Source organism: Oryza glaberrima, chromosome 12, assembly GCF_000147395.1.
Source record: "Oryza glaberrima chromosome 12, OglaRS2, whole genome shotgun sequence".
Classification (NCBI taxonomy): domain Eukaryota; kingdom Viridiplantae; phylum Streptophyta; class Magnoliopsida; order Poales; family Poaceae; genus Oryza; species Oryza glaberrima.
The window spans coordinates 20,288,972-20,397,234 of NC_068337.1; the positions used below are offsets into that span (position 1 = coordinate 20,288,972).

The 108,263-nt window shown below is 40.0% G+C and overlaps 11 protein-coding genes and 3 non-coding genes across 23 annotated transcripts; 10 read left to right on the top strand and 4 right to left on the bottom strand.

The window, feature by feature from the left end:
* The first annotated feature begins 4,588 nt into the window (after positions 1–4,588).
* On the top strand, positions 4,589–6,400 carry LOC127758007 (protein DETOXIFICATION 55-like). The gene is made up of 2 exons (XM_052283605.1): positions 4,589–4,695; positions 4,838–6,400. The coding sequence occupies exons 1-2, from the start codon at positions 4,645–4,647 to the stop codon at positions 6,257–6,259; spliced, it is 1,473 nt and encodes a 490-aa protein (XP_052139565.1). The 5' UTR covers positions 4,589–4,644; the 3' UTR covers positions 6,260–6,400.
* A 10,040-nt stretch (positions 6,401–16,440) lies between these two features.
* On the top strand, positions 16,441–17,586 carry LOC127756383 (uncharacterized). The gene is made up of 2 exons (XM_052281728.1): positions 16,441–16,784; positions 17,482–17,586. The coding sequence occupies exons 1-2, from the start codon at positions 16,584–16,586 to the stop codon at positions 17,584–17,586; spliced, it is 306 nt and encodes a 101-aa protein (XP_052137688.1). The 5' UTR covers positions 16,441–16,583.
* A 2,180-nt stretch (positions 17,587–19,766) lies between these two features.
* On the top strand, positions 19,767–24,405 carry LOC127757566 (F-box/LRR-repeat protein 3). Its single transcript, XM_052283105.1, has 7 exons — positions 19,767–20,707; positions 21,816–21,941; positions 22,188–22,292; positions 22,452–22,848; positions 22,946–23,075; positions 23,160–23,454; positions 23,537–24,405. The coding sequence occupies exons 1-7, from the start codon at positions 20,054–20,056 to the stop codon at positions 23,804–23,806; spliced, it is 1,977 nt and encodes a 658-aa protein (XP_052139065.1). The 5' UTR covers positions 19,767–20,053; the 3' UTR covers positions 23,807–24,405.
* Positions 24,406–29,949: 5,544 nt separating this feature from the next.
* Positions 29,950–32,948, top strand: LOC127757214 (uncharacterized). The gene is made up of 8 exons (XM_052282683.1): positions 29,950–30,347; positions 30,467–30,512; positions 30,634–30,708; positions 30,813–30,899; positions 31,042–31,113; positions 31,231–31,302; positions 31,514–31,579; positions 31,710–32,948. Exons 1-8 carry the CDS (start codon positions 30,103–30,105, stop codon positions 32,562–32,564), a joined length of 1,518 nt encoding a protein of 505 aa, XP_052138643.1. The 5' UTR covers positions 29,950–30,102; the 3' UTR covers positions 32,565–32,948.
* A 184-nt stretch (positions 32,949–33,132) lies between these two features.
* LOC127757213 (disease resistance protein RGA5-like) lies at positions 33,133–39,691 on the bottom strand. The gene is made up of 4 exons (XM_052282682.1): positions 39,473–39,691; positions 37,959–38,811; positions 35,504–37,448; positions 33,133–34,774 (listed from the first exon to the last, which is right to left on the bottom strand). Exons 2-3 carry the CDS (start codon positions 38,759–38,761, stop codon positions 35,522–35,524), a joined length of 2,730 nt encoding a protein of 909 aa, XP_052138642.1. The 5' UTR covers positions 38,762–38,811; positions 39,473–39,691; the 3' UTR covers positions 33,133–34,774; positions 35,504–35,521.
* A 7,552-nt stretch (positions 39,692–47,243) lies between these two features.
* LOC127756561 (uncharacterized) lies at positions 47,244–49,966 on the top strand. Its single transcript, XM_052281916.1, has 6 exons — positions 47,244–47,568; positions 48,588–48,660; positions 48,760–48,822; positions 49,199–49,243; positions 49,326–49,382; positions 49,639–49,966. The coding sequence occupies exons 1-6, from the start codon at positions 47,315–47,317 to the stop codon at positions 49,729–49,731; spliced, it is 585 nt and encodes a 194-aa protein (XP_052137876.1). The 5' UTR covers positions 47,244–47,314; the 3' UTR covers positions 49,732–49,966.
* Positions 49,967–51,078: 1,112 nt separating this feature from the next.
* On the bottom strand, positions 51,079–54,511 carry LOC127756544 (protein trichome birefringence-like 14). Of its 6 annotated transcripts, none has more exons than XM_052281892.1 (6): positions 54,244–54,511; positions 53,964–54,076; positions 52,937–53,213; positions 52,652–52,834; positions 52,214–52,409; positions 51,079–52,113 (listed from the first exon to the last, which is right to left on the bottom strand). In XM_052281892.1, exons 3-6 carry the CDS (start codon positions 53,091–53,093, stop codon positions 51,285–51,287), a joined length of 1,365 nt encoding a protein of 454 aa, XP_052137852.1. In that variant the 5' UTR covers positions 53,094–53,213; positions 53,964–54,076; positions 54,244–54,511; the 3' UTR covers positions 51,079–51,284. The 6 variants fall into 6 exon arrangements, with proteins under 6 accessions (XP_052137852.1, XP_052137851.1, XP_052137855.1 ...); XM_052281891.1 differs by having other exon boundaries at positions 53,964–54,123; XM_052281895.1 differs by lacking the exon at positions 53,964–54,076 and having other exon boundaries at positions 54,249–54,511.
* A 2,787-nt stretch (positions 54,512–57,298) lies between these two features.
* Positions 57,299–57,384, top strand: LOC127758272 (small nucleolar RNA Z159/U59). The gene has a single exon (XR_008013695.1). It is a non-coding gene; the product is annotated as a small nucleolar RNA Z159/U59 (small nucleolar RNA).
* A 425-nt stretch (positions 57,385–57,809) lies between these two features.
* On the top strand, positions 57,810–57,908 carry LOC127758273 (small nucleolar RNA Z159/U59). The gene has a single exon (XR_008013696.1). It is a non-coding gene; the product is annotated as a small nucleolar RNA Z159/U59 (small nucleolar RNA).
* Positions 57,909–57,970: 62 nt separating this feature from the next.
* LOC127758292 (small nucleolar RNA snoR137) lies at positions 57,971–58,110 on the top strand. Its single transcript, XR_008013714.1, has one exon. It is a non-coding gene; the product is annotated as a small nucleolar RNA snoR137 (small nucleolar RNA).
* Positions 58,111–58,496: 386 nt separating this feature from the next.
* LOC127757050 (trafficking protein particle complex II-specific subunit 130 homolog) lies at positions 58,497–68,496 on the bottom strand. 3 transcript variants are annotated; one of them, XM_052282471.1, is made up of 21 exons: positions 68,268–68,496; positions 67,465–67,694; positions 67,164–67,345; positions 66,737–66,920; positions 66,519–66,609; positions 65,670–65,830; positions 64,968–65,057; positions 64,705–64,866; positions 63,650–63,711; positions 63,377–63,467; positions 62,692–62,836; positions 62,352–62,563; positions 61,653–62,198; positions 61,237–61,449; positions 60,701–61,085; positions 60,484–60,574; positions 60,315–60,399; positions 60,028–60,211; positions 59,294–59,574; positions 59,063–59,153; positions 58,497–58,935 (listed from the first exon to the last, which is right to left on the bottom strand). In XM_052282471.1, exons 1-21 carry the CDS (start codon positions 68,329–68,331, stop codon positions 58,760–58,762), a joined length of 3,726 nt encoding a protein of 1,241 aa, XP_052138431.1. In that variant the 5' UTR covers positions 68,332–68,496; the 3' UTR covers positions 58,497–58,759. The 3 variants fall into 3 exon arrangements, with proteins under 3 accessions (XP_052138431.1, XP_052138430.1, XP_052138432.1); XM_052282470.1 differs by having other exon boundaries at positions 62,352–62,568; positions 62,685–62,836; XM_052282472.1 differs by lacking the exons at positions 67,164–67,345; positions 67,465–67,694; positions 68,268–68,496 and having other exon boundaries at positions 62,352–62,568; positions 62,685–62,836; positions 66,519–66,604; positions 66,737–66,856.
* A 1,168-nt stretch (positions 68,497–69,664) lies between these two features.
* LOC127757747 (uncharacterized) lies at positions 69,665–74,592 on the bottom strand. The gene is made up of 7 exons (XM_052283314.1): positions 74,120–74,592; positions 72,916–73,107; positions 72,530–72,802; positions 71,624–71,726; positions 71,070–71,188; positions 70,711–70,878; positions 69,665–70,620 (listed from the first exon to the last, which is right to left on the bottom strand). The coding sequence occupies exons 1-7, from the start codon at positions 74,462–74,464 to the stop codon at positions 69,985–69,987; spliced, it is 1,836 nt and encodes a 611-aa protein (XP_052139274.1). The 5' UTR covers positions 74,465–74,592; the 3' UTR covers positions 69,665–69,984.
* A 23,937-nt stretch (positions 74,593–98,529) lies between these two features.
* Positions 98,530–103,281, top strand: LOC127756209 (probable polygalacturonase). Of its 3 annotated transcripts, XR_008013204.1 has the most exons (7): positions 98,530–98,759; positions 98,949–99,269; positions 100,119–100,239; positions 100,339–100,513; positions 100,600–100,670; positions 101,098–102,455; positions 102,627–103,279. XR_008013204.1 is itself a non-coding variant. In XM_052281604.1 (6 exons), exons 1-6 carry the CDS (start codon positions 98,745–98,747, stop codon positions 101,766–101,768), a joined length of 1,374 nt encoding a protein of 457 aa, XP_052137564.1. In that variant the 5' UTR covers positions 98,530–98,744; the 3' UTR covers positions 101,769–103,281. The 3 variants fall into 3 exon arrangements, 2 of the variants coding, with proteins under 2 accessions (XP_052137564.1, XP_052137565.1); XM_052281604.1 differs by having other exon boundaries at positions 101,098–103,281; XM_052281605.1 differs by having other exon boundaries at positions 98,530–98,763; positions 101,098–103,280.
* A 3,566-nt stretch (positions 103,282–106,847) lies between these two features.
* On the top strand, positions 106,848–107,917 carry LOC127756899 (major allergen Dau c 1-like). Its single transcript, XM_052282284.1, has 2 exons — positions 106,848–107,119; positions 107,443–107,917. Exons 1-2 carry the CDS (start codon positions 106,945–106,947, stop codon positions 107,748–107,750), a joined length of 483 nt encoding a protein of 160 aa, XP_052138244.1. The 5' UTR covers positions 106,848–106,944; the 3' UTR covers positions 107,751–107,917.
* Positions 107,918–108,263: the final 346 nt, after the last annotated feature.

Sequence of the window (108,263 nt, forward strand, 5' to 3'; positions counted from 1 at the left end):
ATACTATGAATCTAGATAGACAACTATCACCAGATAGGATATTTCCTAGTACTACAAATCTAGACATGACGCCTGTCCAGATTTGTAGTACTAGAAAATGTTCTATCCGGTCCTAGGTTCTTATATATTGGGACGGAGGGAGTAGCTAGCATTGCCTGCAATCCTGCATACAGTATCAAGTGTTGTTATTTCATGCATGTTAATGTAGGAGTAAATTCCATGAGTACTCCCTCCCTCCCATAATAAGTCACATCCCGTACTAGGAGTAATTTTTAATGTAAGCGCCTATTTAAATCCATGGTACTAGGATATGTCACACATCACGTACTATAGACTACTACCTCCGTCCCAAAATATTGCTATTTCTAGCACAGTACTTTGTCCCAAAATGAAGCTATTTTTCTACCTACCTTCTCCTCTCAACCAATCACAACCATTTTTTTCACCTACTTTCTCTTTTCAACCAATCACACACCTTCTTCAATCATTCTCACATACTTTCTTAATACCCGTGCCAACCTAAAATATGATTACATTTTGGGACGGAGGAAGTAACTTATTCTGGAACGGATGTAGTATTATATAGGCTACAACTAGATGAAACCGGCCCTCGCGTTGTTGCGGGAGTTTACTATGATAACAGTAGAAATAGCGTGTAATATAGCTAGACAACGTAACCTTATAGAATTTGTATTTTTGATTGATCATTGGAAAATGCTATAAACCACTTAAGTTGATGTGATTTATCATAATTTAAATAGTATTTAGATTGATAATCCAAAAGTAAAAGTAAGGTGATGTGGCTTCATGAGAGAAGAAAATGGGGGAAATAATTTGGACTGTAAATTAATCATCTAAAGGTCAGAAACAATTAAAGTGACATGGTTTAATGAGAGAGAAGATAGAAAACACTAAGTGGGGGCGAAGTATATAGGATATTGCAGAAAATGATGGAGAGATATATGTTGAAATATTATGTAAATTGTGTGGAATGATGATCTAACATACTTATATTTTATAGCTTTAAAATATAATAAAATATAAATTATATAGCACCTTTGCATGAGGATTAATTAAGTTGTAATAATTACTAATGGATGATTATGTGACATCTTTACATGTTGAGCTCTAGGATATAGTGTTGTAACTTTGTAGGGAGTATAGACACATTCACATACATGAGGAAGAGAATCACCACAAAGAGCAAAGATAACTACATGAATAATTAATTACTCCCTATGTCCCAAACTGTAAATGCGTATATTTTTTTACACGATCTCGAACATTATACATTGAATACTAATTTCTTTGACAATAATATAAAATTAATATTATAGTAGAATATTTTTAAGTATGGATAAAATGTATAATGTATAATGTATTATAGGAAAATATTTTTAAGTACAAATATATTTTAAATTTAGTTATAAGTCAAAGATTGTAGTTATTTTTTTAAAAAAATTATGAATGCCTTACAATTTGGGACGGATGGAGTATTTTGTTTATGAGTTCAAAGTATAATTGTGATGACTTCATCCTTAAATATGATATTCTTTATTTTCTCATTTTTATAAATATGTAGGTGGTACAATGTTTGGGCTACACTATATGCTCCTTTGCTTTATAACACTATCATTATCCATTTTTCTTTTTAGACTAGAGGAATAGAAAAGCAACAATGAATGGGATGTAGTGAAAAGTGAAAACCTAGCTTAGGTAAGGATGGCAAACCATGCACATATATTAATTGGTGATCAATTGATCGTTGCATAAATGGATGCACCGATCAAATCATCACAATTCCTAGGAATTGCATAGATAAGGAGGTGTAAAAATAGTGCACAAGAGAAAATTAACCCCTAATTAGTTCGAACATGAAACGATATAGCTAGCTTATTTTGTGGATCTATTGAAGTAGTGTTCGTAGCGGAGATCGACGTATGCATCCAGCAAAGCTCCCTCTCGCTTCAAATGGTTCTTTTTATCAAATTTATCAGCTCAAACACTAGCGAATGGCATTGCACGCATGCAAGGTCTAGTACTCTGAATAAAACCAACATGGTTGATACTATGATGATCACCAATAATTAATGTCACTTGAAGTTAGATTTGCAATCCTTTGGCTAGGAAGTTGATTAATTTAGAGGCGAGATTAATTAATTAGCCACACATGGTTGGGAGTTGTAAGTAGTGACATCTTTATTGGGAGAAGGATCTAGCTCCATTTTGAGGGGACAAAGGCAGTGGAATATATTGTGACTAGTTTGTGTGTCATATCGAGTGCCCCAGCCCTAAAACTTGGTGGGTCTAGAGCTACTCCTTGGGCACGTGGCCTGGATCAAATAATGTGAATCCTGATCATATCAGCAACGAGTAAATAAATTATGCTCTTTGAGACAGAGGTACAACTTTGATCACCAATTTATTATAAAATATATTTACATACCTTAATGAATATTATAAAAGTATTTTTTTAGAAGAATCTACTTACAATTATGTTTTTTCATGTATACATTCTAAAAATTTCAAGATTTTAATGTTTGAAGGTTTTAGAGTTTGATTTGAAAGAAGTACAGACTATACTCCCCCGTCCCATGAAAAACGAATCTAGGACCGTATGTGACATATTCTAGTACTGTGAATCTGAACATATGTATGTCCAGATTCGTAGTATTAAAATGTGTCACATCCGGTATTAGATTATTTTTTTATGGGACGGAGGGAGTATATGTTTCCGTGACGAGCTGAGTGAGCTGTAGCAGGATGCACTACTGCTCAAGATCGATATGGATGAAAATTTCAGTAAGATAAGTTGGTCCTCCAAGAAAAAAATAGAGTTGGTCCACCACACATGCATCTTAGATGTACCCTAGCTAGCTCTACATTTTGGACATGCTGCACCATATGCATGCCAACTCATGGAGTCGTGGTGGATCTTGTTATATATACTATTAATTATCATCAATTGATGATATGATAAGATAATCTTATGATATATATGCAAATTAAAGAGGAGCTTCTATGAATGGTCATTGAGAGGATACAGATCATTGAAAAGCTCTCAAATTCTTGTTTAAAACACGACATTCCGATAATTTTCTGCAGGGGGCTTTGCCTTGTTTGTTAGACAATCAAATTTACAGCCAGTGGATTTGTAGATTTTGTAGAATCTGAAGAGTGACTGTGAGAAGGTTGAGACTTGAAAGGCATTAATTAATTAATTAGCTGTATGACCAGGTGGAATAAAAAACACACTAATAATCCAACTTCACTTGAGCATTTGCAAAATATATACAACATTAACCTCTTGTATCTGCAACTGCAATAACTTTCATTCCACTTGCAAGCATGAATGCGTTCATGCATGCATATACTCCCTCCGTTTTTTAATAGATGACGCCGTTGACTCTTTCTCACATGTTTGACCATTCGTCTTATTTAAAAATTTTATGCAAATGTATAAGATATAAATCACACTTAATGTACTATGAGTGATAAAACAACTCATAACAAAATAAATTATAATTACATAAACTTTTTGAATAAGACGAATGGTCAAACATGTAAGAAAAAGTCAACGGTGTCATCTATTAAAAAAAGGAGGTAGTATATTGATCTGCAAATTAGTTGAGTATGAACTACTATATAGGTGGAAATCAGGCGAAAATGGAGGAGTTTTAAATATACCCCCCAAGCAAAATTTCAAAAATTTATCACGTTTACCCGATTAGAAGTGTAATATATAAGATATATGAAACAGCAATCCTTCATGATTATAGTGTTTGGAAGTTCTAAATAGGTATACAAATATGCATGCCACACATTCATGCACGTGTGACTTTTTTGGTTTTTCACCAAACACATTGTGGTTATATAATAAGACACATTTTACTATATTTTGAACTTTTCTCCCTATAGTATTTACCTGATCACATTTCCCCCAAATGATTCACGATTTCAAATGTTACAAGATTGGGCAGACGCATTATCCCGGTGTTCAATCTCTCTCGTACACCACCAATCAAGTCCACTCATTACCCCATAAATGGTTAACACTACCGGTTTGGTGTTAACTGGTAGTGATAGATAGACTCCAAACCGGAGAGAATGGAGTATCACTGCCAGTTCCAGAACCAAAACCAACAGTGTTGCTCCCAAACAACACTGTCCCCAGCCGATTGCCGGGTGGATAACCGATAGTGATATCGGTTTTGAACCAGCAATGCTAGGTGGCTCTATGGTAGTGACTCAAAGCTTAAAATTATGAGAAAACACCAACCTTTAATATTTAACATGGGCCTAGGCATGAGATATTACAAATTATCACAGCAAATCTATGAAATTCAAATTAGTTTCACACCGATTTGAATGGCTTTCACCTTTGATCGATCCTTGGAAATATTGTGAAAAATACAACCTTTCCTAATTTACAGGACCACCAAACAAAATGAAAACAAACATGTACATATACATTCTGCGTGCAAATGTACATATACGCAGATAATCACAACGTCTACATATAAGCTGCAAGACTGCATAATCGGCTATATATAGTCCATGCCAATCTCAACCATTCTCACACTCTCTAGTCTCACCCATTGAACATCTCTTCAATTCAGTCTCCAACTCCACTGCAAGCAGCAAATGGTGGAAGCACTCCACGAACACGCTCCAAATCACACCTCCATGTCCGAGGTACAAACAAATTAACACTCACAAATCTTGAAATCAATAACCTTATTTTGAAGTTTAAACATCACCAATGATGGAATAAAGTGTTATCTATTTGATTTGTGTCCATGGCTTTTAATTTGATTGATTCTTGGTGGTGGTGCAGGTGATGGAGGAGCTGAAGCTGATGCGGCGCCTGTGCCTGCCAATCTCGGCGCTCAACCTGCTCCACTACGTCAAGAGCATGGTCACCGTGCTCTGCTTGGGCCGCCTCGGCCGCGCCGAGCTCGCCGGCGGCGCGCTCGCCGTCGGCCTCACCAACGTCACCGGCTACTCGGTGCTCTCCGGCCTCGCGCTCGGGCTGGAGCCCCTCGCCGGCCAGGCGTTCGGCTCCGGGACCGGGAGGACGAGGAGCCGGCCGCGGCGCGCGCTGCGCCGAGCCGTGCTGCTCCTCCTCGCCGCGTCGCTCCCCGTCGCCGCGCTCTGGGCGTGCGCGGGCCCCGCCGCGCGCGCCGCGCGCCAGGACGCCGCCGTGGCGCGCGCCGCGGGGAGCTACTGCCGCTACGCCATCCCGGACCTCGCCGCCGCCAGCGTCCTCCTCCCCGCGCGCGTCTACCTCCGCAGCAAGGGCGAGACGTGGAGGCTCGCGTCGTGCGCGGCGCTCGCCGTGGCGCTCGTCCACGCGCCGGCCACCGCGTACCTCGGTGCGCGGCTGCGCGTGCCCGGCGTCGCCATGGCCGCGTGCATGACCAGCTTCGCCACGCTGGCGTTCCTGTGGATCTCGCTGACGTGGGCCCCGGCCCAGAACGAGCCAGATGAGCCTGCCGATTTGGAGGAGTGGGCCGGAGTGGGGCAATGGGCTGAATGGGCCGACCTGCTCCGGTTGTCACTTCCGAGCTGCTTGAGCGTGTGCTTGGAGTGGTGGTGGTATGAGCTCATGACGATCGCCGCCGGCTATCTCCGGGACCCGCACACCGCATTGGCGACGGCGGCCATCGTCATCCAGACCACGTCGTTGTTATACACAATTCCGGTCACCCTAAGTTCAGCCGTTTCAACCCGAGTCGCGAATGAGCTAGGGGCGGGCCGACCGAGATCGGCCCAAGTCTCATTCGTAGTAGCAATGGGAATTGCGATGATGGGCTCGTGCGTAGGGCTGACATGGACTACATTTGGGCGAGGACTATGGGTCCAAGTGTTCACCACTGACCCCACAATACAGTCACTCACAACAAGCGTGCTACCGGTTATCGGATTATGTGAGCTTGCCAATTGTCCGCAGACAACCGGTTGTGGAGTGCTACGTGGCAGCGCGAGGCCGGCTGTCGGGGCGGCCATCAACCTATACTCCTTCTACCTCGTCGGAGCACCTGTAGCCCTAGTGCTTGCTTTTGGGCTTGATATGGGCTTTCTGGGCCTTTGTCTTGGGCTTCTCTCGGCCCAGGTAGTTTGCCTTATATCTGTGGGCTTTGCTACATTTCAAACCGATTGGGAGGCAGAGGCTTTGAAGGCCTTTCATTTGGTTGGGGGTGGAGATGAGAAATGTGGTGATGACCTGCCATGTTTGGCCCATAAGGAAAATGTATAGATTGTAAAAAGTTGCATGGTTTGGTACTCTTTTTTTTTGTATAGATTGTAAAAAGTTGCATGGTTTGGTACTTTAATTTTAAATCTCTTTGCAGTGTTGCAGGTAAAATTTGTAAATTTATGATCCCAGAAAGAGGACTTCGTGAAGTAGGTATGGATACACAAATTATGTCTAAAAATATACTCCCTCCGTCCCACAATATAAGGGATTTTGAGTTTTTGCTTGCAATGTTTGACCACTTGTCTTATTCAAATTTTTTTTGCAAATATAAAAAATGAAAAGTTATGCTTAAAGTATTATAGATAATAAAGTAAGTCACAAATAAAATAAACAATAATTTTAAAAAAATTTGAATAAGACAAGTGGTCAAACGTTACAAGCAAAAAACTCAAAATCCTTTATATTGTGGGACGGAGGGAGTAGTAAAGCATAATTTAATACTCCCTCCATCTACTTTTGATAGTCATATTTCATCTTGACACACAGACCAAGGATAAGTAATTCTACTTATCATCCATTTAAACATGCTACTAGTTATTCCTCGTAAACAAGCGATTCATTAATATTTACATTTCTCGATGCCCATGTAACCAATCTTGTGTGGAAGAATGGAGAGTCATGCATTAAATCCGAGAAAGTCATTAAGATGATATGTTGTTGGATTGAAATATGCCTATCAAAAATAGATTTTTCAGATTTGGAAATATGACTATCAAAAATAGATAGAGGGAGTACGAAATTTATATATCTACTCTCTCTATCCTAAAATATAACAACTCACGCTAAATTGCTATATTTTAGGATGGAAAGAGTATAACCTCCGAAAATAACTTAATGCATAAAAATAGCAACATTAATATCTAATTTTGTTTATTGATTTTTAAAGAATTATTATTGCTAGCGAACATACAAAAAATTTTAAAACCCGGTGCAGCTTCTTTTAAATTCTTTTTTGCCGGGCAAACATGGCTGCAAGCACCGGCCGGCTTCTTGCTGCTGATCGACAGCCTCCTTCTTCTTCTTCTTCATCGCCGGCGATGTCTCCGGCCGGCCATCGCCGGAGCTAGCTAGGTTCGCCGTGCTTGATGTCGATCTGAACTGCTAGCTAGCTAGCATGCTGATCCGCTAGCTATTCATCGTATCGACGGCGACGCAGCTTGCATCGGCTCCAATTCTTGGGCCCTATCTCTGTTATTGATCGATGCCGGGCTTCAATCCAATGTGAGATTGACGATGATGTTTTCGGAGAATATGCGGTCTTGGTTTTTACTCACCTAACAGTCATTTGTTTGACTGACCAGTAGCAGAAGTTAATTTGTTTTTTGGATAAGTTCAAGTTTGGTTTCCCACCATGCAATTTTTTTACTGTTTTTCATGGTAGTTAATTAACCGTTGTGCATTCTATGAATCTTACTGGCCATAATTTGTACCCAAGTTCTTTTACCTGACGGTTGATCGACCATCAAGAAAAATCTACACCCTTACAATGGCTACTCCGTCCGTTTCATATTATCTTAAGTCAAAACTCTTCAAGTTATGGTATGAAAATACAACTATAACACTAATTATTTTCATTATAAATTCACCACTAAATATATTTTTATAGTATATTTATTTTTATGGAAAATATTGTTGTGTGTAACTTAATCAAACTTAAAGAAATTTAACTTAGGCTGAATTCTAAACAGCAATTCGAAACGACTATTTCCTCATTATCTGTGGACACGCTTCCTAAACTACTATATAAATGATGTATCATACCAGAGTTTTCTACATTTAAGTTTTTTAAAAAATCAAATAAATTGGTTTTTCAAGTTTGTAATAATTAATACTTGATTAACAGTTATGATTGTGTCGTTTTATGTGTCACCAGCAATTTTGGCCAAACAACCATTCCGAACTTAGCCTTAGCACTAACCCAAAATGATTATAACATGAAACGGAGGGACCAGTTCAGTACGAGTCAATCATTGATGAGATTGATTGTCTTTGGCTTCAGTCTTTACTTTGATCGTGTTACAAGTAGAATTAATTGGATTGAATTAGTAGCATTATTTTGACTGTTTTAAGTAACTGATAAATTTAATTGAAATAGAAGATAGGGAGAGGATCACCACAACGTTGTCTGTCATAGTCTCAGTCACAATCTCCTGCTACTGCGGGACGATGTTGATTTGTATATTGAATTTGAACATAACCTATGTCCAGATTCATCGTTCTGAATTAAATAATAATACTGTACTAATTAATTCTATATTAGTTCAATACATTGTATTTAATAACTTAAGAAAATAACTCAAGTCATACAAAAATTAGCACAGTAAAATTGTAAAAACCCGCTGAGCAAACTTGGCCTGCACCGGCTTCTTGTCTGTTTGATTAAGGACTAATATTGTCACACATTTTTAACTAAGGTAGCTAAGTTTAGACCCTGTTTAGATGGGACTAAAACTTTTAAGTCCCTATCAATCGGATGTTTGAACACTAATTATAAATATTAAACGTAGACTATTAATAAAACCCATCCATAATTTTGGACTAATTCGCGAGACGAATCTATTGAACCTAATTAATCCATGATTAGCCTATGTGATGCTACAGTAAACATTCTCTAATTATGGATTAATTAGACTTAAAAAATTTGTCTCGCGAATTAGCTTTCATTTATATAATTAGTTTTGTAAATAGTCTATATTTAATACTCTAAATTAGTGTCTAAATACATAGACTAAAGTTAAGTCCCTGGATCCAAACACCACCTTAGTCTTGCCACACTTTTGTGGTAAACAAAATGACAAACTAAGCTTAGATAATGTTTGGCAAAAAATAAAGTGTATGACATGTGGGCCAGGTGTCCAGGTGGTTAAGAGTTAGACAAAAAAAGACCTGTGGTAAGAACCAAACGCTATCTATTAAAACTGTGGCTTGCCTAAGGTTAGATATGGTAAATTTAGGGCATGTTTGGTTTGAGGCCTAAATTAGGCTTACCAATATTTGGCAATTTTAATAGTGTTCAGTGTCTATTTGGTTTGAAGCCAAATTTTGGCATGTCTAAGAAAATAGGTCATTTCAATAGTGAATTTAGGCTATTTTGACTTTAATCCAAACACAACTTTACCTTATCAAAATTAGTCATGTCAAAACTTGCCAAAATTTAATAATGACAAAATTTAATAAGGCCTATTTAGATCACAAAACGAACCAACCCTTAGTTACCAACCAGACAGGTACTGACCGGCCATCGCTGGAGCTAGGTACACCATGCTGATCCGCTAGTGGCATATGCAATCATATTGACGGCGACGCGGCTTGCATGCGAATTCCGGGGTTTAATTCAACAGGAGCTTGATTTTTGGAAGAATGATTGTTTGGTTTCTCAGCATATAATTTTTTACTGTTTCCTTGGCAGAATGGCAGGAAGCGTTGTGCAAACCTCTGAATTTTCCTAGCCATAATTGGTGAGCAATTTTACAGTCCTTGAGGAGGTACCATAAAATACTATTTTTTCTATTATAAATTTGATACCTCATAATACCTAGGTACTATGAGGTACCATGAGGTACCAAAATTTACACTAAAATTTTGGTACCTCATGGTACCTCCTCAAGAACCGTAGAATTGCTTGGTACTAGTAGTTTGGTACTACGAAGTATTACTACCCTAGTGCTTTTATCTGACGGTTGATGGACCATCAAGAAAGATCTCCATCCTGACAGTGACTTGTTCCGTAAGTGTCAGTCATTCAGGCGATTGATGTATTGTGTTTGGCTCTCAGTCTTTGCTCTGATCGCGTTACAGATAAAATTGGATTGAATTATCAGGATCATTTTGATTGTTTCAAGTAACTGACAAAATCTATCTATTATATACTAAAAGTCTATTAAACTTCCTACAAACGCTCTCAAGCCGTCACGTGGGACTCTTAAAAACGCTCATATGCCGCCACGTGGCATTCTAATATTTTAGAAACATCCTAGCCCTCGATTTTCACTTAAACCAGTGGGTCCACTATTTTACACCATTAGATTTGATTAGATTAGAAAAAGTTAGTTTCTCCGTTTATGTACGCCTCCCTCATCCCGTCGTACGCAGGTAATTGTACGTACCCATCTTTTTTTTACTTCCCATTTAATCCATTTAATTTTTTATATTTATTTTTTATTTGTAATACGCTACAGTATACTTATATATCACATCCGTTCATGGCATTTGAGTATATATATTTGATCATTTGTCTTAGTATAAAAATTATGTAATTATAATAGGGAATACTAAAAATTCCAAAAAAAAAATCCAACCCTCAATTTTCACTTATTATTTTGTATCATTAGATCAGATCTATTAAAAATAATGCCTCCTGAACTTAAAAAAAATTATCCCGTATACGTATAAATACATAGTAGTATTGTTGATCACCAGTGAAAAATCCAAAAAATATATCCTGTGTATATACGTACTCCTACTATTCACTAAATAAAAACATTAATTTCTTTCATGTGAGTTGTGCTTGATAACCTCCTAAGAAAAAAAATGCATATATTTTAAAAGATGAATGTCCTAACATCCTAAACGCTATTTAAAAAGGGTAATTTCATCCTTAGTGAGTTAATCACGTTTAATCGTATTAGTTCAGAGCTCATATAGCGCTCTTCCAGTTCGTTGCTGCCACAAACAGAAAACACCTGTTGTATAGTACTTTAATCTCACAAAGAAAAAAAGTAAGAAGATCTAAATTATATCTATTACACAAGAGAAAAAAATATGAGTACATCTCACATTAACTATATTTTAATGAAAAAAATATCACATGCATGGAAACATATTAGTCCTTCACGTCTTGCTCATCTAAATATTATTACTAATTTTTTTTTGTTTTTAAGTAATTTGTAACGGGCACTATATTCATTGTGAACCTTGACCACTCATCTTTTCAGTAGAAATTTTACAGATATATTAACTACATTTTGATTTAAAAATATCAAATATAACCAAACTATATCTCTTTTCATATTATTATCATCCAAAGTCTTGCAGTTAGTAAAATGAAACTTACAACATAAATTATTCCATTATATATTACCCCAAGAACATTCATAAATAAATTTAGATCTATAATAGAAGAGAAAAATATCAAAACCCATATTAACTCACATATTTTCGATATCAACCCTACAGACATGCCTAGCGATATTATATATATATTACAGGGATGAAATATCAAAACACAAATTGACTCATTTGTTGGTGAGGGATTGCTGCTCAAGCAAATATTTTTTCATATGATTCTGACCACCAAGATATTTTAAGACAAATTGTTGGACAATGGAATTGAATAAACTAATAGCTTTCTCAAAAAACCCATATTAGTGCTATGTTTTTATTGGGACGATAATTCTGGAAAGAGAGATTTTCTATCTTTTCTTTCAACTTAGGAGAAATACAATTGGGTTTAGCTTCTTTTTAGTTTAGTTAAGCCATTTAATTATGCGAAGTTGAACAAACGTACCTAGGCTATCAGGTGGCACTCGTACGAATGCTCCAAAACTGCCACATGGTGGAAATGATTTTGTTATTGTATTAATGATATATTATGCTTATTTTTATCAGATGTAGTTTCATATGTAAAAAGGGACTCAACTTACAGCACAAACATAATAAATAGCCGTGATTGGGACAGACTGATTTTTTTTTTCTAATACAAGGGACATTCAGTATATAAAGTCTATAATATATTTCACAATATATATATATATATTTATTTTCAGTGTTTTCTGATTATAACGTAGTTTAGTGTAATAATAATGAATACGATGAGGTAGCCTTTCTTTTAGCATTCTTTCTATGATTAATACTCCCTCCGCTCCATAATATAAGGCACAACGACTCTTAACACATAGACCAATAAATAGTTATTATCATCTTATAGTTTGAATCAACTTAATAAATATAATACATGCATCCAATAAAATTAGAGAATGTGATAGTGAAGGATTTAAAAAAATAATAATTTAATAAAGAAGATGTCATAGTTAATTGCATGTATGCTTTATATCATGGAACATCTAAAAAAAATGGATGTGCCTTATATTACGGAATGGAGGGAGTAAATAGCATGCCCGTGCATCTGCGCGGGCTTTCTTCCTAGTTATATACTAAAAGTCCATTAAACTTCCTACAAACGATCCTAAGCCGCCAAGTGGCGCTCTAATAAATTAGAGAATTCCTAGAAATTATAAGAAAAAGAAAAACATCTAACCCTTAATTTTCACTTAATATGGTGGACCCATAATTTTACACCATTAGATCCATCCACAACTATCTTTTTTTAACCCCCCCCCCCCTCCCCCTAAAGCCAATATTTCGCCCGTACAATTCTCGGACACTATCCGTTCTGTTGCCGTGTTGCGTACACGCGAATAAATTGTGTGGATCACATGAGTGAAGCGAATCGTTGCTCTTGGGAGAGACGTTTATACAGGATGCAAATCGAACAACATATTTTGTGCGACTGTGCTCTTCCCAACAAAAATAGACTGTATCTGTTATCCTGGCTTGGGTACGTGTATTGTGCAGTCATTTTTTTTTTTTGGAATTTAGATGTTGAAAATCTTACAAATGGGTTTTTTTTTACTTACAAGAATACATGCCCGTGCGTTGCAACGGGTGAAAGTTATTTTAATAATCTTATTATTGTTATACGGTTTAGTTAAGGTGAAATTCACTGTGGAAATTCGCTTGGATATATATTTCTAGAAAATCATGAGCTGCAACTAGGAGTCTAATCATCTCAAGTTAGCATACGAGTTTGTTAAAGAGATATCTTATACGACTCCTTCCATATTTTCAAAAGTGAACGAACTTAAAACCCGAATCAAATACAGATCTATATTTCCAAAATCAAACGAACTTAAAAACCGATTCAAAATACGGATTTGTATTTCCAAAATCAAATGAACTTAAAAATCGACTCATACACGGATGACGTACCAAAGTACCGGCAAAAACATCTTTAATTTTTATAATGCTAGAAAAAAATCCCGTGCATTGCAACGAGTAGAAGTTATTTTAGTCTTACTTTTGTTATACGGTTTAGTTAAGGTGAAATTTCACTGTGAGTATTAGCTTGGATATATATATTTTTTTAAGAAAATCATGAGCTGCAATTACAAGTCCGATCATCTCAAGGTAGCATGCGAGTTTTTTTTATAGAGATATCTTATGCGACTCATTGTGTATTTATAAAAGCGAACAAACTTAAAAGCAGATTCAAATACGGATATGTATTTCCAAAAGCAAACGAAGTTAAAAACCGACTCATATACGGATGATGTATCAAAGTACCGGCAAAAACATCTTCAAATTTTATAATAGTAGAGATATGAATATTACTTATATTATTGACACCCTAAAATATTAATACATAATAAAATAAATACCTTTTTTCCTCTTTTTCTTCTTTCTCACTTGGATTGGATGAAATACCAAACTAATAATTCAATCCATCTGTAAAAATATATGTTATTTTGAGTGGTATTATAACAAGACGTATGCCATCAAAACATCTATAAAAAATATAAATAATTTAAAAATATAGATTATATAATTGTAAATCATTTAAGAAATTAGACTTGCATTTACAGTAGAGTGTGAGTAACATTCCCAAAAGTTACTTACACTCTACCTAAAAAATACTAATATATCTAAATAACATTAATAAATTTATCATGAATTTATTATGATAGAAAAATATAAATTCCTTTTTTATTATAAGTTGTATACGTCCATCTGGATCCTATTAAAAAAATCACTTTCTCCGGATTACATATAAATTATCTATTGTTTTGAGACAAAATTTGACTCCTCGGATTTATGTCACTGGTGTATAAGTGATATAATATATATTTAATTAGATAAAGTAGACCTATTAGCTATATTTTTAACGAAAAAAATAATCTTTCATTAATTTATCATAGTCATCTATAGCGTATAAGAAAAATATTACTTAAAATTTAGAAACTCCAAAATTAAGATATGTCTATTCCAAAAAAAATCGCACATAGAACCAATAGATATGAACAAACTCTATTATTGTGACATAATTTTTTCCTCATAAATTCAACGCTGTACGGTTTTGATGCTCAAACCAGTTATTAACGAAAACATATTTAAAATAGTCAAAAATATATTTCAAAAATATCATCCACATATCAACATTCGTAGCAAAAATTCAAGCAACATTAAACAAGATGCCCGCACATATGCGCGGGCTACCTTCCTACTTAATAGAAATAGAAGATGTGGAGAGGATGACCACGATGTTGTATGTCATACTCCCAATCACAATCTCGTGCTATTGATGATCGATGAAGATATATATTATAGATTGATAGGTTCAGATGACCAAACCTTGGTTAATTATGCGCTCACTTCTGAATCAGGCCACACCGTGGTATATTTGCCACCCATCTTCATTTCTATATCAGTTTTATCATATTGTCAAAACTGGGGTTCATATGATTTTCGGTATATGATTCTGCACCCAGCATTTCATAAATCAATCAAGCATCTGATCCATTGTTAAATCCTCCTTCCAAAGCATAAACCCATGATTAACTGTCCAATTAATATTCTTCTCTTTCTCACCAACCAATCAGCTTGTACCAAATCCCAGCTGCTAGCTGAGCCACCAATTCCAGCCACACAAGAATCATATCATCAACCAAACCAAAACTCTGCTTTGGAATAACATCTCTGAATTTTTTTCTGCACCTGCAGATATGTAACACCATCTAGATCAATCTGCTGTTTTCTACTTAGATCTGAACAGCTGCTTATTATTATTCCCATATATAATCCATCACAATTCACAGGTGTTCAACTGAGGGAGGCTGATACCCTATGCAAGTTTGCATGTGTCACATATGCTGATGTTAACTTGTCTGATGTCTCACTCATCACCACCACCTTATCACCATAATATTATTCATTATATATGCTACATGACCTTTCATAGTTCGAATGGACAGTAGCCAGCATATAATAAATGATAAAAAGAAGTGATTATCTTGCAGGAATTAATTGGTTATAAATTATAATTAAATTCCTTGATTGGAATCCAGAACCATCCAAAGGAACTTGGTCCATCTGAGAAAGAAAAAAGAAAAAGGAATTTGGTTTCCTCTGCCTAGTCGGTGCTTACGTGGAGATTCCTCCATCTTAACATTGGTTAGTACGATGATCAGGGGGCACGAATAGAAAATTCAAAACACTGGATAAATATTGATGTCATGAGGTTCTTCAAGAGGCATTAGTTTACTGATCCCATGGTTTTCAAATGAAATTTGTCCAAATTAATTGTCTTAAGATATTAGTATAACACAGTTGCTTGCTCCTTTCGCCACGCCAAGTCATGATTTTTCAGTCAACGCCTACTTGAACAAATTTCAAGCCTTTACCCTCACGAAGACAAAAAAAAAACACCTTTTTACTGAATAGGACACAATTTCAAGGTAGAGTTTTCTTTATATTAATTCAAATTAAAGAACCAAATCTACTCCAGGTTCACTACGGCTGTGTTTAGATCCAAAGTTTGGATCCAAACTTCAGTCCTTTTCAATCACATCAACCTGTCATACACACACAACTTTTCAGTCACATCATATCCAATTTCAACTAAAATCCAAACTTTGCGCTGAACTAAACACAGCCTACTTCGAAATAAAAATTTTTGTTTTCGAGGGATGAGCTGGCTGAAATTACCGCAGTTGTACACACAACCTACTGTGTGGGTTAGCAAATGGCAACACCACAGTGGAAACAAGTTCAGCCAAACAAGGCCATTAGTCTTCATGAGATACTGTGATTTTTGAACAGATTTCCACTGAATCTAAACAATTTATATATTGCTAAATTCAAACAAAATAAATTTCAGGACAAAACACCCCGAATTTTCTACTCTCTCCGTTTCATATTATAAGTCGTTTGACTTTTTTTAAAAAACTTTTTTAGATTTGACTAAGTGACATTTCCAATACAAAACAAACATATTCAATGTTAAGTTCAAATGAAACTAATTTGGTTGCATAATTGTCGCTAATTTTATCTATAAATTTGGTTAAATCTAAATAACTTTGATTAAGAAAAAAAAGTCAAACGACTTATAATATGAAACGGAGGGGAGTACGTATTTTGGAAGGTGACAAACAACACAACAGATTGATTGGTCCACTCTCAAAAAAAAGGAAAAAAAAGATTGGTCCAAAAGTAGAACAAGAGAATATAACCACAGCATATACTCACTCCTATTACCAACTATTTCCACCATATGGAGAAGAGGAGAGGAAATTCAGGTTTCTTCCAAGACAGGCACTGGGGGAGGCTGGGATTGGTGCTTGGACGCCTGCAGCAGACAGATGCCGCCGCCCGGCTTCCTTCCACCGATCAGAATGCGGCCGGCGCCGGCAAAACTGAAGGTGTACCCAAAATGCCCATCTCTGAATGCTGTGCCTGTGCTAAAAGGAATCAGGTGAGGTCAGGATTGGATGGGATTTTGTTAGGCTTATCAGCTTCAGCTAGTAGGTAGGGTTTGGCATTTTCACATGAAAAGGGTCACTACTACCTCTCCCAAATGCAACCTAACCGGCAAAGAACCTTCCTGGAATGGCTCCGGAATTCTTGGCCGCATTTTCTTTGGTCTAGAAGTGGGGGGGTTTGTTTGATGGCTTAATGACATCTTAGATCATGTCATGATGAAGTTATAGGATTTTGAGAATGAGTTGGGCTGTTGGGGGTATAATCTTTTCAGGTAGTGAATTGTTCAAAATTAGTTGTATTCCATTTATTTTCACAAGAAAATACTACTCCAGCTTGTTCACTTTCTTATCATTTTTAAAATTTTAAAATTTTTGTTGATACAAAAAAATTAGTAAGGCAGGGAACTAAACGTACCATTACTAACACAACACTACTAATTTTTGGTAATACTGTAACTTTCTAATCTCAAAGCTATTTCAAAAATTTGATGAGGTAATAAAGTAAACACTATCCGCCCCCATCTTACCTTATCAAATTTTGGTAATATTTTACATTACCAAAGAATTATAAGGTTTTATGCTTTGGCAATAAAGTGAACATGCCCTATATTGTTTGAGAATATACTTTGAATTTTATTTATGTTGATGCCATCACCTTGAAGACAAAGACTGAGCTTTGTATTTTGGTAGCTGCCTATAAACAAGTGGAAGCAAGCATCATTACAGGGGCTACTTATGGACAAGCCTACCATCGATGATCATGAAGTTCTTAAAGTTTATCAGAAATATAAGTAGGTAAAATATATTGTCTTCTACAGTTTTATGTAGACACTTTACTGTAATTTCATATGTTATAGAATTATACTGTCTTTTTTTTTCTACAATTAATGATATGATATGATGTAAGAAGACAATCTTCAACACAGAACTCATACGACACCTATGGTCAAGCGGCAGTCCAAATTAGTGAATTGTATCATGCGATGGACCTCTTACGTAACTATTGTCATATGTTTTAATTGCACGATGTCGTCTTTTGGCATTTCAACTCCTCGACTTCCACGATATGACCAAGAGTCCAACATATCATTTGCTAGCTTGAAGCTATAAAGCATACCATATGGAATATCACTTTGAATGCCTAATTTTTATTTCCCTTGTTGGGGTTAAAACAACTAGTATCACCAGTTTTTTAATTATCTAATTTAAACTAAACAACAAAAAAAAATCTGTTGAGAAGGTTAAAATTAATAGCAACATCTACCATTACATGCTACCAATTGAAAATCATTCTTGAGCTAAGCGAGATATCTTGTTCAACAATCCAATATATCCAGAGAAATCATTCACTTCTATGTTAAAAAAAAATCGTACTACTATTACTGAATCTTATTTATAAGATCAAGTGACTATTGACTATTCAGTCTCGAGTGCAATTATTGTGAAAATCTTACTTTTAAGTAAGCCTTCAATTTTTCCATAAATCAAATTAAACTTACATAAAATACATTTATAATCAAGATATCACATATAGCCAAAAACCTTAAATATATATTGGTGGCCAAGCGACACCGCCCATTTTAGTGATATGTATCATGCAAGTATGCGACAGACCTCTTACGTAACCATTGTCCTATGTTTTGATTGCACGATGTCGTCTTTTGGCATTTCAACTCCTCGACTTCCGCGATATGACCAAAAGTTCAAGATATCATTTTCTAGCTTAGAGCTATATAGCATACCATATAGAATACGCTTTGAATGCCTATTTATAGTATCATTATTGGGGGTTAAAACAACTAGTATGATCAGTATTTTCGTTATCTAATTTAATCAAAACAAAAAAAATATGTTTGAGAAGGTCAAAATAGCAACATCTAAATGTATTATTATTATTATTATTATTATTATTATTATTATTATTATTATTATTATTATTATTATTATTATTATTATGCTACCAATTAAAATTATTCTTGAGCTAAGTGCTATATCTTGTTCAATAATCCAATTTAACCGGAGAAATCATCCACTTCTATGCCCAAAATAATCATATTATTGGACCTTATTTCTAAGATCAAATTGATATTATTAAGTTCCAATTACAATTATTGTAATGAGCTTGCTTTTTTAAGCAAGTCTTTAATTCTATCCCATAAACCAAACTGAACTTACATAAAACTCATTTGTAGTTAAAATATCACATATAGGCAAACACCTTAAATATACAACTAGTAAAATACAAATCCACAAGAAGATCAAACTGCCGTTGTGCAATAACAACCATTAATTAAACTAAATTGAACTAAAATACTTAAATTAGTACATCTAAAAAGACTGACATAATCATTTTGGTCTTCTTCATCCCTCCACCACTCTCACATCAGTTGTTACCTTCTCAGCTTTCGAAGGTGCTTATAAAGATAATATATGTGTGTGTTCGTTTACTGGGGTGAGTTTGTATATGTTATAAGCGTATTCGTTTCTACTATATTCGTAAAAAAACATAAGTGCATGCTTCATCGCCTGTCCATATTTACTATAAGCCAAAACGGCTTATTAGAGAATAAAAATAAATTTGTAGGTAAAACTTTTATATATGTATTATTAGCGATTTGAAAGGCAATTCTAAAAAGAAACTACATTCAAAATAATGTTTAAAATTTTAAATTTTTTACTTTGTCTTTGGCTTATTAGGCAACCAAATTATGATACACTAAACATATAAAGATCAAGCTGCCCAAGGAGCAATAACAACAACCATTGATTAGACTAAAACAAAACAAAAACCCTGAAATTAGTATACTCCAACAAAGGACAGAAGAAGACAGGGCCATTTCGGTCATCTTCCTCCCCCCCTCCAGGCCTCCACCACTCTCAGTTGCTACCTCCTCCTCCTACCTGAGGCAGGCGGTATTCCGACCGGCGCCATCTCTCCCACCTCAACTCCTCCCCTCCACCCCCTCCTCGCCGTCCGTACACCCCCCCCCCCTCTCCCCCCCTCCTCCTCCTCCGCCGCCTCCGCCTCCGCCGGATCAGGGGCCTCGCCGCGTCACGCTGTCGCTGCTGAATCCGAGGTTCTTGGTGGTGGTGCGGTGCTCCCCCCCCTACCATGCTGCGGCGCTGCGTGCCCTCCCGACCTCGACGCCTCCCGCTCCCCGACGACCACCCGCTCGTCGCCGTCTTCTCCTTCCTCTTCATCCCCACATAAGCGTCGTGGTGTCGTCTCCCGCTCCGATCGGCGTTCTTGGATCTTGGATCGATGAGCGAGGAGGTGCAGAGGTATGGAGGTGGGGGAGGGGGTGGGGGTGGGGTGGCGGCGCTGTCGCTGGATTTGCTCGGCCAGGTGCTCGACCGGGTGCGGGAGCCGCGGGACCGGAAGGCGTGCAGGCTCGTGAGCCGCGCCTTCGCCCGCGCCGAGGCCGCGCACCGCCGCGCGCTGCGGGTGCTACGCCGCGAGCCCCTGGCGCGCCTCCTCCGCGCGTTCCGGGCGCTGGAGCGGCTCGACCTCTCGGCGTGCGCCTCCCTCGACGACGCCTCCCTCGCCGCCGCGCTCTCCGGCGCGGATCTTGCCGGGGTCCGCCGGGTCTGCCTCGCGCGCGCCAGCGGCGTCGGGTGGCGCGGCCTCGACGCGCTCGTGGCGGCGTGCCCGAGGCTGGAGGCCGTCGACCTGTCGCACTGCGTCGGGGCCGGCGACCGCGAGGCCGCGGCGCTCGCCGCGGCGACGGGGCTGAGGGAATTGAGCCTCGAGAAGTGCCTCGGCGTCACGGACATGGGGCTCGCCAAGGTGGTCGTCGGGTGCCCGAGGCTGGAGAAGCTCAGCCTCAAGTGGTGCCGCGAGATCTCCGACATCGGCATCGATTTGCTCTCCAAGAAGTGCCACGAGCTCCGGAGCCTCGACATCTCCTACCTGAAGGTATACTCTACCATATGAACTAATGAAAATTGTTCTTTGCTTTATATGCTGGAAATACTTTTACTTGTTGTTAGGTTCGTTTTAGGAGTAGGAATGATATGCGACAGCACGGCGACAAATAAGGCCGTAAAGTGTGACTTCGATAGTTTGTTGTGGGTTGATTTTGACATGGAAAATGTACAGTCATCGGAGCTTGAGCTTACTGATTGGTTAATTCTGGTTAGGAGCGGATGCATTTGAGTGAAACTTTTGCTTCAAGGGATACCAGTGGCCATTTACTGGTCAAATTTGAAGGAAAAAAATTGGAGTGGGAAAGGTTACATCTTTATTCTGTGTGGTAGTATGAAACTCTTAGAAAACTGGTGGTAACATCTTGGCGCCTGCCTTGAATTAGATCTTCTGTTTGTGCAACAAGTTAAATTTAGTTGCCTGGTGGCAATAGGAACATCAGCAAAACTGGGTGTGATGGTAATTTGTCCAGATATGAAAAAGTTTGTACCTGGAGAAGGCTGAAGTCTTGCAATTCGCTACTAGTTACTTGTCTGTTTGGAATCGGACGAGAAATTTACCACGGGACATCTACACTTGCTTCTTTTGAGCCTGATTCATTTAGTTGTGGCAGATTACTGTTGCGGATACCTGTATTGTGGACTCATGGTGTGTTTTGAACAGTTTTGCTAATAGGGAAGTAACTGGAGCATGAGTTTCGGAGTACTTAATATTGGGCTTGATCACATTTCATCCAGATTTAACTTCTGAATAAAATGGCAAGAAGATGAGTCCCTTTCCGTTAATTTCAGTTGGCTAGAAAGGGTGAGCTTGGGTTCAGCCAACCTTGATATGTAGTAATCAAATGGGGTGACTAGGTCAGATAGAGCTGATCAGCTGTTCTTGACATGGTTGAAGAATGTACCACTGGAAGCAGGGACATTTCGACTTTACAGTACAATGGTTGTGCTTTACATGTCGATATTATGGATGTTTGCTGTTCCTTGCTGCATTATGCTTCATCTTGAATAGCTATTCATTGATATACAATTTCCTATTTCATTATGTTGTTGACGAAATTGGGTTCTTTAAAACTAAAACAGATTTTTTTGTGGACCAGGTTGGAAATGAATCCCTTAGATCAATATCCTCACTTGAGAAACTTGAGGAGTTGGCAATGGTTTGTTGCTCATGCATAGATGATGATGGCCTGGAATTACTAGGCAAGGGGAGCAACTCACTGCAGGTAATCACTGTGTGACAATGATGACACTTACTTTTATAGGATTTTATTGCACATTTTTCATGTCAGTTATGATGTAAGGATGCTTCAAATTTGTAGTTTCCTAGAAAGTGGAAACTATGACATTCTTATATCTGTTATGATATGTTCATTACTCTTCTACAAATTGGACTTTGGTTATTTAGCTGGCAACTGAATGTTTGTTAACATTGATCCATTCTAACTTCCAAGGATTTTCCTTCATTGCAGAGTGTTGATGTTTCAAGATGTGATCATGTGACCTCCCAGGGATTAGCTTCACTCATAGATGGTCACAATTTTCTCCAGAAGTTAAATGCTGCTGATAGTTTGCATGTGAGTTCGCATTCCTGCTTTCAATTGCCTGTCGTTCACATTTATTCATGTATGTTAGAAAAAAAATGGTTATCTGAGTAACACATGTGAAGGGGCTTAAAGTGTGAATAAATAATCAATGATGGTGGCTGACTGACATCCTGTGGTTGAAACTTGCAGGAGATGAGACAATCGTTTCTGTCCAACTTGGCAAAACTGAAGGATACCTTGACAGTGCTTAGACTTGATGGTCTTGAAGTCTCATCCTCTGTTCTTCTGGCCATTGGTGGTTGTAATAACTTGGTCGAGATTGGCCTTAGCAAATGCAATGGCGTTACAGATGAAGGAATATCTTCACTTGTAACTCGGTGCAGCCACTTAAGGGTGATTGATCTCACATGTTGTAACCTCCTTACCAACGATGCCCTTGATTCAATAGCTGAGAACTGTAAGATGGTTGAACGTCTCCGTTTGGAATCCTGTTCTTCCATAAGCGAAAAGGGACTGGAGCAGATTGCAACCTCCTGCCCCAATCTAAAGGAGATAGACCTCACTGACTGTGGAGTGAATGATGCAGGTTTGTGTTACCTCTTGTTGCTTCATTTGCACATTTTCATTACAAGCCTTCTTTTTATTTGTGCAATATCATGTAAAAGAAATCACTTGTTTTGCAGCATTGCGGCACTTGGCCAAGTGCTCTGAACTGCTCGTACTGAAATTAGGCCTGTGCTCAAGTATTTCTGACAAAGGTCTTGCTTTTATCAGTTCAAGCTGTGGAAAGCTGATTGAGCTTGATCTCTATCGGTTAGTTAATCTTCTTGGTTGTTTTTACTTTCCCAGTCATCTTCTGCGGGTGAAAGTAACCTGACTTAACCTTTATTTTAACAGCTGCAATTCTATTACCGATGATGGCCTGGCAGCTTTAGCTAATGGCTGCAAGAAGATTAAGATGCTAAACCTATGCTACTGCAACAAGATTACCGACAGTGGTTTGGGCCACCTAGGCTCTCTAGAGGAGCTCACAAACCTTGAACTGAGGTGCTTGGTCCGTATAACAGGTATTGGAATCTCATCAGTTGCCATTGGCTGCAAGAACCTGATAGAGATAGACTTGAAGCGTTGCTATTCTGTCGATGATGCTGGCTTGTGGGCTCTTGCCCGATATGCGCTAAACCTTAGACAGGTAAGTTTTCTCCGTAGTTTTAGATTATTTCCTTGAAGTTCTAAAGAAACAACAATAAGCTTATAAGGTTGTTCTTCTGCAGCTTACTATATCATACTGCCAAGTCACTGGCCTGGGCCTGTGTCACCTGTTGAGCTCCCTGAGGTGCCTCCAGGATGTTAAGATGGTACACCTCTCATGGGTCTCTATAGAAGGGTTCGAGATGGCACTGAGAGCGGCTTGCGGGAGGCTGAAGAAACTGAAGATGCTGAGTGGGCTGAAGTCTGTGCTGTCTCCTGAGCTGCTCCAGATGCTGCAGGCCTGCGGCTGCCGCATCCGTTGGGTCAACAAGCCTCTTGTCTACAAGGACTAAACCTGTTCTCATATCATCATCTGTGCAGTGTTAATATCCTCGGATCATATACCATGGAGCCCTTACCAAGTCTAGCATGCTTACGAGCCATGTTAGATACCCGCAATAATCGTCAATTTTCATACCAAGATGTACTGAGGATGGTGTCTCTGCATTGCGGCGGTGCCATCCTTGTGTTTGGCAACTCCTAGACCAATGTTGTCATCTTCAGATTAAAATCCAACATTTGCAAACATGAGGCATCGAAAGCAAGTGAGCCTTGTACCAGACTGCAATGAAATGCTCTGCACTTTAAATTGGTGTATGCAAAGAACAAGCAGGGACATGTAAATGTAATGGCATGTTTGCCTTTGTCATTGCTCCAACTCCAGGCTTGCTGACCGATGCATCTTTAGAGTTTAAGAACAGCTTTAGATCGGCAGAAAAACTCTTGATGCTCCAGGATGTGGGGCTCTGGGCTGGGACACTGGTTTCATGGTTGTCCGTATTGTATGACTGGTGACCCGTCCTATTTTTTTTTATCATGATTACAATAATCTCGATGTACTTAATTTAGGCAGAGTTTTGAAGTACTGTGGTGAATCAGATTTTATATGTCAGGAATGCATGACCAGCAGAGAGACACCGGATTTGCTAATTAGCGCATACGCGTTTCAGTCCTGTCTCGCACGTTGCCCATCAATTCCTTTTTCCTTTTTTCATGTTTTTCTTTCTGCGCCGCGAGGAGGTGAATCACCCTGAATATTTATCGTGATTCTTTTCACATGTTTTTTTTTGAATTTTTTAAACCACATGCACACGTTTTAACTCACATTTACTGCGTCCTAAAAAAAGAACAAAATGTGCGGGAGGTTATTTTTTTCCTAGAAAAAAGCGAAAAAAAAAAGAAAAAGGGAAAAAAAAAAGAAACACACGGGGAGGATTTTCTTTTATCGTAGCGCGGGAAGAGTAACGAGCAAGTGAACCCCACGCTACCGATCTCTCTGCGTGCAGGCGCGGGGTAGGAGCACCCGAGATACACAGGCGCATCAAAACAAATGGTAAATGTGGGCTTATATTTGCTAGTGCTTTGTTCTTTGTGGATGAATTTTATTGACTGAATTTTTCTTTATGGATGATAGGATAGATTATGGATAATCTAGGGATGAATTAAATATATCAATTATAAACTAAAAATTAATTTAAAACAAGTAATCTAAACAATGCTGATGTTTTCTTCTCTCACCGTGAGAACTTTATAGGATTATTTAGAAAGAAGATAATTTTGACAAAATCTTGTATTTTTTGTGTTTCAAGAGAGAAATTTGTAGATTGGTTTTATCTTAATACAACGTTCACATGGCCCGAGCATAACTCATCCGGTTAAGTTTGATGCATTTGAGTATACTCCATCTCTCTCTCTCTGTTCTTAAAAAACAAATTCAAGACAAATATTCTTAAAATGTTTAATTCTAAAGATAAATATATTATATGCACTATATTTCATCCTTATAATTGATTTTTTTAAGAGATAGGTGTCATATGAATGCCTTGACGTATACATGGACTTGCCTCGAAGTAGAGATGTAAGCGGGCTAACCCGCAAACCCGCTTATATGTAAAATTAGTGAGTAACTCACGGGTTGATTCGCGGATTACCTACTAATTTAATCTATAAATAGGTTTATAGGTTGATCCACTTGTATCTGTATGACACGACAAGCTGAGCCATAACATAAAAACCTATAGATTATCTTATATTTAATATATAAGTAGATTGATAGATCGACCCGCTTACATCCCTACTTGAAAGACAAGATTCATCAGAACACCGTTATCCTGCCGTGTTATCCCCATCATCATTGCTGTTGTTGGAGATCCGAGAAGCAGATTCCACCTCTCGAGCGACTACGCGAGTTTTGTCTCCATCACATGTGTCGGAAGCTCCGACGGCGGCGAGAGGAGAGAGCTTTGCTTGCCGGCCGTGGCAGGGAGCCGCACGTGACTTGACCGAGGTACTACACGTGTGACACGCCCGGTTGTAAATCAAAGCAGCTTGGGTTTTCTTTTCTTTGACACTATAGTCCTGTTAGAGAACATATTTTACAAATGGATTTCTAAATAATTGTTTTTATAGATATGAACTCTTGTTTGGAGAGCTTAAAATTCTGAAAAAAACATTTAGTTAGTAATTAGCTTTTGAGAATCTGAAAAACTGGGTTTATCGGCTTCTGGCTTCTTAATTATTTTTTGAATTTTACAACTACAACTTCTCAGAATTTGAATGAAAAGCTGTACTATTTAAGAGAGCGAAACTGTAGCTGACAGAAGCTACAGATCAACTCTAGGGTCTCTTTGCCTACCCTCTCTATATCCTAATTTGCTAGGAGTATCAAACTTTTAAAAAACTGACAAATCAATGTATCATAATTTATTTACACAAATTTGTTTTTATTTATAAAAACTTACCCTGGGGAATAATATATTGTGGAAGGGATCAACATCCTCCTCCCTGATTATAAGCTTCTAATACATAAAACTAAATAAGCGAAAATGAATTGGTATACATTGATATACCTCTTTTTTTTTCTCAAAATTTGACACATATTTAGGGTATATTGTGGATGCGCTAAGCTTTAGGGGGTCTACTTATAAAATATGTTGTTAAAAGTGCTAAAATGTAAAAAATTGAGTCATAGCAGCCGTGCCAAATTTCAGCCAATGAATTAGTATTACTGTAGTATTAAGTAGTGTTTAGTGTCAGTGTGTCACTGTCTAATGTAGGTACGATGACCACTGCTTTGCACTCTCGGTTGATTTTCTGCCCGGCGTGATTAGACTTTGTTTTGATCTCTGAAGCACATGGTTGACCGTCGGTCTGTTGATCCCATCACGATGATTATAGGACGTGATTTTTGATGTTTTTAGCGGTTTGAATGAAAAAAAAAACAAAACAAAAACCTTTATTATATTTGGTATATGAGAAATTCAGATTAGTTTCTTACATGTACAACAAATCACATCTCCAATCACCATACTATAAATCTTTCGTCTACAACAGAAAAGGTTGTTCAACCGGATATACAGAAGTTACAACATGTATCAAACAAAGCTGAAACCATCGGGAAAACAAAAATCGCAATGGATTTTGCAACAATTTTCGGCAGAAATAAAATTGACGGAACATGAGTAGGATTTATACAAACAGTAGAGTGGTTTTTCTTTACTTTCTCTTTTCCTTTCTTCAATTACAACTTATAAACGTGCATACATGTACAAGTACACACCATTCTCATGCTCACACATACTCACATGGGTGAACTCTAGCATATGTCTAGCGCGAGATTGGAGGCTTTTATCACTGAAAACACCTAAAATGTGATCTCTTGTGACAATGTCTAAAGAGACGATTCTATCCATTTTAATACGAAGCAATTTTAGAATGAGTAGCATGATGAAGCATATTCTAATGAGAAAATTCTGTATGTAGCATCAAAAAAAATTGCTCTTCCCTCTATAACACCCAAACTTTAAAAGTTCCCTATCTATGCACTTTTAAAATTTCCCTTCCATATGTAGCACTTCTGTTAGTTTTGAGGGTGACGGTGTTAACTAGCAGGAGAAAAGACAGTTTTGCCCTTCTTTAATTTTCAGACTTGCATGTACATGATCGTTGGTATTTTAGACCTTTTTTTCCCTTTCTCTGTTCACAGTTTTTTTTTCTTTATTTTTTTCATTTAGTTTCCAGCCGTGTTCAAGTCTGTGCATACTTCTTTTTTGGCCAATATAATGAGAATATTAGATCAAGAGCGTACGATTTAAATGCACCATGACAATACAACAATTTTAGAGAAATTTGATAGAACTAATTTGAGAGAACTTACATGCAACAACAGCATGTATGCAATACAATAATAAACCAAATAAATTTTAGAGAACATCCAAGTTCACATCCATTGATAACCATAACCATCCAGATCATCCAAGTTCACATCCATAGATAACCATAACCATCCAGATCACATTACAGTTCTCTAAACCAAATTTGCATATGTAGTACCAAACTACATATGACATTACATATAGTTCATACAGTACACAATCATAGGCTCAATCTTCGTTTGCTCCTTGTGCTCATTGCAGGACTAGCTTGATCAACCAATTTGATCCTTGTGTTCACTGTTGGACTAGCTTCAAGTTGCAGCTGCTTAATTTTTGTAATCTTTTTTGTGACAACCTTTTTCTTGCTTTTGCCCTTCCCTTTCTTTTCTCCTTCAACTGTTTCATGGGGCTGATTTGAGCCACTCCTTGACCTACATATTTATATGATCAATTAGATAGAACAAATAGAAACATTGAACATGGAGATAAAAAAATTCAGATTTAGTAGTGCTACCTTTTGGAGGCTCCAGAGTTAGAGTTCCCATGATTTCCCTTGTTTGTACTTGAAATGTCCAAGCTTTGGCTATGGAGGAAATGTTGCAATTAGTAGATTCAAAAGTTAAATTCAGCATTAAGTTACATCAATAGTAGAGATACCTTTTGGAAACTTCAGAACAAGAGTCATGATGTTTTCTCTTTGTACTAGTCGTACTCTCCAAGGTTTGACTACAAGTGAGAATGACGATGGCACACCATTGTTGCAATATAAATACAGAAAACTTAGAGATAGCAAACCTTGGTGGTGGAAAGGACATAGAAGAAGCTGGAGTTTCATCCTCCCATGGTACAATGGAATTTTGATTGATTGAACGAAATCCATAAAGCATGTCCTGTCCGAATCAACAATCATCTCAAAGTTCCAACATTTAACATCCTTTCTCATCTTTGTGCGATTGCCAATCAGATTTATCTTTAGCAAAAAATTAGAGTCTGATAACCTGTAACATCAAGAACGACATGCATGCATAAGATCTACATCTAATCCTACTGCCATTGAGTGCTACAAAATTTTCAAGTAACTCACCTAGTTGTTGAGTTCGTCGCCATGCCGGGCTGTCTACCCGCACCATCCAGGGGGTTGCTGCCCGTGCCCGCTTGGGAGCTGCCTGCCTGTGCCACCGTGGCCGTGAGCTGCCTGTCCGTGTCAACAGGGCTGGCTGCCTGCGCCCGCCTAGGACTAGCCGGCCAAGTAGGCCAGGGGCTGGCCTCCCGTGCCGCCGGTACAGCAGGCCTGGGGCTGGCAGGGCGCCGGCCTTCCCGTGCCGCCGGCCCTGGCCTCCCATCCCGCCGGTGCTGGCCTCCCGTGCCCCGCCGGCGCTGGTCGTCCAGGGGCGCCCGCCGACGCCAATCCCTGCAGGGGCACGCATGATTCGCCTTCCTCGCCGCCCGGAGGGTCACCATCCGCGCTGCCGGTCATGGGGGCGGCGATCTAGGGTTGCGGCGGCGTGGAGTTGGGGAGAGGCGCGGTTGCGCTCGGTCCTGGGACTGATCCAGAAAGAGCAAGGACAATTTCTGAGGGTGGGTCCATACTTGTTTTGACGGTGGAGGCTAACGGGAGTAACAGAAGTTACAGATAGGGAACAAAAATTTTGAGGGTGCATATATAGGGAATTTTTAAAGTTTGGATGATATAGAGGGAAGATCAAATTTTTTTGATGCTAAATAGGGAATTTTCTCTATTCTAATCTAAACTCACTCAAAAGTTATATGACCAGACTTGTCATTAAAAGTTATTTTAGTACAATTCTATCTCCACACCTTTCACGAATAAATAGCGTACCCTAGAAACTGTGTTAACGTGATTAAATAACAAGAGGTTTATATAGCAAGTCATGACATCAAACTAGTCCATCGCATTCAAACTAGTCGAAGATAAAATTAAAATTAAAGAAGCAATTAGTAAACAAATTAGAGATGCAAATAGCTTTTAGCCTCATCTTTTGAATCAAAATTTGAATCTTTAACCTGATTTTGGGAGCTTTTCATGGTAATTTACTTTTCGGCCTTTATTATTATTTTTAGATCGTTAAAAACATGTATATAAAAAAATATTTACAAATATGTTTTTAACTTTTTTTTTTGTTTGTCTCATCTTCACGCTGCTGGTGCCAATCAAAGGAGAGGAGGACTTTTTAGGAGACGATGATCCGAGAGTTTTGGGTCTCGGATTGATCGCTTCTTGGAGCTCCATTGCCATGCCATGCCATCCGACCGCCCCTCCCGCCGCGCCTAAAACCTCGACACCTCACCACCTCTCTCTCTCCTCTCTCTCTAGAACGCGCGCAAGAACACGCGCGAAGACTCCCCCCAACTCCCCCAACCTCAACTTAATTGCGCGCGAGTGGAGTAGTACTAGTAGCAATTAATTCGTGTTTATGGGAAGTGGTGGTGGTGATCTTGGTGTGGCGCGAGAGGCGAGAGAGGAGGTGGAGAGAGGCGGCGCCGGCGGAGGTGGCGGCGGGATGAGGAAGGCACGCGTGTGCGTCCGCGCGCCGCACGGCGCCGGCGCGCTGCTCGTCGTCGGCGGCGCGGTCGTCGGCGCCGCCGTCTTCGCGTGGTGCCGCCGCCGCGGCGAGGGCGAGCGCAAGAGGGGCGCCAAGAACCACGGCGAGCATCCAGCGTACGTGTTTTTTTCTTCTCTCGTTTTCTTTCGTAGCGGAGTAATCTTGATTTGGATGGATGGAAGAAGATGAAGAGATTGGATCTTTTTTTTTCTTGTTTTTGGTGGAATTTTTGCAGAAAGGAGGAGGAGGGTTTGGATGGCGGAGTTGTCGAGGGCGAGCAGGTTAGGTGCTCCATTAGTTTAGCTGCCTTGTTCTTTCACTTTTGTCATGTGAAAATTGAAATTATTCTCCTTGGTGGTTTATTTTTTGACCCTGTCGTTTGATTCAAACTTGTGGATTCAGGGCGACGAGCAGAGGCTTCATCAAATTTATCAGAATCTGAGCAGGGAGAACGTTGTGGTTGGAGTCAATGGATCGGTCAGTTGATCTAAATTGTTTTAAAGAAAATTCAGTATGCATGCATTTATGTGGGGTGTTCTAGTGATCTAATACGTGTGCAAATTCATCTGGGTTTCTTTCAGGATGGCAAGGCAACAGATGAACTTTATCAGATTCAGAAGGATGATGAGGTCGTTCCGAATGGTGATAAGATCGTTCTGTCTGAATTGGTTTGTCTCTCTCTCTTTTTGCGAGGATTTGGTTTGTTTCTATATGTAAATCTTTGGAAAGATTGCAGGAGTCAAAATGCATGAGAGCACTGTTGTGTGTTCCTTACAATTCTGTCTTTTGCTCTTGTGTTTCTGGTTTCAGGTTACTGAAGCTGTGGAGAAATATGATCACAATTCAGTCAAGGACTGTGCGGGGATCGCCGCAGATGTCATGGTTAGTTTTGTTGCAACCATGAAACCATATTGGTTTGAAAAGCATGTTTGATTTACTAGGGGCAATTTACACTTCTTGTTCTGTAAATTCATGCCTCATGCCAATTTTGGGTCTAAGGTTAATGAAGCTGTTGAGACATATGATCACAATTCAGAGAGGGACTGCACCGAGATCACAGCACATGCTATGGTCAGTATTGTTGCAACCATGTAAAACATTTTGCTATAAAAAGCATGCCATCTTGTTGAACCTCAAGACTCTGTATCCTGTTTTTTGGCCTTCTCCCAAAGGCCGGGTCAAAAGGAATTTTGATCTGCTTTCAAAAAAAAAAAAGCATGCCATTTTCTAGGAGCCCTATTGCACTTCTTGTTCTGTAACTTCATCTTTGTTTTCGCTTCAGGACACAGAAAATGTGACAGAGGATGACGATAATTCAGTCAAGAACAGCGTCGAGAATGAGATAACTGTAAATTTACTGGCTTTTTCTTGCTACAATTCAAACATTTGCCCAAATCTTCTTTCTGTGATCATCCATGTGCTACTGTCAGTAGAAGCATTATTAATTCCATCTGTTTCTTCTGAATTATGATTATTAGGACACTGAAGGTGAAGAAAATTCTGTGGACAGCACTTTTAGCCTCAGCAGCCCAGACATTACCCTTGAAGAACATGAGAACCACAACTGTGTTGTTCAAGATACTGCATCAACAGAGATCACACTATCGACAGGGAGTGTGATGCATCAAGAACAATTCTCAGAGGAGGCAAAGAATGAAGAAACAGCAGAAGTGAAACTGGCACAAGAAACAGTGACTACACCAATGGTAGAAGCAGAAGTGAAACTGGAAGAGGAAACGGAGACCATACCAATTGCTGAAACAACAGAAGTGAAACCGGCAGAAGAAACAGAGACCTCAACAATGGCTGAAACTGTACAGGTGAAACCGGCCAAAGAAACAGAGATCACGTCCATGGCTGACACAGCAGAACTGAATCTGGCAGAAGAAACAGAGACTGCATCAATGGCTGAAACAGCAGAAGTGAAACTCGCAGAAGAAACAGAGACCATTCCAATGGCAGAAACAGCAGAAGTGAAACTGGCAGAAGAAAAAGCCATGAAGAAAAATGAGTTTGAACAGGAGGAGGAGAAACCTGTCAAACCGGTCAGTTCACTGGCATACTCCTCAATGCCATCTCTGCTTAAGCGAACGGTGAAGAAAGGGCAGGTGAATCCTAGATGGAATGAGACAGGGATGAAGCTAGAGCAAGATTGCACCAACTGTGAGCTGAATGAGCATGACCTGACCAAAGGAGGAGCTGCCGCAATGGGAGGAGCTGTTTTGACCATGGCTCGTAGGCCTGATTCTATGGCCATTCTTGCTCTTATAGTTGCAGTTACCATCGCGATAACTATCGTCGTGCGCCTATATGTTCCTCTGCAAGAAACATGATCTTCAGATGAACCCACGGTAAGTTTGCAAAACGCAACGGAGTTCTTCTCTGATCACTTCAAATTATGAGCTGTATGTATGGAAAATCGACAGAGTTGAATTGTACAAGACGGGAAAAAGGCTTACTAGTATGAGTTCTACTAGTTCATTTCCTAGCCTGAATGCCAGGTGTATGATGAAATAGCAAGGCCTGGTACCAAGAGGCAAAAGAAGATAGGAGGTTCAGATTAATAGTTTTTCTCCTAAGTGGTAGACCGCTAGGCTTTCTTTTCTGTAGGGTATGTCACTGCTTCAGTGCTGAAGAACATCACAAAGGTTGCGACAGGGCAACCAGCAACAAAACTATGTTGAAATTGTGATGAACAACATGGCAGTTTATCTTAATTATTCTTCTCTCTTATCATTATATATCACCCTTGTTAGTAATCTGTAGTTTATCTTCTTATCTGGAAATGAATGAATAATCTAAGATTAGCCGATTATTCTACAGTTCTATGTTTGCTGCCAAAACAGCTAACAACTGATGAACAAGAAAAGTTATTATGGTTCAAATACTCAACACTACCTGCTTTGACAATACTCACTGTTGTGAATTGTGATGTCTTGACATCAACGTTGTGGAATCCTTTTTCCCACCTATTTCATACTGACTGGATGTCAATTAATTGTTACTGGAAGTCAGTGTTGTGGAATCTTTTATTCCTACCGATTTTCTTCCATCGTGCTAGACTTTGATGAAGTGTTGTTACTGGATGTCGATTCTTGACAGCCAAATGTTATCCTAAGTCCTAACTAATCTTAACTCTCCCAAGTAAATGCAAGAAAACATCAAGCACTTACAAATTTAAGTACAATCTACCAGCCTTTGTTGTGAATTGTGAAAGATTCTCATAAAAATAATTTCCCTTTGTTGTGAATTGTGATAGATTCTCATAAAAATAATTTGAACAGACGGGATCTTAGAAAAAAACATATAGCTCACGACAGGAATAATAACAATGGTGAAATAGACCACACGTTCTATCAGCAAAAGCTTTAAAACATAGAGAATGTTGATCTCTTTGGGGGTTGTGGCTTGATAATTTGTGGCCAGCTTTTGCAAATCTCTTGCCTTTTACTGGACGAAAGCTTGTGATCTTTTACAATGTCAAACCTAATCGAAGGTGTAAAATAATAAGAGCCAACAAATGTAATAATTCATCATGTTCACAATATAGATACGAAAAAAAAACATTTATAACCAAGTCACTCGCATCATAATATGTCCTTTTTTGTTAAACAATTCATTGAAGTACATACCCCCAAAACAATGATGAATGAAACACTGCTAGAGCATTAGAGATTTGCTGCATAAAAATTCAGAATCAGCACCTTTGTTCATCCTCAATCACAACTCGAACCTTGTTTTCCGCGCATACGCTTCCCAAATTCTAAATGGTGTGTTTTTTCAAAAGTTTTATATAGGAAAATTTGTTTTAAAAAAATCATATTAATCCATTTTTTCAGTTTAAAATAATTAATAGACAACTAACCATGCACTAATAGCTTACCTCGTTCTGCGTATCTTCTCAATTTCTCCTTTCCTCTTCTCAAACACACCCGAACCTTAGCTCTCCCAGGTTAGCAACGCCATGCAGTGCATTCTTGGTGGCCAGACACCTAATAGCTCTTGTAGAGATGTCATACTTCCCAGAGCCAGACTATCCGCAGCTTCACTTTGTTAGCAAGTAGCTGAACCAGCTATCTTTTTTTCCTTGTTAGATAATGGACAAAAAATGGGGCTATATATCTACATGGATATGCACATCAAGCTCTTGTATATATCTACATTAAATATTTAAAAATATAAACTTAACATATAGCTTAAAACAAGTGATCTAACAAATACAGCGGAGAATATATATTTCAAACCGTGGAGTAAATAGTCCATTTCAACAATCCTATGAATAATATGAAAACTAACAAGGCCTTATAGTTTCTTGCTTGAATTCCAAATAACAGAGTACTGCTCTTTATATAGAGCCAACTAAACAACTCGATTCGCGTCCGTGGATTTTCTCATCAACCCTATGGTTACCCGGATGGTTGAATGGAAACAACCAGTAGATAGATAGATAAGCCGGTAATTTCACCCATTCTGCTGTGTCGCCACGCTCCCTTGTTGGGCGATGATATACTGATCGACCATAATTACGTGACGAGTAAGACACCTGCAACACCAAGTTAGTTTTTATTAAATCTGCAATTGAACATATTTTTTACCTCATTTTTACTTTGTGTTGAAAATGTTGCTATTTGGTCAAACTTGAATAAATTTGACTTAGGAAAAACCCACCATCGACTCGTAGTGTGAAAATGAGGGAGTACAAGGTAAAAAAAAAATCTCAAATGTATGATTTGTGCTGCACAGATAAAAGAAACTTTAGTTTTAGTGCATGCAAATATCTACCATGCAAATGCGCAGCAATTTGGCTAGTTGGAAGTTAATTAACTCGAGTGACCCACGTATATAAACATTATTTACAGTGAGATGTCAGATTGAGTAACATTGTTGACTGCAATGGCATAAAAGAAGTCATCTCAATATAATATTTGTTCATGTTCACGATATAGGGGGAGGGGAAAAAAGAATATGTAACTAGGAGTACGTAAGAAGTTGATTGCACGTTGATATGCTAAAGTTCGTAAAGATTTTTTTTTGTTAGATAATGAATAACCCGGCAGCTGCATCGAAGATGCACAAAGCCCATATCATGCATTACTGTACACCATGCAAAGATAGAAAAATAAATATAGTAACATACGTTCTGAACAAATTAATGTTCACAAAGATGCATCATATTAAATGTTGAGTGGGAGGCTTGGTGGACCTAGCATTATATAACGACTACATGAAAAAGAAGAAGGTTGTTGATTAGGGGAAGAATTCGGCTAAGTACCTGAGTGAAGCTTTTAGTTCACAATAACTCGATTTCTGCTTGATTAGGATAGTTCTTAAGTGCCTCTTTAACAACAGCCCTGTTTTTCTGATCCATGGAACAAATGGTCACATGTCGAAGGGAGTGGAGGTTCTCTAAGCCTAAATCATTTAAGTCACCCCTCTTTAGGTTGGTCCAAATCTCAAGACAAAGCCTTTCAAGGTGGGGCATAGCTCCTGGTTGGAACGATGGCATCATGGAGCTACTATAAAAGTGAAAATGTTTTAGACTCCGGAATGCACATGCACTTCCGTGGATAGTGAGCTTTTGCTGCTGTCCTTCCCCACCTGTTCTTAAGGTTAGCCTGAGAAAGCGAAGAGATGGAAGCTCAGCGAGGCGATCAAGGTGGTCAGACTGGAGATATTCAAACTTCAGCCAAATGGATAAGGTGGCGAGGTGGGAGAGCATCGACGAATTGATCCAACTTGGGAATGCCTCCATATCCAAACCGACCACGAACAACCTTTGGAGACTGGAAGGAATCTGTTGCATGTCTATGGATACTATGCATACACCAATATTATATTGCAAATCTAGGCCTTGCAAATTGGTGAACCTTTGTATAGATGTTTGAATGGATTCCATCAACTCTAATGTTTCACGACCCTTGAAAATGATCCTAAGAGTCCTTAGCTCTTTCAAATTGCCAAGATCTCTTATTACCTCTGGGGTGGCTTCTACTGAAAGCTCCTGTAAAGATTTCATATTCCCCAGCATCAGACCATGCGCCAACTGCACTCTGCCAGCAAATAGGCGCACCAGTTTCCTTAGTTTGACAAAAGACATTGGAAACAATACCATTGTTTCTGCACCTCTTATGTCCAAGGTTTCAAGAGACTCCAGTTTCCCGATGCTTTCAGGGAGCCTGGTGGCACTACATTTCCGTAGACACAGAAATTTCAGGAGGCGTAGCTTACCGAGATCATTGAGATGGTTCCTGTCCAGACCACTGCAATCCTCAAGCTGCAGCACACGCAGGACATAAAAGCTCGACAGAGGTGGTATCGAGTCAACCTTGCCAAAGACAGTAAGAGACCTTACTTTGGAGTACTGTTCTCTTGCTTCTGGTGAGGCATACGATTTATAGCTTTTATGGAGAGATAGTCGACGAATCTTCTTCTTTTGTGTTGTACATGTATTTTTACCTGCCTGTTGACCATCTGATAAATACGTTGTAACAAAATCTTCTTCAGCTGACAGCTGATTTATTAGCTCAAGCACCATGTCATGTACTTTGCACACATGCACCTTACCATCTTCCCGATAATACAAACGACCCATCGGCTGGATCAAGCTTCGATTGATGAGCTCACTGAAGTAGCTCTCTCCAATCTCCTGCAAGCTTGTCCCTGCAGGTCGTGTTTCCTCCGTAATAAAACCCTCTGCTAACCAACTCCATATCAAAACATCTTTTCTAATCAGCTCATCCTCGGGATATTTGCTTAGAGACAACAAGCAAGTCTTCAAATGAAAAGGCAGATCATTGTAACTTAGGCTTAATATCTTACGCATCCTGCCCACATCAAGGCTGTCTTCAAGCCCAAAACTGATAGACTTATTGACCTTGTCCCATTCCTGTGAATTCCATGGTTTGCTAGCAAGTAGGCATGCTGTAGTGATGATGGCTACCGGTACACCACCACATTTCTTCAAAATTTTCTCAGTGACACTACACAAATCAGCAGGACAGTCATCGTTAGAGTCAAATATTCTTTTGTAGAACAAATGTCTGGAATCGTCATCAGATAAGGGTTTCATTTCATAAACGCCACCGCCTGCATGTTCTGCAACCACCATGTTTCGTGTGGTTACAATTATTTTGCTACCAAGTTTGGCATCTTGCACAGCAAGTTTGATATTATCCCACGCCGATTCTTTCCATACATCATCAATCACGCACAAGAACCTAATGATGGTAGCACATACACATGTTATTGAACCTAGATATAAATCATATGAAGCCTATCCAAAAGAGATAGGAATATGTATCTTGCACATTGAATATCGAAAATGGTGTTATCAAATCATTAGTGCAGCTTTAAATGTGTAATTTTTCAACAATTTTGACACAATAAGTGCAGCCTTGCAAAATTCTATTCACAAAGTTACAAATATACTTAATTATGTGTAAACAAAGCAAACACTTTGTTTACAAGCCAGTTACATTAGAATACTATTAAGAACTTGAGCCAGGACTCCCGGTTATATTAGAATACTATAAGAACATGAGCTAGGACTCTTATCCATACAACAAAATGTATCTTTGAATAATCATAAAGAGTAAGTATTGTTAGATGTATATTTATGGCTTTTCTATTTTCCTTTTGGCATTCTCCTGTACCTGTATATATACTTGGGCCATTGCCCTCTCATGAATATGATCACTATTCATAACAAGTATAACATAGAAATGTACCTTCTATTGTTGAGGAAGTCTCTGATTTTGTCGATGAGGTGCTTTGTGTCCCATGCTTCATCTATGTGGGAATACTTTTTCTTATCAAGTTGGAGAAGAATGTTCTTGAGAATCTTGTTTGTATCAGGATTCAAGGACACCAAAACAAAAAAATGGCAATCAAAATTTTCCTTAAGCTCCTGGAGTAATGAATTGGCAAGAGTAGTCTTCCCTAAGCCTCCGAAACCAACAATAGAAATTATATTTGATTGCTGCCTGGACGACATGTCATGTTCCAAGAGTCGCTTAGTTAGCTCATCTTTTGGCTTGCTAATGCCAACGAGTTCTGTTGCCTTTCGGTACATAGCTTCTAGGCGAGGATCAACATCCACAACAGTTGGCCTGGCAGTGATGTCGTTGACTCTATACCTATCACGACGCTTGCTGACCTTCTTGACCTGGTCCATGATGTCTTTGATGACAGCGTGGATCTGATGGTTAGTTTTGAACTTGTTGAACAAATTAGTGACCTTCTTGAAGCTCGTGGCAGGTTCATGCCCCTTGCTCTTTAACATAAAGGTGTCGACAGCATCCTCGATGTCGTAAGATAGCTCCCTCACATCGCTGGCCCAGATCTTGACCTGCTCATCAATCTGATCTGAAGGCATTGTAGCCACCTTGTGGAGTGCTGTGGTCATACCTTTCAGCTCTTTCTCAAGTTCTTCAACCTCTCCCTTGACACCCTTTTGCAGCTTGTATTCGCCCACCAGCAGCTCCCCAAGCTTGGGGAGGAGGGTGTTCATTGCTCCTGTTGCAATGTTCATCTTGACCTATCTTCAAGTGAGCTCTTGCTCGAAAATCAAGGGTTGAATGCCTGAACGGGTACACAGATGCACTTAATCGATCAGGAACAACCAAGCAACACCAAAACATGGAGAAAACATCTGGATAAGCGAAAACGAACTCCATTCATATCTAGCATATGTCAAAACGAAACTAGAATACTAGATTGAGCAGGTAACAAACTAACAACCAAGTGGCTATCTCACCTAATCGATCCAAGCAAGCTTGCAAATGCAACTAATTGTTTCCAAGGCCCACACTATCACCAATTTCACCATGAGCAGCGTAAGCGCTGGCTCCAGCGACCTCTCAACGCTGCAGTCCTACTCGCGAACACAACAGGAACCCAGCACCCAAGAAGTGAAGATGGTGGTCATTCCCACATTACAAGATAGTAGTAGCATTTCGTCACACCGTCCATTCGGAAACTAATTTAACTGTGCATATGCTTTGCTAGCTATGAACCGCCTGGGTTCATTCTTAAATGCCAATGGTTAATTAAACTAGTCTCGAGAACCTAGAGATCTACTCCTATATGGATCGATTTTGAGTTTGGAATCTGGAGGAGCGTCACATGCTTGTTCCTCGGATGAACAAAAGAAGATTCCGTCGACTTGTTTAGCTAGTGCTGCAACGAATCAAAGTGAGAGCACGGATGACTGGCCACCGGGGTGGGGATTAGTTGGGCGTACCACCAGATTTCATTTGGAGGTCGGGGATCGATGGCTTGTGGGGGCAGCGGATGCGGTCGTCTCGCCGACGCTAACTCTGCTCCGCCTCCGCCCGCGCCGCATCGCCGTTGCTGCGCCGGAAATCGGCTCTGCCGCCACCCGGACATGCCTCCGCTCCGCGCTCCGTCCGCCGCCCCGAGTCCAGGCACGCCGCCGAACGAGAGGATAACCACTGTTAATTTTCAGGAATGGGTAAAATGAGAATTAGTGCAATGGTACAAGGGTTAATTGGATAAGTGTCATTGTAAATTTTTTTATTTAGAAAAATATTACTTCCTCTGTTCCACGATGTAAGACTTTCTAGCATTATCCACATTCATATAGATATTAATGAATCTAAACATATATATATATATATATATATATATATATATATATCTAGATTAATTAACATCTATATGAATATGGGCAATGCTAGAAAGTTTTACATTATGAAATGGGAGGAGTATTACAATTCGTCTATTTATTACCGTGTTACTGGAATTTTATGAAATTAGGACCTTATTCACATTTTCCATTCATCTCTTTTTTTTTTCCGTCTTCTTCCTTCTTTCTCCCGTCTCCTCTCACTCTGCTTTCCCCTCGACAAGCACGACCATGGCTACCACCAACAACGACACCAAATTGACCATGGTAGAAGCCAAGGAGGAAGAGGAAGCCATTTACGACGGAGCAGCGACCGCCGCATCGGGAAAAACCAGTGGATACACGCCGCGGTGTTAGGCACCAGCGAGGGCCTCGTTTGAGTCGTCTCCACCGCGGCGCTCATGCTCAGCATCGGCGCCACGCCCTGCTGACGCACAAGTCGTCCTCCTGTCCAGGCTAGCTAGCCTCGTCGCCTTCTTCCTTCTCTCTTCCCCCCACCAACCACGGATGTCGCCAAACGGGATCGATGGCAACCAGATCTGAGCTGCACTGGAAGGAGCCAGAGACCAGCGGTGACGTTGAGCTCGGCAAAGCAAACAACCTCTCTTTCTCTCCCACGCCTTCCCTCACACGTCGTCGAGGTGGCTACTACAAAGTGGTTGTCCAACGAAGAGGTGGTTGCGGTGACGAGGCAGCTGTTGCGATGCCACCTCACTCTCTTGCTGACGAGGTCACAGCCACCGGGCTCACCCACAGCAACGCGGCCGTCGCGGCTGACCTCCACGCCACCCTCGACCACCTCCTCCTCTGTGTCGTCCCTACCCAAGTCGACGACTCCAACCCCCTCGCCGCCGTGTCTGACAATGCCTAGTTCTACTGCTTCGAGACGCAACAGCGTCGGTGGCGCAGCGACTACGGAAGAAGGAGGTTGAGCTCGTCGCTGCCACGCGGTTGAGCTGGAGGAGTGACTACTTCAGTGGTCGGGTTGGGCTTAGGGCCAGAGGGTTGGTGGCCATGGTGACCATCTTGGCCCTCTCCGCGCCGAGCAAAGAGGAGAGGAGATGGAAGAAGACGAGAGAAAGAAGGAAGAATACTTTTAAAAAGAAGATGGATGGTAAGCATGACGGCAGTGACATGGTCCGAATTTTATAAAATTCTAGTGGCATGGCTAGGAATAGGCGAATTGTAATTATATTTTTCTGAATAGATAAATTTGTAATGATATGGATCTAATTAACCCGCTAAAAACATTACTGTCAATTTTTTAGCGACATATAATTACTGTCAATTTGCAATATTAGTATTGTATTGTACTGTCAAATCATATGATCTGTGAATACGTTTGTTTCTAATTTGTTTATTTAATAGCAATGTATCTTGCTATAGGTTGTTTTAATAACAGCAGTCAGATATATTCATGTATAATTATAGTTGTTAGGAATGTAGGCATAGAATAAATTGTTATAAATACAGTGACAACTGAAAAAGAAAATGGTTCTATATTGTATAGGAGTAGGTTAGGCTGAGTTCGTCTATCAGGTTAGTAACCCTCTCCATCGTTTTCCATACGCACGCTTTTCAAACTGCTAAATGGTGTACTTTTTTTTACAAAAGTTTATATACGAAAGTTGCTTAAAAAACATATTGATCCATTTTTTAAAAAAATAGCTAATACTTAATTAATCACGTGATAATGGTCCTCTCCGTTTTTCGTACGCAGGACATGTATTCCCAACTCTGGGAAACGACCACAGAGTAAGACTGTTCCCAATTTCTACACTCTCGTTTTCCGTGTATGCTTTCTAAAAAAGAAAGTTGCTGTAAAAAAATACTAATCATTTTTTAAAATTTTTAATAATAGTTAGTTAATCATATGCTAATGAATAACCCGTTTTCCGTGCACGAAGGAAAGTTCCCGACCTCTCCTCCCAATCATAGCATAATATTGCTACCTATTTGAAATAAGGTTGTGTTTAGATTGGTCCAAAGTTTACATTTTGGTTGAAATTGGAGACGACGTGACTGAAAAGTTTGATGTGATGGAAAAAGTTGAAAGTTTGGATGTAAACTTTAGAACTAAACACAACCTAAATTACTCAGTCCGAGAGGAATATAAGATGGATGCAGCATCTATTGGAATGCGAGGAAATATGGAGGGGAAATCGTTTTCAGATGGCAACTCAAATGAGAACACGGAGATTCAAATTTATATATGGTGCCTGGATTCTCTTAGCCTGAGTTCAAACCTATATGTTCTGAACCTTTCTTTCCGGCGAGAAAAACAGAGTATCCTATTAGTGTATGATTAATTAAATATTAACTATAAAAACTTAAAAATAGATTGATATTATTTTTTAAAATAACTTGCCTGTAGAATTTTTTTGAAAAAAAAACTCATGGTATAGTTGTTCCGGAAGCATTGCATAGAAAAATAACACACCCAAGAGATGTTTCTTGTGACCGGTCATCTATGTTAAGAGATGTATATCTTCTCTCTTTGTGTAAACAGGATGGCAATCCCATAGGTACGATAATAGATTTTTGCACCTTAGGTACTATGGCCTCCTGTTTTTCTATATTGTATACAACTGCTTTATTGATGCAAAATACAAAATTATTCAAATACAAAATGCAAAGCATGAACGAAAAAGCACTCTTCAGCTAATTAGCATATAACAATATTCATGCAAAAGGCACACACAAAATGCATGGGGTCAATTGCATAATACACAGGCTGCCGTCCCTTGCTTCTTTGAATCTTTGCTCTCGCTCTGGCCGCGCTGCCGCTTAGGTGCTTGGTCTCGCCAGAAAAAAGGACCAATATGTTGAGATAATATTTAAACATTATGACAAAATTTAAACACCATAATTATATTTTGGGAGTTGGGACGAAGAAAATAATACAATTCTTTTTCTTCGTACCTGCAGCTCATCGGGAAGGAAAACGCATCACTACCGTACCGATTCACATAGATTTCTTCAAATTTCAAATGGGCCTAAACAAATGTGGGCCCAAAATGAGCCCACATGTCAGCCACACGTCGCGTGACAGCCTCCCGGCCCATTAGCTCGCCAACCCTCGCCACCGCAGTGTCCGCACCGCACCGCGCGAAAGCTCCGCTTCAATTCGCCGCCGCCGCCGCCGCGACGAGCTCCATGGCGCCGTCGGCCGCAGCCGCCACCTCCTCGTCGTCCTCCTACACGGACGCCTCGGCCTCCTCCTCCGACTCGCCCTCTTCCCCGGAGAGCGACCGCCGACGCCGCCGCCACCACCACCGGAGCCACCGGAAGGATGCCGTGGCGTCTTCCTCGTCCTCGCCCTCGGCGCTAAAGGTGCGGAAGGACCGGAAGTCCCGCCACAAGCGGCGCCGGAGGGAGCGGCGGCGGTCGCCGTCCGACGACGACAGCTACAGGCGAGCCTCCTCCTCCTCCTCATTCGTGACAGGGAACTCTGACCGGAACTTCCGGTTAGTTCCGGTCCAAGCAGACATAGAGCTTTCACCGAAACTTGCTCTACATTGGAAATTGATATTCTGCTTCATCTTTGTAGTAGCTCAAGCTCTTATTACGATGACCATGAGGGCAAACCACGCAAGCACAGGAAGATCAGCACATCAAGGACGGTACTGCACCATCAACGCATTACATATTTGTTTGATTTCTAATTTAGATTTTGTCTCCTTGAATGTATTGTCCTCATTGTATTTCCTTACCTCAGTCTAGGGAGAGGGAGCGAAGCAAGGATAGGCAGTCTAAACGAGGTATCGATGTACAACATCTCGCAATTGGTGCTCTAGTGTCAGGCTTATAGGTTCCAGCCACTGTCTGGAAGCTTTTATCACAATCCTTTCTAACTATCTTATACATTGTTCGACTCTTATACTAGGTGCTTTCATGGGTTCTGAGAGTCATGTAAAGGCACCGCGTTACAGCAATTTCCTCGATGCTCAACGAAGTGGCGAGGTGAGCCTTCAAAACTCTCCTCCCCGCAAGTCAAGGGATGGGGGTAAAGGTAAAGCAAAGGTTCTTTCCAGCAAGAAAGATGCACAGAAGGGAAAAGGAAAAGTTGGTGATTCTAGCAGGGGCGGAGGGAGAGGAAATGTGATTTCTGATCCAATCGTAATAGAAAGCTTTCCTACTCCGAGGTATCCGACAAAAGTGCGTCCCTTTCACAAGCACAGGGCGATTGTCAAGGGTCTAGATAGTGGACTGTGGCGTAAAGCTATTGACTACTTGCACAATATGGCAAAGGGGCGAGAGGACAGGTTGGTTGATCCAGAGAAGTTTGTAAGAGATGCATCGGATCGCCGGTTTCACTCGGTGTTTCAACAAGACTACTACAATAGTATCTTTATGTCGAGAACAAACCCAATCGTTGAGATGAAGTGGATTGATTGGGATTACATAAGGAACCAACATACTAAGACCTTCAATGATATCATTTGTGCTTGTAGCCAAAAGGATGTTGGAAATCTCATGGGGTTTGCCTATGATTGGAGTGAAGAGGTGATCGGGCAGTTCTATGCCACGGTATTCTTTACTCAAGACAAGCATGGAGAAGAAGAGATGAGGTGGATGACGGATGGTAAGAAATACAAGGTCACTATCTCACAGTTTGCTCGCTCCCTTGGCCTTGATGAGGAGGATCTTGATCGTGCAAGTATACATGCTAAACCTCAACGAAAGTCTCATGAAATTTCTTTCATGTATGGTTCCGGTGCACCAGAAGCTCAGCTAGGAACAACAAAAGGGTTGCTACATGTTCTATGAAGTGCTCAATAAGATGTTTCGTGTTACTCTCAACCTCAAAAGCCAATAACCAAGATAAAAAAAGCTCGGCCGGCGCCTGAACTATACAAGGACGAGCACTCGATCTTCTAGCAAGTATGAGCCTTGATTCACCCCCTTTCAGCATAATGAGGTTCATTTGGAATGAAATATATCAAATTGCCATTGAACCTCGGCGTGGTTGTGCCTATGCTCCATATATCATGTCCATGATAGAAGATGTGACAAATTTAGAGTTTGTTAAGGAGGTACAGCACAAGGCTTTCAAACCTCGAGTTCCAAAGGCGCTTCCTCTTAACTAAGGAGGTAAAGCGCAAGGCTCCAAAGTCATATCCCTCAACTTTCAAGCATCGAGTCCCAAAGGCATTTCCCTCAACTGCTTTGGGTGGTTCCTCCTCAAATCAAGTCCCATTAAAGCCTGACTATATTATCAAGGCTCTCAAGGCAATCTTCAAGGTTTGCACTTCAAATGCTGTGCGTCTTAAGAAGATAGAGCGGCGGCAAAAAGCAATTATGCGCGAACTATATCCTTCTCTAGAGGTGTCCGAAGATCCTTTTGCTGAATTTGAGGCTGCTCAAGCTGCTGCTTCTGATATTGGCACCTCCCATGTGCAAGAAGACGATGAAGAAACCGAGGTGGAAGATCTTGGGGGAGCGGAGCTAGGAGAAGATGACAACGACAATGGGGATGACGACAATGAGGATACCGAGTGATTTCTCTCTTTTCCGCTAAATCTCAACCATTTTGTTGTCTTGATGCCAAAGGGGGAGACAAGTAGCAATAGCTGGAGATCAATTTCTTTTGTATGCCATCGTTTAGTTTTAGCCTCTGGACCATGGACTGGAATTTTCAGTCCATCCATAACATTTCAGAACTCTATCAATCCTTGAACACCTATCCTTTTAATCCCCTGTTGGATATGTGTAATAGCTCTATGTTATGGAATCTTTATTCCTTCCTATCTTCTACCATTGTGCTAAACTTTGATGAATTGTTACTGGATGCCAATTGTTGATAGCCAAATGTTGTCCTGACTGCTAATTACAATTGGAACCACCTTATGATAATCTGAAGATACTGATGTTGATGTTCGATTTTTGTCCGCCTTATTTTCATCCATCGTGTGAAGACTATCCACACAGTACCTGTAATCAAATTCTATTTGGAAGTCACGCGCGCCGGAACACTGTAAATTCTTTATGTTCTGCGCCATGAAGAATGCCTGCCTTACGGCTGATAATTTGCAACGTCGTGGATGGCAGATCTGGCTCCAATCTGCCATCTTTGCTCCAAAGATATCGAATCTTGCACTCACATCTTCCTTAACTGCGCCTTCTCCCGTGAAGTTTGGGCCTTGGGGGCTGGTTAGGGGCAGGATTGGCCTCCTTCATGCAGTGCCGGATGATGACCTGCCCACTTGGTGGTGTGCTGCGCGCAAGGTGGTTATCAAGAGGGAGAGGAAAACCTTTGACGCTGGCGTGATTTTGGTTACTTGGCTGATTTGGAAGGAACGGAACACTCGTGTGTTCGATGGCTGAGCCTCGTCACCGGCTTGTCTGTTCACGACGATCAAGGATGAATGGGAAACGTGGCTGGCGGCGGGTTTGATCCCTCCTCCGTGAGAAGGCTTGTTGTAGCTCTGTTGGGAGAGGTCTTTTATGTGTTTGCTCCCCATCTCCTTTGAGCGGCGGCTTTTCTACCTCTCTTAAAAGGGATGTGGCCCTGCTTGTAACCAACAATGTACTTTCTTTGCTCTATCTTAATATACTTCGGCCAGCATCTTTGCTGGCCCGACAAACAAAAAAAAAAGTATCGAGAGCAAATTAGACAAGGTGATATGGCTCGTTTCTTCCAATAAAGATTTCTGAAATACCGGAAAACTTTTTCAATCTGTTCTTAAATAAATGTTTAATATTAACCAATGATAAACATTGGCCCAGCTCCCCTTTTACCACTCATCCGAATACCAATTCACCACTGCCCCTTGTCCGTACATCGCTAGAAAAAAGTATTTTTTTTCTATTATAAAACCAAGAACAGTTAGTACAATTTATCTAAAAAATGTGTTTTTGACACAGATGTATGATGTTCTATGTAGATACTTGCAAAAAAAATATTGATATTTCAAAATTATAAAGTTCAAGGAAGTTACAAAGACTTGAAAAATCTGAAAACATGCAAAACCTATCTAAAACAACATTCTATTTTTACTGGAGAGTAAATCGTAGTGCATTTTTGTTTCGTAGCTGTTACTGCAACCCACGAGGCCTCATTTGAAACGCATTAGTTCCCTACCTATTCACATAAAATTCCGATTTTTTTAAAAAAAATTCAAACTTTCTAAATTTTAATTTTAAAAAAACTCTCCCAAAACTTATTTTCAAATTTAAATCATGTTTAGAAATAAAACTTGGGAGAGTCTATTCCAAAAATTAAAAACAAAATAAAAAAAACTAAAATTCCATCAATATTTCAGATGGGCCGGAACATTCGTGGGCCCGAATAGGGCCCACATGTCAGCCAAACACGCCATCTCGCACGCGCGCGTCACGTGACCACCTCTCCGGCCCAATAACCTCGCGAACCCGCCGTGTGTTCGTCACAGATCCACCTCGATTCTTCGCCGCCGCTCCCGCGACGAGCTCACCATGGCGCCATCGGCCGCCGCGACCTCCTCGTCGTCGTCCTACACGGACACCTCGGGCTCCTCCTCCGACTCGTCCTCGTCCTCGGGGAGCGACCGACGCCGACGCCACGCCCGCCACCGCAGCGGCCACCGGAAGGATGCCGCCGCGGCGGCGTCCTCGTCGTCGGCGCTGAAGGCGCGCAAGGACCGGAGGTCCCGCCACAAGCGGCGCCGGAGGGAGCGGCGGCGGTCCCCGTCCGACGACGACAGCTACAGGCGAGGCTCTCCCCCTCCTCCTCCTCCTCATCCTTCCTTTCTAGGTTTCTTGTGCTAGGGTTAGGCCCAGATCGATCTCGTGATCTGTGAGGTAGGGGATACGGCGATGTTGGTGGTGGATTACATCCAGATCAACGGTTTGACGGGGTTCGATGGGTGGATTAGCATCTGTGAATGAATTTTGCTCGTTAGCTCCTCTGTTAGTTCATCTTGACCCATGATTGATGCTACATCAGGAGTGGTATTAAGGGGATAACGATTTGGCTGCACAAGGACGTGAAGAATTTTCGGTTGTTTTACAACTGACAAAGGATTTATTTGTTCAATTTGGTTTGTTCGAGCCTTACTTGAGCAATGAGAGCACAAACTGTGAGAAAATTTTAGGATTTCACTTCAACTTGATAGTAATGAGCAGCTCGAATCTACTTGGTTTGGAGAGTATCTGTGATATACTTTTTCCATATGTAACAATCGCAACAGTAGTAGGACAAAGCCTCATTCCTTCCTAGTTTAATGGTCAGTGATCGGTTCTATCAGTAGTAGGACAAGGATTTCTTAGATATGATTTGAGCTCACTATTGAAGATGAGTGTCTGCATCTCCATTTAACATTCCTTTTCAGTCAGTTAAATATTCTGTAAGCCTGAGAGGTTGACAATCCATGGCATTTACCGGAGCTATGATGCTTTGTTCTTTTGAATTCAATTTATCTGTGATTGGGAGCTATCATGGCATCAAGTTTAGGCAGCCAAAGCATAGTTCAGAATCTAGGTACCAGGGAAATTTTGAAACAAAAAATGCCATAGTATTGCATTAAATTGGTAATATGGACTTGAATCATTCAATTGGATGACATGGATTGGCATAGCAACAAGTTTTTCCCTAGTTTAATCCTTCAAGCTGTCTTGGCTTTCTCTGCTACACTGAAAAAAATAGAGATATTTTGCTTCTTGTGAAACTTGTATTCATGTTTGCTTTATGCCACCACTGTTATTTTGAAGTATCTGGTGCTTTTTGTAGTAGCTCAAGCTCTTACGACAGTGAACATGAGGGCAAATCACGCAAGCACAAGAAAAGCAGATCATCAAGGAAGGTACTCCCCCATCAATGCATTCATATTTGATTTCTCATTTAGATTTTTTCTCCATGCGTTGAATATGTTTTGGCCTCATTGTATTTACTTACCTGACAGTCTAGGGAGAGGGAGCGAAGCAAGGATAGGCATTCTAAACGAGACAAGAGCAAACATAAAGAGGTAAAAATCCTATTTATTCAGAAATACCTTTTTCTTGGTTTAACTTTTCAGTGAATTGAATCTGTGTTGCATGTAATAATCACTCTCTAGAAATCAGCAAGTGTTGGTTGCATACTTGCGTTTGATTGCTGTTACAGTGCCATGCTATATCTATTAATAGAAATCTACAGGGTCATGTCTTATGAAGTAGATATGTAGACTTAAAATATATGTGGTTTACATTTAAATACAAGAGGTCCTTATATATCTTGCTGCCTGTTTCTGGGTTGGCTCTTTGACATTGGAGCTGGGATTCGTGAACGGGTGACAACATGGTGGATTGGCTTGTTGGTTGATTGGTTGGTTTTGTTCTCTTCAATGCGGGAGCTCTACACAGAAGAAAGATAGTGAGCGTACTAGTGGCCCCGTGCAGCTCTCCAAGGTATATTAGATACTTGGCTTTGCATTTTTCTTTTCTATTTGTTTTCTTTAACATATGAAACATTCTTTATTCTGTAAATCAGTTTCTTGGACGTGACAAGGACGAAGGTGTTCAAAGGAGTGCAATCTCTGGTAAAAAGGTGAGAATAGTTTCTTGACCACTTCAATGTGCACCTTTTGAATTGTACAATTTTGGGGGGGGGGGGGGGGGGGGGCAGTGCCTGTTGAAATAAAAAATATCTTCTGATCAAAGTAAGGTTATGAAATATGAACAAATTTTCAGTATCCTAACTGTTCCATCGGTTATTAAATTCAATAAAACAGAATGGGCTACCTCGCATATGCCCCCTCATATATTTTAGGAAGACAAAAGATTTGATGCATTTGCATTGACAGATAATGATGAAGCTTGAGAAATCCAAGGAAGACAAGCAGGCAGAGAGCAAGCGCAATGAATTGTTGAAGTTTCTGAATGCAAGTTATGATTGACAGTTTGTTGGAAGTGCTGTCATTTGCTGCCTTTTGGATTTGCCTTGATACTACCGCTTAGTCCACCAGTGCTGTTGGTTATATTTACAAGTTTTTTGTTCCCTGTTTTTCTAGTTATGGCATGACCATCTGTGTTCATGCCAGCACTTAGATAGTTGTCGCATCACCGTTGTCACTAAAAACTATTACATTTGATCCTGGGCTGATAATGTTTTCAATTTTCATGTTACTAGTATATGCATTTGAGTGTTTCCCGATATTTTTTACTCAAAGTATAAATTTCTATCTTTTCTGTTTCTGTATGGTTAAGCTTTTTTCACTAGGGATTAGCTGTTTACTGATAGGAAGGACTCCAATTGGTCTTCTCACGTGAAATCGCACTCGTTTTCGATTCATGAAAATTATTATTCTTTGAAATTATGACTCAGTGGTAGACACTGTCTATTTCAATTGTTCAACGTATGCCTCGTGTTCTGTATCTCTCGATGACCTTTGCAGCAAGCCACCTTCAAATATTGACAACTTGGCATTGAGGGTGCGGTTGACTACAACAAAGTCCAGACTTGTAGGCCTTCTGGAATCATACCAAACATTGCAAAGAACATATAATTCTGCAGAAAATTTCAGATCATTTTGAAACCTTCGAGTCGATCAGTTCAACCATATTTAAAAAAAAATCGCAAAGAAACGATTACCACGACACGATCGCTTGCCATTGGTAGAGACCCTCATCACTTGTGTTGGTGTTGCTGATTATGGTTGACAATTTCTTTCTTCTTTTTTTTTTTTTTTGGAGGGGGGGGGGGGTGGAGGCTAACAATTTCTTATCTGTTTCTTCTAAATAATAAATATATTTGTTTGCACTGAACAACACTGGTGATGAACGATTTTAGCAAAGAATTATTTTACATGCTTTGCCACTCTTGTCCAGATTCATAGGCAATAGCCTATAAGTATTACTTCCTCCGTTTTACAATGTAAGTCATTTTAGTATTTCCCATATTTATATTGATGTTAACGAATTTAGATAGATATATATGTTTATATTCATTAACATCAATATGAATGTGGAAAATGATAGAATGACCTACATTGTAAAACGGGGGAGTACCTTTGTTCAAAAATATAAGAGATTTTGACCATATAATTAGGTGGGTACTACATAGTTTAGCTACATCTAGCATTTGCTAGAGCACATGATGAACAAACTGGCCACGATTTTCTTTTTTCTTCTTTAAATTCTGTAGCCAGAAAACATGTAATATATCTCCATGAAAAAAGTGATATCATCATAATTTAGAAAAAGAATCTAGTAATGGAAAACAGTATATTGTACAAACTCATGTCTGAATCTACACAAGAATTTCATTTTCAGTCCTGAAGAATGATGGGGTGTGTGTGTGTGGGGCTAATCCCAGAAAAGTACAGAAACTTATTGAAGGGTTATTACAGATTTACATGAAAAATAGCTGCTTTTATCAGATGATGATAACATCAGATAAAATGGTTAGAGCTTATCAAAAGAAAAATGTGTTGACTATGGCAGCAGGCAGCTACAATTGAGCAGCCAGGATCTCATTCCATGTGTCTGGAACACCAGGAAGGCACCAGTGCAAGCAATCCTGGACCCCTCCTCTACCTCTGATGCTGTACCTGGATATATGCCCTTCATCCCTCAGCCGCGAAATCGCGGTGATATCCAAGAGCTTGATTCCGGTGCCTCTCACCGCTTCCTCGGCTTCGGCATCGTCAGAACGATTCCGAAACACCGAATTCCCCTTGGATAAAGGGTTTTTGTTGTCACATGTTCCTCCAGTGTTCCACTCACCATTGAAGAAATGCCTTGGTGACAATGACCTGTAGAAGACCTTCAGATGGGGGTGGCTTGGAAGCTGATCATCCAGCCACCTGACGACATTGTGGATGGTGAAGTTCTTCGCCTTCCAGATGACGGTGATATCCCGGTCATGGCTCGGTACCCCGGAGACGTACATATGCCACCGGTTCGCCTTCATCTTTCCCCGGTTCCAGTGGTGCCCGGTGTTCAGAATTATGACATGAAACCTGTGGAGGTTCTTCTGAAGAAATGCAGGAGGGCGGTCTAGGTGCATTGCATAGCCGGTTGCCTGATCAGACCTCCTGAGAGGCTCCAGATCACAGAGCGTTGCTGACCAGTAGTAGAGGATGGTGGTGTTGGTTCTTCGGAACCGGTATGCCCAACCTTCCGGTCTCTTAGCGTGGCGCGCAACGACAAGGCCGTAGCGTTTACCGACATCTTCGACATGCGAGTGATCATCCCCACCTGTGAGCATGCACATCATGGACTGGAACATCTGCCTCCCCAAGGAGTCACCTACAAAAGCAATGGTTTTGTCCTGCATCCTGAGGCATGTTAGGATTAGCATGACCTGAAAGACAGAGAAAAGGATGCAGAAGAAGAAGAATGTGTTGATTAACTGTTTCTTGCAGAATGTAGACTTACCTTTTCAAGAACTGGGAGGCTTGGAATTCTGGCATGTCACAGCCTTCAGGCTGCCATCTGAATTTCTCATAAGCGAAATCCTTTCGTTGTGTCAATCTGCAAGCCCAGCTATCAGAGAGCCATTTTTTGCAGCTGAGACCAGAATATAATGGTCTGCTGTCATCAGGAACCCATCTTCCATTCCTGTAGTCACATTCTGCTAGACAGATGAAGAAAGCATCAGAAGAAACAGCATTGCATTAGAGCTGCAGAAACTTCTGACTAGTAACCGGTTTTGCTAGGCAAATCTGTGAGTTGAGTAGGATTTAAAGGAACATTGTCCTCTTTGAGCAAGTTTATACCAATTTAGTAAAAAAAATTATCTTATTTACATTTTATGGGGATATTTCTATAACAGACATTATATTGGATCATAATCAGAGAGATGTTGGCCATGACCTTTCTTCTCAGGAGGTGATGCTTCCCTTTTACCAGTGACGTTTTCTGCTTCATGAACTACAGACTGAGGTGGAGATGCAGCAGTAGCTTCCCTTCCTACTTCATCTACTAACTGCACTAACGGATCCAAGCTAGAAAAAATTTCTTCCTTGGAGATATCATGATCTATATACTTGGATTGAACTGAAGAAATTTACAGAAAAATGTCAGTGCAAAGAACAACACATAGAAAAAAACTCAATTAGAGAATGGATATCAGCTGTTGAGCTTGCAAAATGAGAGGACCTGGATGGCTCAAAGCCAATGGCTCTGATCGGAGGAGCTCGCCGCGATTTCGCAGCGATCCCTTCTCCCATTTCCATGTCAGGAGCACCACAAGGAGGGCAAGACAGACAAGCTTGAGCTGCTTGAACCTCAGACCATTCAGATTCACCAATCTCATCCCTTTACTGTGCTCTGAAGCAAACCCCTGTTCTTTTTCAGGACTGAATTGTGCTCACAAGACATCAACTGCAGATAAAATAGAGGTTCTCTGAATTCTGTTGGTCAGGCAATCAGGCAGCTGCATCATACAAGAAGAATGTAGACAATAAGTAAAAAAAGGTGAGTTCAGATTAATGCTACCACACCTAACATTAACAAAAAAAAAATAGGTGCTTGTTTTTCAAGAAGAATGCATGTGGTAAGTTTGGTACAGAGTAGAGATCAAAGCAGTAAACAGCAGTTGTGATCGGTTCGGTTGGGAAGGCATAAACATCTTCCTAATTAGAATTAAAGAGTTGCAGGTGAGGCTGAAGCTGGATGGTGGCAAGTTCAGCTTTGCAGACTCAAAGCTCACACCTTTCATGACCAGAATTAGTTATATTCTAGTCACAAAGTGCTGCAGTTTCAAGGTCAGGAAAAATAAACAAGACCGCGCACTCCGACCGATTCGAGACTTGGAACTTTTGACGAAATATAGATCTTGAACATGTCAAAGTTCATCAAAGAAGAGCATGACTTGACGGAATTTATCAGGAAAACATTGTGAACGAAATTTCTAGCAGCCCATTGCAAGAAAACAGAAGCTCCCCAAAGAAGTGGCCCCATCAAATTTCATCCAATCCTGGTTCAGTTAATTTCCTTTGATAGGTTGTTTGCTTCTTCCCGGGCTCAAAATTGAAAACGAGGAAGTTCACAACCAAAACGCTTGTATCCTGACACAGGACGATGAATCGAACTGAATTCGAGACGAACACACCAAGAAGGCGAGACGGCAGCAGGACAAGCAGCAGAGCAAAGAAACCAGGCGAGAAGGGAGACAGATACTGACCAAGAACCGGAGCTCGCCGTCGCCGTCGCCATCGCCGGTGAGCAGGACGACCACGAAGCTCACCTCACCTTTTTATTTTTTTTACTAAATCACCGGGGGGAGAGAATCCCTACCTGAATATATTATTGAGCCAAATGATCTTACACAGGGCAGGCTTCACCTACGCAAGCGCAGGAGCTCTGGAGTATATGAGAATAGAGTACACGTGGAATACAAAAGAGGAGAGAACAAATAAAGAAAAACCTCCCAGGAGATAACAATTGATGACCAAGAAGCTCACCTCACCTTGATCCTCCTGCCAAAAGCCCAAAGGTTTCGGTGTGGCTGTGGTGGTTGTAGTGCGGTGAGGGCGGTGGTGGTGGTGAGATGGAGAGAGAGAAGGTGACGTGACGTGGGGTGCACGTACGGTAACGGTACGGCAATGGCAAAGCTTGGATCACTCCGGAAAAGGGATTAACCGAGGTGGTGGTGGTGATGTGTACGAGGAGGAAGAAGGAGGCGTCGCGTGGAATGGAATCGATAGCAAAAATGGAGATCGAGTATTATCAGAGTGGTTGGTGGTTAGGCATGCACGTCAGGATTTCAAGATAGCGTCAGAGAGTATCATCTGTCGAATCATAAGGCATTCAACCATTTTAGGCTTTGCCATTCACCGCACCTTGGCTGTATATCCCCACGGTCTCTCTCAACTATACACTATACGAGGCCGGCAGCCACCGATGGTCCATCAATTCTTCACACACTTTATTTTCGGATCAGAGATGTTGAACTAATCAGACTCTAATATCAATTGTAGAGTCATAAATAGTCTTTTCTTAAAAAAAAACTAAACAATGAGGTGAGGACTCTCCCACTTATATATTAGGTCTCTTGCCTTTCTACAACTCAATATGGGACTATTTCAACAAGAAATACTCTATACAACTCATTCTCTAATATTATGTTTGATTGTTTGCAATATTAATTCTATCCTTAGCCCGTATAAGCTACTCCCTCCGTCCCAAAATATAAGTATTTTTGGACTTTGATACGGTTTCCGAGATGCTACTTTAACCAACAATATCTATAAAAATAATATGTGTTTTAAATAAAAAGAGTTGCATATTACGATAGTTTGTTTAATAATAAATCTAGTTGCATTTTACATGATTGATCTTTTTTATTTTATTCTATTAATAGTTAAAGTTAAAAATGTTTGACTTGTCATTATTCTAAAAATACTATATTTTAGGACAGAGGGAGTATCCAAGATAACTACAGCCTGACTAAGTACTACCTCCATCCCAAAATATAATAACTTCTAGACAACTATGTGTCCAGATTCATAGCTAAAAATGCTTATATTTTGGGACGGAGGGAGTAGATTCTAATGGAGTTGTTTGGTTGGTTGGATTGATTAGTCCTAGTTGCAGTGAGATGTTGTCTGGATGAATGTACGAAATGATCATGTATTGAAGAGATCTTGTTTTGTTGGTTGCATTGAAGAGATTTTGTTTTGTTTGCTTGAGAATTTTGAGTTTAATCATCTCTTTTGTAAGGTGGTTAGAGTAGTACTCCTAGAATTCAACGTACCAAATTTCACTACAAATTTATCCCACGTATACCAAGTCTTCTGGCTGATCGTGGTGAAGTTGTTAACTTTGTTTTCTTCTTATAATGTATCGACATGCAAAGAATTCTCCTTGTAATGTATGTTTTCCTCATGCCACAGCTGCACCTCCTACTGTGTCTGAAGGCCAAGAAGAAAAGGCGGTGTTGTGAAATAACTCGTCGGTGACGAGGCAACTGGACTGATTGCTAAACCACACCGATAATAAGATGGACAACTGGGTAGCAGACAAAACCCCAGAAGAAATTCGTAGTCCCAATTTTAACCCGACAGGTCTACGAACGGAGCGATAAATTCTGATTAAAAAAGAGCCGCGAACAATGTTAACCCGACAGGTCTACGAACGGAGTGATAAATTCTGATTAAAAAAAAGCCGCGAACAAGTACTTCCTCTATCCCATAAAAAATCAAGAGTGGGGCGGCCGGTGCTGTCCACGGGGGAGGTGGAGCGCCACCTCTCCTCCTCCTCTTCCTCCTCATCGTCCTCGTCGCACCACCCGCACATCAGCCTCTAGATCTCGAGAGTTGGAGTGAGGCGGAGGCAGAGAAGGCCGGAAGGGCCGGCTCCCACCTATGAGCCATCAGCGACGCCGTCTGGCCTATGCTTCGTCTCCGGGGCCCCCCACTCTAGCACACGCCCTTCCAAAGTTTGCCGCTCCCATCTTCGCATCTAGTGCTGCCACCCACCGCGCTCCCGCATCTAGCACTCGGTGGAGACCGCCGACAGTGCACTCAAGGACAACGACCACCGCAGCGGCTGCCAGTGCCACAACGGCGAGCATTGTCCTCGCTGTGGCGACAAAGAAGGGAGAAGGATGGGAGGAGATGGGGGTGGGGGCCCACCACTTCGGCGATCGCGCGCGGGAAGGAAGGGGAATAGGCGAGGTCCGTGACGAGGCTGCGGCGTGAATGGGACCGTGCCGGCACCTGGTCGGCCTTCGCCTCCGTCGCCGGCTGCCTGGTCCGCCACCGCCTCAACCACCGGCCGCCTGGGCAAGCTCTGCCTCAACCGCCCATCGCCCGGGCTAGCTCGTCCTCCGCCGTCGACCACCTCCGCGCTGCGGAGCCACTTGCCCGAGCGCGTATGAGAGAGAAAGAGAGTGCGACCGGGGAGAGAGAGGTATGATAGGTGGCCCAAGGGAGGTATTTTAATTTTTATTTTGCTGACTGGATTGCCACGTTGGCGCCACGTGTGCAAACTCAAGTCAAAACCACTTAAAACAGTGTTGAGGGGGGTAATTCGTCCGATATTGAAAGTTTGGGATGAGCAATGTCTGGTTTTTGGGTTCAGGGGGTAATTCGGTCGTCCGCGATTGTTCCGGGGGGTGTTGGGGGGGGGGGGGTGTTAATTCGTACCTTTTCGGGTAGCAAATAATGAAATTTGTAGTCCAAAGCGGCTGATGGATGCTCTTAGCGTGAAAAGCCATCTCAGCCACCGGTGCGAGATCAGACGGTGGAGATTTATCAGGAGCGTAGAACAAACCCTAGCCAAGAGCCCAAGAGCCTATAAAATCCAAAAGAAACCCTCCCCTCTCAACCACCCAGCGAACCCCGCCGCCATGGAAGGCTCTCTCATTCAACTCCTCATCCTTCCAATCGATCTGCTATGCTCATCCCTTCGAAAAGTTCGATTCTTTTGCTCCAATCCTTTCGCTGTAGATTTGGTTTGGTTTTCTTTGCGCTTTGCTTTTGTTTGGTCTCTCTTTTTTTTATCGGATCGATCTGTGTCTCCGATGATGATGTAAATTTATACTTTCGTTCTTCTGAAGTTGCAATGTGGAAGAACTATTTGGAGACCTGAACTGAGGGGGTTCCCATCGATCTAATCTTAATCCTCTTTTTTTTTTTTGGGTTTTTTTAGTTTGGATCTGTGTGGATTCGTGGATGATCCCAGTGAAGACTTGTGATGTTAAAAAAAGTAGTGGCCTGATTCAAATCTGATGAGTCATATTATTATCACGCAGAGGGATCTTGAATATTTACGTTTTCGCCGAAAAAAAAGTTTATTTTTTGCATTTTATCTGCCAAGATTTGATTTTTGATTGATTAGTTCAGCCCCTGCTGCTCCCAGTGACTGCATGTTTTAAAGTTTCAGCCTTGTCTGAAGAATTACCAATCTGTTGATGATACCCATACACATGTTCTGAGGGAGATTTTGGGACAATTTTGAATTAATTAGTTTCTTTTTTTCTATTCTGATGTTTCTGAATTTGCAAGATTGTTTTTGGTTAGTGTTCGTCTCTGATGATGATTAAAAATGATTAACTTTCGTTCTTCTGATGCGCTTTTCTCATGGCGCGGTGCGGAAGCAATCTGGAGACCTGAGCTGAGGAGACAAATCGATTAGGTTTCTTTTCAAGTTATTTTTGGCAGCGCAGATATGTTTTTGTATTTTTTTGTTGCTTCACGACTGGAAGAATGGCCGATGATATTGGTCTGGTCATCCTGTAGAGAGAAGCATAGATTGAATTTGGACCAGAATTAAACAGCATGGCGCTTACTAACCCGCGTCAATGTTACCTGTCTCCTGGCACATTTTGATTTATAAAATCTATTTGAATTTTTGGTCGATTTTGTGGTACTGGGGTTGATTTTGTTTGATGTTCAGTTTCTATAATGAAAAACATCTGGACGGACGCGTAGTCTAATGTGATGGAGAATATTGCAAGCCCTAATCTTAAATCGATAATCCCTTATCTAATGTAAGGGACGATCTATTGAAACTGCTAAGGTACTCTATATATACTTGAACAGTAGTAATTGTAATTGACATACCAACAGAAATAATTCCCAGTGAAAAAAAAGGTTAACAGAAGAACGGTAATCTCCATTTGACCTACATAGCACTCCAGCTCGCAATGACAGATCTGCACGTACAGGAATGAATTATCGAGAACGAAGTAACTCTTGTGCCGGAATTCTGGTAGACCTCAAAATCCAGTCTATCACTTGATTTGATATACACGGAGAATTATGTTACTTATCTTATGGTACATGAAACAATGGAACACGTTCTGAATGTTACTGACGAAAAAGAACTCATCTGCACAAAAGAATGTCTCGGCAAAAACAGCATACATCTCATCCGGTGCAAATGGCGATACATCTCAAGCCGACCAGTGTAAGTGGCATTTCTCTTCTACTACAGGCTACAAGCCTAACATACAATCTGTGTATGATGGATGGATCAAGCCGGTATGCAGTATGAAGTGCTCAGTGTCGGAGGAAGGACGCACACCAGGTGAGGGCCTGCCGGGTTGCAGCTGATGTTGGCCTCGCCGACGTGCGGCAGGCCCAGCTGCGGCGGATGGACGTAGCCGGACACCAGCGGCACGCATGTCACCGTGATCTCTATCCTTGAACCTGTTTGTTGTGGAACATGCGCTCAATGTTATTCACAAGGGCTTGTGGGCGAACTGAAAACTTGGCATTGCAAGATGGAAATCGATATAGCGAGTTTCGGTGTCTGAACTCGGAAATTATTAGTTACCTTGTTCGTTTGACAGCGATACGTGACCGCATTTCCTCCCAGCAACCATCCAGTTCTGTGGGTTGGCGTCGACTTGATAAAGTATTTCGTCCTGCCAAACCAAATTCAAGTTCAGTTGGAAGGAGAAAACAATTTCATCTCTCTCGTCCTCTGGGCTTATCTACTGAAGCAACGTACTCACAAGATCATAAAGTACTGGTAGAATTAACGAATGCTCATATGGAGACTTACGGCTAACAGAGAGGCATCCTCTGGGTTCTTCAGCCTTTCAACCCTCCATCTCATGTTGACCAGCTGGCCAACCCTCAAGCAGTCCGAAGAAAACGGAAGGAACCCAACTGCCAGACATGGGTCCAGGACAGGGCGCTTCAACTTCACTGCAATCTTGAATACAAGCTCCTCAGAATCATCAGGTTTAACAGGAACTGGAGAGTGTGCTCCAGTTGTTCTGTCACCGGATATTCCATACTTAATATTCAACATGCTATCTGCCTTTTCTAGCTCATCCATATCTGGAATGTGGGATGCAAAAGTTATAATCAATCAATCATCCATGTGTAAGAGCAAGGATATATAACAGCAAAAAAGTGTAACCTCGTAAGAAAATTATAATTTTCTTTTTTGGATAGGAACACATATAATTGCCATGTTTTTTACATCTGATTTTCTCTTTGCAAGATAGAAGGGAGATATGGAAGATGTAATCAAGAAACATGGCAGTGTCCTGTTTGTGAACTTGAAGTCTCACAAATCTAAACACATGAAAGAATTAGGTGCACCAGCAGCATGCTAGCAAGAGCCAGCGATTATAGTATGGTAATATGCAATTAGAAATACGCTAATACCACTATGTTTGTCCCTAAAAGATTTTTTTGGTTGCTCCGATATTTTGGTTATAGGAAGTGCAACAGATGAATTGCAAGTGGCAACTGAAGATAATAAGTGTGATATTTAAAAGGACTCACCTCCTAAGGCACTTAAACGTATTACAAACAAGATTCCAGCTCTCGAAGAAGGAGCAATAACCAGAGGGAACAAGTTCGAAGTTGGTCGTCCATCTCCCTTTCCTGTGTGTTCAAATCCAGATTGCAGATCCAACCATATATCCTTTACACGCAGAGTGGCCTTCACTTCAGAATGCAATATCACCTGGACACCAAGAAAAATACAAATTGGGATTCAAGAATCCAAGAGACTGAATGACTATCAATACATGAAGTGTCTCAGTGAACAATTGTGCAGAGAGTTGTACCTGCAGTAGTAGAGTTCCATCATAGCACTTATCTACTACGCGTGTGCTCACATGGAATGGGTTAGTGAAATGTACTGCGATAGTCCTGGAAATAAAATCACAATGGTAAATTTATTTTATTTGGTGTACCTAAAAAAAAATCAAAATATGAGAACAGAAAAAAGTTTACCTTTCAAACACTTGATTAAGAAAAACTCCAAATTCAAGCTTGAGAGCAATCATTCTCATCCCATCTACTATGCTCTGTTTCTGAGGGGATGCTGCACAAAAAAAGGACAATACAAAGGTCAATCAATTGATTGAAACATACAGAAAAGAAAATATTCAATCAACTGCCTGGAACATACTAATATGCTGAATACATTACTTATTTATTTTGTACAAACCTGGCGATGCACCCCTTGCAATTGTATCATCAATAGCACGAACAGGAAACCATACAAGAGTAGTCACATCACTAGCCCAGTCTGGTATTTTTATCTTCCCATCTTCAATAGGGACCTTCTCAACCTTACGAGTATCGGTGGAGCTTGATGATGTCTTGGAAGCATCAGTACCACCAACATGCTCCACATCACCTCCATAAGTTTCTATCTCAATCATCTGGGACGACTCAATTTTCAGTCCAGCACCCGCATCTATATGCAATATGCCATCTTTCAAAGAATAGTCTATTGGCTTGACAATTAACCCAATCCACTGAAGTTCATTCATAAGCAATGCAGAGGACACAGCAGGAGTAATATCAACTAAAGCCCTTGGTTTTCTCACCTGCAGTAATTACAGAAAACACTTGAGGCAAGCCCAATATAATATGGTTCGTTAATTACAAAAATGTTTATTCTGTTAGTTGTATCTTGTGAACATATGATTCATAGTGACTAAATTTTTGTGACACTCCAGTTAATGTTAATGTCATCACCTTCAAAACAGGCCTTGTTGGCTTCTCAAAGCTCATGAATTCATCAGTGTCCACCGGACCATCTTGAGAAAATCCATGCGATCTGAATGATAGCTTGCCAATCTGGCCCGTCAGAGCACCCAACACATAGGAACCAGGCTTTTGAGGAGGAATGTCGAAGGTGATGATATTTCTACCAGGTACAAGAACTCGAGCATCTGAACTCTTTATCGCCTGCATGACATGGAAACAATAGGTGATTGAAAAGAACAGATGCACTATCTGGACCTTTTTACGCGTTATAGCATTAGCACTGGAAGTTATAAAACGGTGAAACAGAAGTCTAATTGCAACCATACTGGTATAAGGCTATAACTAACATCCCACAAGGAAATAAACAATAAGCAAACAGTAATGTAATAGCAACTCAGCTGTACCTTAAGACCTTCATCTGCACTAGAGGAAGCCGACAATCTTAAGCTGAGAGATTCGAGTGTGATGTCATCCGGGAAGGCACTCCAGACAGCTACAGATAGTGTACCAGGATCTCCATCACACAACTCTAGTGGTGGAGCAGGATTTCCAGCAAATGTAATAAGTGATGAGACATCAAGGGGCACAGGATGCTTCATTTCACTGTGAGCAAGCCGAACAACCTCTGACTGGAAAGCTTGCCGCTCTTTAGATGAAAATAAGCCACTCTCTAGAGAAAGTAACTTCACACAGGAAGTCAAATAACCAGCTTCATCATTGAGAATCTTCTGGCATTCTGCAAGATCAGGAAGAACATCTGCCAACAGCTCTTCCCAGCCTTCTGCAGAATAGAGAGCACAAACTTTCTCATAGGACTTTGCAGCCAAATCATAATTTTCATGCTTAAAGAATAGAGCTGCAATTTCTCCATCTAGCACAACTCCATGTCTTTTCCACCAAGAGCGATGATAATTATCAGCTGCGCCTTTAGTAAGCTCCATATATCTTTTCTGGTAAAAGAAAAAAAAAACTGTTGCAATGAATTATCTATTGCTTGTGCAAACCTCTGTATGTTCATGATTGTCTCTAAAGTAATTAGTTAAAAAAAGCATATTACTTTAGAAGGAATCCATCATGATGAGCATGTTGAATAATTACAATACCTCAAATTCTTCTAGTGATGAAAGTGATGTCATAAAATTAGGGTCAGATACTGTCTGCTTCAGTGCATGCTCAGCTGCAACATGAATTTCTGACAACCTCATGGGGCGATCAACTGGCAGAGAAGTCTCAGATGTCGCCGGCCCTGACATTGTCCTGGCCATGTAGTTAGAAGCAGATTTGTTGGGCGAAGGTTTTGAATTTGCATCCAGACCTGAACTGCCCACACAAAAAAGAACATAGATGTGTTAATAAGAATACATTAACACAGATATGCTGAAAAATTTCACTTGAAAGATTACATCATGAAAATGGAGGAAATCGACAGTCCTTACCCATCACCTGAATCATATAATTCAGATATATTTCCAACAGAAAGAAAAGCCCTGCGCCTATTAGCCTCACGAAGAAGCAAAGAAGGTTCTAATGGCAGTGGTTTCCTGTGAATATTGAAGATCTTTTCTCTTGATTTTGCTTGGAGAATCATCTGGACAAGGAAAATATTTCATAACTTTAAGCTACAGTTTCCCAAATATGAAATGAATAAACACATAAGTCCATGCGTGACGATAAACAAAAAGACTAGCAAAGTACAGGTCAGTACAAGCATTTCTATTACATGCAAGACTTGGCATCTTTATAAAATTACATATTCCATCCCATCACATCTTTCAGTAAGGACTGAAAATATCAGCAACAACTTTATGGTACACTGTTCAATCATCATTGCCACTACTGTTCTGTGTCATATAATCTGGGAACTTGTTTTCCCATTCTTCTTCATTTGTTCTACATTAACAAATGACTGGTACATATTTGTAATGCATGTGAAAGTTTTCAATGTGTGCGAAAGATACACATTCTTATAAGTTATGGCTTCACTAGAGTTATAACTTAGGAAGTGCTGAAGTGGTATGGGCCAATTAAGCAGGACAAGAGCAAACTGACTCAATACAAGAGAACAGCAGTCTACATGAAGCATCACTAGAAGATTAAATGTCAAAAAGTAATGCTGAAAACTGCTTGCCTTCTCCTTTGCCATTGTTTCTGCTGATGAATCCAGTGGAATAGAAGGCCATGTAGCTGGCTTTGGCCATGGTAGCATGCTTAAAGATGCACTGCAGACACAACAAAACATATCATTTTGAATGCAAGATTGATGATGAATCATGAAACAATCAAGATACAATGTCTCACTGTTCAGTGACATGTAAAAAGAGAGGAAGGTAACCTATTAATTGGTAATTGACCAATAGGAAAGTTGAATTTAGTATATCTAATAGAGGAGCTGGATTAGTACCTGTTGACTGGACTTTTTTCTATCTCAACTCCATAACCAATCAAATAAGCAAGCCTCAGAAACTGCAATATCCATCAAGAGTATCATATAAACAAACAGTTTTCGGTACAGTACAAAACTGAGAGAAATGTAATTCACAAAGCAACGAAAAAGGGCTTGATTGATGGCACACAAGAAATTCATTGTAATAAAAAAAAACTAACACATAGTGTTAAGAGTACAAAAGAAAGAAGAGAAAGAACAGACACAGTTTCCATTTGAATTGAAAATATTGAGTAAATTGCACTATAGGTCACTAAACATAATTGGGTGGTTCAAGTGGGTCATTCCATAGAGATACACCCCTCAACTTGATTCCGTGAATACACGGGATCAATTCATGACAACATGGCTAGGCAACTCCGAAAATGATTCATCAGGACTAAATTACTTAATACAGTGATAGAAACTAATGTGAAGATAAGGATGTAACTAGTAAATGATTTGCAACTACAAATAAACAACAACATTACTTATTAACAGAAAATATAAATGGTTTATGACAAATGTATATAAATCATCAAACAATAGAAACTTGTGTGAAGATAGGTAACTTCCAAAATGATTTACAACTAAAAATGAAAGCACGGCTAGTGTGAAATGATTAAAAATATAGGAACAGAGACTGGTCTTGACCAAGTACAAAATTAAGTTCCTTTTTTTTAAAGATTTTTTACAAACTAACTCTTGCATAATACTATTTCCCACTACTGTTCCACTTTTTTTGTACTTAATTTACAATATTAAATAGGAACAAGTAGAAACATTAGATTTAAGCAATTAAACTTACTAGATACTTCTACATATCACAATGCATCAATGCTAAAACAACTAAGCCTCATTAAGTACATAATTCTAGACAACATTCATTAAATCCTAGCAACAAGCTACCAGATAATGGCCAATATTCATACTTCTTCAATAACTCATGGGAAAATGTAAATTCATAAATAGAATAAATATACGATATATAGCAGGGAAATCAATATTAAATTACCAGAAGTATCAGAACTTACCTTAATACGGCACAGAGAATAGAGGTCACCCTGAATACGACAGAACTCCTTCTCTGAGTCGATAGCAACAGCTGTACCATCATAGTGTGAGGTTGTTGCTTTTATTAAATCCATACATGCAGTTATCACCCATACTTCACGAAAACAAAATGGTAGACCATTCTGAAAGCACATTCAGAATTACTTGAGTACACTTCACACAATATAGTCTTTCTAGAACATAAACTTTGCTTGTAGAGGAATAAAACAGAGAATGTACATACCTCCTGCAACGCTAGCGTCTTGGAAAAGCTAACCACAAAAGCATATCCTCTTGCAGCAACCTCAATTGGGCGATGCAATTTAAACAATAACTGCAAAATGGTGAAATAGAAAAAGTATAAAGGCAATATATAAGGTTCAGTTGAACTAGCTCTAAAACAGAACAAGTTCTGGCACTGGATGTCTAGTTTTATGTAACATGTTCCACTTGAGTAAAACAGTGTGCATGTTTGTACTGAGCAATAAAGAGCACCGCTACGTCATTAAACAGTAGCACCCTAGGCATATGTGAGTTGCAAATTGCAATTGTATGTGAGAATGACATGTGGGGCCTGGACACACATGTCAATGACACATACAATGGTATTCTCTAACTGTGATTTTTGCGATGATACCAAGCAAATTGACACTTCTTTTAAGACATTGCCAACTCATCTTAACTACTTTAAAAGAGCAGTGGTTGTCCTTCCTCCTCTAAAAAAAATACTCCCTCTCTTTATAAAAAAACCACCCTTAAAAAAATATAATGAACCCGTTGCAAGGTACGGGCATGTAACTGGTAATAAAAAAAGACCCAAGCAGTACAGCAATGAAGAACAGATTGCAATGAAGTAAGAATGACAAAAAATATTACTGATTTGACAAAAAAAAATCATAGGAAAAATAGCATTCAGTTACTCATTTTTTTACGACATGTCTTATACCTTAGCCTGGCAAGCAAATATGTATTGTCTAAACTCAAATTCTCTGAACACATCATCCTGAACAATTTGGGTCAATGCTTTAAATCCTGGATTTAGCAGCACCGCTTGATCATCACCAGTATCCAATCCTCCAAATTCTCGATGTTTTCCAGGAGAATTAACTGCATTTATGTGAACAGAATGTTATGAATACTAATAACAAACCATGCTATAAGACAATATTCCTTATATTTTATTTTAGAAATCTCTATGATATATACTAACTTACGCAGCAAAGTGATAAGTTTTACACCACAGTTAGATCCTTAAGACAGAAGAAAAGAATGAGATATAGCCAATGATGATGAAATGGTAGTTTCGAAGCGTGATAAGTACTAAATAATTCGTAAATAAACAGTTATTCTCCAGAAAGAACAAGGAAAACTTGGAAATTAGATTTACAATTTTACATGTTTATGGTTGGAAGCAATATTAATGCTTTATAATGTCATCTGACTGATCTGGTATCAGAAGCCCAGCTTTTAAAACCTCTATCTAATACTATAAAATCTATCCATGAAAAAAAAAATTCTAACCTAAGATTTCAATAAAAATCTATATTTTCTATGAGAAGTGAATGACATATTGTGCAATGATAAAAACATAACTTAGTCCAGAGACTCCAAATAAGCATGAATAGATGCACAGAGTTACTGCAAATTCATGAAGAACTTCATCACTCTTGAAAAAAATCTTATACCGCGACCTTTATTGATTAGGGCAGAAAAGCTTTTGGATATATGTAAACGTACTAGATGCAAAGCTCAAAAATGAATGCAACATAACTGCTACATCGAAGTTAGAGAAAACCTGATTCTGAGTAGCATAGTTCAAGCTCGTCGTATTCACGGAGTGAATCTTCATGAAGATTAGTCATCTCAAACATGAAAGCCAAGCTTTCCTAAACAAATAAATGATATCAATTACAAGAAAGCCACATGAAACAAAGGTATGTTTGTTCATAAAACCAGTGCTACTAAAAATATAATTTCAACTGACAAGCATCAAACGTGGTTGCATTGTTATACCTTAAGAATAAAAAAGTTGCAGAAGTTCCATATCGGAGTGAATCTCTGCTCACTTAACCTGCGAATTTCCTCTTCATAAAACTGAACCCGCCTATCCAATGTGTTTCTAATGCAGTCCACCATTTTGGAGTCAAAATCATCCCAGAATTCCGCATCAGGTCCATGGAGATCAAATTTGCAGCATCTGCATCATAAATGGCCATACTTTTTAAACCTGTTAATAACTCGATACTATTTGTAGTGAAGTTTAACTTACGGTCCCAAAAATCCTTGGGAATTTGGAGGTTAAGCATCCATATAGGAACAACATAAGTGCAAGATGACCGCAAATAGCATGTTGAACTGAATCGACCAAAACATTTACATTTTTCAAAGTCACAGATATGAATATTACCAATACTGTTATGCAGAATTGGCAAACAAATACCTTTCTCTTTTTTTAGTGTTGAAATCGCTCTCAAGCCTAGCATATACTCTCTTTGCCATCTTAGATGCTTGGTCATTGCTAGGATGGGCCTTAGACACAAATACAATGAACCATTCCCTCTCATCATTTTGCACAATCAATTTGAGGCGAGGTTTAAGAATGGTCTTGAACTCATCAAGATCCTGGAGATTTCAATAGAGAGAAATGAATGCAAAAAGTCATCCACGTGGTCCGTTTTAGAAGTGATATTATTACTTGAGAAGAATTAGAAAGATCAGCATGCATGAGGACACGAAAGTACCTCGCAACTGACAAGAACAACAGTGGCATATGGTTCCCGGAACCAAAACAAGTATTGATCTTGTGGAAATCGACTACGTAGCCTCGAATCAGTGGTCTGTATAAACTCAGCTGGTAGGTTTTCCACAAAAACAGGATTCCTCGCCTTGTTATTGAGGCAGGCCTTCTTCACTGGTAAGCGTTGCTCGAAACTTTCTTTCACATTGAGCCACAAGTCACTCACATCTTCAACTGTTACAAAACACAAATTACTATGCATAAGAAGAAGTCCACATAGATAAACAAACCTGAAATTCATTTCCACCAGCATGTGCAGCAAAGAAAAAAAAAACAAAATTCAAACCCATTTTCAATTAAATCCTCCAAACTCTACGCCCTAAAAGGCAAATCTTCTAACATAGCTAGAAATGTGAGAGCAAGTTGAGCTGCAGTGAGTGAATGAGGGTAGCTATACTCAGGAGAATCCTACACGAGTTGTTTCATGCCGATGTGATGCACTGCATCACGCTTCCAGAATCAGATCATGGAACCACCAAACCCCCCGCATCTCCCATTGCTGCTCGTGAGCTCAATCACCATGAAATTTTACACAAACGCAAACCTTCAAACTACCTGCACTGTGAATTTAACTAAACTAGACCCACTACTATTCCAGCTCGAATCGCCGCCCCGATCGCCGCGGCCCCGAGATCACGTGGGCCGAGCCTACGCCGCCTACGCCGCCGCGAGCCAGGCCCGCGGCTTAACGGATCAGATCCGAGGGGCCATTTCTAGGGTTCAGGGAGGAGGAGGGAGACCCCGTACCGGCGACGACGATGCGGTCGCAGGAGGACTTGATGGTCTGGAACTGCGCGAGGTAGTTCGCCATCGCCACCGCGCCCGCCCTTCACCAGCCTCCGCTCCGTCCCCTACTGCTCCATGCAGCGGCCCGCTCGCTCCGCCGCCGCCGCCGGGGAGGGGGTCGCCGGAGAGAGGCGGAGACGAGAGATCGCGAGATGCGGAGGAGTGGACAGTTTGGTGGAGACGAGACGAAGGCTGTGGCAGTAAAGCGGGTCGGGGTAAACGGGTCGGAGAGGCTGACATGTGGGGCCCACGTGTCAGTCTTCCACGGGAGGCTTTAGATGGGCTGACGATATCTGCTGGCCAACTAGGCTGAGTTTGCGACCTCATCCGGGCCGAATTCACGCGCTTCTCTGGGCCTAATTGACGCGCAACTTTGGGCCAAATTCTCTGGCCGAATCGGGGCCACTGCGAGCCAGATTTATAGTACGGATGGGCTGGATTTAGGGGGCAGTGACGGGCTGAATTTACCCACACTTGGTACGTAAATTTGGGCCGAATTTAAACACACTTTGGGTTGAATTTGCGCGGTAGTTAGGCCGAATTTGTGAGGATCTTTGGGCTGAGATAACGTGCAGGTTCCGGTATTGCGGGCTGGATTTGTACTCGTATTTGGGCCAAATTTAAAGCCTATTTTTGGGGCAAAATTTACTGAGGCCTAATTACGGGTAAATTTGGGCCGAAACTGCACTCATGGGCTGCCAAATTTACCCGTATTTGTGGACCGAATTTACGAGATGTTATGATGCAAACTTATTACTTGTATTCCAAAATTCAATATGCCAAAAATTTTGCCCCAACAAAGGAAGTTATATGAACAGATCTGTGCCATTTGAACACTCTATTCCCCAAAAGTGGTCAATTCAATAACCAAAGATGTTTAGTGCATTTACGAATAATCAAATGCAGTGACATGAACTAATGGACCCATCGTTTCGCTTATTCAGGAAATAAGCGAAACGGCATATTTGCAAACGAAAAATAATTTGTGAATAAAACTTTTATGCATGTATTCTTAGCAATCTAAAAGCAAATGCTGAAATATAAACTTCGATGAAAAAACCCTAAAATCAACTCCAAATTTAAGGTCAAAAATTCAAATTTTAGCTGATAAGCATAAACATAAGTAAAAAGATGAGGCCCTAAATGTCTCATGCTGCATCACAAAGCTCAGATATGAAAAGATCATGAAGACAGTCTGAATGACCGAAACTGTGTAACTCGCATGACATAAGAAAGGTATGATCTAATGCAGAATTGCAGATGACATAGTTTAAAAAGAAGAAGAAAAATCTGACACAGCCCCAGATTGAATTTAATATACATCCTTGAAATAAAATTAAAGTTAGTACGCATATGCATTTCAGAGAGATGTCATGGATTAGCCTATCTCACTTGGAGATTAATATTCACAAGCTAAAAACAAACAAATTGCTTCTGAATTACAGAAACCATCACGAGGTTCAGCTCTTTAGCCCTTCCTGTGATGGCCGCTGTCAAAAGTAAATGACAGCGAATCATCATAACACAATCTATCAGGATTTTACAGCCTCCTGGATGCTTACCACAAACCATGAAAACAATCAGAACTATGGTACAGCTACTAGCAATCTGAAAACCATGCTGCCTTTTTTTCTTTTTCCATAATCTGTACAACAATTATTCTGTACACCAGCCAATGCTACAACGATCCCAATCTGTGGTCGTCATCGATGTCCTCCTCCTCCTCGGCGACGAGCTTGTCGATCAACAGCTCCATTGTCTTGATGTACTTGGGCATGTAATGCTCCCTTATCATGGATCTCGCCAAGCGAATCTTGCTGTAAAGATGTCGAGGTGTCTCATACAAGGCAACAACCTCCTCACCTTGCTCACTTGTACTGTTTGGCTCCGATGATGATGGCAATCCAACCATGTGCATTATTCTTCCTGGAGGGTAGAGCTGGGGGGGATCTTGACTTTGGCTCGACGACGATGACGGCTTGTGCGGGTTGTCGGTCAGGGTTTCTAGAAGCTCCACGGCCTGATCTTCGTCTGTTTCATTGAGAGCTGGCTCATTCTCCCCTCTGTCGGTATCATCGTCATTATCTGATTCTTGAAGGTCAAGTTCTTCCATGGAAATTGAGACTGGTTGTGCCGTTTCGATGTCAGTTTTCTCAGCTTTGACATTGACATCAGTTTTATTTGTGATGTCATGAGTTCCATGTTTTGCAGAGTCAATGGAATGCTTATGTGCAGCAACACATGACCAGCAAGCTATTGCATGGCGTTTCTTCACCACAGCATCTGAATTTGACGAAGGCTTCACCTGATCAGCCTGCCAAATAATCATGAATCAACTATTTAGGTGACAAGTATGATTAGTTTGTTCGAAGAACTGGTGTTTGCAACAGTCTAGCTTCCATACCTCAGAGCTGTTGGGCACCAGCATGTCAACATCTACAACCTTGGATCTTGGATCAGAGACGAATGGCACGTGCGATCGGATGAAGCTCACGGAGCGATTGACAAAGCCCAAGAATCTGGTCTGCTGAATTTGCTCACGAAGGTCATGTACCCAGGATGATGCCATGACCTGTCATCAATGACCACGACGGTAAATATGTTGCAATGATTATCTTTTACTAGCTGCCAAGAACTGTTTGCAGGGAAGAATTTTATAAATTGATATGCTCTAAAGAACTGCATCTGCGATACAGTTCTTGGTTCCCGTTTTGATCGTCATACTTAGGAATCTGCTCATGAATTCAGGTAGCTGAGAGGTACCTCTGTACGGAGCTTGGCAGCAGAAACTTTGCCAAAAGATGGAACTAGGTCATTTCTGTTGACAATAGTTGTGATGAAGTCTTTACCCGACTCAGCCAAGTCCCATGTCATGCAAGCAGCTGAACAGAAATAGTAGGACAGGGAGCATTAATATCTCACACCATTTCTACATCATAATTTTGTAGAATCAAAAGAAGAACATGGAGTTATTCTACAGATGTATATGTAAATTGTGATCAATTGGACATGCAATCTTTGTCCCAGAAAAATTGAATATGTAATAATCATGAGATCCTTCAAACATTTATGTGAAACTGTTGTTTCTTTTCTGGCATCCTTTGTTCATTGCTGAACAATTAAAGCTGGAATTTTTTTTCTAACAATTAATTAATAACTTTTAAATTGTAGCCGTGCAAATGCCATTCTATGAGATTATATTGGTGTGTAAGGTGCTAATATGGCCTTTTAGTGAAATATATTTTCTTATGTTAAGAATGTAATTCCAAGGTCCGTGAACAATGGTTAACTAGTTACTTGTGCTCCATGATGCATACCTGGTCCAAATGCAAGACATGTGGATGATGATAACTTCTCATTCTCACGCAGAATGTATGCTAATATTGCAGCGATGCCAGCACCCATTGAATGCCCAATGATCTAAAATATATAACAGAAATGCTGTGATTTGAGTAAGCAAACAAAAATGATCAGATGTAGTGCACAGTGTTCATCATCTTGTACCACGAGAAAACTTGATTACAATGAATGCAACTACATTGAGATTGTTAAAAAAAGGCTACATAGGTTTATGTAGACTGCACACTTTCTCTAAATAAAGTATAATGGTCATTTGGATAATAAATAAATACACAATGTATGCCAATAAGCAAAATACGCAATAACAGTTTTACTAGTTTGTGAAACAAAATTCGTAGTTATTAGTCTAAATTGTTGAGCTTCTAAGTGCTGTTTCCACTTTGTCCCTTTGTGCTAGACTACTAGGCACAACTTTTAGCTTACTTTTGGACTAACTATGCTCGCTTCTGAATTGTCTTTCTCAGCACTAGAGAATCCTAGGAAGTCCATAAAAGATGCATAGTAAGAGTACTTGAAAGTCTTTCTCACTTTGACTTCAAGGTAAGGAATAATATCTTGTTTCTAATTGGTTAAAACTCCATGTTTCCCATCCACTTGCTTTCTTGCACATGTTTTGGAAAATTTTGGCGTAACTTGGATAGGAAAACATCTCCCTTGAACCATGTTTCAAGATAAGCCTAGAAGATTACTACTAAACTATGATTTGGTTTTGGTGGCATATCCCTGTCTAAATGAGAGGAGTAAGAAGAGAAATGTTCTATAAACTGCATCATAAAAGAATGGTCCAACTTGACAACTAGTGGGTAGGCTCTAATTGCAATTAACTTAAAATTGCATCTGTAAAGGTCTGGGAAATAAATTACCTTCACTCCATAATCTGGGAATTGCGCAACCGCTTCATTGAGGCAAGGAATGGCCTGATTTGCAATCCAGCGAGCTGCCACTACCATTCCACAATGAGCATGTCCCAGCACCAATCTGGAGACATGGCCATCTTGTGCCACAACATGATGAAATGGAACCTCTGCTCCGGTTGCCGCCGTCAACCGATCCTTAACGCTGATCGCCCCCCGAATAAAAAGGAGGAAGCATTTCGCACTTCTATCGCGGACAACCGTGAAAGAAGGCTTCATAAGCTGCACAACAATGACACATAATTTCAATCAATTTGTCCAGGTTTTGTATATGTACTAAAATTAAAGAAGTCCGTTTGTATTCAACAACACAAAGTTGATTGATACTTACGCACCCTCGCCTTAGATTTCTTTATAAGAACATCGCTTTCGTCATATCCACCGAACTCCATGAACACTTTGTATGGCTTCTTTGAGAAATACATGCATAGCTTAAGGTATCCTAATAGTGAGATCAGCTCCTCCTTTACCACAGGCCCTTCCAATAGTTGAGAATTGCTTCCAGCATACTCATGCTGAAGATTACCCTGAAAAAAGTGAAGTGAAGTGTTCATGGCCATGCTAAAATATGTACTTCGACAACAAAAAGGGCTGATAACAACGCGGCGAAGACAATGGAGTAAATTGTTTATTGAATGTAGAATACTTTGAGCAGCCAAGCAACTATCATCTTTTCCCAAAGTTAGTTATCACCTATCGGGTTCAGACCTAACTATATACGGAGTATGAACTTTTGCATCGTCGAGCCTAAAGTAGCTGCAGTAAATTTCGTTATTTTGATAGCAAAGTAGGCTTTATACATTGGTGAAAATTTTAAGAGAAGGCTGGTAACTTCCAAGCAATGGACGGTAGAACTGCAGCCACAGAATCACATTAGTCTTTCTTAAGAGTCACATAACGTCATGAACTAATCCAACACCTTGCTAATTTTTATTTATTTTACTTCGATGCTTCTTAAGTTCTTATCACACATTGGATATGACTGGGTAAGACGAATATCGGTTTTGCCGCCAACTCCCAAATGAGAAAATCAACCCAAAAAAAAATGCTAAATATACCAGTTATTACCGCGCTGTAAATAACTAATTACCAAGAGAAAAAAAAGAGAAGAAAATAAGTGAGTAGGAAAAATCTATTCACGCAGTGGTTGCACATTTTTCTCTTTGCTTGCAAGCAACAAAGATAAGAGATTCTGTTTTCTCCAAATCCAAAAATGTGATGGAGATATTTTTTGTTCCTCGAAAATCCAAGCAAAAATCCAATGAAGAAAAAACGGCAAGCTTTGACCGGGAAGAAACCAATCCCCTCTACGCCTCCTTCCAACGAACCCCAAAATCGGCAAAAAAAAATAAGAGAGAGAAAAAAAGAAAAGAAAGAAGCAGAGAAAAATCTCTCGCAAGAACAGAGAGCACGGCAAGACCGAATAATCTCCCATGGCGGCGCAGTTAGTCATAGTTGTGCTAGTATTAGGCTATTAGCGATCAATCAGCTCGTCGGCGGCGGCGGCGGCGGCGGCGGAGGGAGGAGGGAGGAGCGCACCTGCTGCCGCATGTAGTACTTGAGCCCGAAGGCGATCTCGCCGAGTGGCCACTTGCCGAGCGTCTCGCCGTAGGTGTACCGCACGGTGCGCGCGGCCGCCGCCGCGGCCTCCCCCCACCCGGCGGGCGCGCGCTCCGGCCAACGCCGCGCCCGCGCTCCGCGCCTCCTCGCCCGGCCGGCCTCCTCCTTCCTCCGCCTCCTCCGCGCCTCCACCGCCGCGGACACCGCGGCGGATATCGTCTGGTCCTCGTCGCCGGCGGCGTCGCCGCAGAGGCGGCCCGACAGCACGAGGTACACCAGCACCGCCGTGCCCGCCGCCGTCGCCATCCCGCCCTTGGCTCCCATCGGCGATGGCGAGGGAGAGGCGAGGCGAGGTGGGTTTCTTGGCTTCTCGTTGCGCGCGCGCGTTCGCGGCGAGGGGATCGTCGCCGGTGGGAGTTGGAAGGCGCTGCTGCGGTTTGAGGGGGGGAGGGGGGTAGGCTAAATTGGAGGGAGACTGGGACTCTGGGAGGGGGGGGGGGGGGGGGGGGGGGGGGGGGAGGGGTAGGGGGGGGGTAAAGAGACCGTTTTGCCCCTGGGGGTTCATCTTGCTTAGCTCGGGCCCACCATCTGGCAACGTTTCAAATAATGACAGATTGACAGTATTGTTTAAAAAAAAAGGAAAAAGTGCGAATTACCATCTGAACTATTGCGGCACTACGATTTACCCACTTAAACTAAAATACCGGACATTTGACATCCCAAACTCTTAAAACCGGATAAATTACTACCCAAACTCAATTCGAAACGGTTTTCAACCTGCACACACATGTCGATATAGTCAGAAAAAAATACTGTGGGGCCCACTTGTCATCGTTTTTTTTTCTATCCTACCCTCTCTCCCTCTCTCTCTTGGTGAATAGAGGAGAGAGCACCGGCGCCTAGAGGCAATTGCGGCCAACGGGTGAGGAGCCAAGGACGGCGGCCGAAGGGGGGCGGAGGCAGCTGCGGGCGACCGATCGGCGGCGAGGGCAGCGGGACTTGGAGCGAGGCGGCGGCGTGGAGCTCGGACAAGTCGGACTTGAAGAAATCGGACACGCCAACGCTGCTGCGGCCTCCCCCTTCCCCATCCCTTCACAGAGCCTGCTGACCGGTTCCCCCTCCTCGTCTCGCGCCGCCGCCAATTGCCCGCCCCCCGCGCGCCACCGTCCCCCGCATACTGCCGTCCGCCGCCAGCCACATACGCCTACTCCCACGTCGCCCCTGCCAACACCCTCCTCCACAGCGTCGTCGGTCGCCTGCTCTGCCTCCGCCTCAACCTCAGCCGCCCGCCGCCCAGGAAGCTCCGCCTCCGCCGCCTGCCGCGGCGCTGCCCGGGAAGCTCCGCCTCTGCCGCCCACCACCCGTTCCGCCTCCACCTCGCGGCCTCCCACTCCGCCTCAGCCGCCCGCCAGCCGCCCGCTCTGCCTCCGCCTCCGTTGGCCGCCCGCTCCGCCTTAGCCGCCCAGGGAGCTTCGCCTCCGCTGTCGGTCGCCTGCTGCCTGGCCCTAGCACGTGCGTGAGAGAGATGGAATGGGTTGAGAGATCAAGTTGAGGGAGAGGTATGACAGGTGGACCATGGATTGTTTTTTATTTTTTTTTTTTTTGCTGATTGGATTACCACGTTGGCGCCACTTGTGCAAAGTCAAGTCAAAAGCACTCAAAACACTATTCGCGGGACTTATTTGTCCAGTTTCAATAGTTGAGGGTGTAGAATGTCTGGTTTTCGAGTTCAAGGGTGTAATTCGGTTGACCGCGATAGTTCGGGGGTAAATCGTACTTTTTCCAAAAAACATTGGCACTTACTATTTGTTACCGTGGACCGTGGTTATTGATAGGTGAGGGGAAAAAATAAAGCTCGAAGCTCATAACTCGGATCGATCGGCTGGTAGAAAGTTTTGTTTGGATTGGATCGAACTCGTAGTGTTAATGAGTCGAGCTGAGCTAGCTTTTTAGCTCATGGGCTTAACAAGCTAGCTCTCAAGCTGCTCGTTTAGCTCGTTAGTATAAGATATCACCATATCTTTATATATTTAGTGCTCTATCCGTTTCAGGTTATAAGATGTTTTGACTTTGATCAAAGTCAAACTGCTTCAAGCTTAACTATGCTTATAGACAAATATAGTAATATTTATATCACCAAATTAGTTTTACTATATTAATAATTATATATATATATAATAAATTTATCATAGGTCGAAAATATTACTATTTTTTTTCTATAAACTTGGTCAAACTTGAAGCAGTTTGACTTTGACCAAAGTCAAAACATCTTATAATCTGAAACGGAGGGAGTATTTTTTAGTTAGTGCTTAATATGTTAATTACATCCAAACTATTTTTATTTAGTGAGTTCTTTATTAGTTAGTGTTTATTATTATCTACTACATATGCCTGCCTAGGTAACTTTAAGCAGCAACTTTTATTAGGGTCTCTAGCTTTTTAAGCAGTCCAGCTTCTTACATAAGGCATGTTTAGAAGAGGTTCAATTATGAGGAGCAATGGGTGGGAATCTAGCTTATGAGAATCTCTTATAGATTATTTTATGCATTATGCAAATGTATCTTATTAGAATCTGAACGAAAAACTACACTATTTGAGAGAGTTTTTGTTTCTTAAATACTCTCTCCCAAAATAAATCAACATAAGCAACGATGGGTCCCATCGTTATCTAGGTTGGTTTTATTTTGGGAGGAGGGAGTATGCCGTTAGTTAAAAACACTAAATTTCCACATAACTTCAATTAACCTACCATGTTCCGATTAATCTTTTTGAACGGTACCCTATCTGTCTAACAATTAAGTAACAAGCATTCCATCTTCTACAACACGGTTTTGTAATACTCCTCCGATGTACTCCTTGTACCTAAACCATATAAACAACATAAAAAGGTTGTATCTAATATATTCCTAAGTTGTAGCCATATTTTTTTGTTAAAAAAAGAGTACTTTTTCAATGATGGAGTAGGAGTTACATGACATTAATTATTTCTCAAGGTTTAAATTATAGCATTATTTTTCCCAAACCAACATTATCACAGGCGGACGATGTTACGGCTTGACTGTAAGTTAGAGGGGGCCGGGGCTCATCCGGAAAAAAATATTTTTTATAGTGTAGTATCTACAATTATACACATGTGAGTATGTTTTTAACGATATTAAGGGGTCGTTTGGCTCATGCCTAACATTGCCATAAAATCACTTTGGACTATTTAATTATTGTGGATTGCTATAGTTTTTGTGTCCAGTAAATTATAAGCCACAATTATGGTTAGTTATATAGTTTATGAATATGAGAGAATTTCTATTAAGTAAGTGACAATAAATTATAAGCTACAAAGTTGTTAATTTCCTCTTAATGATAAGTAGAGTACGTGCGTACTCGATTGCTTGTTACATGAGCGTTGCCGTCTTCAGCAAGTAAGGATAAGCCTATAGCAAAATCTCTCGTCTTGACCAATAGTGTTTCATAGCTTCTGCTCCTGGAATATAGTAAATTACTCATATTACGTACTCTCTCATGTTGTGACAGGACAAGTTTGCCCTCCCTATTTCTTTAATCATTCAATCATGTAAACATGCATCCTGAGATGGTACCAGGATGCTATTTATAAGAAGCATGTCATCAATGACATCACAACTTACATAGCAAATTTCATTTTCTTAAGAGTAAATTTCACAAAACTACATGTACTTTAGCCGAATTATCACAAGATGCATTACAAAACTATATATTTAATACCAAATTTATCACATAACTACATATTTAAGATACTACATATTTAGTAATAAAGTTATCACAAATTACATGTTTTACATCAATTAATTATAAAATTTGGACAATTATAAGTCAAACATAATATCAGAGCTAAGGAAATAAACCCCAAAATCTGTAGTTTTGTGATAATTTTATTACTAAATTTATAATTTTATGATACTTAGCCTTAAACCTGTAGTTTTGTGATAAATTTATTGTTAAATCTGTAGTTTTATGATACATCACCTTAAATCTATAGTTTTACGATAATTTGACTCAAGTATATGTAGTTCTGTGAAATTTACTCTTTTCTTCTTAATGATAAGTTATATTACATTAGTTTGATACTAATTATTTTTCTTTCATATTGAGTAAGAAACATTTCGATTATATGGATTTTCCATACCCATTTATCTCCCAAAATTCCAAATAACTATGAGAGCCTATTTGTATTCGCTGATGTTTAATTAATATTATCGTCATCATAATTTCGGCTGCAACTATTTTTACATGATCGAGGTCTTGTTGTGACCATTTGGATTTCTTTCTAACTACTTGGAGTAGTCAAACTATCTATATATTAATTTTGTTATTTTCCCATAAAAGATGTTCTTTAAAAAAATATTGGGTTTTCAGGTAAGGGCATTATGGTCATTCCAAATGACAGGAGGAGACATCTCTGCTTCTCTGCTCTTTGTAAGCTGGAATCTCTGCTTGACGAGGGAGAATATGGCAGAGCATATGCATGAAAGCTCTCCCTACAGGTGGGCCCCACATCCTGGGAGAGAGACGTCACACGTTACGACTTCAAATTTAAACAAACCATTTAAAATTTGGGAGCAAATCGATCGGCTTGGATCGAACTGTGAATTAATTTGTGAGGGTAATGGCCCCAAGAACTAAAACTCTCAAGGAATAACCTGATGGAATCATGTTTATTCTTTTGGTATCAATGCGATCTTATGCCTGGATATTCCATTCTTGCATGGTTGGGTTTGAGCTTCATGACGAATTCCATTCTCACGCTGAAAATGATTAGCGAGAGGTAGCTTGACAGATCAAATAACTTATAATCACTCACCTTTCAGTTTTTATGTAGGGCGTATTTTGATTTAAATGAAACTCTAGGGTTTTCGACTCTGCGCTCTCTTCGGTCTTAGTGGTTCTAGAGTCCATCCACTCAGCATGTGTTTGGTTGAAGGGATATCCCGGGATGTGATGGGATCATCCCATTTTTACATGTGTTTGGTTGTGAGACTAGATGGGATAGGATGGTTCTAAAAGAGAATATTCCTTCAATATTCGGGACCAACTCATCCGCCAAAAACTGGCGGACGGATTCATCCCACCTCCGCACGCGTGTGAGGCGCGGTAACCCTCACGGCCCACCCCTTTTTTTCCCTTCGCTCTTTTCAGCTCCTTCTCACGACTGCGTTCTAGGGTTAGCGGCGGGAGCAGCGGCGAATCGGCGGCCAGCGCGCGAGGCGGCGATGGGAGCAGGGGCGAGCCGGAGGCGCGAGCAGGGATGAAGCGGTGGCGGGAGCGCGTGAGCAAGGGTGAGCCGACGGCGCAAGCAGGGGCAAGGCGGCGGTGGGAGCGCACGAGCAGGGAGCTGATGATGCCTCTTCTCTTGCCGGTCGCTACTCTGCTATCCTTCTGTAAATTTCTCTATCCAATAATTGGTATTGATCAGAGAGACTGATATTTGTCAATTCTCATCTCCGAAGCGCTTGATCGCTATCATAGTATTATCAGTAAGTATGGATGAAGTCAATTAGTCAGTAGCAATTGAACCAACAGCAGTATAATTAGTTCAAAAATGTGTTGTATTTTTAGGTAAATTTCTTGACAGTAGATGATGGCCATGTGTTATTTTCTATGAACGGATTGATACAAGAATTGATGTATACTGATTAAAAATGTAGCGATATTAACGGTATTTAATTTTCAAATAGTGTAATTTTCATGTCTAAATGTTATTTTACAACGTGTACACTCCAGAAATCCCACCTTCATCCCTCCATCCAAACAAGGCATAGGATCATTCCAACCCATCATATCCTTTAAACCAAACAAAAAATAGGATTCGTTCTATCCTTTCAACCAAACAGAAAATGGGATCATCCCATTCCAAAAAACAGGGATGGATCCAACCCATCCCACCTTGTCCCCAAACCAAACACATGCTCAGAGAGCCATCTGTGGTCTTTAACTAGCGTTGCCGCTTTTGGGGACTTGTTGGGAGTGTAGAGTGGCTTGGCCCCTTCCCGCTGCTTGGAGTTTGTATTTAGCCGCCACAGTTTTTTAAGCTCCAGCTTCTTTTTTGCTTTTTTTCCCCTTCCCTCTACATAAGCCGGTCTGACTAATTGCGTCGTGTGACTATAACTCTTTTCTTCTAATATATTGACGTGCAATCCTTTTGCACGTTCGCGAAAAAGATTTAAAAGAAAAAAATGGAGATTTTGTGTGATCATTAGCCAAACTACAAATATATTCGGCGTGTAAAAACTATAACCAATATTTTCATATTTTTAGGGTATTTTTAGACAATTTTGGTTGTAGCTATTAACTGAACGTTTTATAGAAAATGATTTAAAGACATTTTGAAATCAAGATATGTCCAGTCCTTTCAAAATCAATAATGGAGGTAGCTCTTCATAATCTAGATGTTCTACCGTTGTAGCGTGATAGCTCACGAAAAGGTCATATTCATACATAACACAAATTTAGGTTTACTACTCTCTGTCTTATATACGGAGGGAATAATTATTCAAAATTTCATCAATTTGGTTTTCTACACCAATCGGCAATCTGTAGCAATATCAGCAATACTATTGAGACATTGATCCCCATCTATCAGTTGCGTTAGATACCTATATTATCTTACTCCACGACAACTTGCAAAACCATGTTGTCCTAAATGTCTGGTGTTCTTTGTGATATAATCCATCCCAAAGAACATGATATTTTTTTTTAACTTTTGGTCCTTTTTGAAAATTTATTCTGCAAATAATTCCCTAGAAAACCTATTTTAGAAATGAACTCCTTTCGCATTGCCTTGAGGATATATCTATTTGTAATTAAAATGAACATATTTGTTTGTAATAAAAAAATTTTTATAGATATGTCCTCAGCACAATAACACCAACACCAAGGACCTATTTTTGTACATATATATTTTTAATTACATGATTTTTTGAAAAATATATAAATAGATTTTCGACGCCAATGACATTGGTGCCAACCCCCTCACATTAGTGACTTAGCTTCTGTAAAGGGGCGAGAGGGATGACGCCAATATATGTTAGACCACGGCGCCAATGATGTTGGTGCCGTGAAAGGGAAAAAAAATTCTAATCCCAAGGAACCTATTCATCCTGGATGAAGCCATAAATTAACACAATGCCCGCATAAGATCAAACATAGGCCGTGTTTAGTTCGTGTACTAAATTTTTTTAAAGTACACGGACGCACATTTGAAGTATTAAACATAGACTAATAACAAAATAAATTATAGATTCCGCCTGTAAATTGTGACATGAATTTATTAAGCCTAATTAATCCGTCATTAGCAAACATTTACTGTAGCATCACATTATCAAATCATGGCGTAATTAGGCTCAAAAGATTCGTCTAGCAATTTACATGCAAACTGTGCAATTGTTTTTTTTTCATATTTAATGCTCTATACATGTATCAAATATTTGATGCGATGAAATTTTTAAAAGTTTGAAGGGTACTTAAATACTGCCATAACTGTGTGAAACAAAAGCTGTCGGACGGTCCAGCCCCCCAGCATTGTGCTCAGAAGGCATCAGCCAGTTGAATAGTTGCCTGTGTCACTGAAACCTGGGCCCACACCCGGTTTTCGTGGGCCCCGTTTGGTCAACGCACGCAGGCAAACGAGGACGTGCAGTGCAGCGCAGCGCACACTGGTAGTGATTTTGTACGGGTAGCAGTAGCTAGCAACAGCTAACGGCCTGGATTTTTCACATTTTGGGACTTTTAAAAAACTTATTTCGCAACAGCTAACGGCTTGGATAAGTTTTTTCAGGGGTCTATTTGCGAAATAAGTTTTTCAAAAAGACCAAAATGTAAAAAATCCAGGCTAACGGCAACGTTTTACTTTGAAAAAAAAATCTAGCATCAACTACAACAGCATTAATTAGTACAATAATCCAAAATATTAATCATAATCCCTCGTAGATCATATCAAATCATCGTGTGATCTTAGCATCTCATCGTTTGCTCTACGACTAATTAATAAGGCTGTAGAAAAATAAACGAAGTAACCAAAATAATTTGTGAGTAAAAGTTTTTATATATATGTATTTTTAGCAATTTGAAATCTATGCTGCGAAATAAGTTACCATGGAGAAAGAAAACCTTAAAATCGACTATATAATGATGTTTAATATTCCTTTTTAAATGTGGCTTAAATAAGCCAAGAAACAAATGGCAAGAGTGTAATAATTAATTAGCCAAATTAAGCACAATGCGACAGACACACATGTACATGCAGACATGTACTCGTGCCCTGACATGACATACATCGTGGGCTTGGACTGGAGATAGCTCTAGCTAGCTGGTGAAGCCGGCCATGAAGATGTTGATGATTTTTATGTTTTTTTTTTCCTTTGGCCAACCATTTGTGGGCTAGCTGCAATTAGCACAAGAGATCACCCTCTCATCTCATGTGATCATGTCCCCCCTCCCTTGGCCCCTACTATCATCTTCTTTGATTTTTCTCATTTGCAAGGGGTCCATATTTGTGTTTGGCATCATTCAGTTAGGTGTGTAGTATAGGCATGGTTTTGTGATGCATGGGTGTGAATTTGTCCTTTTGGATTTTATATATATTCATAGAATGACAAATGGTAAAAGGTGTGATGTGGGGAAATTATGGTGGTTGGATTATGAGTGGGTTACAATCGGAATATATCCAGTGCGTCGAGGATCGATAAAGTTAGGTGAATCGGTCTTTTTCTATCTATTGGCATTTTATTCAACAATAGTGGTTTGTTTTAGTAAATAACTATACAACATCATAAAAACTCTAGTGAAGGTCGTACAATATTTGCTAGAACAACGCTTCTTCGCTAAGACATGGACAAACATATTGGCCGACTAGGATCCAATTAATTGATTGCGAACTCCTGAAACAAAGTGATAGAAGGTGAATCGGATATACTGTATATGTAATCGCACTATCCACACAACTAGATGTATGCACGTTGCAAAATTATGAGGTGTTTTGGTTATTCATTACTTCGTATCCGTAACGTGAAATAATGCTTACATTCTCTAATTTTTTGTGTAACCTCGCTAGTTATACAATCAGAGTGCAATATAGGTCATAGCTATCGACCGTACACGCACTTATATGGATGTGCATATATCCTCTATATCTAAATCAATTAAAAATACCTATCATTCCGTTTGCGCTGCCACTGCACAACCTCTAAACAGCAGCCACAATAAACTCCTCCCTCTCCCACACCACACTCTAGTAACCCTAATTCAGACACATGTCATATCTTTGCCGTTATGGTTGCACCGTCATCGGTGTCCCCTATGGCGTGGCTTATCCCCGACCCTTTGCCTCCCCTATGTTGCTGAAAGCTACTCCATCCGTCCCAAAATATAACAACTTTTGGCTATGAATCTGAACACTACTATATGTCCAGATTTATAGCTAAAAGTTGTTATATTTTAGAATGGAGGTAGTATACAAAACCGTCTCTACATGTTGTTTTCAATTTGCTACAGTTAAAGCCACATTGGAATATATTGAGGTGATGATCAATATTATAGCACGTCGTGCCCGCAACGCCTGGTTGTAAAGGGCCCGGTTGTCCTCTACCCCGATCATCACACAGCTAGCTTGCATTGGTTTAGCTGGTAGTACTGATCATCACACAGCTCGATGGATATGATATGATTCGCAGTTTTCTTGGTTTTTGAGAGCTTGAATTCTGGTCGACCACTTGGAGAGGCCAGAGGTCTGCAGCTTGCTGGTGCATGGCAGTTTATCTGTCCCAAGTACACTGCCAATGAAGACCATCTGCCTAGCTGCACTCTTGCTCATGACCAAAGTGTTGGTGCACATGTGTGATGTGTCTGCCAATTTGCAATCAAGGGGGTGTTTAAATCCAGGGGTGTAAAGTTTTGGCGTGTCACATTGAGTATTATATAGGGCGTCGCATGGGGTGTTCGGGCACTAATAAAAAAACTAAATACAAAATCCGTTAGTAAACCGCGAGACGAATTTATTAAACCTAATTAATCCGTCATTAGCAAATGTTTAATGTAGCACCATATTGTTAAATCACGGAGCAATTAGGCTTAAAAGATTCATCCTGCAAATTAGTTGCAATATGTACAATTAGTTAATTTTTAACCTATATTTAATACTTCATCCAGGTGTTAAAAATTTGATGTGACATGGTGTAAAATTTTTATATCAGAACTAAACAGGGCCCAATACTCCCAAAAAAAAGTCAACCTAGGTTGGCTAGGGTTGTGTTTAGTTGAACACAAAGTTTGGATTTTGGTTGATATTAGAAATGATGTGACTGAAAAGTTGTGTGTATATGACAGGTTGATGTGATGGAAAAGGACTGAAGTTTGGATCTAAACTTTCAATCTAAACACAGCCCAGGTTAGCTTTTTTTAAGACAAAGGGAGTACATATATCTTAAGGATGTGTATGTTCATCCTCCGTTTTCATTTCAAGTCAATATATATATATATATATATATATATATATATGTATATATATATATATATATATGTATATATATATATATATGCTAGTCAGCATTATTGACTATTACTGTACCATCGATACTTTCTTAATATATACGTACGCATGTTCCAAAATATTTATATAAGCATTTTCTATGAGTATTTTAAAAATGTATTTGGACTTCCTTCCGTCCAGATACATTTTTGAAAACGAGCAGATATGCTTATATTTTAGAATAGAGGAAGTAATATTGTTAAGTGATTATAATGAACGAGAAAGTTGTAAAACCATATAATATTGGATATATATGAATAGTTAATCAGCATAAACAACAAAATTCCTAACACCCCAAATGCATCATATTTCACCGACCCTTAATTTTTTTTGTGGAACATTTCAAGTGACATTTGTATATGTGAGCATTTCATCTATATGTTTTACTATAGAATGATCGAGATAGCATACTGGAATAAAAAAGAAGAAAAACATGAGAATCTGAAAAAAGGGACAAAGATATGCATGTTCTCTTGTGATAGCTAGGCAGTACAAATTGAACATACCATATGCACATGGAATATTTTCTAGGCTGGAGTAGGACCAAAACCATTACATGCATGCCCTACAACTACAGGATAAACAAAGTACTACCAGTTCAAAAATGGTGCTTCAAAAGAAGGATGCTCATGCACTTTGTGATGATATCTCCAACATTTTGTAATGGATGGCCATGTAGCTTATGCAGTGTTTGCAGTACTTGAAATGGACCCTGCAACAATATATGCAATCCATATGCATGCTACCACTTGACACACCCAGAGATAATGATTTATATTTAGTAGTACACATTTTGAAGACCGGAGAGATTCCTCCATTGGATTTGCCACCCAAGCACCTGCAGATCTGGCTGCTGCAGGTCGTGATTTTAGTGTTTTGAATTTTTTTATATTTATGTAGGAACATGATGCCAACTAATGTAAAATTAGTATAGAGTTACTACATAATTTTGATAGAGTTACAGGACACAAAAAAACTCCATGACTATATATGCCTCAATCGATCGTATTAAATGTTCCCAATTGGTTTTTCCCCTTCTAGCTATATATGAAAACATCGGAACATAGATTGTTGGTTTCTCATGCGAGTTCGAGAAGAAAATGGGTCATTGGTTTCATGGGAAATATGCAGAATGTATCATTACTTCAATTGCATGATGAACCGAGAAAATTTCTCACATTCCGAACAGGGGTTAGGTAGGGATCAAATTCATTATAAATTAGAAATGACACGGTCCATGACAACAAATACTCCTAAGTGGTGATTCATGAGAGCATATATATGTTTATTTTTTTCTCAATTCAATCAATTGCTGTTTGTTTAGCATAATTTCATTACAGCCTTAAAGGTATGCATGTATAGAAAGGTTTAATTATGTTCAGGGTTTAATTAATAATTAAGTTCAACATATTAATGAATAATGACTATTGTCTAGAGCTGCCCTAGCAATGGCCCGACCGTTTGTACATTTGGGTTTGTTGGAATGATTGCAATAGTACAATCTTTACTATAGCTTCATGGCTGCAAGTTAGGCATGTATTGACCAACTGTCTGTGGCAGCTGGTAGAGCTGCACGCATGCGTGTCCTTGTTATTTTCATACTCAATTCTTCATAACAAATTAGTAGCCATAATCTAAAAGAACGACATCTATTAAATACTATGTAAAATTGTTACTATCTCATGGCCTCCCTTGTTAGAATATTTTCATTTATGTCTATCCTAAAAATACGGTTTTTCAGTTTTTGTCTATTTTGCATGCAGCCATATTTGATTGTTAGATTTAAACCAATATATTCCTTCTGTTCACTAATTGGATAAGGCATATTAGGTTTCATTAGGATGAAGCTTTGATAAAAAAAAAAAGGTACTTGTCGACGGGGGATACCCGTAGACCGGATATAGAGGGTATTGGGGTCCATTGATACGAGGATGTACGTACTACGACATCAAGCAGACAAAAGACAAGGATTATACTGGTTCAGGCCCCTTGATAGGTAATAGCCCTAATCCAGTTGATATGAGATTATATGATGGAAACCACAGAGTACAAAGGGAATAGCAGAACTCGATGATACCGACAAGATCGTAGTCGAGTTGGTCCGACTAGATCTTCCGACGACTTGGCTCCTGCGCTCCGGCTTCGTAGGCTGTGGTGGTGTATTGACGGTGAGATTCGATGCCTTAGGTCCTGCCCAGGGGGGTCCCTTTTATACCGCGGGTCAGTTGATCTCCAAGTAGGACTTGGAGATATCGGAACCCTCACAATATGGTAAAGACCCAGTCTCATCCGAGTAGGACTCCTTCCATCCGTGGATTCTGTTTCTATCACGTGATAGATTTCCTTAACGTATACAGGAACTATCCGTATACGTGCGGGTATACCGTATCAGTACTCATCGTACGTCCAAGGATAGAGGGTATACCTTATCTGTAACCCTGACAGTACTCTATTAGCATCTTAATTTTGTGATAAAAAAACCATAATCTTAAATACTTTTGAATACGAACACTACTTTGCTAGGTTGGACAAAAAATCACATTAGTCTCAGTTCGAATAGGAACCGGGACTAAAGAGATCTTTAGCCCCGGTTCCAAAGCGGCACGGCACTTTATGAATTTTAGTCCCGGTTGGTAACACCAACCGGGACTAAAAATCATCTTTAGTCCTGGTTCAAAACGTGGTTAGGCCGTGTCAGACCCCCTGCTATCTTTAGTCCCGGTTGGTAACACCAATTGAGACTAAAGATGGATATTTAGTCCCGGTTGTTTATCCCAACCGGGACCAAAATTGAAAAAAAAATGCAGCCCGCACGTCTCCCCTCACGCTATCTCCTTGGTAACCGGCGCCTCTCCTCTCTCTTCTTATCTCTTCGCATCCCTTTGCTTCTTATCCCTTCGCATCCTCTTCTCTTCTTATCCCTTCGCATCCTCTTCTCTTCTTATCCCTTCGCATCCTCTTCTCTTCTTATCCCTTCGCTTATTAACGGCGCCCTTCCCCTCTCCTCTCGATTTTCTCTCCTTCCTCTCTTCTTTCTTGGCGTTGCGCGGTGGCAGGCGGCGGCGCGCCATGAGCCGTGGTGGGCGGGAGCGAGCGGCGGCGGCGGTGGAGGGAGGCGGCGGCCTGCACACGGCAGTGGGCGGCAGCGCGACGGTGGAGGCGGCGCGGATGGGAAGTGGCCGGCGGCGGTGCACACGGAAGAGAGGTGGCAGGCGGTGGGCAATCCGGAGGCGATGACTTGGCGATGATTTTGGGAATAATTTTGTGATGTAAATACGTGGGTGATTTTTACATGTTTTTGTGAATCTGTGGATGATTTTGTGATGTAAATTTGTGGATGATTTTTAGATGTTTCTATGAAGTTGCAGATGAATCTGTGATGTCAATTTGTTGATGATTTTGTCTATGTGGTTGATGATTTTGTCTGTGTGGTTGAGTTCGGTGTGAAATCAATATGAAAGTACAAAAAAAAATAAAAAAAGGAAAAGGAAAGAGAGCATCACGTGACGCTTTTATTTTTACTCCCGGTTGGTGACTTAAACCGGGACTAAAGATGGATCTTTAATACTGGGTATTTCAACCGAAAGATCACCATCTTTAGTCCCAGATTCTCCCTCCCGGTTCGCTACCCGGAAGTAAAGGGGGCTGCGAACCGGGAGAGATGTGGGGTTCTCCAGTAGTGGAATCTGATAAACATCATTTTTGTGTCATAAATATATATATGCTTTTCATATCGAATGAATTAATTGTTAGCTAAAGTTTGTTTTTAATGAAACCTAATATAGCTTGAGAATCATACTATAGATTAATTAACGATGTTAGGTTTATGTCCCATTGCAATGAGCTTATTAGCGAAGAAGTCGGTTACTTGATGGACAAGACACTCAATTAGCGTATAAATAATTAAATATTAACTATTGGAAGAAAATTTTAAAAATGAATTTATTTGATTTTAAGGATTTTTTATAAAGAACTTTTTCAAAAATCATACCATTTAATTAATAGCTTAGTAAGCGTATCCATGATAATGTAGTAGCTATAATCTAAAAGAACAACATCTTAAATATTTATATTGGAAAGAAAGATGTTCAACTAAACAAATTGAAGTTTCTTGGCAATCAAGTACTGACTCAATCTAGAGGGCCAAGCAGTGCATGAGTATCAAGATTTGAGTAAATTTTACAAAACTATAGGTACTTTGATTGAATTATCACAAATAGATTTAAGGTGTTGTATCACAAAACTATAGATTTAACACAAGATTTATCACAAAACTTACATATTTAAGACCGAACATCACAAACTATAGATTTAATACTCATTATCAGAAAACTACATATTTTACAATTTAATTCCTACCACTACTATTATGTTGGGAGCGTATCCTATGCACACTTGCCCTCGTGTGTAGACACCATGTACACCAACTAAAAATTATCACAAAAAAATCTAGAAAAATTCATACATGTGCTTTCAATAGCATTACATCGGCGTGCAAAGTTGCATCTTCAAGTTCATTCTACATGGAGAGTAACAAAAAGACAAAATTATGACAGAATTACAACCTTAAAACTGTCAGATTTTTTTTGTTACGGCTAAAATATAATGAATTTGTTTTTATCCCTAGGCGTAATATTATTGAAAGTACATGTATGAGTTTTTCTTTTTTTTTGACATTTGTTAGTTGGTATGCAAATATGTACACGTGAGAGCTTGTGTGCATATGATATGTTGTCTATTATGTTAGAGTTATAAATGTTGTAGTTTTGTACTTAACTTGATGCAAAATATGTAGTTTTTTTTACAATTTTTCTGTTGAGTTTAATTTAATTCAGGTGGGGAGGCCCCCCTATGTAGCTTTATGATAATTTTATTACTAAACATATAGTTTTATGATATCCATTTTAAATATGTAGTTTGACGATAAATTTGATTCTAAATCTACAATTTTACGATACATCGTCTTAAACCTATTGTTTTATGATAGTTTGGACAAATTATATGTAATTTTGTAAAATTTACTCATAAGATTTCGAATAGATTTATAATCCTCTTTATATGAACCCAACTAAATTCTTTTAAAATAACACTCGCGCCGTGGATAATATTTATGGATACCATGCATGATTTTAACCAGAAGATAACCCACGATTTCACCACCCCACCACTAAGGAGAGGGGCACTTTGTTAGACATGTCAACCAACATACATAGAAAAGTGTGATAGATTAAAGAATAAGCCGGAGAAAAAGCGTGTGTTCTCTTTTGATCGTTGAGATCGGGGAGTTAGGTAGTCCATGCATGCATTCGTTTGGTGTTGACCGCGGCTGCTTTGCATTTACCATCTGTTGTTCATGTGAGATTGACCGATCGAGATCTCGTCATCATGTGTGTGTTTGTTCAAACTTGATCACATTTGCATTTAATTTGTCGGTGGCATCAGATGCTTAATTAATTGGCTCTTAATTGCAAGATCTGGTACTGTTCTTCACTTCTTATGTATGGAATTTAATATATTGGCTTCTGACGACCCAGCTCCGGCCGGCTACTACCACTACCAGCTAAAGCTTTAAAGAATTATAATTAATTACTCCCTCCATTTCATATTACAAGTTATTTTAAATTTTTTCCTAATCAAATCTATTTAAGTTTGATTAAGTTTTTTAAAAAATTAATAGTAGTATTTCCAATAAAAATAAACATATTATCAAAATATATTCAATGCTAGATTTAATGAAACTAATTTAGCATTAACAAAACTAATTTAATGTTTTAGATGTTGCTAAGTTTTTCTATAAATTTATTCAAACTAAAAAAGTTTGACTAGGACAAAAATTAAAACGACTTATAATATAAAACGCAGAAAGTATTTCCATTAAGGACTAATCCAAAACATGTTTGAATTTAACCTTTTCTTGGCCTGACTTTTTTTTTGCAAATTCCGAATTTTTGCTTCTATTGAATACCCCTGAAATATTTTTGATTTCTGAGATACATAGAACCTTGCTTAACATTTTTATTTTATTTTTTTGGGGTTGGGGGGGGGGGGGGGCACCTTGTTCGAGTTGGTGATTACAGAGGGCATATATTGCTGATCTGTTAATTGACAAGTTCGTCTGAAAAAATTTGGTTAAAGCTACAGAATGATGAGATAGGAGAATATGTCCTAATGACAAATTAAAAATGTAAAATACAAACACAAACCAAATCAGGAGAAACATGCATGCATAAGCATCTCATCAAGTTCAACCACAATAACATCATGTTACAAGTAATTAACGTGAAATTATGATCGATATTACTGGAATAAGCATAAATTCAGTAGTGGTGCTGCGCAAAGATGAATCTTAGTGCAATCGTTACATCTTTTAATTAACCAGATGTCGCAAACGCAATATCGAGGTGCCAACTAATTTACTAGGTGGCAAAGGATTCCAGAACAAAATCGAGCCAACAGATTGAAATAAAGTTTTGATGCCCTCTCAAAAGGAAAAAAAAAAGGTTACATTGGAATAATTTGATTGCTTAATTACCTCAGACAACGTGTCATGCAGGATTCTCACATTCAGAGAACATGATACGACTGGCAATCTGTCATGGACCAAAAGATGAGTGCAAGAATTTGCTTGAGTCAGAGATTGAGGCAATGCATCTGTCGGTGCTGAATTAAAAACACTTTCGGCATAATGTTTGGAAAATGTGATTGAATGAAATAAATGTGCTCCGAGATGATCAGAAAAGGATTAATTTGACTATGAAAACGGCAGAAGTGGAGAAAGAAGAATTATATGTAGTAGTCCTTATGGTAGAATTTGTCACTACTGTAATTTATCAACAACTGATGAAATGAAGAGGCATCATCATCTGTTGAAAATATTGCCTGGCAGCTTAAATGGAGCTTTGACTAATTTATGTAGATCAAGATAATTAACTAGAGTTAATAATGCATGGTTGCCTACATACTTCTTTTTTAAAAAATATAAAATCTAAACTCAGATAGATTGAGTTTGTCTTTATGTGATATTTCAGAGCTCGATGGCAACTGCTGCTTTCTGAACATTTCAGAGTTACATATGCAACTATGCAAGCATACGCGTTAAGGAATCAGTGGCCGTTTCTTCAGCTCAAAGGAAGCTAAAAGCAATTACACTCTCTTCAAGCACACTAACTAATTAAATTGATAAAAGATATGATATTCGTTCAGATCGATGGAGATTTCAGTTCGTCAAGACGACAGATAGCGACGGCATATATCATATATATGTGTGTGTGACGCGGTTCTTCAGTCTGAAGAAATCAAGAAAGCCATTGTGGTTTAAGTACGTATAGACCATACCTTATCAAGCCTGAAAAAGATCGATCGATGGAAGCAGAATTGAAGCACCGTGTGCAATTTCGTTGATCGTCAGGACTTCAGGTGGTCCTTTTCAGCATGTTGTTGTATTCATGTGAAGCTATGTGCAGACAACTAAACAGATTCGGGTTTACTTTGGGATAACGCGAGAATTTCCTGATATCGCTGTTAATAGAACACTTCAAATTTTCGTGAAATTCCTGCGTTTCTTCAAAGGAAGCTTAATGATCAGCATCGTAGAGGCAGCTTCGTCATAAGTTTGATGATATTTTCTGCGTTGGGTGCAAAATAAATCGTGTATTTCCAAAAGAGAATTCTTATGCGGTTCCCCAACTAATTCAGCATGAGGCCATGAGCCGGCCTGCAAGCGCCGGAGTTTTATGGGCTTGTAAATGGGCCGTCTGGCCCATGAAGGCACATTCTTAAGGAAGGGAAAAGTCCAAATTGACCTCCTTAATACATGTCGGATCTAATTCATATCCCTCAATCGTAAAACCATGCATAGCGGTTGCTTCAACTATTAAAACCGTACAAAACGACTTCATCGATAATATTGAGGTGGTTTTTATTGACATGGAATCAAGGTGGCAAATTGGACTTTTTCCTTGGTAGACATGAACTATCAATTAAGTTAGGTTTGGCCCACAAATGAATACACATATTAAACTTAAACTTTGCTCTGATACATTCTCAAATAGCAGAAAGCCCAATACCAAGATTTGTGGCATAGTTTTTGTTGGGCTCAGGGCACATGACACTAGTGCGAACAAAGTTGCTACGCCAACATGTACCCAGCTAAACTTTTCTTTTTGTTTTGTTTTAATCGAATCTCCCCTTTGGTAATTCCATGACAATTTTGCTATATATTTATCGACAAATATATAGGTGGTCCCTTTCATGATCCCTCCAATCACCAAAACATGTCGTTTCAGACATGTTTCGAATCAAACGTCAAGAACTCTGAAGGCGAATATGTTCTCAAATATTTACATTAGATGTAGTACAGTTAAAAATTGATACAGAGATTTTTCCTTGAAAAGTGACTTCATAACATTATAATATTTTCGAGTCTTTCAGTGTTTCAAATAGAAATTAAAGGTCAAACTTATTTCTAAAAGATCGTATTGTTGTTGCGAAAGGGCATGTAGCCTAGTGATTACAGTGACCTGAGTAGCACGCAAGGTTCTGAATTCAAATCTCCAATAGGAGCGAATTTCAGATTGGATTGTTTGTGGGGCTAAGTTCTCAATTTAAATAGCTGCATATATCCGGTTGGATGTAGAGGTTGGGTAAAAAAAATATCATTCTCTAAAATTATCCTGCTCTAGAAAAAAAAAATAATAAAAGATCGTGTTGATGTCTAAAAGAACATCTTTTATGAAAAAAAAGAGCAAAAGTTGCCTAAAATTTAATTGAAATATCCATCCTATTGCTTTTGTTTGTTCAACTTTATAGACATGTCGAAACGGATCATCAGAGACACAACCGAGTCACACTCTCAAAATCTTCAATGAAAAAAAAGCGAACCACCACCTTCCTTCTCCTCGACCCCTCTTCCTCCTAGACAATGTCGGCTTTGTTGCCGGTGATAGGAGGAAAAGGGGTCATGTCACTTCCTCCTTGTAGGGGTAGCTTCTAGTATTGTTCTTCTCGGAGGTGGTCACCAGCAGCGACAGATCCCCATAATCTCGGCTCCATGGAAGGAGGCATCGAAACATGTTTCGGAGATAGTCTAAAGTTTTTGGCCTCTTTGATCTCTACAATGGCGGATCTTTAAAAGACCACTAAGATTTCTTCTTTAGCTATGGAAGTCTCAACCTTTATCATGTGAAGGTCCTGCTTGGGTTTACTTCTTGGCTTCATCTGTTGCAGCTTGTCATGGTTTCGTCATCTTGACCATTGTCGTCTCATATCGGGTTGTTTTTTTTTTCTATTTGTTTAGAAGTCCTTCTTTGTACTTTTAGGTTTTCTCGGTTCTTCGCCCATCTTTTAGGGGTTTTTATGTAAAACTAGCTGTAATCCCAGTCAATTTATCAATAAATAAATTTGCTGGCTCACTGTAGATACTCCGAACCATTAATTGGTCACCTACTGTGCACGTTCTACATCGTATTTCTGGGCACAACACCTACAGTCACCACCACTGCACCTACTATACAAACCGTTAATTTGGTGTACCTATACCGGCCCATTGGCATTTTGGCAACTGCAGCCTGATTCAATTCAATTCAAACCACAGAACTTAGGCCCCTTTAAATCAAAGGATTTATATAGGAACTTCATAAGATTCAAATTATATAGGACATTTTCCTATTTAAGGGATTCAAATGATTGAAGCTTTCCAAATCCTATGAAATTCTTATGGAATGGTACATTGTATGTGGATTTTGGAGGAAATATAGCATGAGCTCCAACCTCTTGGAAAATTTTCTTTGAGTCTATCTCTCTTATCCGATTCCTGCGTTTTTCCTGCGCTCCAATCAAACGACTATTCTTGTGTTTTTCCTGTGTTTTGCAATCCTCTGTTTTACACTTCAATTCATATCAGAATCCTATATTTTTCATATTTCTCTATTTTTTTTAACCCTGCAATTCAAAGGGGCCCTAGTGTTTTCAGCCACTGTGTTTCCAAGCATACATGATGATGGTGTCTCTGCTTGCACATGTACGGTTCCCCTCTCTGCAATTAATTTGCAGACATTTTTTGTTCATGGTTTTGTTCCTTCTGCCCTTGATCGTCATACATGTCATATGGTAGTTGCAACAGTTTTTTTTTTTTAAAAAAAAAGTGTCGAAAACCAGTCAAAGTTAGTGGGCTAATTTCAAGCTGGCCTTTAAAATTCGTGGATGAAAAACAAATATAGCCATAATAGAACATTGGCGCACTGCAAGGTAGTCGCGAAATATCTCATATATCAAACATATATAATGTAAAGGTATATGGTTCACGCGTCCATTTGCGTTAGCTCGTATATGATTTTATTTACACATATGGTTAAAGATCTCATCTACTACTGGAAACCTTTGCTAAGATTAGTCGCCAAGGAAGCTATAATTAAGCATCCAAGTGTGGTATTAGCACTGAGGAGTTCCACATGCAGAAATTTGGGCCCATCTACAGAGACCACATGGGGTTCCTACTTTACATTGGTACAGTTTATATATGGACCCAATATTAGGTTTATACAGACCATTAATCATCAAAGGTGTACAGTATTGTAACATGTGTTAGGTCTCATACAATCATTGCTAGTATTAGTTAACACTACTTACACTCTAAGTTGTTTTCAATCTTGTTTGGTTCACAGCTAGGGAAAATATATATACCAGTAGCCAGACTTTGTTTGGTATTACGGTGGATTATGATAATGTCGTTTACTGCAAACATTTTTTTTGATATTTTAGTGAAATAATTGGGAGCGACATCACATGGATAATATATTTTCTCCGATCCAATTGTAATTCATCCGCGAAACAAGTAGTTACAAAAATATAAGTTTTCATTTTTCACAACAACTTAGAAAATAAACACAACACACCACAAAACATGAAAAATACCTTCATTTGTTAATTTAGATTGCTTTGGACATTGACTTGGGCAGTATGAATCTAATAATACCAAGTCGAATCCACGGTTGGTAGCTGTCATTATTTTTGTGCGATTGATATATAATTGTGATATTTTCCATTAGAGAGATCATAAAAATATGTCACATGTAGTGCTACTTAATCTTGAACTGAACATGTTGTACATTACTCAGCATGTTCAGTCTAAAGGCTGTCGCTGACTGTATACTCCAAGTGATCGAAGACCTTCCAGTTGTTAAACCTAAGAATCCAGTTGGATCGATCACATGATCCAACACAAATTAAAAATAATTATCAACTCCTCAAGAAGGATCCAACGGCAGAAGTTGATCATATCATCTGGTGTAGAAAAATAATTAGCATATGCATCCTTGACAAAATTGATGAGTGATCCATTGAACAGATCGATCTGTGATCCCTGTAATCCATGACGAAATCCATGAACTTTTAGTTCTGTTTTATATTCTTTTGTTCAATATTTTTGTTTGTATTATCTAAAAAAACATTTTTGTTTGTGCTTACAAATTAAAATGGACTCAAGAAATCGTGCCAAATTAGATGAACCCGAGACCTATAGTCGGTATGACCACAATATATATATATATATATATATATATATATATATATATATATATATATATATATATATATATATATATATATATATATATATATATATATATAACTTCACTGCAGAAAAATCAGATGAGAATTCTATATGTGGTAATTCAATGTTTTCTTACATTATGAGAATCCATGAATGAATATAAATGAAAATCATCAGATTAGAAATCTTTGTACCTATTATCTTAAAAAAAATTCCGTATCTAGCTTAATGTTTTGAAAGCTTCATAATGAAATTCCAAAAAGTCTCATTCTTACAATGTTATATATTTTTGGTGAAAAAAAAAGCATTACCTCTTCCTTATATGCACACACAATACACAAGAGCGCGGGAATTGTTACTCTACACTGTATTTTCTACCCTCTTAATTTGTCCATTAGTGGCGAAGCAAGTTTCCCTCTTTATTACTTTGATGGTGTATATTATTGATCTTTTAGGGGTTAATCTTTGTACCAATCTTCTTAGCATCACCAATGTATATGGCAAAAGTGGTCTATATAGATGGGACCCATATAAATAAACTTTAACTATAGCAATCCTCATAATGTATATGGATACAATGTAACATTAGGAGAAGAGAGAGAAGTAGAGATAGATAATATTATTTATATCATATGGGTAGTCCATATGCATATGGATACCTTTTGCTATTTTCTTTATATGGACTAGTTGCACAATGTTACTAGATGGCTGAATGAAATAGTTTATTCCCTATGGACTACTTTTGTAGTACATTGTGGATGCCCTAGCACCTCTTCACATGGCTCCTCATGAATTCTCATATAGGAACTGTACAGTTGCCACTCCCCTACTCATGATCCTCAATGCCATGGTGTTACAATAACATTGTCCTTGATTTCCTCTTACCATCTAATACCACATCAATGAAAGGTAAGGCTGATGAACTAAGCAAGGTAAACGAACAAAAAAGTCAAAGTAAGGTCAGTGTTTAACTTATCGATGTGCTATATGTGATAAAAAAGATATTGTATATCAAATATTGGTGGGCATGTCAAAATTGTTGATGACATCTTATAAGAGAGCAATCTTAGATAGTATTGGTGATAGACGGGGAGAAACTTAAATCAATTTAATTTTCTATCCTATGAAGGTGTAAACTTTTTTACTAGTACTTTTTTTTGTTAGGGCATGTTTGTCACATTTCTTTACCAAACCTTATTAGCGCGTGCGCCCATCAAATCTATAGGCACACTGAGACAAATTTCGGTAAATAAATGAGTATATGTAAGCGGTCTCCTAGTCAGAAACCACAGCAGGACGATAGCAACAATACAAACGACTACAAATATAGATTGATCCAGTAAATTATAGTCCATTTTTTCTCCTACTGCATATAAATTGTACATATATGAAAAAAACTTAAGCATATCTCTATGAGACTTTGACATTAGTGGCACAATGACATCAACATGGTGATCATGACAACACCACTATACTTGATTTTTACCAGTACTATTTTATTAAAACATATTTCCACTGGTTTAATAAATAATAATAATTTACATACTTATTATTACTTCATTTATATAAGAGTAAATTTCATAAAACTCAACCTATTATAGTCCAAGTTAAAAAAAACATGTATTTTGATACATGACACATAACCCCAGGTATTATGATTCTCAAGATTTACAAAACCACACCGTTAACTACTTTGATAGACTCCTATAGCAAAAATTTTTAAAAATGATACAACATTTGTATGATGGATAAAATACTCATAAATTTGAGATGTGATTGTAGAACTAAAAAACATGGTAGATTAAAGCCAAAAACAATCAGTAATGTGGTTCTGTAAAACGTTAGGATAATATAATACCTAAAATTATATATCACGTGTCAAAGTTTCTGTGGCTATATGCAACTTGAAGTATACAAGAGAGGATGAATATGTTTGAATAAAATAGTAGATACTATGAGATTTTATGAAATTTACTCTATATATGTAATTACCTACAAAGCAGTAGTCCCTCCGTCTATTTTAAGCGCAACCATAAATTTCCATGTCCAACTTCGATTATCCATCGTATTATTTTTTTTATGATTAGTATTTTTATTGTTATTAGATGATAAAACATAAATAGTACTTATGTTTTTTTTATTTTTTTTAAATAAGACCCTATTATGTTTTTTTTATGTTTTAAATAAAACACTATTAAAGTTGGAAACGAAAACTCATGACTGCGCTCAAACCGGGACGAGGGAGTTTAAAACAAATGCAAAGGCAAACTATAGCAGCAAAATACTATCAAGCAAAACCTCTCATCTCCTCTCCCCTCTCTCCTCCTCCTCCTCCTCCTTGTTCTTCTTCTTCTTCTTCCTCCTCTCCTCTTGTCCCATTCCCCTCCAAATCTCCAATCCCAAGCCCAATTCCTCCTCCCCCCTCTCCCTCCCCCGCGATTCGCCTCTCCCCATTCCGCCGCCGAAGGGGAGGAATAAGAAGGAGACTGATTCATTCATACATGGCGAGGCTAGTAGTAAGTACGTCCGATCACTAAATCTTGGGATGGGAACAAAAATGGGGGGTTGCTGCTCGCTCTCGCGGCAAAAGCGCATCACTGGGTTCTTGATTTGTTTCGAGATCTTCTGTTTGGGGGGAGATCTCCCGAATGCGGCCTGCTTCCGCTTCTCCGAATGATCTTGGTTTTGGTTTTCATCAATTTCAGGTGCTGGTTGTGGCAATGGCGGCGGTGGCGGTGGCGGTTGGGGTGGCGAGTGGGGAGGAGGAGGCGGCGGCGGCGAGGTGTGCGCGGCGGCCTCGGCCGCGGCCGCACAGCGTGACGATCTCGGAGTTCGGGGCGGTGGGCGACGGGGTGACGGTGAACACGCTGCCGTTCCAGAACGCCATCTTCTACCTCCGGTCGTTCGCCGACAAGGGCGGCGCGCAGCTGTACGTGCCCCGGGGGAGGTGGCTCACCGGCAGCTTCAACCTCACCAGCCACCTCACCATCTTCCTCGAGAAGGACGCCGTCATCATCGGCGCCAAGGTTGTTCTTCTTCTTCTTGTTGCTCACTGCCTACACATTGTGAATGTTTCGTTTTGATTAGCATGAGCGTTTGCATTTGCATTGGTATTTGATTTGATGGGTTTGATGGACTTACTAATCCATGGATTGGTTGGCCATCATCATATTCACCTACCTGTTTGCGACGATGTGCGCGGACTGACTTGATTGATTGAATGGGATATTGCTGCATGAATTGTGGGCTTATCCGTCGATTTCGATTGCGTTACTGTAGAAAAGGGTAAAGCTTTTGGTATTCAGACGGTTTTTAGCGGTCAGCTCGTTTGTTTGGTGGAAAATATTGCATTGAACTGATTTTTACCATATTTCGTAAATGGTGTAAATTTGCTAGTTCTTTTACCATGAAAAATGATCTCTTTTGGATGAATAATATTAATTTGCTTGTTGTTTGGGCCTTAGCCAGTCTAGTAAACACTGGAGCTGTGGAGCAGTATTTACTGGTAACATGTAGCCATCCCATGTGAAGGCAGCACAGCAGCTAAGGAAAGACAATTTACGATGGCATTGTTTTGAAGTCAAGCCGCTATCTCTAATCATGCCGCAATTGGGATGTAGTGCTAACAGGCTGGCTGATTTGGATTGGTTGCCTGTAATATACAAATTTTTTCGTGTGTTCTGATGGCATCTCTTAGGTTACTGTTCCACTGCATTCTTATTGAAGTGTGAAATGTTCGAAAACTAGTGATGCTACCGTGAAATCTTATACAAGCAAAACAAATCAATGAAAAAGAGAATACTTGTGAGAAATGGTGCCTTGCTCCCTATGACAAGTATTGAAACTGACTGTATGCCTTTGCATTTTTGCTACAGGAGGTATCAGAATGGCCAATTGTAGAACCGTTGCCATCATATGGCCAAGGAATCGATCTTCCAGGTGCGAGGCATCGCAGCTTAATAAATGGACACAATGTGACTGATGTTGTAATTACAGGTAAATACAGTCTTCTGTGACATGCTAAGAGTTTGTTTTTTCAGTTCGTTGTTTTTGTTATTGTATTTATTTTGCATTCTTAAAATGCACTCGCTCCAGGGAACAATGGAATCATAGATGGCCAGGGTTTGACATGGTGGAACTGGTTTCGCTCGAATAAGTTGAACTATAGCCGCCCTCATCTTGTGGAGTTTGTGGATTCGGAAGATATTGTGATTTCAAACTTGACATTATTGAATTCCCCTGCATGGGGTATACATCCAGTGTTTTGTAGGTACGTTCACTTTTATTTTGTAGGTAATGTTTGGAACATGGATCCACAAATCAATTATAGGCACGCTAAGACAATTTTTTCTCCAGCAATGTAATGGTCCACGATGTCACCATTCGAACCTCATTGGATGCTCCACTTACCGATGGAATTGTTCCAGGTAACACTGCATTTTACCTTTAGACATTCATTACGTTTACTTTCTTTTAGAGAAACATTCATTACTTTACAGGAGTCCATGCATCATATTTAACCCATGTAATCTGTAAAATTTTGTCAGTTAGATATATTCTACTTTTCTCGTAGATAAAGATTACATCATAATAAATATGTACTATTATTAGGTAGACTTAAAAAGGTTGGTATTATGCATATTTGGATGTGTTTTAAGAAGCTGTAAAAGAACAGGACTATCAGGCTTAGAAAACGAGATCGTTACTCTGATAATATGCATCATTCCAACTTCAAATTGCAAGGGAAAACTTCAAACTTCTTATGTCAATTGTTTTCCTGATCTTTCTGCCCACATTGGTTTGCTACAGAACATCCAAATGTTTTGACTTATTTCTGTTGCTTTCTTGGTACAGATTCATGCTCTAATATGTGCATTGAAGATAGCAGTATTAGCGTCGCTCATGATGCTATCTCGTTAAAAAGTGGGTGGGATAACTATGGCATTACCATTGGAAGGCCGGCATCAGACATTCACATAAGCAGAGTAGATCTCCAAGCCTCACTTGGAGCTGCTCTTGCATTTGGGAGTGAGATGTCTGGTGGTATTTCGGATATTCATGTTGATCACCTTAATATCCATGGTTCCTCTAGAGGCATCCTCTTCAAGACTGCACCCGGCCGTGGAGGTTATATAAGAGATGTTGTAATATCAGATGTCCAAATGGAAGATGTTAATGTCGCCATTAAATTCACTGGCGATTGGTCGACACACCCAGATAACCATTTTGATCCTTCTGCGCTCCCGATGATCAACCGAATCACACTGAAGAACATGGTTGGAACAAACATATCAGTTGCTGGAGTTTTGTCGGGAATAAACGGTGATCCATTCACCAATATCTGCCTCTCCAACATCAGTTTCTCCCTAGCTGATTCGACACAATCCAGCTCTTGGTCTTGCTCCAACATCTCCGGATACTCTGAGTTGGTCTTTCCAGAGCCTTGCCCAGACCTCCACCATTCATCCTCCAATTCTTCCATCTGCTTCTCCCTTCTTACCTACCATGCCCTTGCTGCAGCATAAGTGCATAAAGTACCAAGTGTCCATCCTTCGCTGTTCCAGTCCTTGTACAATCCAGAGAAAAATCCAACTTTTGTCACTATCTTCCTTCCAAATTCTTTCCAAATAGGTGTACAAAAGAATCACCACTCTTCTTGTGCTACCAGCTTTGAGGCTCATGGATGGAACAATCTATGCTGGTTTGTCAATGAGGAAGTCTAGAGGGGTTCTCTGCACAATGAAGTGTTTGCTTGTACAGTTAAGATTTGTTCATTCAATCTGTAAGAAAAAAACATTTTTTTTTTGGTAGAGGGGATAAGTCTTAGAGAGTCTCTCCATACTACTGTCAATTTTGGTCATATAAAATAAAACATATTATGATTGAGTCACCCTGTATATCCCAATCAATCTTGTGAGAGCATCCAATAAAAAAAAACAGCATATCACATGGTATCCTGGAATTCACAGGCTGGCCTTGTTGTGTAGGCCAGGGTGTCAATAAATTTGGTGTCAATGGAGTTGTTAGATTGATGTGGATTGCTTCCTTTGTCTCCTCCTGGATGTTATTAGCTTCCCTTTGTCGCCATTGCTGCAATGCCAGTGTTAGCTAGCTCATTTCTGGGTTGCCATTTATGCAAGCACAAGATGATAAATAATAAGCCATATGAGGAGGAGAGCTGGCATTGATGGTTAGCTGATGATTTGGTGAAGGTATCATTTCTTGTATTGTATTGTACTACCCATCTAACTTCAATTGGGCACCATGTGCAGCCTGATGTGCTTGTCAAGATTGTGATACTGATGCCAACATGTGAATGAAATTTACTATGTTCTGCAGAGAAAAAATATCACTTACTGAAACTATACTACTGTCTTGTGCAGGTCCGAGGTTAAGATAAGCACATCCAAAACAGAAGATTCTGTAAAACAATAGTACCATTATAGCATTGGATCCCAGTTGTTAAAAATACTGAACTGATCATGTGATGCAACATATCATTGTACAAGGAGTACATCCAAAAACAAAGTTTCAGACCAAAACAAAGATTCAGGCTTGTCCAGTGTCTCAAGGCAGTCAAAGGAGGATGTGGAATACCTGCTGGATGATAGAATGCAGGTCCAGTTACTGCCAGCAGAAAACTTCAGTGGATTTACTGCTAGAGAGAAAAATGCTCCCTATTTTTTTTCTCACTCCATTCCAAAATAAAGAAAATTGGATAGTAGTAGATTGGATCAGTGCATTAATTGCTTTGTGGGTCCTAGCCTCATCATAGCATCTCCAGAGCAACTTGAAGACAAAAAATGGGACCAAAGGGATGGCCGGAAGGCTATCGAAGTATCAATTCTTGGCATGTCCTTCTAAGAACCGCGATATGGATTAGTGATGCAATTAATTGACCTAAAAGATCATTAATTTCAGTATGGCCCGGCGAAAAGATAATATCAGTATGTGCCATTCTTCAATAGGTACTAGGCTTGTTTGATGCTATACTAATATTGCCGCTCTCTGAATTTTGAGTGTTCAAGAAAAAAAATATATTGCCACTATTTCAATTCTCGCTACCATGGATTTGAACCATCATTTTCTCCATTATGTCTCTTCTTTGCCTCATGCCACCAGAATGGAGCACATTTTGTCATGTTATTGTGCTACACTTTAGCTAAGCTATGACCAATAAAAAGTAAGCAGCATTCACTACTACAAAATTGATTTTTTTCATGGCATCACCCAATATTTTTTTTTCTGGCGGTTATACGCGAAAACCGCCAGCGATAATAGAACGAGGGATAATAGAACGAGGGGTGGGGGGGCTATGGATCGACAGTAAAAATGGATCTTCGCGGCGGCTGGATTAAGAGGGCCGCTAGCAAAGATACAATTATTTTTGCTGGCGGACCTCTTAAGTGACAGCCAGCAAAGATCTATTTTCGTTGGCGGTCGGCTAAGAGCGCTAGGAAAAACGCCGTACAGGCGCTATAAAAGAATGGTCTATCTATCTATAGGAAAATCCCACTCAAGAAGGAGGAAGATGGGAAGGGGCCTGTCCTCTCCCAGCTCACTCACTCCACTCTCGATCCCTCCTCCCACCTCTCCCACTCAAGAGGGAGGGAGATGTAGAGGGGGCCGTCCTCTCCTAGCTCTCTCTCTCTCTCCATTCTCGATCCCTCCTCCCACCTCTCCCAGCTCTGGGTGGTGGTGCTCCAGCATGCAACGGTGCCCAGCGGCGGCACACCTAGTAGCCGGATCGAGGCAGCGGTGCGCAGGCGGATCGAGGCGGCTGCCATGCTCGGCGGCGGTCAGATCAGAGGCGAGGGCTCGCAGCGACAATAGGTCAAGGCGGTGGAGTGCGGATCCAAGGCCACGCGAGCTCTGCCATCCACAACGACCTCGACCTACGTCCACATCCGGCGGCGGCTTCAGCTCCACCCCATCCCTATGCCCCGCAGCGGCCGACCCCTCCCCATCTCCCTCCCTCTGGACCCTCTCCCTCTCCCAGATTTGGCTGGAGGGGAGTGGTCGGTGAAGACAAAGGAAGGGGGAGGAGGTGATGACGCGGTGGAGGAAGAGGATGAAGGGAAGGCACGGTGGAGGAAAGGGAGGAGAGCTCTGGATCTGTCGGGCGGCAGCGGTGTGATGTGCGAGCAGCGGAGCTCGGTTGCGGGAGGCAAATGGCGGATCCGGCGGTGGCTCGTTCATGTCCTGTATTGGCAAGTCCTCCATCGGCAAGCCATTAATTTTGATTTGTGATTATGAAATTGCATTGTGATGCCGACATATTTGAATCAATGCTTGAATTTGTGATTGTGGACTTGTATTTGTGAATTTGTGATTGAATTTGTAATTGAGGGGTATATTTGAATCGGATTGAATTTGAATTTTTGTTTTTTTTTTGCACCAGAGAATATTTTCGCTGGCGGTTCTCTTAAGGATGCGCTTATGAAAATTTATTTTCTCAAGCGGTATTGTGGCCGCTTGTGAAAAGCAAGGATTTTCTCTAGCCTTTACTTTATGGCGGGCCGCTCAGCCGTCAAAGAAAACCTCTTTTGGCCGCTAGCGCAAATTATTTTTCTAGTAGTGGCTTTAGCTAGCAAAAGAATAATATGTTATACTTTTCAAGTTGATGGCATGTGGGACCATAAGAAATGAGAAGGAATTTTACTACAAATGTGGCCATGAACTAAATAATAAGCTAACTTAAACTTGTCTAACATATGGCGTGATAGCCTTAGGCAATACTCCCTTCGTCCCATAATGTAAGGGACTTTGGGTGGATATGACATATCCTAGTACGATGAATCACATTCACCTAAAATCCCTTATATTATGAGACGAAAGGAGTATTTGACAATAAATCAAACAGCCTCTAAGATTATCTGTTGCTTGAACCTGAATAGTCTGCTGTATTGCAGACGATCATCATAGCTACTACTCCCTCTGGTCCTATATTTCGTATTGTTTTGAACATAATATCATATAAGGAGTAATTAATTTAAAAGTCTCATCAGTTCTCTAAAAAGCTGATTGTAAGCACTAAGCCGTAACAGTTTATTAGAAAAACAAATTATATGTAAAACTTTTATAAAAGAAAATATTGAAAAAGAAACTAAGTTGAAAATATCTTAAAATTAACTTCAAAATTAAATTTTAAAATTAACATTTGGCTTTGACTTATTCTTTTAACGCAAATTAAACAAAGTGATATGGTTGAGGGATGTGAATTAGATTCGGGTTATAGTTGAGGGACTCCAAAATAGACTTTTACCACTACAATGCCAGTAGTAAATGGGCCTATATTGGGCTTGGAATCTTTACATATGACTCTCAATGGATTTTTTCCCAAATTTTCATGCCGTGAAGGCTTCTGGGTGTTCCTTTCTATTGAATTATTTATAATACTTCCTCCTTTTTTAATATGTACCAAATTAATTCTTTTACAGCACTATTTATTTAATTGTTTAGTTAAGTAAATAAAATCTGTCATCAAAATTATCAAAGGTACTTTAAGAGTGCATAGTATGTTTGTCTATTTGCACAAATATTTCTAGGAAAGACGAATGGTCAAATATATTGAAAAGCTCAACTGCGTTATATATTAAAAAAGTCATCTGAAAATGTTTCTAGCTCATGTTTTGTTAATGCGATTTACTTTTGATCAATGATTGATCATCAAAGGTGTGCAATTTACTCTTAGCTACAGATAAAATCCACTTACCCCTATAGTTAGCATTTATTTTCAAGCCAATTTCCTGCAGCAAGACGCATGATTTCCATGGATTGAGATCAGTGCAGTTGTTACAACTGCACAATAAGGACTGCAAGCAATCTAGACCATTTGTATTTTCATCCAACGGTCCAGATTCGTTGCTACAAAACACGTAAAACAATATATTTTTTGCTACAGTATACATGTGCTACAGTGATGCATTGATATGAACCATTGATTTGTTATCATGCAGTGCTAGTGCAACTGCTTAAGTTGCAGTTACACTAGCAACTGCACCGGATCCCAATCCGATTTTCATCTAGGGCCCTTCACAGTCTATGCCTTCTAGAATACTTGTTTTAAAAAAGGTCACTACCAGTCTTTCAGGAAGGGTCACTATCTGACTGTGTGCGAATGAAAGCAAATACGGATAAATTCAGCCTCATTCTTAAAAAAGAAGATAATTTAATTTCTTGGCATTAACAATAACTACACCAATAGTATAATATTGTTGCTTGTACAAATAAACAGAGGTTCAGTCACCAACAAATAATTGTGCCAGACTAGTCAAGTATTGGATGAATTAATTTCATAACCCTGATTAGTCTCTTATCCTGTCTGAATTTCAGACCTTCTAGATCCCCTAGTCAACAACTCTGAAACTGGCCAGCAGGCTGCGGAACAGAAGCCCTGAATTTCCACAATTCAAGCCATGTGATCTCCAGTCAAACTCTCCTGCCCACACAATTCCACACCAGACAAGTTCAGAAAATTAACTCTTAGCACAACCCAATTTGTTCGAGTCTGAACTTTGATGGATTGAGCGGCTGCATTGCTAACTGTACTACTAAATGATCTGAAATCTTCTTCTCTTGCAGCCTATAAGTACCCCATGCCATTGCTCACCTCTAAAGCACAAAGCATTCAAGCAACTAGGTATCTAGCTAAGCAGTGGTGTGATCAGTAGGAAGTTGCAGGTGGGGGATATATCACCAATGGCTCCGGTCAGCATCTCCGACGAGCGCGCTGTCTCGGTGTCGGCGGAGCGGGTGTGGAAGGTCTTCTCCGATGCGGCCGCCATGCCCAAGGTCTGTGCCGGCTTCATCGACGCCATTGAGGTCGAGGGGGATGGCGGGGCGGGCACTGTCACCACCATGAAGCTCAACCCTGGTAGGTCCATTAGAACTACAAAATATAGATTGCCCCCCTTTTCCCCTTCTTATGCCTATATTCAGTGTTGTACACCAATAGAAACTCAATGAAGTTCACTCATTTATAATTGGCATTCATTGGCTGGTTGAGCATAGGGGTGTAAGTGACTAACCCGCGAAACCCACTTATATATCAAAATAAGCTGCGAACCCGCTTATTTTGATCTATAAGTGGATTCATGGCTTACCCACTTACAAAGCATGTGTGAGTGTGGTGGTGCGTATATGCCTGTACGTATTCTGTGTAATCGAAATAGTAACAAATATTACAATCATGTGCAGCCGTAGATGATGGGGGGTCATTCAAAACACGTGTGGTGGCACGTGACAACGCAGCTCACGTTATCAAGTCAGAGGTGCTGGATGTGCCGGCCGGAAGTAAGGTGGGCAAGCTCAAGTCGCACGTGACAGAGACGAAGATCGAGGCTGCCGATGCCGGCTCTTGCTTGGCCAAGATAAAGGTGGAGTATGAGCTCGAGGACGGCGGCTCGCTGTCGCCGGAGAAGGAGAAGCTCATCCTCGACGGCTACTTCGGCATGCTCAAGATGATCGAGGACTACCTCGTCGCTCACCCTGCCGAGTATGCTTAAAAATTGTCATAAACCAAAATAATATACATCCATCTCCGCATTGCTGCTTCCTGATAATTAAATAATGTGAGCCACAACAAATCCAATATTTTGTGGTGTTTGATTTTGTGAGAGTGATTTGTGTTTGAGGTTATGTAAGAAATAAATCATAATTGTGATCGTGTCTATATGTGTGCAAATGAACATGTTCGCTGCTGGGAGATCACTACAAATTAAGGCTAATGCAAGAACATGCATGTGGGTGGATTCTGATCACTGGGTTATGTTTAGGGTTCTGGTGTGGGGCAGGTCGGAAGAGGGCCTTGAGAAAGGCAAGTGTGGGGATTCAATGGGGATGGTGATGGGAGTGGCTGATTGATAGTGGGTAGCTGAAAAGGTCACCAACCAATTAGGTTGGGCGGCACAGAATTGTATAGGACAGTGGTAGGAATGGGGCAGTGTGGGAAAGCGGCGGTGGCACTATCGGCCCTAGAGACGGGGAAGGGGGTGGGGGCAAACCGGAAAAGAACTAGC

Bases quoted from the DNA above. Each gene is read 5' to 3' on its own strand.
- LOC127758007 (XM_052283605.1), top strand. From the start codon at position 4,645: ATGGTGGAAGCACTCCACGAACACGCTCCAAATCACACCTCCATGTCC. The intron at 4,696-4,837 runs GTACAAACAAAT...GTGGTGGTGCAG, and splicing joins ATCACACCTCCATGTCCGAG to GTGATGGAGGAGCTGAAGCT.
- LOC127756383 (XM_052281728.1), top strand. From the start codon at position 16,584: ATGGAGAAGAGGAGAGGAAATTCAGGTTTCTTCCAAGACAGGCACTGG. The intron at 16,785-17,481 runs GTGAGGTCAGGA...GTATTTTGGTAG, and splicing joins CCTGTGCTAAAAGGAATCAG to CTGCCTATAAACAAGTGGAA.
- LOC127757566 (XM_052283105.1), top strand. From the start codon at position 20,054: ATGAGCGAGGAGGTGCAGAGGTATGGAGGTGGGGGAGGGGGTGGGGGT. The intron at 23,076-23,159 runs GTTAGTTAATCT...TTATTTTAACAG, and splicing joins ATTGAGCTTGATCTCTATCG to CTGCAATTCTATTACCGATG. The intron at 23,455-23,536 runs GTAAGTTTTCTC...GTTCTTCTGCAG, and splicing joins ATGCGCTAAACCTTAGACAG to CTTACTATATCATACTGCCA.
- LOC127757214 (XM_052282683.1), top strand. From the start codon at position 30,103: ATGGGAAGTGGTGGTGGTGATCTTGGTGTGGCGCGAGAGGCGAGAGAG. The intron at 30,513-30,633 runs GTTAGGTGCTCC...TTGTGGATTCAG, and splicing joins GAGTTGTCGAGGGCGAGCAG to GGCGACGAGCAGAGGCTTCA. The intron at 30,709-30,812 runs GTCAGTTGATCT...GGTTTCTTTCAG, and splicing joins TGGTTGGAGTCAATGGATCG to GATGGCAAGGCAACAGATGA.
- LOC127757213 (XM_052282682.1), bottom strand. From the start codon at position 38,761: ATGAACATTGCAACAGGAGCAATGAACACCCTCCTCCCCAAGCTTGGG. The intron at 37,449-37,958 runs GTACATTTCTAT...TACCATCATTAG, and splicing joins GACTTCCTCAACAATAGAAG to GTTCTTGTGCGTGATTGATG.
- LOC127756561 (XM_052281916.1), top strand. From the start codon at position 47,315: ATGGCGCCATCGGCCGCCGCGACCTCCTCGTCGTCGTCCTACACGGAC. The intron at 47,569-48,587 runs GCGAGGCTCTCC...TGCTTTTTGTAG, and splicing joins TCCGACGACGACAGCTACAG to TAGCTCAAGCTCTTACGACA. The intron at 49,244-49,325 runs GTATATTAGATA...TCTGTAAATCAG, and splicing joins GCCCCGTGCAGCTCTCCAAG to TTTCTTGGACGTGACAAGGA.
- LOC127756544 (XM_052281895.1), bottom strand. From the start codon at position 53,093: ATGAGATTGGTGAATCTGAATGGTCTGAGGTTCAAGCAGCTCAAGCTT. The intron at 52,835-52,936 runs GTCCTCTCATTT...AAATTTCTTCAG, and splicing joins ATTGGCTTTGAGCCATCCAG to TTCAATCCAAGTATATAGAT. The intron at 52,410-52,651 runs GTCATGGCCAAC...TCTGTCTAGCAG, and splicing joins ATCACCTCCTGAGAAGAAAG to AATGTGACTACAGGAATGGA.
- LOC127757050 (XM_052282470.1), bottom strand. From the start codon at position 68,331: ATGGCGAACTACCTCGCGCAGTTCCAGACCATCAAGTCCTCCTGCGAC. The intron at 64,867-64,967 runs GTATGTACATTC...ATGTGCTTTCAG, and splicing joins AGACGCTAGCGTTGCAGGAG to AATGGTCTACCATTTTGTTT. The intron at 63,712-64,704 runs GTAAGTTCTGAT...TGGATATTGCAG, and splicing joins ATTCTCTGTGCCGTATTAAG to TTTCTGAGGCTTGCTTATTT.
- LOC127757747 (XM_052283314.1), bottom strand. From the start codon at position 74,464: ATGGGAGCCAAGGGCGGGATGGCGACGGCGGCGGGCACGGCGGTGCTG. The intron at 71,189-71,623 runs GTATGCATCATG...ATTTCTGTTCAG, and splicing joins ATGTCTTGCATTTGGACCAG to CTGCTTGCATGACATGGGAC. The intron at 70,621-70,710 runs GTATGGAAGCTA...ATTATTTGGCAG, and splicing joins TGGTGCCCAACAGCTCTGAG to GCTGATCAGGTGAAGCCTTC.
- LOC127756209 (XM_052281604.1), top strand. The intron at 99,270-100,118 runs GTTGTTCTTCTT...TTTTTGCTACAG, and splicing joins CCGTCATCATCGGCGCCAAG to GAGGTATCAGAATGGCCAAT. The intron at 100,671-101,097 runs GTAACACTGCAT...TTCTTGGTACAG, and splicing joins TACCGATGGAATTGTTCCAG to ATTCATGCTCTAATATGTGC.
- LOC127756899 (XM_052282284.1), top strand. From the start codon at position 106,945: ATGGCTCCGGTCAGCATCTCCGACGAGCGCGCTGTCTCGGTGTCGGCG. The intron at 107,120-107,442 runs GTAGGTCCATTA...AATCATGTGCAG, and splicing joins CACCATGAAGCTCAACCCTG to CCGTAGATGATGGGGGGTCA.